The 144179-nt window shown below is 43.0% G+C and overlaps 1 protein-coding gene and 1 long non-coding RNA gene across 2 annotated transcripts; one reads left to right on the top strand and one right to left on the bottom strand.

Annotated features, from left to right (window-relative positions):
• Positions 1 to 53679: 53679 nt before the first annotated feature.
• Positions 53680 to 136643, top strand: LOC115153223 (E3 ubiquitin-protein ligase NEURL1-like). Its single transcript, XM_029698436.1, has 6 exons — positions 53680 to 54170; positions 62993 to 63240; positions 63738 to 64059; positions 115829 to 116530; positions 135504 to 135683; positions 136164 to 136643. Exons 1-6 carry the CDS (start codon positions 54056 to 54058, stop codon positions 136406 to 136408), a joined length of 1812 nt encoding a protein of 603 aa, XP_029554296.1. The 5' UTR covers positions 53680 to 54055; the 3' UTR covers positions 136409 to 136643.
• On the bottom strand, positions 117161 to 118988 carry LOC115153224 (uncharacterized). The gene is made up of 3 exons (XR_003867662.1): positions 118825 to 118988; positions 118406 to 118474; positions 117161 to 118214 (listed from the first exon to the last, which is right to left on the bottom strand). It is a non-coding gene; the product is annotated as an uncharacterized LOC115153224 (long non-coding RNA).
• Positions 136644 to 144179: the final 7536 nt, after the last annotated feature.

The following is a 144179-nucleotide window of genomic DNA, read 5'->3' as shown; positions in this document are numbered from 1 at the left end:
TACAGGTTGTAATGAAACAAAATAGAAAAAACGCCAATGGGGGGTGAATACTTTTGTAAATGTAATATTTCTTTTTTTTTAAAACATTTGCAAAAAAAATCTAAAAGCCTGTTTATGCTTTTTCATTATTGGGTATTGTGTGTCGATTGATGAGGGGAAAAAAATGTAATCAATTTTAGAATAAGGCTGTAATGTAACAAAATGTGGAAAAAGTGAAGGGGTCTCAATACTTTCTGAATGCACTGTACGTTGAATTGTCGTCTGTGCCCAGTGGGAAGCAACTGTGACATGAGGTACCATTATATCTGAGTAGGTGGGGAGAGGCAAAGGGAATAGCCAAGCCAACGAGCTAATTATTCTGGTTGATGTGTTTTAAACTCACCCTTAGTCCTCTTTTGTGGGGATGCTTGCGCAGATAAATCACAAGACTGCATTGTAACCTAGAGAGTTCTGGATAAGTTTTGCCCTCAACCAAATAGTACCTAGCTAACTTGAACTGAACTCACTTCATTTGGTTGTTTTGATACCATACATTTATCACAACTAAAATCAAATCAAATCAAATCAAATTTATTTATATAGCCCTTCGTACATAAGCTGATATCTCAAAGTGCTGTACAGAAACCCAGCCTAAAACCCCAAACAGCAAGCAATGCATGTGAAAGAAGCACGGTGGCTAGGAAAAACTCCCTAGAAAGAACAAAAAACTAGCAAGAAACCTAGAGAGGAACCAGGCTATGAGGGGTGGCCAGTCCTCTTCTGGCTGTGCCGGGTGGATATTATAACAGAACATGGTCAAGATGTTAAAAAGTTCATAAATGACCAGCATGGTCAAACAATAATAATCATAGTAGTTGTCGAGGGTGCAACAAGCATGTCCGGTGAACAGGTCAGGGTTCCATAGCAACAGGCAGAACAGTTGAAACTGGAGCAGCAGCACGGCCAGGTGGACTGGGGACAGCAAGGAGTCATCATGCCAGGTAGTCCTGAGGCATGGTCCTAGGGCTCAGGTCCTCCGAGAGAAAGAAAGAAAGAGAGAAAGGGAGAATTAGAGAGAGCATATTTAAATTCACACAGGACACCGGATAAGACAAGAGAAATACTCCAGATGTAACAGACTGACCCTAGCCCCCCGACACATAAACTAATGCAGCATAAATACTGGAGGCTGAGACAGGAGGGATCAGAAGACACTGTGGCCCCATTTGATGATACCCCGGACAGGGCCAAACAGGCAGGATATAACCCCACCCACTTTGCCAAAGCACAGCCCCCACACCACTAGAGGGATGTCTTCAACCACCAACTTACCGTCCTAAGACAAGGCCGAGTATAGCCCACAAAGATCTCTGCCATGGCACAACCCAAGGGGGGGGCGCCAACCCAGACAGGAAGACCACGTCAGTGACTCAACCCACTCAAGTGACGCACCCCTCCCATGGACGGCATAGAAGAACACCAGTAAGCCAGTGACTCAGCCCCTGTAATAGGGTTAGAGGCAGAGAATCCCAGTGGAGAGAGGTGAACCGGCAAGGCAGAGACAGCAAGGGCGGTTCGTTGCTCCAGCCTTTCCATTCACCTTCACACTCCTGGGCCAGACTATACTTAATCATAGGACCTACTGAAGAGATAAGTCTTCAGTAAAGACTTAAAGGTTGAGACTGAGTCTGCGTCTCTCACATGGATAGGCAGACCATTCCATAAAATGGAGCTCTATAGGAGAAAGCCTTACCTCCAGCCGTTTGCTTAGAAATTCTAGGGACAATTAGGAGGCCTGCGTCCGTAGCGTACGTGTAGGTATGTACGGCAGGACCAAATCGGAAAGATAGGTAGGAGCAAGCCCATGTAATGCTTTGTAGGTTAGCAGTAAAACCTTGAAATCAGCCCTTGCCTTAACAGGAAGCCAGTGTAAGGAGGCTAGCACTGGAGTAATATGATCACATTTCTTGGTTCTAGTCAGGATTCTAGCAGCCGTATTAGGACTAACTGAAGTTTGTTTAGTGCTTTATCCGGGTAGCCGGAAAGTAGAGCATTGCAGTAGTCGAGCCTCAACAGGAGATCTCTTTGTTTCTTGGGACCTAGAACAAGCATCTCTGTTTTGTCCGAGTTTAAAAGTAGAAAGTTTGCAGCCATCCACTTCTTTATGTCTGAAACACAGGCTTCTAGCGAGGGCAATTTTGGGGCTTCACCATGTTTCATTGAAATGTACAGCTGTGTGTCGTCCGCATAGCAGTGAAATTTAACATTATGTTTTCGAATGACATCCCCAAGAGGTAAAATATATAGTGAAAACAATAGTGGTCCTAAAACGGAACCTTGAGGAACACCGAAATTTACAATTGATTTGTCAGAGGACAAACCATTCACAGAGACAAACTGATATCTTTCCGACAGATAAGATCTAAACCAGGCCAGAACTTGTCCATGTAGACCAATTTGGGTTTCCAATCTCTCCAAAAGAATGTGGTGATCGATGGTATCAAAAGTAGCACTAAGATCTAGGAGCAAGAGGACAGATGCAGAGCCTCGGTCTGACGTCAGTAAAAGGTCATTTACCACCTTCACAAGTGCAGTCTCAGTGCTATGATGGGGTCTAAAACCAGACTGAAGCGTTTCGTATACATTGTTTGTCTTCAGGAAGGCAGTGAGTTGCTGCGCAACAGCTTTTTCTAAAATTTTTGAGAGGAATGGAAGATTCGATATAGGCCGATAGTTTTTTATAATTTCTGGATTCGGCTTTTTCAAGAGAGGCTTTATTACTGCCACTTTTAGTGAGCTTGGATAGAGAGCCGTTTATTATGTTCAACATAGGAGGGCCAAGCACAGGAAGCAGCTCTTTCAGTAGTTTAGTTGGAATAGGGTCCAGTATGCAGCTTGAAGGTTTAGAGGCCATGATTATTTTCATCATTGTGTCAAGAGATATAGTACTAAAACACTTTAGTATCTCCCTTGATCCTAGGTCCTGGCAGAGTTGTGCAGACTCAGGACAATGGAGCTTTGGAGGAATACACAGATTTAAAGAGGAGTCCGTAATTTGCTTTCTAATGATCATGATCTTTTCCTCAAAGAAGTTCATAAATGTATTACTGCTGAAGTGAAAGCCATCCTCCATTTGCAAATGCTGCTTTTTAGTTAGCTTTGAGACAGTATCAAAAATAAATTTCGGATTGTTCTTATTTTCCTCAATTAGCTTGGAAAAATAGGATGATCGAGCAGCAGTGAGGGCTCTTCGATACTGCATGGTACTGTCTTTCCAAGCTAGTCGGAAGACTTCCAGTTTGGTGTGGCGCCATTTCCCTTCCAATTTTCTGGAAGCTTGCTTCAGAGCTCGTGTATTTTCTGTATACCAGGGAGCTAGTTTCTTATGACAGATGTTTTTAGTTTTTAGGGGTGCAACTGCATCTAGGGTATTGCGCAAGGTTAAATTGAGTTCCTCGGTTAGGTGGTTAACTGATTTTTGTCCTCTGACGTCCTTGGGTAGGCAGAGGGAGTCTGGAAGCGCATCAAGGAATCTTTGGGTTGTCTGAGAATTTATAGCACGACTTTTAATGCTCCTTGGTTGGGGTCTGAGCAGATTATTTGTTGCAATTACAAACGCAATAAAATGGTGGTCCGATAATCCAGGATTATGAGGAAAAACATTAAGATCCACAACATTTATTCCATGGGACAAAACTAGGTCCAGAGTATGACTGTGGCAGTGAGTAGGTCCAGAGACATGTTGGACAAAACCCACTGAGTCGATGATAGCTCCGAAAGCCTTTTGGAGTGGGTCTGTGGACTTTTCCATGTGAATGTTAAAGTCACCAAATATTTGAATATTATCTGCTATGACTACAAGATCCGATAGGAATTCAGGGAACTCCGTGAGGAACACTGCATATGGCCCAGGAGGCATGTAAACAGTAGCTATAAAAAGTGATTGAGTAGGCTGCATAGATTTCATGACTAGAAGCTCATAAGACGAAACCGTATTGTTGTTTTTTTGGGGGTAAATTTAAATTTGCTATCATAAATGTTAGCAACACCTCCGCCTTTGCGGGATGCGCCGGGGATATGGTCACTAGTGTAACCAGGGGGTGAGGCCTCATTTAACACAGTAAATTCATCAGGCTTAAGCCATGTTTCAGTCAGGCCAATCACATCAAGATTATGATCAGTGATTAGTTCATTGACTGTAACTGCCTTTGAAGTGAGGGATCTAACATTAAGTAGTCCTATTTTGAGATGTGAGGTATCACAATCTCTTTCAATAATGGCAGGGATGGACGAGGTCTTTATACTAGTGAAATTGCTAAAGCGAACACCGCCATCTTTAATTTTGCCCAACCTAGATCGAGGCACAGACACGGTCTCAATGGGGATAGCTGAGCTGACTACACCGACTGTGCTAGTGGGAGACTCCACTAAGCTGGCAGGCTGGCTAACAGCCTGCTGCCTGGCCTGCACCCTATTTCATTGTGGAGCTAGAGGAGTTAGAGCCCTGTCTATGTTCGTAGATAAGATGAGAGCACCCCTCCAGCTAGGATGGAGTCCGTCACTCCTCAACAGGCCAGGCTTGGTCCTGTTTGTGGGTGAGTCCCAGAAAGAGGGCCAATTATCTACAAATTGTATCTTTTGGGAGGGGCAGAAAACAGTTTTCAACCAGCGATTGAGTTGTGAGACTCTGCTGTAGAGCTCATCACTCCCCCTAACTGGGAGGGGGCCAGAGACAATTAATCGATGCCGACACATCTTTCTAGCTGATTTACACGCTGAAGCTATGTTGCGCTTGGTGACCTCTGACTGTTTCATCCTAACATCGTTGGTGCTGACGTGGATAACAATATCTCTATACTCTCTACACTCGCCAGTTTTAGCTTTAGCCAGCACCGTCTTTAGATTCGCCTTAACGTCAGTAGCCCTGCCCCCTGGTAAACAGTGTATGATCGCTGGATGATTCGTTTTTAGTCTAATACTGCGGGTAATGGAGTCGCCAATGACTAGGGTTTTCAATTTGTCAGAGCTAATGGTGAGCGGCTTCGGTGTCTCAGACCCCACAACGGGAGGAGCAGAGACCAGAGAAGTTTCGGCCTCCGACTCCGACTCGCTTAATGGGGAGAACCGGTTGAAAGTTTCTGTCGGCTGAATAAGCGACACCGGTTGAGCATTCCTACAGCGTTTCCCTCCAGAAGCCATGAGAAAGTTGTCCGGCTGCGGGGACCGTGCGAGGGGGTTTATACTAACGTTACTAGCTGTACTTACTGGTGGCACAGACGCTGTTTCATCCTTTCCTACACTGAAATTGCCCTTGCCTAACGATTGCATCTGAAGCTGGGCTTGCAGCACAGCTATCCTCGCCGTAAGGCGATCGTTCTCCTGTATATTATAAGTACAACGACTGCAATTAGAAGGCATCATGTTAATGTTACTTAGCTTCGGCTGTTTGAAGTCCTGACGCACCATGTCCAGATAAAACCTCCGGGGTGAAAAAGTTGAATGAAAAAAGTTGAGTGAGGGAAAAACTAAAAATATACGGTAATGAAAAAGTAAAAACCGTAAAGTAGTCAGGTAGCAAAGTAAGATCGGCAACAAAACGCACAGCAGCACGTAAACAAGTCTGCAGGAACTACGTTGTAAGGAGTGGGACAACGGGAGTTGGGGAATACATCTACTCCACATCTGTATTTCTGATTCAGTCAAATAACTAGATATCAAAATAAGCACCTAGTTATTGATACCCTTGATAAAGATGAGCAAAAATTACTGTATAAAATAAATAAATACACTTTTTCCACTACCAGGATATTTTTGCCCAAAACCTGGTTACCTCTCTGCTAGGAGGCTCTGTTAAGTTAGATGGGGAGCGGTGGTGAACAACAATCTTCAAGTCTGGGGTTTGGCTGGGCCAATCAAGGATTTTCACACTTGTTCTGAAGCCATTCCATTGTTGCTTTGGCTGTATGCTTGGGGTCATTGTCCTGGTGGAACGTAAATCGCAGTCTAAGGTCGTTTGCACTCTGAAGCAGGTTCTCAAGGATTTGCCTGTATTTTGCTTCCTCTATCATTACCAGTCTCCCAGTCCCCGACGCTGAAAAGCATCCCCATAGCATGATGCTACCACCATGCTTCACAATAGAGAAGGTGTTGGTTTTCTCCGGACATAGTGCTTTGCATTCAGGCAAATAGTGAATTTTTTGCACTATGCTTTTTGCCTTATGCTCTCTGATTCTTTCATGTGCCTTTTTGCAAACTCCAGGCGTGCTGTCATGTGCCTTTTTCTCAGAAGTGGCTTCCATCTGGCCACTCTCCCATAAAGCCCAGATTGACACCCACCAAGTGTGGTACTTACCAAACTCCGATTTACTATTAGAAAAGTTTGATTAACTTTGCTGTTCTTTGTCAGAATGCACTCCCAGGACTTCTACTTCAATAACAAATGTTGGTTTGGTTCCAAATAATCCATAGTTATATCCAAATAGCGGCGTTTTGTTCGTGCGTTCAAGACACTATCCGAAGGGTAAAGAAGGGTGATGCGCCCGACGCGTTTCGTGACCAAAAAATTCGAAATATTCCATTACCGTACTTCGAATCATGTCAACCGCTGTTTAAAATCAATTTTTATGCGATTTTTCTCGTAACAAAGCGATAATATTCCGACCGGGAGTCGTTGTTTTCGTTCAAAGAGAGAGAAAGTAAACATGGTGTCGGCTCGTGCACGCGCCTCCAGTCTCATTGTCCTCAGATCGACGACTATCCAAATGCGCTAATGTTTTTCAGCCATGGCCTGCAAAGCCACCATTCATCGTTCTGGCGCCTTCTGAGAACCTATGGGAGCGTTAGAAAATGTCACGTTATGCCAGAGATCCCTTGTTTTGGTTAGAGATGATCAAGAAGGCGAAGAAATAGTCAGAGAGAGCGCTTCCTGTTTGGAATCTTCTCAGGTTTTGGCCTGCCAAATGAGTTCTGTTATACTCACAGACACCATTCAAACAGTTTTAGAAACTTTAGGGTGTTTTCTATCCAAATCAAACAATTATATGCATATTCTGGGCAGGAGAAGTAACCAGATTAAATCAGGTACGTTTTTTATCCGGCCGTGCAAATACTGCCCCCTATCCCCAACAGGTTAATGACGTCAGACCGAGGCTCTGCGTCTGTCCTCGTGCTCCTAGATCTTATTGCTGCTTTTGATACCATCGATCACCACATTATTTTGGAGAGATTGGAAACCCAAATTGGTCTACATGGACAAGTTCTGGCCTGGTTTAGGTCTTATCTGTCGGAAAGATATCAGTTTGTCTCTGTGAATGGTTTGTCCTCTGACAAATCAACTGTAAATTTCGGTGTTCCTCAAGGTTCCGTTTTAGGACCACTATTGTTTTCACTATATATTTTACCTCTTGGGGATGTCATTCGAAAACATAATGTTAAATTTCACTGCTATGCAGATGACACACAGCTGTACATTTCAATGAAACATGGTGAAGCCCCATAATTGCCCTCGCTAGAAGCCTGTGTCTCAGACATAAGGAAGTGGATGGCTGCAAACTTTCTACTTTTAAACTCGGACAAAACAGAGATGCTTGTTCTAGGTCCCAAGAAACAAAGAGATCTTCTGTTGAATCTGACAATTAATCTGGATGGTTGTACAGTTGTCTCAAATAAAACTGTGAAGGACCTCGGCGTTACTCTGGACCCTGATCTCTCTTTTGAAGAACATATCAAGACTGTTTCAAGGACAGATTTTTTCCATCTACGTAACATTGCAAAAATCAGAAACTTTCTGTCCAAAAATGACGCAGAAAAATAAATCCATGCCTTTGTTACTTCTAGGTTGGACTACTGAAATGCTCTACTTTCCGGCTACCCGGATAAAGCACTAAATAAACTTCAGTTAGTGCTAAATACGGCTGCTAGAATCCTGACTAGAACCCAAAAATGTGATCATATTACTCCAGTGCTGGCCTCCCTACACTGGCTTCCTGTTAAGGCAAGGGCTGATTTCAAGGTTTTACTGCTAACCTACAAAGCATTACATGGGCTTGCTCCTACCTATCTTTCCGATTTGGTCCTGCCGTACATACCTACACGTACGCTACGGTCTCAAGACGCGGGCCTCCTAATTGTTCCTAGAATTTCTAAGCAAACAGCTGGAGGCAGGGCCTTCTCCTATAGAGCTCCATTTTTATGGAATAGTCTGCCTACCCATGTGAGAGATGCAGACTCAGTCTCAACCTTTAAGTCTTTACTGAAGACACATCTCTTCAGTAGGTCCTATGATTAAGTGTAGTCTGGCCCAGGGGTGTGAAGGTCTCCTGACCCCTCCTGTCTCAGCCTCCAGTATTTATGCTGCAGTAGTTTATGTGTCGGGGGGCTAGGGTCAGTTATTCACATCTGGAGTATTTCTCTTGTCTTATCCGGTGTCCTGTGTGAATTTAAATATGCTCTCTCTAATTCTCTCTTTCTTTCTCTTTCTTTCTTTCTCTCTCTCGGAGGACCTGAGCCCTAAGACCATGCCTCAGGACTACCTGGCTTGATGACTTCTTGCTGTCCCCAGTTCACCTGGCCGTGCTGCTGCTCCAGTTCCAACTGTTCTGCCTGCAGCTATGGAACCCTGACCTGTTCACCGGATGTGCTACCTCTCCCAGACCTGTTGTCCCAGACCTGCTGGAACCCTGACCTATTCACCGGACGTGCTACCTGTCCCAGACCTGCTGTTTTCAACTCTCTAGAGACAGCAGGAGCGGTAGAGATACTCTCAAAGATCGGTGTTACTGACTTGTTGCACCCTCGACAACTACTATGATTATTATTATTTGACAATGCTGGTCATTTATGAACATTTGAACATCTAGGTCATGTGCTGTTATAATCTCCACCCGGCACAGCCAGAAGAGGACTGGCCACCCCTCATAGCCTGGTTCCTCTCTAGGTTTCTTCCTAGGTTTTGGCCTTTCTAGGGAGTTTTTCCTAGCCACCGTGCTTCTACACCTGCATTGCTTGCTGTTTGGGGTTTTAGGCTGGGTTTCTGTACAGCACTTTGAGATATCAGCTGATGTAAGAAGGGCTATATAAATACATTTGATTTGATTTGATTTGATAAAATCTGCACGGAAGAATGGGAGAAAATCCCCAAATCCAGATGTGTAAAGCTGATACAGACATACCCAAAATGACTCAAAGCTGTAATCGCTGCAAAAGCTGCTTCTACAAAGTATTGACTCAGGGGTGTAAATACATTCGTAAATTAGATATTTCTGTAATTATCAATACATTTGTAAAAATGTCTAAAAACATGTTTTCACTGTCATTATGGGGTATTGTGTGTAGATGGGATGGGGAAAAAAATCTATTTAATCCATTTTCAATTGATTCATTTTGTAACACAACTAAATGTGGAATAAGTCAAGGGGTATCAATACTTTCTGAAGGCACTGTATGTAATACTTTTGTAAAAAAAATGTAGCATTCAAAATAGTCAGCTTGGTCTCATAGACTAGACGTAACATAGTAAATGTAAATCCTGGACTTTCAAATTAGTATGATATGTTCTGTTTGGTATGGTTACATAAGACAGATGGTTACTGAAGGCAAAATAAATTGTAACATAAAATACGAATTGTAATTCGTAACATATACTAAATGGGCGATGGACATCCACAAATGAATAGATACCATATGAAACGTAACATAACATATTATACTAAATGGAGTGTCTCGGATTTACATACAATATAATACGAAATGCTCTGAGACAAGGTTGAAATAATAGATAGATATTTCTAAATCCCCAAACCATGTCAATACAACTCTACTCAGCACTACTGGGACAAGCCAATTTGCTTGCCCTTAGTACTTTATACAATGCATTAAAGTAAAGTTTTGCTGTATGACGGACTTGCATTATATTTTATCAATAATAAACAGTTCAATATAAACACTTTTTTTTATAAAGTGTTGTGGTTGCAACGCCGAGAGATGCAAATCTCACCTCATTTCAAGAATGATCCAAATTCCATTTAAATACACTTCAAATGTCATAACCCAAAACATACAATGACTCTGTTGAGGTTCATGGTTTAATTTCAATGCAGAATGAAATAGTGCAAGGCCCCAATACTACTCTGTCCACGGCAGACTGACATTTTGATTTCTTTCTGCACATGTGATGTTAATGATTTGGCTTTCTAGGAAAGGGGACCTAATAGGAGGGACCTTCAGCAGTGTGAATGCAATATCCAACCTTGGGATGAAAACACATTGATTTCCCTCCTCTGATGGTTTTATAAGTGCCTGGATTCAACCAGGCCAGGGCATTATTGAGCTGTACTCAGTATTTCCCGATTTTGTATAACTTTAAGTCATTGATGATGGTATTATGGTCAATGCATGGTCTGAGAAATGTAGTGACATCAAAACATAAATTATTAGAAAGCATGTAATAATCTGACAGAAAAACAAAGGGGATAATGGCCACCACTTACTAAAATGTAAAAACATTAACCGTGGGGCTTACTTTTCTCCGAATTTTATAATATCTTCTAAAAAGGACAGTATGCTTACGTCATAGATCTTACATCAACAGTTTCGTAGATTTATACAGTATGCTACCTCAATATACATTAACACATAATGTAACCTTGGCAGAGTAACTAGGGAAGTCAGGCAATAAGTATTATGTTATTAATAGCCGAACAATGAGCTTGCTACAGTATTTGCATACTATTGAATCAGGACACATGCAGCCCCTAGACATGTTATTCTATGCATGCATAAAAATAAACTTTTAATTCATTAACAATTCAATCAGACTTTCTAATTTGGAAGCCCCTTAGTTCCACATTAGGCAGTATTAGCGCCCCTGCTTTCACATTAGGCAGTATTGCAGTAGGAAGTCAATCTGTCCTTATTTCCATTCGGATTACAGACTCTGCTGTGTGTGTCTCTATTGTTCTAATGTGGTTTCTGCTTGGGTTAAATGCTGAAATTAGTTTGAGTGATTTTCTTCATTATTAAAGCTTGAACCTTGTTGACATTATACAGACAGAGAGAGACATGGATATTGTAGAAACATAATGTCTACATGAATATCTCTTGATTGAAAATGCTTTTAGTGGCAATGATGGAAATATATTCCATGCTAATTTCCAGTAATTGCACTTAATGTGAAACAAATTGATCAACAGCAAAGCTGCCCTCTGCTCACATCTGTCACACTGTCTGGACCCTACTTTTAAATGTACATACCAACAATATTGAATCAAGAACAACTGATATTAGGAAAATGTTGATGCTATTTTCATTGCTGTTTCCAATATGAGGGAATGTATGGCGGGGGCCTTGATTAGCTGGTGACATTTAACCTATAAAACTGCACATTTAGCATATTTGTGTGTGAAAAAAAACATTGATCTCTGCTCTTTTCACTTAATTTGCTGTCAAACTATTAATATTGAACACGAGGCCTCACCTTTGCGCTACAAATTGGCATGGAATAGGTGATGGATGGCAGGGGTGATTTTATATGTCAGACGTGTTCACATTAGCATCAGGGCCTGTGACAAACACAAACCCAAGTGCAAGAGGACCAATTTAGACCTCCATTTTACACTTTAAACACAAAGCTATACTGTAACTCATGGACACTCCATATTTAGAATAAATGACCATTCTACAGAGAAGTTAGGAAAGCAAAACTGACTCTAGATCAGTGGTTTGGAACCTCCATAACAGTACCGTGCACCCACAGCACACAGGCATCTCATGCAATCCAATGTGTAGCCTAGCCCCATTCTTGCTGCCTGTTCAATTCTTTGTTCTTTTTCCTCTACCCTAAGACCCACAATCCCTTTAGATCTCAAGAGGCTTAATCAGTGTCTGTGTCAGACTACTTCCCAGCAGCCTTCGGCCACAACGGATATTATCCATCTTTCCCTCCAACAAATCTGTCAATCCACCCAATGGGAAAAGAAACTTCTCATTTTGCCGACAAGCTACAGTAACTGTTTGTCTGGAACAGCCTGGCAAAAACAGGAAGCAGAAGAACATGAATTCCCCATTTAATACTAGCACAGGTGATCTCTGATTATTTACGGTAGTAGTGTTGTAGCTATACCAAACATTAATAACAGGTACCATATAGGTCACAAATTCCTGTCTTGTGCAATGGAACCAGCCAAGGGAATGCTTGCTTTGATTTGGCTTCATTTGCATTAACCCTCCAACTATTGTTGTGATCCACACCCAGGGACTTGCCAGTGCATGACATATTTGCATATTCTAGACAAGATAACCTTTTGATTTCTGAAAATAACAAGATACCAACATATCTACCAGACCTGTTTATCATTCACTTAGTTTGGATTCTTTTTGTTTTCTGAATAAGAACAAGATGTATATGAGATACAAAGATTGTTGTGAAAATGACAGATGTTAAAATTACATAGACCAACAATACCTAAGGCCTACAACAGTGTGGCTTTACAGTGTCCCCTGGTGGTATTACTGTGAATTCTTTATTGATGAACTGTTGGAAAAAAATACTAGGGGATGTTGTCATTTTTCTTGCTCTGTATACTTGAGGGTAGAAATTCAGGAACTGCCATATATATGCCTAAACAGACACCTGTAACTCATTTTGTGCAATGGTTTATTCAATGTTCCAACATGACTACCTATGGTTGCAATATATATATATATATATATATATATATATATATATTTGTGTGTATCAGCAGCCCTGATGGGCAAATGGATGTTGCATTTAGTGTTCACTTACTGAATATTAGCATGCTTCCCAGATGCATGGTAGAATACGTGAACTGCAACTCCAACAAGTGTGGGGAGGTTATAGAATACAAGGCTGTGATGTGTTTATGAAACACTAGGTGGAGATATATCATTGGCAACAAGCTGTGCCTTGTCGAGACATTGGCGTTTTAATTCCCCACTATCACAAGCAGCAATGAGCAAAATAACAAGCATGGATAATTTGAGCTGTTTATAACACTAATATCTTGCATGTAAATGTGTTGTGAATAACTCAGGGTTTCACATTAAGTTATTGGTACGACATTGGGTATGATATTGGTAAGACATGTTATAGATTAATAACTCAATAGCAAATTGTTTGTTTTATTGCTGTAATAGTAAATTACCTAATTGATGACTATATTTCTGTAGTGTATCATGTCATAAACATTTGTCAGAAGCAGACCTGACCTTTGTAAATTCCTGGAATTTGAATGTGACTGCACAATAGCTAAGACATGGTTGGATATTACTTCATCATGTCAGAGTAAGCCCTCTCCATGGTCTTACCCTGCAAAGCTGACAGATGTGATGGATGGTGAAACAAAAAGAGAACAGAGGGATGAGATCCATACTTCAATAGGGTGGAATGAGGGTTCGCTTGGCAGCAAGTTCATTTGCTGCCACTTTAATTGGTATGATTTTTTAAAAGACAAACTAATTGCCATTAAATGACTCTGTGTTGATAGGGGACACAGGGAAAATATTGCCAGGTGCAGGAGGAGCATTAGCATCCATTATTTCGTTTCTTTAAAAAGGTAGGATTCATTTCTAGAATGGCATGCAATTCTCTTATATGAAAAACTGAAGAAGAAAAAAATCCTTCATTTAAGATAATTGACAACTCTTGGCTTGAAATGCTATTCATGTCCTTAATTGATTAGATTTAAAATCCAATTGATTGACACAAATCCAGCCACTGGGAAAGATTTAGAAGTTTGTGACAGCTTTGAGACCTAAGCAAAAATGCTAAACGTTACACAAACCATTATATATATATATATATGCATCGAAATATTAAACAAAACTAACATTTCTAACCAGGGCTCAGTTTTTAGCTATGATCCAACAAGAATAAGCTGTGAGTCACTATTGGGTTCTGTTGTGGTTGGTGGTTGTGGTGCTTAAGTAAATGTTTTGCTGCAGCTACAAATATACTATATACGCTTCATGCACGATTGACATGAGTGACATTTCAATCTGCAGGCAAAAGCAAAATACTATACACAAATTATTTGAATTAAAGCTTTTTCAGTTTTCCTCACTCCGAGTATGGAATGCAACAGATAGTATATGGACCGAGGTGCATAGTAAACACTCTATCCAAGGCCACCTGGCCCCATTCTGCCGTGTTTCCTTGACAACCAAGCTTGACACATCAACGGACTCCTCAACCGTCTCTGTCTCCTTGGTGAGTACCTCTCTCTGATACTAGTAGCCTACATTTAATGATAATGACGGAAGGTATAAGGATGTAAATGAGTGTAATTTGCTCTCACTCAAAAAGCAAACAAGAAATCAGCTATGTGTTTTCCATTTTCTCTCTTAACCTTCCTCGTATGAGCAGGAGCGCTTTAGGACAGCTTCCTGGCTTCTGTCAGGCTTTTCAAACAGTTGCCTGTTGTTGATTGATTTATTCAAAATCCCCTGCAGAAGGGCTGCCTGAAGGGGCCCTAGCTCTGCTGTGAGGATGATGTCAGTGTGAGTAGAGACAGATGTGTTGAAGACAGTCTGTCATGAATATGGACGCAGTCAGAGAAAAATACTGTACTGTTCTGCAGCATTGAAAGCTTCCTCAGTACACTCACACAGTTTCTTCACACCTCAGTGTCCGAATATACTGCATATGTATTCACAAAGAGCATGATGTCTGAGGGTGTTGTGGGGTGCTGTGTTATTATATATTGTGTTATGATGTTGTGTTGTTGTGTAGACCACTAGGGAGTTGTTGCGTCTGTCTGAAGGCGTTGTCTCCCCCTATCTTTCTGTCTCTCTAGCTTCCTCTCTCTGTCTTTCTCTCTCTAACACTCTCTCTGTCTCTCTAACCTCCCCTCTCTCTGTCACTCTCTCTGTCACTCTCTCTCTAACACTCTCTCTAACACTCTCTGTCTCTCTGACCTCCTCTCTCTCTCTCTCTCTCTGTCACTCTCTCTGCCCTCATCTCTGACTCTCCGGATTTCCTGGTTTACGAAGGCATCAACGTAGACAAATGTTTTATAGGTTTATGCAATGATGGGTAATGTTTTGTAATACTTTCTGCTTTGGACACAGACCAGATGTGAATAAACATGTGATTCTAAGGTTGGTCAGTTTAGAGAATTTACTCTTCCCATAGGAGATTGACAGAAAAAAAATGAAGTACAAACACATGAGCATGCACACACGCACAGGTGCATGCAGTCACATACGTACACTTTGCTCTGATGCAACAGCTTACTTTCCTAGAGAGTCCACCCACAGTATCATGAGTGCACTCATAATGTCACAAACACAACTGAAGAGGGATGAAGGGAACATGAAGCTCAGAATTAATATGGCCTTCACCTCCTAGTCTGCTTTATTTGATTGTGGGTCAGAGCCAATGACAGAACATCTGTTACTGTCAGGAAAATCAATAGTTTGGAGTAAATTGTCCCTTTTTATACACTATCTTGTTATACACTGAGAAAATGCAGCACTGATTCACCAAGATGTATACTTACTAACTACGGAAGACACAGAGATATTGTTTGACCTTATACGTTACTGTAACCACCTATGAATTAAATGATGTTGTATTTTTACATATAAAATATTTTCAAGCTTTATTTCTGTTCCCCAGATAATCAAAACAAATCAAATGTCATTGGTCCAATTCACATATTCAGCAGATGTTATTGTGTGTATAGCCAAATGCTTGTTTGGATACAAACAAGTAAATGTTTAATATTAGCCTCTATGATCATGAACCCAAACCGCAAAACAAATAAAAAAAATGCTAGTTACTATTAAGTTTATATAGCCCTTTCTATATAGCCCTCATTAAGCCTAATACCTTTCTTCTAGTCAGTAACCACCTAGCCTTAGGGAGCATCTAAACCATATGTGTCTGATATGAAAGACACAAAAAAGGTAATGGCGCAGAACAATTGAATTTATGATGAATATCTGATCATAACATCTTCTCCCATTTGGTGCCCTAAGAAAATCACAACATTCATAAATGGATCTAGATTGACAGTTGGAGTCGGAAGTTTACATACACTTACGTTGGAGTCATTAAAACTCGTTTTTCAACCAATCCACAAATTTCTTGTTTACAAACTATAGTTCTGGCAAGTCAGGACATCTACTTTGTGCATGACACAAGTCATTTTTCCAACAATTGTTTACAGACAGATTATTTCACTTATAATTCACTGTATCACAATTCCAGTGGGTCAGAAGTTTACATACACTAAGTTGACTGTGCCTTTAAACAGCTTGGAAAATTCCAGAATATGATGTCATGGCTTTAGAAGCTTCTGAAAGGCTAATTGACATCACTTGAGTCAATTGGAGGTGTACCTGTGGATGTATTTCAAGGCCTACCTTCAAACTCAGTGCCTCTTTGCTTGACATCCTGGGACAATCAAAAGAATTCAGCCAAGACCTCAGAAAAATAAATTGTACACCTCCACAAGTCTTGATCATTCTTGGGAGCAATTTTCAAACGCCTGAAAGTACCACGTTCATCTGTAGAAACAATAGTACGCAAGTATAAACACCATGGGACCACGCAGCCGTCATACCGCTCAGGAAGGAGACACGTTCTGTCTCCCAGAACAACAGCAAAAGACGTTGTGAAGATGCTGAAGGAAACAGGTACAAAAGTATCTATAACCACAGTAAAACGCGTCCTATTTCGACATAACCTGAAAGGCCGCTCAGCAAGGAAGAAGCCACTGCTTCAAAACCGCATTAAAAAGACGGTTTGCAACTGCACATGGGGACAAAGATCATACTTTTTCCTCTGGTCTGATGAAAAAAAATGGGACTGTTTGGACATAATGACCATCGTTATGTTTGGAGGAAAAATGGGGAGGCTTGCAAGCCGAAGAACACCATCCCAACCGTGAAGCACGGTTGTGGCAGCATCATGTTGTGGGGGTGCTTTGCTGCAGGAGGGACTGGTGAACTTCACAAAATAGATGGCTTCATGAGGGAGGAAAATTATGTGGATATATTGAAGCAACATCAAGACATCAGACAGGAAGTTAAAGCTTGGTCGCAAATGGGTCTTCCAAATGGACAATGACCCCAAGCATATTTCCAAAGTTGTGGCAAAATGGCTTAAGGACAACAAAGGCAAGATATTGGAGTGGCCATCACAAAGCCCTGACCTCAATCCTATAGAACATTTGTGGGCAGAACTGAAAAAGTGTGTGCGAGCAAGGAGTCCTAAAAACCTGACTCAGTTACACTAGCTCTGTCAGGAGGAATGGGCCAAAATTCACCCAACTTGTTGTGGGAAGCTTGCGGAAGGCTACCCGAAACGTTTGACCCAAGTTAAACAATTTAAAGGCAATGCTACCAAATACTAATTGAGTGTATGTAAACTTCTGACCCACTGGGAATGTGATGAAAGAAATAAAAGCTGAAATAAATCATTCTCTCTACTATTATTCTGACATTTCACATTCTTAAAATGAAGTGGTGATCCCAACTGACCTAAAACAGGGAATTTTTACTAGGATTAAATGTCAGGAATTGTGAAAAACTGAGTTTAAATGTATTTGGCTAAGGTGTATGTGAACTTCCGACTTCAACTGTAACTTATTGTGGGAAGCTTGTGGAATGCTACACGAAACATTTTAATCCAAGTTAAACAATTTAAAGGCAATGCTACCAAATACTAATTGAGTGTATGTAAACTTCTGACACACTAGGAATGTGATGAAAAAAATTTAAGCTGAAATAAATCATTCTCTCTGGTATTATTCTGACATTTCACATTCTTAAAATAAAGTGGTGATCCTAACTGACCTAAGACAGGGAATGTTTACTTTTTATTTTGAAAAACTGAGTTTAAATGTATTTGGCTAAGGTGTATGTAAACTTCCAACTTCAACTGTATATTTAATCCGAAAATGGAAAAAAGAGATTGAAATATATTGAAATGTCTACAAAAAAAGGAATATTTACACGTAACAAAATCTAACACATCTTACTGCTAAGCCATTTTGGCATGTGACCAGGTGCAACAAAACTAGGGCCTGTAGGACCTGCCTTGTTGATGGTGCTGTTAAGAAGGCAGAGCAGTGCTTTATTATGGAGAGACTTCTACCCAACTTAGCTATTGCTGTATCAATATGTTTTGACCATGACCGTTTACAATCCAGGGTTAATCCAAACAGTTTAGTCACCTCACTTTGCTCAATTTCTACATTATTCATTACAAGATATAGTTGAGGTTTAGGGTTTGGTGAATGATTTGTCGCAAAGACAATGCTTTTAGTTTTTGAAATATTTAGGACTTACTTATTCCTTGCCACCCATTCTGAAACTAACTGCAGGTGTTTTTTAAGTGTTGCAGTCATTTCAGTCTCTGACGTGTGTCGTGTCTTTGGCTATGCCGGATTAAGTGATATGACATGCTATCCTATAAAATTCTTTCTCTGTAATTAATATCACCTGATTCGCTAATCATGTAAATGTAATTAACTAGAAAGTTGGGACACCACGAAAGAGTGTTTATAGAGCCGTTATCTTCCGAATAAACTCTTAAAAACGTTGTAATATTTCACATCGATAGCCGTCAATATTAATCCTCATCTTATTTTCATAATGAAAGTTGTAAATTCTTGGTTATCTGCACGAACCCTGGCTAACAAGTTGAATCAGCAATACAAAATTGGGTCCTCGGAAGAATGTCTCTGGTGGTAAATTGGATACGTTGTATCTTCGTTTTGTGTTAGACTGGATCCGTTGTCCGTCCTTTTCTAGCCCACGTCTACAGCGGCCGCTGCTAACTCAACGGCTAGGAAGTATCACTTCTGTAGTGAATAAGCGTTCAAAGTTCATACCATTCGCAACCAAAGCTAACGCCGAGGTTGGCTTAGTTCTGTACTTGACACGTGTGTCCTTTTAACACAGAGGCTGCAGACCTCAAGTACCCGGAACTCTGGTTACATTGTGTCATTGTCTTATATATAGTGGCGAGGGGAGAAGGGTGTGTTTCATCGTTTATAACCCCTGTCTCTTCACAGGGGCGGGCCACTGATTAAGCAGGGCACTTTCCTTATGAAAACCCAATTCTCTCAATTGGAAGCTAAAATTACATTTAATCTCCTAACAAACCATTTCAATATCAAACATTTAAATTGCACAACAATTCCATGTGAATCTGATAACTAGAATGTGGTTCCTTTCCCCCCATTTGTTTGATGTTCCCAGACTCTCTATGTTTAACAAGGCTATTCGAGAGTCCTTCAGTAGGGTCAGAGAGAGAGGGGAAGGGAGAAAGGTATTTATGGGGGGTCATAAACCTTACCCACAGGCCAACGTCATGACACGTGTTTAGTCATCCGCATACATAGACACACTGGCCTTATTCAAAACCAGTGGCATGTCATTAGTAAAGATTTTAAAAAGAAAGGGGCCTAGACAGCTGCCCTGGGGAATTCCTGATTCTACCTGGATTATGTTGGAGAGGCTTCCATTAAAGAACACCCTCTGTGTTCTGTTAGATAGGTAACTCGTTATCCACAACACAGCAGGCGGTGTAAAGCCATAACACATACATTTTTCCAGCAGCAGACTACGATCGATAATGTCGAAAGCCGCACTGATGTCTAACAAAACAGCCCCCACAATATTTTATCATCAATTTTGATCAGCCAATTTTCAGTCATTTGTGTAAGTGTTGTGCTTGTTGAATGTCCTTCCCTATAAGCGTGCTGAAAGTCTGTTGTCAATTTGTTTACTGTAAAATAGCATTGTAACCGGTCAAACACAATATTTCCCTAAAGTTTACTAAGGGTTGGTAACAGGCTGATTGGTTGGCTATTTGAGACAGTAAATGGTGCTTTACTATTCTTAGGTAACAAAATTACTTTTGCTTCTCTCCAGGCCTGAGGGCACACACTTTCTAGTAGGTTTAAATTGAAGATATGGCAAATAGGGTTAGGAACAGCCCCCACACGCATCTGGCACTTCCCCCTTGGGGTGATTATCTGCACCGGAATGGTTGGGTACCTCTTTGTGTCCCTGTGTACACAGGACACTGTCACCTCCTCGTCCCCATTTCGTCTTTCCCCTCTCGTGTGAGCCACTGTGGTTGGGCCAGGGTCACCATGCTGCCGGAATCCAGCAGAGCGCTGGTGTCAACACCATCGATTCATGGCGGGGGGCTGTCTCGGTGTGCACCCAACAGGGGTTGACATAACTCTTCATCCAGGTACCCCGGAGCAGGGGGATGTGGAGGGCATGGACTCCTCCCGGCCGGGGAAGCTCCATGCAAGGTGTCCCGGCTCACTGCACTCATAGCAGCGCCTCTGATCTAGGTCCAGCAGCGGATGTTGTTGTCGGTTCAGGTCGCCCTCCCACTTCATAGCCTCGGCTGGTTCCGTCCGGGCCACCTTTTAGCCCCTCGCCTCTTGGTACTATTCTTCCCCCTTCCCGCGTCCACTCTCCACCCGGGCCCTTTTCAGCAGATCCTGGGTGTTCTGGTGGGTTTCCACCATGGTCAGCAATTTCACCAGGCTCTGGGGGTTCTGCATGCTCGCCGCCTTCTTCATCTCATATGAGAGGGCCCGGAGGTATCGATCCAGGACAAACTTAAAGATTATTGGGAGGGACGGTATGTCGGTCAGTAGCCAGCCATTGGTCAGGCACACCAGGTCACTCATCTGAGCGCGGGGGGCAGATGGTGGAGTCAAAAGCCCAGCCGTGGACCAGTTGTACAAGACGTGTGAGGCTGAATCCATAACGGCTCAGGATCTCATGTTTGAGTCCCACATAATTCACTGCCTGGTCGGCGTTCAAGTCAAAGTAGGCCTTCTGGGCCTTCCCAGAAAGATAGGGTGCCAAAAGGCTGGCCCACTTGGGCTTGGGCCATCCATCCTTCACTCTGCGCCTTCCTCTCGAAGGTGCACAAATAGGTCTCCATTTCATCTTCCTCTATTAACTTAACCAGGAACTGATTTGGGCTAGACTCCTGAGCCATCCCAGCCTCCAACTGGGCTACCTGCGCTACCAGTCTAAGGTTTTGTTGGAGCTGCTCCACAAGTGCTTGCTCCTGGAGAGCCTGTTGCTTCTGCTGGCTGATGATAAACTGAGCCACCAGTTCCTCCATGTTAATCTCTGCACGCTCAACCCCACGGCACCCAAAGCTACTGAGATGCCCGCATTCTCCACCATATGTGGTAAACTGTGGGGTGTTGGGTTGAGCGTGCAAAGATTAACACCGAGACAGGGAGGTTCTAGTCAGAAAACACAACTTTACTAGGCAACGAAATAAACATAACAACAAAATAAAGTACAGTAGGTTTGACTAGGTCCTTCTTCTCAGGTTCTGCTCCATGTCTGTCTCTCTGTTCCCTCTCACAGTGTGCCATGGTGCTCGCTTTATGTGGCCTGCACAGCTGGTTGGCACCCTCCCCTACATACCTTTACTTGGAGCCATCAGCATCAGGGTGCCCAGCCCGTGTACTCCCAGAAGAGGGAGCCAATGTCATGTCATGTACCTCACCTCTATCACCAACCTCCGGGGTAGACCTCCCGGGATACCACAAGAAATAGACATGCTTATGTTATTTATGTTAGTGCAGGGTGAGCTGCGCACAGTGGACTTCCTATCAGGGCATTACGTCTCAGTGCTAACAGTATCACTCTGGTTCATAGGCACATGATTACTGCATACAATAGCTGTGGGATCAGCAGAGGCATTCAGGGCAGTAAGAGGGACATAAATTAGGTTACTTACATTGTGTCTTCCAATGCCGCTGGGATAATGTACATTTGCTGAAGCATTATGACAACTCAGCGACACAATGGTAGGGATTAAATGAGCTGTGCTTGGGTCATTGATAAGTCATTGTCTCAACATAGTCTTATAATGCTGTGAAAGGATCCAGGAACCCAAATGATTTGGGTGGATCACATCCTCCTTATAATACAAGCCTTGTTTCCAGAAGGTATCAACATTCTCAATAAATGTTACAACCACAGAGCTGCACAGTATACAGCATTTTGCAACAAAACCCATATTAATACACATCTAAAATCTGAGAGCAATATTTTACACACACGCACACACTGGATGTAATTAAGTTCAATACAGCCTACAATTTTAATAAATAGGCCTGTATGTCCTTCATAAGTCTCTCCGTATTTCTCTCTCTCTCTCTTTCTCTCTGATTTATGATGGAGTGGAAAGATTGCAATGTTGTAATTGTGTTCTCTGTAGATGTCACCCGAGCACTAGCATACATCCACGCTTGAAGTAAAAGTAGACACTAAGTCTTGTTTTTTTTATTGTTATCATAACATCACACACACAAAGATTATTATTTGATAGGATTTAAATGAATGACCTGCCAAACAACGTAGGCTACTGTACCACTTAATCACTGTTTGTGTGGAAAGTAGGCTACTTTCCACACAACAATTGAAAATGATCACTAGAATAAAAAATATGGTATTCCTTTTTGTTTTTCTTAATATGTGGGATATTTCAAACAAAGACACACATACCCACTCCCCTGACTTTAAAGATCTACTCCTCAGTATACTTTGTGTACTGTGGTAGTGTGGTTCTAAATGGAGAGAGTGACAAAATATCACATTGTAGTGACTTTGGTCTTGGCACATGTTGATATTACATAACCATTACTATATTACCTCAAGAGCAGCTGTTGACACTGCCAGCACTGTTGACACTTCCTGGTGACACATAAACCAAGCTGTGTGTAGCCTCAATGAACATGTTCTGGAATAGTTACTCTCTTCCTGTTCCTCAATGGCTCCCAGGCAGTCAGTTACAGTAATTAGTCTTTATTACATTGAGTTAATTACTATGTAATAACTAATGTGTCCACTTCAATCAAGCAGTTACCATATACAGTAGGAGTAGGACTCATTAGTAAATTGATTACCTCAAGCCTCCATTGATTTGCCTGAGGTACTAAGGCTGCTTTCATACAGGCAGCTCAATTATTATATTTTTTCCACTAATTGGTCTTTTGACCAATTACATCAGATTTTTTCCCTTCAGATATTTTTCAGAGCTGATCTGATTGACCAAAAAGCCAATTACTGAAGAAACGATCAGAATTGGGCTGCCTGTCTAAAGCAGCCTATTAGAAAGAAACAGTTCTGGTTGTGACTTATAGTCATGTGTGCATACAACCCCTATAGCTATTACATTTACATTATGAGTTTACCTATAGTACTTTAATTCTGCAATAAACCAGGCTAGATAGAACCATGTTAAGTATTTATTGATTGTAAACGTCATATTTCATTATGAACTTGAAACGATAGCTCCACCTAATTCCTTACCCTTGTACTTTAGCTGTGGAGACGAGTTTGGAGACATTTGTTTGGACATGTTTTGCATGCTCTGTACTCACTGTTGGCATAGTTTTAAACCGTTTAGGCTAATCTTGTGCAGCAAGGGTTGATGGGTATTAATACAGTGCTACACTTCCATGCATTCCCCCACAATGGCATCAACAGGTTCACCTCTGGAAAACCATTGTGTTGATTTCCATTCCAGTCAGTCTCTGTTCACCATCAAACAATACACAGTTGATATTTTCAGTGGCCGTGTCCGAATACCCATACTTGTGCCCTAAATACAGTAGTAGGTCGTTTGAGTATGAACAAATTAAGTTTAATAGTATGCGACATTTCGAAAATCAAGTATACTTTAAATGCCCGGATGTCATACTCATTTCGTCTTTGACAACAGCTAATCAATTAGATATGGATGCACTACCGAAATCAACAAATAGCGGGAAACAACGCAATCGCCCATGACGCATTCTCAGACTGCCAAAATATAATGATTTATAGTATGTACATTTTACATTTTTAACATATGGATTGTTTTAGTTTTGTAGGCTAGGCTACCTATTTAATTATTTCCTTTATGGATCAAGCCTTAGCAGTCATTCTGATATTGTTCCCAATGATCAGTGCTTTAGTTACAATGCTGCTGTCCAACGGTTCTGAATTTGCAATGCACCCAACTGCCCACGTTTTTCTGTGCAATAGCCTTTTGATTTTAACATTTGAAAGGTTTTGGTGTGTGTACTAATTGATTTAATGCATATATGTTACAGCACTTTGGTTTCACTAATAAATATTTTGAACAGGATAAATGGGCTATATAGGCTATAGTAAGCTATAGGTCGAATGTTATAGTCTGCCTATAACCAGCCTGAGTGGGCCTATAACTCCATTCATATTCTACTCAGTTTAGAGAAATTAATCTGATTAGAAATTATCATTTGAAATAAAATGGTATTCATTTCAGCTGGCCTCAAAATGGCTATTATCAGGCTGGTTAATGCAATGCATGTCTGTTGAATTTGGAAACATCCACTTGCACTCATCCCCGCCCCACCTACTCAGTCAGTTAGGAGCCACTACGTGCGTTGCAGCCGCAGCCGTGGTTAATAAATGGTACATTCTAAACAGTATGCAACGATTATTACATACTGTAGTATGCAGTTTAAGTAAGCTAGTATGGGTATTCGGGCATGGCCAGTGTGTTTATACGTGTTAATAATTTTCAAGATTATTTTTTGGGAGGTCAGGCCAAATAGACAAGGCCTCCCATACTGGGAAAAAATAATGAATATAGAGACTAAACACAATAATTCATTTTGAGGCCAGCTAATATGAAAACTCTTTTACACAGTGATCCTTCAGAACCAGGATTGAGAGATTACCATCAAGTTTTGGGTAAACTGGAATGTGCAATTTGTTGGCAGGAGACTGTCCATGGTGGGCTTTATTTCCTATTCTATCTCATTCACTTCTTCTTTGGCTGAGTGGATCTAGCTATTTACTGTATGGGGGAAGCGGAGGTTGTGCTGTTACCATCTGGCTTGTTTTCTTGCATCATGGCCTATGTTGAGTGAATGGAAACATCTGCAGAGTGGATGGCACTCTAGCTAAATTGCACTGAACCATGGTATCTCTCAGGAGTTCACTTTCTGACAGCCTCACACTTGCACACATTCTCAAAAGAGAAGAGTCCAAAGGAGTGCTGAACATAATGTATTTTGTGTATTTTGTTCTTAAGATTTTTTATCATAATTTGGACCAGGAGTCAGTCCATATTTTGTCTTACTTTTTGTCATTCAGAACTGGTTCAAAACCTAAGAATGTCAAAAATTATCACAGAACTTTCCGCATTCAAAAGAATATGATAATGTGAAAAAATTACACCTTGTGACACCTATTTAAATCATGGATAAAAGTTCAAGGACTGTGTTTCAGGGGACTATCTGTTGGGTTCGAGACATATGGTACACAGACAGCTATTTAAGTGCAGGCAAATAACTTTTGGGAAGAATATGCAGCCATTCCAAAATTGCTCTGACATTAATGAACTGAATACAAATAAGATACAGTTGTCACAGGGTCAGCACTGCATTGTACAGGCCATATAGTTAACTATGTGCTTCCTAGTTATTACTTTGAACACTATGCTATCTCAAAGATGTGAACTCTAGACTCTAGTTCTAGTTCCAGTCATGCTGGTCAAGCAAGAATGAAAACTATAGGAGACAATGTGGCCCTTGAAGACTGGATTTGGGCAGATTCTAAAACAAATTAGTTCCAAAACACCATGCATTTTAAAACCATATCAAGACTTTCTGAATATTTTTGGGGGGTGATTCATCCATCTAAGCAACAGAAGCTTGTGACGAGATGACATATGATGTCGGCCTAATAATAAGTTAAAGTGTACCTAAATCATTCCAAGTGCATAGCCCTTCAGGTGCTGACAACCAATTTCTGAAAACATTTCATGTAGCTGAACATAGCTGCCATAACAAATGAGCACCAAATTCCTCACTTAAGAACCTCTCCTGAAAGTCATATTACTTGCTCTGAAAAACAGCCACAGAGAAACCTAAACCATATGCTGCTTGTGTGGTGTGTACTGTACAGTGCCTCATAGCTTATAATGAGAGCCGTGCTGGACGTCTTCTGGACATGAACAACAAAGACATGACAGAACAGGAGGGCAGTCTGCAAAGGCCTTAGTGAGAAATGAAGTCACCATGGATTGTGTGTCTAAGTGTCCCATTCCAGCTCCAGGGATGGGATATTTTGATATGACGTCCCAACATGCTCTTACAATTCTTATGAGTAATAGCATTGAAAAACACTGGCAAAAATTAAAAGCCGTGTCCTTACCGTACAATACTGACAACAATGACCTGGTAACAAGTAATTGCTAAATGACAAAACGGTAAAGTGTATTAGGAAAAGGTTGTCCGTGCCAGTTTGGTAACAGAATGAAGGTTGGTGCCGTCATTCTGTTACCAAAATCTGCATCTGCACCGTTCTTCAAGTAAATGTGTTTTTGTAAAATTTTCTGTGGAAATTGTTGAAAGTAGTCTTTGTTCTTAGAGTTGTACGGCTTGTTTAACGTTTTTGTTTGACGTACATTTTAAAGTGAAATATCTGGGTCTCAGCGTCACTCTGTTACAGTGCCCCTATCAAATATTCTGTTGCTTGTCTTCTGTCTAAATATTTTGACTTTGCAACATAGATCAACTGTCTGGCCCTGGGTTCCAGTTACCTTACAAGGAATGCCTCAATCCTGGCCCAGAAGGGAGCGTTTGTAAGCCACATTTACTGACCTTTGTCATATGTGAACTGTAAAAATATACTGTAATAAGTCTCAGGGCTGTTGACAGTGGCTACAGGAGAGATTCTACGCAGTGATGTTAGTGATTAGGCACATTAAAGCAATACAGCACCTTCCCACCAATCACACTGGTTGCAAACTTAAACTGTTCAATGTTCTTGAATGTAACCTAACCCTAGTTCCTTTTCCAGCCCTGCATTTCTAGTTTGTCTTTCAAACAATACAAGACACCTAGGATATATTTAGGAAGTATTTACAGTCAATCTTGCCTGCCTCCTCTCTTTTATATTTCACAGGATGGAAAGAGATGGGCCTCCCTTAGTGCATGAGACACGCCACAGTCCCTCAGTTACCCACATCTCCACTCTATTGATGATTCATTTTTCCTACATTACCTGGCTCACTGCAAGCCATCAGAGGCAAGACTAGATGAAGCCTAAAGTGATTAGTCTTGGGTTATAGAGACAGTCCATAGTGCCAAAATATTCAAAGCATTACAACTGTGAACTAAGGTTAAAAAACTAGATGGATGAGCGCTCAGTGAGTGAGAATTTAATGTAAGCAAGTTCAGATGTTAAGTGGAATTGACACAACGAAACAAAGATCAACACTTGACTTGTGAAAAGGGCACAGTTAGTAGTCACATATCACAATTAAGCTATAATGTTGAGCAAAATATAATCTTTGGAAAGCACTGACACAGCCCTATTTCGACTTGAATGTGCCTTAGCATGATACCACAACATCAAACGGTTTTCTTGTAACCTTGTGAGCATTTGGCTGTTTATTCGTGACTGTCAACACATATTTTATGCCCTCTATTTTGCCTCATAATTTGGCTGGAGGGCTGGGGTTATAATTGACTGTCTCCCTGTTGAGGATCATATGATGCTCTTGTGTTGCTTTGTATTTTTTCACACATCGCCACAGAGCCAGGGTCCAAACCCTTGGCTGAATGGTGTGTTTGTTCATCCTGGTCCCTGCAAAACAGGCGCACGGCTTTCTCAGACACCACTGTCAAGAAGTCCAAGGGAGGCCCCATGCCAGCACACCCTACTTTGCAGCTGCTGCCAACAAATAATTTACTGGAGAGGGAAGTGTCAGTCAGTGCTGTATTTACAGTCCTAACCCTGAGAAAAAAGAAGTCATGAACCCTAACATCTAGGGGCATATTTGGACCCCATTTTACTGGAATGTGGCTGAACTCAGGTTTTTCTTTGATGGGAAGAACAATCACAACTCAGGATAAGACCAAGACAGCTAGAGTCACATATGTTTATTGACCCAAACAGGGGGCAGGCAAAAGACAGGTCAAAGGCTGGCAGAGGTCCGTAACCCAGGGCAGAGTCAATAAGGTACAGAACAGCAGATAGGCTCAGGACAGGCAGAATGGTCAGAACCAGGAAAACTAGGAAACAGAACTTGAGAAAGCAGGGAGATGGGAAAACACACTGACAAGATGAACTGGCAACAGACAGAACACAGGTATAAATACACTGAGGATAGTGAGGAAGATGGGGGACACCTGGAGGGGGGTGGAGACAAGCACAAAGACAGGTAAAACAGATCAGGGTGTGACAAAACAGAATGTTTAGCTTCAAATGTTGATACATTTTTATTTCTTCACATTTTAGGCACAGCAATGTACACACGACGATAGGCATACACGCAAATGTTCCAAATCAAATCACATTTTATTGGTCACATACAAGTGTTTAGCAGATGTTATTGCGGGTGTAGCGAAATGCTTGTGTTTCTAGTAGCTCCGACAGTGCAGTTGTCATGTCTACTCCCGTTCGATGTCGCCGTTATACTAACCACTAGTCCTGGGATCCACCATTACGCACACCTGGCATCCATCATTACACGCAACTGCAAATCATCATGATACTCCCCTGGAGGCCATTTGAAAACATGTTTTCACAAGGGCTATTAGCAGGACAATATACATGATGTGGTCAAAAAAAACCCTCTCTGACATAGGGTCCTACATATCTCTTGATGATGACTGGGCTCGGGCCGACACAGGCTACCTTTATATAATTAACATTTCATTATTTATTTATTTTCTCATTATGTAGCCTACAGTGATGCCTTTTGCACATCTCAGTGCAAGAGGCATCACTACAGTCCCTGGTTCGAATCCAGGCTGTATCACATCCAGCCGTGATTGGGAGTCCCATAGGGTGGCGACCATTGCCATACAATGAAGTCTCTAAAAGGAAAAATATTACCGTCTCTTACGCATGTTATTTTCCAGATTTGCCCTAATGAAAAATGCCCCTTAGATATTAATTTTGAAAACTCCAATCTTCTAAATGTAATTATTGGCGGAGAGCCATATAGATTGCAAAATAGTTGGTTAGAGATATTTTCGTTGGCACATGGTTTATGAATTGACATACACTATTGTTCAGGAGGAACCGAAAATTGCAAGAATTGCTATTCCTCTGTCCTGCACGCACACCCTACTTGATCAGAACAAGCTGTAACTGGACTGTAGAATAGTATAACAACAGTTTTAGTAAGTAATAAGGTTTTTATTCTAAGAGAAACGAAAATGACCTGGACGCCATGTATAGTATTATAGTCTCTAAAAGGAAAAATATTACCACCGTCTCCTCCGCATGTAATTTTCCTTTCATAATGCATCCTTATTTACAAGGCAATCATTATTAGATATTATCACAGCGCACATTTGTAAATCCCAAGTTCTAAAAGTAATAAAGTATTTAAGACATTGTGGTTACAATAAAAAATGTAAACAAGATGCTGTGTTTTTATTTGCAGTAGTGATGGAAAGTTGGAGGCATTTTGAAAACAGGTTTTCAAACACTTGTTTTTCACAAGTGTACTGTAGTACTGTAGCAGGTGTAGCCCATCATGCAAACAATGTTTCCTATTAGCAGGACAATAGACTTCATAGCCCGGCTACTGTAGGTGTGAAAAGCCCCCAATTTGGCCCTAACAGTTCTTCAACATCTTTATGCTTTCATTAATAAGGGGATGCTTGGGACTCGGATTGCTTGATCTTCTTCCTTTTATTCCTGTAGCAATTTTGAGCAAATTGCTCAAGGGTCACGGTTGATTCATCTGTGAAGATGGTGTCATTGAATGTCTCGCCGGCTTTGATCCATGCCTGGGCCTGCAGGACGCGTTCTTTGTTTGCCAGACGAATCACTGGGTCGAAACTACAGAACAGTACAAAACAAGAGAATACACATCGTTAATGTTCTGAAAAAAAGATATATACAGTTCAAGTCAGAACCACTCTACAAATTTCTTGTTAACAAACTATAGTTTTGGCAAGTCGGATAGGACATCTACTTTGTGCATGACAAGTAATTTTTCCAACAATTGTTTACAGACAGATTATTTCCCTGTATCACAATTCCAGTGGGTCAGAAGTGAACATACATTAAAACCTTTTTGGGATAGGGGGCAGTATTGAGAATTTTGGAAAAAATATGTGCCCATTTTTAACTGCCTCCTACACCAACTCAGAAGCTAGAATATGCATATTATTGTTCAGGTTTGGATAGAAAACACTCTGAATTTTCTAAAACTATTTGAATGGTGTCTGTGAGTATAACAGAACTCCTATGGCAGGCAAAAACCTGACAAGGTTTCAAGCAGGAAGTACCCTGTCTGACAAGGAGTCGTGCGTCTTGCATCTGTTTATTGAAAAGTAAGGATCTTAGCTGTAACGTGACAATTCCCAGGGCTCCGATAGGCTCTCAGAACCCGCGAAATACCTGAAGGTTTACGAGGCAGCCTCAGGCTGAAACACATTATCGGCTTTGGCAAGTGGCGGCTCAGAGGACCTTTGAATGAGGCGCGTGCACGATTCGCTCCTGAGGAGAAATTTTATTCGGCTGTTTAGGCTCAATGCATATTCCGGTCGGAATATTATCACTTTTCTACGAGGTAAATGGCATAAAAATTGCTTTTAAACAGCGGTTGACATGCTTCGAAGTACGGTAATGGAATATTTAGACATTTTTTGTCACGCCAATGCGCCATGCTCGAGACCGTGATGAAGCATTCTGATAGTGTCTAGAACTCACGAACAAAACGTCGCTGTTTGGATATAACGATGGATTATTTGGGACCAAACCAACATTTGTTATTGAAGTAGAAGTCCTGGCAGTGTATTCTGACGAAGAACAAGCAAGGTAAGAACATTTTTCTTATAGGAAATGTGATTTTGGTGGAGGCTGACCTGGGTGTGTGTCTAAATAGCTAGCCCTGTGATGCCGGGCTATGTACTTAGAATTTTGCAAAATGTGCTTCATCCGAAAAGCTATTTTAAAATCGGACATATCGAGTGCATAGAGGAGTAATGTATCTATAATTCTTAAAATAATTGTTATGCTTTTTGTGAACGTTTATCGTGAGTAATTTAGCAAACTGTTAGTAAATTCCCCGGAAGTTTGCGGGGGTTATGCTTTTTCTGAACGTCACATGCTAATGTAAAAAGCTGTTTTTTGATATAAATATGAACTTGATTGAACAGACATGCATGTATTGTATAACACAATGCCCTAGGTGTGTCATCTGATGAAGATCATAAAAGGTTAGTGCTGCATTTAGCTGTGGTTTGGGTTTATGTGACATGATATGCTAGCTTGAAAAATGGGTGTCTGATTATTTCTGGCTGGGCACTCTGCTGACATAATCTAATGTTTTGCTTTCGTTGTAAAGCCTTTTTGAAATCGGACAGTGGGGTTAGATTAACGAGATTCTTGTCTTTAAAATGGTGGAAAATAGTCATATGTTTGAAAAATTGAAGTAATAGCATTTCTAAGGTATTTGAATATCGTTTTGGGATTTTCGAGGAGTTTGTATTTCGCGCCACGCTCTATCATTGGATATTAGAGCGGCAAAATGGACTCTTCACGTGCACACCCGTCTCATTGTTCTCAGATCGACCACTATCCAAATGCGCTACTGTTTTTCAGCCATGGACTGCAAAGTCATCATTTAACGTTCTGGCGCCTTCTGAGAGCCTTAGAAAGTGTCACGTTACAGCAGAGATCCTCTGTTTTCAATAAAGAGAATAAAGAAGGCCAAGAAATGGTCAGAGAGGGAACTTCCTGTTTGGAATCTTCTCAGGTTTTGGCCTGCCATATGAGTTCTGTTATACTCACAGACACCATTCAAACAGTTGTAAAAACTTTAGGGTGTTTTCTATCCAAATCAAACAATTATATGCATATTCTAGTTTCTGGGCAGGAGTAACAAACAGATTAAATCGGGTACGTTTTTTATCCGGCCGTGAAAATACTGCCCCCTATCCTATCCTGTAAACAACGTTTCTAGGATGGGCTATTAGCAGGACAATATACACTGCTCAAAAAAATAAAGGGAACACTTAAACAACACAATGTAACTCCAAGTCAATCACACTTCTGTGAAATCAAACTGTCCACTTAGGAAGCAACACTGATTGACAATAAATTTCACATGCTGTTGTGCAAATGGAATAGACAACAGGTGGAAATTATAGGCAATTAGCAAGACACCCCCAATAAAGGAGTGGTTCTGCAGGTGGTGACCACAGACCACTTCTCAGTTCCTATGCTTCCTGGCTGATGTTTTGGTCACTTTTGAATGCTGGCGGTGCTTTCACTCTAGTGGTGTGTGTGTGAGTCTACAACCCACACAAGTGGCTCAGGTAGTGCAGCTCATCCAGGATGGCACATCAATGCGAGCTGTGGCAAGAAGGTTTGCTGTGTTTGTCAGCGTAGTGTACAGAGCATGGAGGCGCTACCAGGAGACAGGCCAGTACATCAGGAGACGTGGAGGAGGCCGTAGGAGGGCAACAACCCAGCAGCAGGACCGCTACCTCCGCCTTTGTGCAAGGAGGAGCAGGAGGAGCACTGCCAGAGCCCTACAAAATGACCTCCAGCAGGCCACAAATGTGCATGTGTCTGCTCAAACGGTCAGAAACAGACTCCATGAGGGTGGTATGAGGGCCCGACGTCGACAGGTGGGGGTTGTGCTTACAGCCCAACACCGTGCAGGACATTTGGCATTTGCCAAGATTGGCAAATTTGCCACTGGCGCCCTGTGCTCTTCACAGATGAAAGCAGGTTCACACTGAGCACATGTGACAGACGTGACAGAGTCTGGAGACGCCATGGAGAACGTTCTGCTGCCTGCAACATCCTCCAGCATGACCGGTTTGGCGCTGGGTCAGTCATGGTGTGGGGTGGCATTTCTTTGGGTGGCCACACAGCCCTCCATGTGCACGCCAGAGGTAGCCTGACTGACCTTAGGTACCGAGATGAGATCCTCAGACCCCTTGTGAGACCATATGCTGGTGCGGTTGGCCCTGGGTTCCTCCTAATGCAAGACACTGCTAGACCTCATGTGGCTGGAGTGTGTCAGCAGTTCCTGCAAGAGGAAGGCATTGATGCTATGGACTGGCCCACTCGTTCCCCAGACCTGAATCCAATTGAGCACATCTGGGACATCATGTCTCGCTCCATCCACCAACGCCAGGTTGCACCACAGACTGTCCAGGAATTGGCAGATGCTTTAGTCCAGGTCTGGGAGGAGATCCCTCAGGAGACCATCCGCCACCTCATCAGGAGCATGCCCAGGCATTGTAGGGAGGTCATACAGGCACGTGGAGGCCACACACACTACTGAGCCTCATTTTGACTTGTTTTAAGGACATTACATGAAAGTTGGATCAGCCTGTAGTGTGGTTTTCCACTTTAATTTTTGAGTTTGACTCCAAATCCAGACTTCCATTGATTATTTTTGTGTGATTTTGTTGTCAGCACATTCAACTATGTAAAGAAAAAAGTATTTAATAAGGTTATTTCATTCATTCAGAGCTAGGATGTTATTTTAGTGTTCCCTTTATTTTTTTGAGCAGTGTATATTGGTCATGGCTCCCGAGTGGCGCAGTGGTCTAAGACACTGCATCTCAGTGCAAATGGCATCACTATAGTCCCTGGTTCGTATCACATCCGACCGTGATTGGGAGTCCCATATGGCGGCAAACAATTTTCCCAGCGTTATCTAGGTTTAGCCGGGGTAGGCCGCATTTGTTCTTAACTGACTTGCATGGTTAAATAATGGCTATATTTACATTTAAAAAACCTCATCCAGCGAGGGTATCGTTGTCTTAGCAAGGGAGGAGAATTCTCCACCAGGGTGGACTGTGAGTGGATCACGTACAAACGCAATGATATCATTGGGCATGTTGTAGTCTTCGAATCTGGTGGATAAATTGTCCCTCATCTGCTTAATGAAATCTTCCATCACCTCTGTGACAATGCTACGGCCTGGTCCCTCTGCCTGTCGTTTCTTCAGTGTGCTGAAGTGCAGTAGCCTTCCAGATGACAAGTCCAAATCGAACAGCTCAAGCTCCTAGTAAAGGCCTCAATTTTCTCCACCATGTCCACGACTGTTTCCCTCTTCCTTGTAACTGCTGATTTAATCTGTTTAAGTTACAGAATATGTCCGCAAAAAAAAGAAAAAAGTGTGTGCAGCTTGCAGTTAACGATTCAATGTTTCTGCGTAGCGCCTCTATATGGGGCGGGAAGGCCACTGAAGTTCTATGCTTAGATTCAGAATTAGTGAGTTATTTGCAAACAGCGATATTTTCATTACAAATAAGACACACTGGCTTGGCATTGGGAAAAGATGGAGAGATGAATGCATATCTCTTTGTACATTCTTCTCTGAAACTTCGATTTTCATTATCCATCTTTATTCTTGATATTTTTTGAGAGCGACATTTTATCTTGCTATCAAGCAAATTGTCCTCAACAAATGTTGACGTTAAAAAAAGTAGTGTAGCCTACAGTAGACTATGTAGACCTGGTTTTCCCACCAATCAACTCACAGAGAAATAGACTAAAATAAATAATTGAATAGAGAGTGATTTTATGAGCGTAATCAGATCAAAATGATCTTATTGTCACTGAATTTATTATGTACTAATCAGGTGTGTTAAACATGTTAAATCTGTAGTGTAGGCCAATTAATTGTGCTAATATTATATACTTGTTATGTTCTGGCCGGCCGTCATCCAATTGTTATAATAGGATTTGAAGCAATAGCCTACCCGATGTGGTCAACTATTTCATCACCGTTTCACGCTGCTCTGAGACAAGCATGGGGACTGGTTTTGATAAATCAATTAGATTTTTTTCCCACCGAATCTCCGTTTGGGTATTCGTTAGCCTACAATTAGGGTGTGGAAATGGTCACATTGTACAGCGCCATATTTTCCTAACGGAAATGCTAAGGGTTTCCTTTTTAGTTTTTCTTGGAATAGAAACACCATAATATGAATCACATTAATTAAGCTAAATTTAAAATCAATCCCATATACTATGTTCTCACAAAAAAAGGTTGTAAATTCTCTAGTATAGCCAATATTGAAGACTGTCAAATGCTTCTCTGGTGGTCAAACTTGCACTAACTAGCATTAATGGCAACAATGGCTGACAATTAAATAACGTGCCATAGAATTTTGCGGCAGCCCACAAGGTGTGCTGCAGTGTGACAACTTTTACAGGAAGAATCACTGTATGAGATGAGTAATGCAAGATATGTAGACATTATTAAAGTGACTAGTGTTCCATTTATTAAAGTGGCCAGTGATTTCAAATCTAATTTGCAGGAAAACACATAAAATGCACACTGCACATGGACAGAGATGGAAATATCCATTAGAAATGTAGAAATAGGGGAGTTCTAAAGAAGCAACAACTATCATGGGGTTGATAATATGACTAGGATAATGCATTTGGCTGCTAGAAAATGAACGTTTATTTGAAAACAAATAGAACAGGAGCGCATATGAAAAAGTCTTTAGAAAATAATTGCCTCCACGTTTCTATGGTGGGATTTTGGCTATAGGATACTTTGAAGCAAGGTAAAACAAGCCTCATAATATGAAGTCCAGGTTTCAAACAATTAAGGAACAGAAAAAATATAGTGACGCTAATGATAGGCCAAACCCTATTCTGGTAGATGAAATGGCTTCTTCTGCTATGGTATTATGGCAGTCCGCAAACATACGTTAGAGGTACATGCCACCACCTACTGTGTGGACTTTGTGTCAGCCTACGGTTCTGGAGTGTGAATTCATTACACTTTGTAACAAAAAGGGGAGGGAAAAAGGACGGGGAAAAGAGATGAAAAACCATGCCCTAACAACTAACCCTACACCCATTAAAAGCTCACCACTGTTCAACTACTTTGGCCCCATCTGATCCTACATCAGCCCGGGAGGACAGGACACTATCGCTCAACACACATTGTAACTCTTCTGCAGTAAAATTTCGTACAACCAAGTATTTCTTTGCAGCTGCCACCATAACATCTATTTTCTGTGATTTACGTTCCATTTCTGTGGTACAGTTGATTTCTATGGCTATGAACGCAAATAAACACACGTTACTCCTATCACTCTCTATTGGCCTCGACCCACTCACAGGGATTCTCTTAGGATCCCTTGCCCTGGACCATCTTCCTCTGCTGCGCTCTTCACTGCCTCAGCATACAACACCTTCTGTACTACTTACATCCTGGCCAACCTCAACCTGCCTTTTTCTCACTGGACAATTCTGATCTCCCGCACCATGAATTAACTTAAATCTTTTTCCACCGATACTACACATGTCCTCCTGCACACTTCTCACATCTAGGAATCTCCCTCCTACACACTGCTGTTTGTCATAGAATTGGAAATGTATGGCAAAAGAGTATACCCAGTTCTTCAGGCACCACTGGTAATGTCATATGTATTATTCCATGCTAGTTTTAAGGGTATCTATTCAATTATCTTCGAGGTTGTTTTTGAAATCCATACTTTTTGTTGACTGATTCAGCTCATTTCAAAAGCGTGCCTAAACTGCATGCAGTGCCGAGATATTTATTCCACTCCAGGCCATGTTGTCCTACATGTTTACAATGCTCATCCTATGATCAGAAAGTGATGTTAACAATAAATGTCATAGCCACAGGGGTCTCCATATCACATGAAAACATCCTCCAAGTGCACTGTTACTCTTTTTATTTCATTTCCTGAGCCAAGAGTGTTTTGTGAACTTTCTTATAAATAAACTGCACAATCCATTATCAGAGATCAAGCAAACATATTGTCAAGTTAAGAATGGATACATTTTTCTCTGATTTCAATTCTGTCATTGTGCTTTGGATGAGTATTGACAACAACAGATGACAATAACTAGGCAGGTAGAGATGGCTAAAGATATGCTGTTTCTGACAAACTCGCCTGTCATTCAAAAACATGTCTAATTAACCAGTATGTCTTCAACCAGTGTATTAATACCACCGCTGCTGCTAGCCAAGCTACGTACAGTATCTGAAGGCTGGCTTGTTACATGCATTATGTAATGGCTGAGGTGACAAAAAAAAATCAGAGAAGTGACCATTGAGAGCCGGGGCTGTGATGATGTCAACTTGGCATGGTTGGACCCAGACACTGCAGAGCAGACCTACACTGTAACAAGTGGCTGATTTGCTTTGTCAAATAACCAACAAATCACTCCCATTTTCTTTGGGAAAAATGGTAAACAGTGCTCATCACTCCTACATTTAATGATACAAGTCTACAAAAGCATGTGTGTGCAGCCTACCTGACTTGATTACTGGTGTTCACAACACAGCTCTGCTGTCTTGGTATCTTCAATAATTTTCTTCAGCTCCAGCCTGCAGCTAGCTGTCTATGGGAATCGTAGCTGCTATACAGTCAAACCTGTCAAAATGCATCAGTGTTAAAAATGGGCTCACATGAGCAGAGCAAATCCCAAAGTTGTGCACCATTTTTAGTAACATTTCTTCAGTCTGGATCATTTCTACTAGGCTACATATAGCTTAGCCAGGTATATACCGGACACAGTGAAAGTGCAACCAAAATCAGAGCTTGTGCGGAGGCCTTTTTCCATATATAGACACACCCTATGATTTAATAAAATAAACTATATGTAGGCTACTGGGCTTGTTTGATGGTTTCAGCACTGCGATTAAAATTGAAGCCACACTAATTATTAGAGGGAGCCAGAGATCAGTATAGCCTAAACAGAAGAAGAAAAAAACTGTTCCCGACCCTCCAACTGCCCGCTGTTGCTGGTCTTCGCAGATTCTGCCATTATGCTCCTAAAGTTGCCGGTAATAGTCTACACCAGCGATCGGCAACCTTTTCCATTTAAAGTGCCAAGTTATCATACCATTTCTAGTGATCTGCGTGCCAGTTATGATTTTCATTAGCACATTTTCATTTATAATAAAGTCTTCATATCTCAAAATCAATGCCATGTGGTTAATCAAAATGATAACTAAATGAAAATGATACAAATCTAAAAGTAACTTATATTGCCATTGCCAATATGAAAAGATAGCCTACATAAACCAACAAATAAAAAAATTGCAGCCTGCAGGTAGAACATATACTGATAATAAATATCCTGTTAATCACATTGGCTACGCACTATTAACTTGGTCCAGCCCGATCATACTAGTAGCAATCTTGCAACATTGTATAAAATATTCTGGGGCCTCAGTTTCCCACACCAGTGAGTTCCGGACAGACAGCGAGATGTAGACTATTTGCCCAAGGGATAAGAAGTAGTCAGTTAGGCTTAATTTATGACATTTTTCCCCCCTTTCATGCTGAGTGGTTATTGAAAGTGAAAGAGCTAGAAACAGTTTTCAAATAGGCAACATTGAGGAACTATTGTCATTCTCAATGGATGTAAAAACAGATTTTGTTTACTTACTGTCTGAGGCGAAGAACGATTACTTTGAGGAGCTACACGGTGATGGTGATTTAAGACAATCAGAAATAATATCAGCTCCACAAATGGGCATATTTACAGGCCTACATTTGCACGCAGGCCAGGTAGCCTAGGCCAACTTTTATCGTAATCATAAAAGTTGGCCTAGGGCAGTGCTACTCAATTATTTTCTGTTACGCCCCCCCTAGGAAGAAGTAAACATTTCGAGCCCCCCCAACTCTCCGCCGCGACTGTAAATAGTATCATTTGTCTATAAAATTCTTATAAGTACACCTCTGCATAACATTGTATCCTTATTAACATTAAAGAAAAAGAAAAAAGAAAGAAATATAGATCAACTTACAACAAAGAATAACTTTAATAACATTGTTTTTTTTTAGTTTGTAACAGAAAAGACTTCAAGTGCATCAATTTGCCTGAAATGTAAAAAAAAATGAAACCCTTATTTAAACTGTAAACATTTTTTGACCATTTGATACTGAAAAATTAAATTAAATATAATCAATAAATAATAATACATTCAAATTGATCAGCAACATTAACTCAGTAGCACAATATATGAAACATTTTGACCTATAAAACAAAAATGAATAAAACAATTTGTGCAGATTTTTTTTAATCAAAATGAGGAAGTCAGGATTAATGGCTACAATGAGCACGTTTTGCAGAGCACAGCTTTTCGAAGCGGGGTTTGATGATACTGCAACTCTCAGCTCCTGCTCAATGTTGAGCTGGGACCTGTACTTGGTCTTCAGTGCAGCAACAGCAGAGAAGCCAGTCTCACAAAGATAAGATGTTGCAAAAGGAAGAAGAATGCCCATGGCCCTCTGCCCTAAGAGTGGATACTGCCTCTCTACACGCCAGAATTCACTCAGTGTCTGTGATGTGAACCTCAGTCTCAATGTGGAGTCAGATGTCATATCAATGAACTGGTCCTCCTCTGCAGAGCTGAAACCAGTTGGAGCTGGTGCATTGAAAGGATCTCTCACCCAGTCATATTGGGAACTGTTTTCAGGGAAGTACTTTTTAAAGAATCCCATCAGTGATGAAATATGCTCCTTAATATATGGAATCACTGAGGTGGCATCATAGTCAGTAGTGTCAACAAATTCATGCAGGTTCTCGAATGAATCAGTATTTCCTTCATCAAGTCGCCTGCCCCACATTGCAAGCTTTCGAGTGAAAGAGCTGATCTTGTCTGTGACCTGAGGGAGGTGTTTATCTTTCCCTTGAAGCTGTAGATTTAGTTCATTTAGCTTTCCAAATATGTCACCCAAGTAGGCCAGTTTTGCCAGGAAGTTCTCATCACAAAATTTTTCTGTGATGTCATACTTGTGCTCCTGCTCCAAAAACATTCTTATCTGCTCTCTGAGCTCAAAAACTCGGGACAAGACTTTTCCTCGTGACAGCCACCTTGCTTCACTGTGAAACAGCACAGCTTGATGTTCAGCTCCCATCTCCTCACAGATAGCAGAGAAGACTCTTGTTTTTAGTGGTCTGGTCTTTATAAAATTGACTACACCTACAATGTCAGTCATAACCTCACTTAATTCAGAGGAAAGGTGCCTTGATGCCAGTGCTTCTCTGTGTATAACACAGTGTGTCCACGCAGCATTAGGTGAGGCCTTCTTGATGAGTGCCCGAAGTCCTTTTCTCATCCCTGCCATGGTCTGTGCACCATCACTGCAAACACCAATGCAGTTCTCCCACTTTAGCCCATTCTCAGTCAGGAAGCAGTCCAGCATTTTGAATAGCTCTTCAGCTGTGGCTCTGTCTCTGACATATTTACAAAAAAGTAGATCCTCACACAGGGAGTTTGTCATGTCAAAACGTACATAAGCAATAAACAAACAGTCTTTGTTGCTGTCAGTTGCTTCATCGAACTGTAAGGCAAAACGTTTGTCTTTGAGTTTATCTACCAGCTGTTCTTTAATATCGTTAGCAATGTCATTTATACGTCTGGCGACAGTGTCATTGGACAGAGGGATAGTTTTTATTTTTGCAGCACTTGCGTCATCCAGCATGACAGAAACCATGTCTAATGCTGCAGGCAGTATCAGCTCCTCTGCTATGGAGTGGGGTTTTTTGCACTGAGCAATTTGGTACGCCACCTTATATGATGCTAACAGTGCTCGCTGGTTTACTGAAGTAGCATTCACAAAGCGGGACGATTGTTGACAATATTCGGCACGTTTTCGCTGCAAAAACTCAAGCGGCTTATCAGCGTGATTGGGGTGTAATGTCTTTAAGTGACGCCTTAATTTATTTGGCTTCATGCTGTCCGCTGCCAACATTTTTAGACACAGTAAACATACCGGTCTTTCCTCGTCTCCCACAGTAGTCACAGTGAAGCCAAGCGCTACATACGCTTCGTCATATTTCCTCGTCTTAGCTTTCGGGAGACTTACGTTTGTCTCATTATCTCCGTCTCTCTCCGCCTTTCTTTTCATCCCTGTTAAATATTTTTCCATGGTGTCTCTTAAGGGTTTGTTATCTGCACCTCATATATCCTGCTCTGTGCTGTGTGCTCTTGTTCGGTTAAAAAAAAAACTACTACGCGGCAAAAAAAAGCGTGTTCCCCGGGGTCACGCGCCCCCCCTGGCATCGCTCCGAGCCCCCCCAGGGGTGCGCGCCCTACTATTTGAGAAGGACTGGCCTAGGGTCAGCCCTATTAACACCTGATGCAGGTGTATATTTACACTGTTCACAGACACATTGATTTGTTAATTAATGTCTTCATTAATATCAACTTAAAACTGTAGGCTACAAGAGGCATACAATTGACATGCATTGTGGCTGGTTATCCATTCAAATTGTGCAGTAGCCCAACCAGTCGCAAGATGGCGGTATTATTCCTTTTACGTCGTCTTACGTCCAACTTTAATGTGCACAGCCGGGAATACACTCGCGTACCCCTTGGACTGGCTCTTACATGAAACATCCTCCATTCAGGCTGCAAATGCCTCAGTTTCCTCCTTAACTCGACTGAATGGCTCGTTGGTGGAAGAAAAAAAAAATCAGGCAAAACAATTTTCCACCACCATGCTAGGGTGGCTAATGCTACTTCCTGATGTTGCCAACTATGTTCAGCCAGGGGTAAGTAACAGTCACGCACCATCCGGAAGTTGTCTGAAAATCCGAAAATGGTGGTTGAAAAATGTATTTTATTAACACAGTATGAATATTGTGGCTGTTGATTCCACAGAGGAGCCATTAATTTGAGTTAAGGAGGAAACTGACGCATTAGCAGCCTGTAGGAGGACACACATCAGTTCAATGTTTAGATTTACATTTGGTTAAGTTGTCAAATAACGTGAATTCAAGGTGAAATAAAAAACAAATCACCATGTCATCGGATGTATGTGAAAATAATACGAAATTACATTGTGTTGATTACTTTTTGCAAATCCAATCAGTTTTCCACTGTGATTCAACGTCATCACCTTGATTACCTGTACCGGCATCCCCCTGTATGCATATATATTGTGGCAAAGAAGGGGGTCGAGTGATAAATGGCAGATATGTGAGGGCAGAACTAATAAACGGGCTCTGCCCGATCACTAAAATGGCCACCCCGATCAGAACTACAGATCACAAAATGGCCGACTGCCAAAACTACAATTCCCAGAAGCAAGGGGAACCCTCAGAAGGTGGAGCCGACCCACAGATAAAAGGTCAAGAAAAACCAGGAAGAGGGAGAGAGAGCGGGAAGGATCTATGAACCATAGAGAGAGAGACATTCTACATTGGCTGGATTTACCGTGTACGAGCTGGACTGTTTTGGACTTACCTGTTGGCGTTTAGACCTGGACCTACCGAGAACCAGATTTGTGTACCGAACCCTGCTATCCTTGACCTTACCTGCGGCCTGGGTGGACCAGGACAGAGAAACAAACATACAGATACTGTCATGTTCGAAATAACTTTAATTCTGGGCTGACTTTGGTGACAGTTTCTCACTTAATTTGTGACAAACGCTCCTAGCTTTGAAGAGGTTTGCCACACGTGGTGGAGAATGTGGGCACTGGATTAACCATACCGCTGGTTAGGTAGAAGAAAAAAAAAGTTTAGTTAGCACTCCAAAGGGGAGTCAGGTTTTTTTTTTTTTTTTTTTTGTGGCTTTGTTTGGTTAGGACAGTTTTTTCAGGAAAATGAGTATGGAGGGAGCCATACAGGCCCTGTTACAAGCGGTGGCCGCCCAACAAGAGGCAACTAGAGCTCAACAAATAGCTCATCAGGATGCAATGCGAATGTATCAGGACACGTTACAGGTCCAGCACCACACCAACCAGCTGCTCAGAGAAGAGCAAGAGAGAAACACCCGGGAGTTAAGAGAAGGCCTAAAGGGGCTAGCGGACCAAATTGGGACTCAGTTACCAGCTGCAAATACCCAAAGGTGGGCCAATCATTTTCTTCAAAAAATGACAGCGCAGGATGATGTGGAAGCATATCTTACCACCTTCGAAAGGACGGCAGAGAGGGAGAAGTGGCCGAAAGAAGAATGGGCAGGGCTTCTGGCACCATACCTGGCAGGGGATGCTCAAAAAGCATATTTTGACCTGGAGTTGAAGGATGCACAGGATTACGATAAACTCAAGGGAGAGATTCTGACTAGACTGGGAGTGACCGATACCGTGAGGGCACACCGCTTCCACCAGTGGTCCTACAGACCGGGACAAACCCCCCGAACACAGATGTTCGACTTGATTCACCTGGCACGGAAATGGTTGCGACCGGAGACCCGTTCGTCCGCCGAGGTCGTCGAGACCATCGTACTCAACCAGTTTCAGCGAGGTCTACCCCAAGAAGTGCGACGATGGGTTGGCCAGAACGAGGTACTTTCCGCCGACCATCTCGTGGGCCTGGTTGAACGGTATTGTACGGCAGGAACAGCTGAGCAGGCGCAGGAGGAAAGATTCCCATTCCCCAGGCCTGGGCGAACCAGCGGACAGGTTAAGACTGTGCCAACAGGGGGAGGGGGAGGAGAGCAGCGTGGGGCCATGAGGAAAGAATCAGAATCGGGCCGAGACACTAAGGGAAAAACCGGAAACCGGGACTGGGGGTCGAGGAGGTCTCCCCCCCGGAACCCTATTATCTGTTACAATTGTAATCGACCGGGACATATTGCAGCCTACTGCCCTATTAAAGAAGAGCCAATGCAATGTAACCTCGGTGAAAAAGAAGATGAGATATGGTATGCATGTCCCGTGGTAACCACTGTACTTGAAAGATCAAGAAACAAACATATGTGCAGGGTGAAGGTTGAAGGGAAGGAGGTTGAAGCACTACTGGATTCCGGCAGTATGCTAACCCTGGTCGTTGCAAACCTAGTGCCGACGCATAAACTGGATACAAGTCAGGATATCAGTGTTACGTGCATTCATGGGGATACCCGTCTGTACCCCACAGCATTAGTGAGCATACAAACAGAGGACGGTCTGCTGGATTATGAGGTCGGCGTGGTCCCAAAGATGCCATATGATGTAATATTGGGTAGAGACTTTCCTAACTTTGCGAAGTTAGGTCAAAAGAACGGCATATTTGAGAAACCAACAACCCTGACCAAGCAGGAAGAAGCATGGGGCCTTCAACCAAGGCCAAGAAAAGAGGTCTCCCAGGGGCCAAGCCCACAGGTACTAATAGGGGAGGATGAGGATGAAGTGGCAAACCTCGTTGATAATGAACAGCCCAGTACTAGTGGGGCTGGGGTCGATCTGAATCCAGAAGACGACTATCTAGAACCAGCAGACCTGGCAGGGTCCATGACTAATTTCGGGACGGCCCAACACCAGGATCCAACCCTGCAGCAAGCCAGAGCAGATGTGCAGGTCATAGATGGTACTCCCATAAATGATAGGATGATGCCTAATAGTTTTCCCCACTTCATCATGAAAAATGGTTTGGTGTACAGAGTCTCAAAAATAGGGGTTGATGTGGTGGAACAGTTGTTGGTCCCCACCCGGTACAGAAAGACAGTACTGGATCTAGCTCATGGGCACATTCTGGGTGGACACCTTGGTATCGATAAAACCCGAGACCGGATTGTAAGGAGGTTTTACTGGCCAGGAATTCAGGCTGAAGTGGCTCGGCATTGTGGAGAGTGCCCGGAGTGCCAGGTAACAGCTCCCCGACCAGCGTTTAGAAGCCCGTTAGTGCCACTCCCCATAATCGAAACGCCATTTGAGAGGATAGCGATGGACATAGTGGGCCCACTACCCAAATCTGCCAGAGGGCACCAATACATTCTGGTTATTCTAGATTATGCCACTCGCTACCCAGAAGCCATTCCCCTTCGGACAATGGCTTCCAAAAATATCGCCAAGGAACTAGTGCTATTGTTCACCAGGGTTGGGGTCCCAAAGGAGATCCTTACTGACCAGGGGACCCCCTTTATGTCCCGCCTTATGGCAGACCTTTGTAAATTGTGGCAGGTGAAACAGTTGAGGACATCAGTTTACCATCCACAGACGGACGGGCTGGTTGAGAGATTCAACCGGACCCTGAAGTCAATGCTCAGGAAGGTAATCGACAAGGATGGGAAAAACTGGGATTGCATGTTGCCATATCTGATGTTTGCCATTAGAGAGGTTCCTCAAGCCTCGCTGGGGTTTTCTCCCTTCGAGCTGGTATATGGGAGGCACCCCCGGGGAATCTTAGACATTGCCCGGGAAACCTGGGAACACCAATCCACCCCGTATACTAGTGTCATAGAGCACGTCACGGCAATGCAAAACAGGATAGCCACAGTCATGCCCATCGTCAGAGAGCACATGAGACAAGCACAAGAGCACCAGCGGCACACTTATAACCGGCAGGCTACCCTGAGGAAATTTCAACCGGGAGATAAGGTGTTAGTGCTGATCCCCACGGTAGAGTGCAAACTACTAGCCACATGGAAAGGACCATATGAAGTACTGGAGAGAATAGGAGAAGTTAATTATCGGATCCGACAGCCAGGTCGACGGCCCCAGGAACAGATCTATCACATAAACCTGTTAAAAGCATGGAGAGAGAGAGAAACACTAATGGTCACGTACCCCACACACACTCAGGAGACAGCTGAAGTAAATATTTCACCTACTTTGTCCCCAGCACAAGTACAGGAAGTAAAGACCCTGATCCAGAAAAACAGAGATGTGTTTTCAGAAGTACCCGGCCGAACTGAGGTTACAGCTCATGATATCGTTTCCCTACCAGGGAGAAAAGTGAGCATGAGGCCATATCGGGTACCCGAGGCTCGACAGGCAGCGATTAGAGCAGAGACGGAGAAAATGTTGACAGCTGGAGTGATCGAAGAGTCACATAGTGAGTGGTCTAGCCCAATTGTGATGGTCTCCAAGCCCGATGGGTCTTTGCGGTTCTGTAACGACTTTCGGAAGGTAAATGAAATCTCCAAGTTTGATGCCTACCCCATGCCCAGAGTAGACGAACTACTGGAGAAAATTGGTAAAGCTCGGTACATTACGACCCTGGACCTGACAAAAGGGTACTGGCAAATTCCTCTGACCCCCAGGGCCAAAGAAAAGACAGCATTTGCAACCCCTGACGGTTTGTTTCAATACACCGTCATGCCATTCGGCCTACACGGGGCCCCAGCCACCTTTCAACGGCTCATGGACAAGGTCCTAAAACCGCACCAAGCATACGCCGCAGCTTATTTAGATGACGTGGGGATCTACAGCCCAGATTGGGAATCCCACTTACCCCGGGTACAGGCGGTGTTAGACGCCCTTAGAAAGGCAGGGCTCACGGCGAACCCTGCCAAGTGTTATGTGGGGTTAGAGGAAACGGAGTATCTGGGATACACCGTGGGAAGAGGATTAATCAAACCCCAACGTAAGAAGGTGGAGGCAATTAGAGAATGGCCGAAACCAGTAAATAAGAAGCAGGTTCGAGCCTTCCTAGGGCTGACCGGGTACTACCGGAAGTTCATCCCAAGTTATGCCACAGTGGCCGCCCCACTCACCGACATGACTAGAGCCAGAGGGCCAAACATGGTCAAGTGGGATGAAAGGGCCACCAAAGCATTTAGGACATTACAGGAGGCCCTCTGCTGTAATCCAGTGCTGGTGGTACCAGACTTTGAGAGAGAGTTTGTGGTTCAGACGGATGCTTCAGAGGTCGGCTTGGGAGCAGTGCTGTCCCAAGAGGTAGAAGGGGTGGAACACCCCATCCTGTTTTTAAGCAGGAAGCTGGAACCACGGGAAACCAACTACTCAGTTGTTGAGAAAGAGGCGCTGGCAGTAAAGTGGGCTCTGGAAAGCCTGAAATACTACCTGCTGGGGCGCCACTTCACCCTCATCAGTGACCATGCACCACTCACCTGGATGCATAGGGCTAAAGAGAAGAACGCTCGGGTGATGCGGTGGTTTTTGAGTCTCCAACCGTTTCACTTTGACTTGAAACACAGAGCAGGAAAGGAAATGGGAAATGTGGATGGGTTATCCCGCATGCACGCATATTTTGCTGCGGTAGCCCGACCTAGGGGGTCGGATCTAGGGGGGGAGATGTGTGGCAAAGAAGGGGGTCGAGTGAAAAATGGATGATATGTGAGGGCAGAACTAATAAACGGGCTCTGCCCGATCACTAAAATGGCCACCCCGATCAGAACTACAGATCACAAAATGGCCGACTGCCAAAACTACAATTCCCAGAAGCAAGGGGAACCCTCAGAAGGTGGAGCCGACCCACAGATAAAAGGTCAAGAAAAACCAGGAAGAGGGAGAGAGAGCGGGAAGGATCTATGAACCATAGAGAGAGAGACATTCTACATTGGCTGGATTTACCGTGTACGAGCTGGACTGTTTTGGACTTACCTGTTGGCGTTTAGACCTGGACCTACCGAGAACCAGATTTGTGTACCGAACCCTGCTATCCTTGACCTTACCTGCGGCCTGGGTGGACCAGGACAGAGAAACAAACATACAGGTACTGTCATGTTCGAAAGAACTTTAATTCTGGGCTGACTTTGGTGACAGTTTCTCACTTAATTTGTGACAAACGCTCCTAGCTTTGAAGAGGTTTGCCACAATATATATTGTAATGACCTGACTAGATCATGAAGGAACAATTGTCCAGACAGAGGATGGAGTTAACGAATGGACGGTTTATTAACACAACTTAACACAGGCTACTGTTTGGCCGTAGCCCACGCCAAATAAATGAAAGGTACCCTACAAACGAACCGTGACCTTCTCTTGTGAAGCCCAGACGTAAGAGAGAGAACAATGGCTAAAACCCGGTCTTAACTTCCAATGCTCCATCCCCCTGCCCAACCCCCCTTCACGCCACTCCGCCAACCACCAGGCTGCCCGGTATCTGAACATTCCAGGCATTCCCGTGATTGGCAGATAGCAGGTTGATTGGCATGACCCCGCGAACACTGGTAAGTACGACACAACCCACTAATAGTCTAACACCTAACCCACAACTGTCTGTGCGGGTCGCTACACAGCCCCCCCCCACCACAAAGTCCCTCGTCCCCGAGGGAATAAACAAAGTCTCTGAAGCAACCCGGAGGTCTCCTTTGCTTGCGTGGCCGTGATGGTCGCAGAGTGTCCAGATGTGAAACAGGGGGCTCCACCCGTGGCAGGGGGCTGCCCCTCTGGGACCCAGGGGATGAAGGAAGGGATATGGGAGACAAGGAAGCGGGAACGGGGAATACAGTCCGTGGCAACGGGGAACCACGCGGTGACACAGGGAGGGAGACAGGGGGAGTGGGCCGTCTGGAGCCTTGTCGACGGCACCTGGGGGTGGGTACCTGGAGAATGTCCTTGCCAGAGAGGGGAATTGTGGGGTCCCTGGGGTTTGGGGAGAAGCGGCCCCTCTGTATGGGGCTAACCTGTCCCGGTGCAGTGCCACCTTTCTCCCCCTGGAAGGAAGCTGCACCCGGTACACAACCTCCCCTACCCTCTCCAGGATGCTGCAGGGCCCCACCCAGTGACTGTCCAACTTGGGGCATCTGCCTTTTTTCCTTAGGGGGCTGTAGACCCAGACCAGCTCCCCAGCCACAAAGTGCCTTCCTCGGGTGTGCACGTCATAGTTCCTCTTCTGCCTCACACCTGCATTCACCAGCTGCTCTCTGGCGAAGTTGTGGGCTGTCTCCAGGCGGTCCTGGAGTCTCCGGGCATACTCCGGCCCCGGGGGAACATGAGGGCTATCCAGGGGACGACCAAACGCCATCTCCGCAGGGGTGCGGATCTCTCTCCCCAGCATGAGGAGGGCAGGCGTGCAGGAGGTGGAGTCTTGGACAGCGGAGCGGCATGCCATGAGGACCATAGGCAGGTGCTTGTCCCAGTCACGCTGGTGTTTGGCAGAGACGATGGCCAGCTGCTGTCCAAGCGTTTTGTTGAAGCGCTCCACAAGGCCATCACTTTGAGGATGGAGAGGAGTAGTGCGGGTCTTGTGCAAACCCAGCCTCTCACACATGGTGGCGAACACACGGGACTCAAAGTTTCTGCCTTGGTCGCTGTGGATGGACTCCGCAGCTCCAAACCTGCTGAACATCCCCGCTGTCAGGGCGTCGACGATGGTCTCTGCCTCCTGGTCAGGCAGAGCATAGGCCTCAGGCCATATTGTGAAATAGTCCATAGCCGTGAGCACCCAGCGGTTTCCACTGTCTGTGGTGGGGAACGGCCCAACTACATCCACTCCCACCCTCTCCATGGGAGCCCCCACTGGGAACTGTTGGAGCTGAGCATGAGAGCGGCCTGGGGGGCCCTTTCTCGCTGTGCAGTTGTCACAGCGGCGGCAAAAGTCCTCCACATCCCTCTTGTGCTGCCCCCAGTAAAAGCCCTGACGGAGGCGGCGGAGTGTTTTTGTGACCCCAAAGTGTCCAGTCCCCACCCCCCCATGAGTACTCTGGAGCACAGCCTCCCGCAATGCTTTTGGGACCACCACCTGCCACCTCTCCTCTCCTGTAGCTGACTCCTTCCATGCCCGCTGTAGCACGCCATCAGCCAGCCGCAGTCTCTCAAACTTTGACCACAACCCTTTGGTCGCGAGTGAGAGCGCTGTCACCTCTTCCCATGGTGGCCTCACCTGTGCCTCTACCCACTGTAGCACTGGCTGTAGGTCTGTGTCCCGTCCCTGCTGCTGCCCCCATTCAGCCACGTCGACAGTCTGCAGCTCACAGCAGACAGGGCCGCTCACCCGACACACTGTGGCACAGACCCCCTCCTCTGCACTCAGCGCTCTCTCCCATCCCTCTCTCTGTTCACAGTGGCGGCAGCCATCTGCAGTACAGGGCCGACGGGACATGGCGTCAGCGTTGGAGTGGCGTGCCCCTGCCCTGTGCACCACTGTGAAGTCATACGGCTGAAGCTCCTCCAACCAGCGTGCCACCTGCCCCTCTGGTTCTCTGAACGACATGAGCCACTGGAGAGCAGAGTGGTCAGTCCTCACAGTAAATGGCAGGCCACCCAGGTAGTACTTGAAGTGTTTGATGGAAGCCACAACAGCCAAGAGCTCCCGCCGGGTGACACAGTAGCGGCGCTCATGTTTGTTAAATGTTCTGCTGAAGTACGCCACCACTCTCTCCCCCTCTGGCCCCACCTGGGCCAGCACCCCACCCATGCCCACATTTCTCGCGTCTGTGTCCAGGATAAAGGGCAAGGTGAGGTCAGGGGGGGCGAGCACAGGGGCCTCGATCAGTGCACATTTGAGGGTGTTGAAGGCCTCCTCACACTCCCCTGTCCAAGTGAAGGCCTTGTCCTTCGGCAGCAGGCGGTTCAGGGGAGCAGCGACGCTTGAGAAGCCCCGTACAAACCTCCTGTAGTACGAGGCCAGGCCCAGGAAGCTCTTCAGCTGACGCTGGTCGGTGGGGGTGGGCCAGTCTCGGACAGCCCCCACCTTGTCCTCCATGGTGCTGATCCCCTCCTTCCCCACTCGGTGGCCCAGGAAGGACACCTCTCTCCTCATGAAGTGGCACTTCTCGGGGTGGAGCTTCAGACCTGCGGCAGCCACCCGCTCCAGCACACTCCGTAGCGCCACCAGAGCTGACTGGAAGGAGCTGCCATGGGCCAGGATGTCATCGAGGTATACCAGACACTGCTGTCGGGGGATGCCATCCAGCACCCTGTCCATCAAACGCTCAAAAGTAGCTGGAGCGTTGCACAGGCCGAAGCACAGGACCTTGAACTGCCAGTGTCCTCTGTTAGTGGAGAACGCAGTTTTGGCTCTGGCCTCTGGGGAGAGGGGCACCTGCCAGTAGCCACTGCGGAGGTCTAGTGAGGAGAACCAGGAGGACCCCCTAACCAGGTCCAGCGACTCATCGATACGTGGTATGGGGTATGAGTCCTTCCTGGTTACCTCATTCAGCCGCCTGTAGTCCGCACAGAACCTCAGCTTGCCCCCCTTCTTAGGAACCATGACAACCGGCGCCGCCCAGGGGCTGTCTGAGGGCTCGATGAAGTCTGCCCGCTGCATCTCCAACACAGCCTTGTCTGCCGCCTCCTGGCGTGCCAGCGGGATACGGCGGGGATGCATCTTGATAGGTCGAGCATCACCTGTGTCGATCTCATGCTGCACCAGATGAGTCTGACCCACCTCTTCCTCACTCAGCGCAAAGCTGTCTCTGAATTCAAACAGCAACTGCCACAACCATTCCTGCTGCTCAGGGTCAAGACCAACACAGTTCCTCCCCCATATCTCCCTCACTGCAGACAGTGTCCTCTCCTCTCCCATCTGGGGTAGCTGGGCTGGGGGGGTGCGGCCCGGGCTCACGGAGGGCTGTGTCGTGGGGGTAGCTGGGGGAATGTAACACACAGCCGTAGGTGACAGGGGGGCTGGGGAAAAGTCACACACAGATGTGGGGGAGGGGGGGCAGCCATGAGTCTCTGCTGCTTTAACTGTTGGAGTAAAGGGTTTGTTGGGTTGAGTGTATGTGATATTAGGGGGGGCCATGATGACTGCAGGCCCTCCCTGGAAGCTCAGTGTGCCCCCATTTAGGTCTAACTGGCAGCCTGTGCTCCTAAGAAAGTCCAACCCCAGGATACAAGGGTCCTGCACAGCCGCCACCCACATGGGATGACGCACAGTCCTGCCCCCTACTGTCAGAGTCATTATTCCCTTCCCTTTCATGGGTGCCAGCTCACCTGTGACTGTGCGGAGCTGCAGAGCAGGGCAGGGCAGAGCAGGGCACCCCCTCCACAGTGACAGGGACATGACAAAAGTCCCCAACACAGGTCCGGCCCACCACGACAACAGGCTCCGTCCTCTTGCCCACGTCTGCTTCTGGGGGAAGTGGAGCCTTGCTTCCCCGTCTGGGCCGGTGGGCTCCTCCTGAAGAAGATGGTGGTGGTTGGGATAGAAAGCCAGGGGTCCGCACTACCCGGTCAATGCGGACCCCGAGCCGTTTCCCTGAGCTCCGGGGGACTTGGGGCAATCTCGGCGCAGATGGCCTGTCTGGCCACAACCCCAGCAGACCCGGGGACCACGGCGTGTGTTTCGTTCCACCTGTAGCGACACAGCACGAATGAGTTCTGTCATATCAGCCACGCATGCAGGCTTTTCCGGCTCTGGGCTGCTCTGCCCCCCAGCTCTCCCAGAGGGTCTGCCTCCCTGCGCCCCCACCAAAGACCCAGCTGAAGCCCCAGCCCACACCAGCTCCCTCTCCAAAGCCATCTCCAAGGCTATCTGCAATGACTCAGGATGAGCCAGCTGGGTCTGTATGTGCAGCTCCGTAGGAGAAAGCGCCTGTATGAACTGGTCCCGTGCTAGCTCGCTCTGCACGTAGGGGGGCATGTGAGCATATGCCCGCCGAGAGAGGCTCTCAATGTCATTAGCTAGCACCCGTAGAGGCTCTCCAGGTTGCCTGCGTCTATTACTCAGTTCGGAGCGCAGCAGCCCGGGCTGTACACACTGTCCATAGCGCCTCCTCAGTGCTCCCACTAAGGCACCATAATCGCGTCTGTCCTCGGGGCTAATCAATATCAAACAGTCCAGAGCATCATCCGTCAGGCATAAAGCCAACTGCAGTGCCCTATCTTCATTCGACCACCCCCTAAAATGAGCTAACAGTTCAAACTGAGCATGAAAAGCTTCCCAATCCGCCTTACCGGAATACTTTGGGGTCTTAACGGATACGGACGCAGCCGGGGGCTGGGCGCCGCCATGTTTGTTTACATCCTGAGCCCCAGAATCCTCGTCCCGCCGCGTCGACGTCACCCCTTCGGTCCGCCCACCAGAATCCGCGCGAAACACATTAGACGAAGCACTCATGCCCGCTTCAGCCGCCATCACTCTAACGTCCTCCCTCAAGCGGCCTCTGGGATCCGACGCCCTGGCGATCTCCTCAGCCAGATCCTCCGACGTCCATGCACACGCACCTCCTTGGCCATAATCGTCCCCTACCTCCACCTTCACTTTTGGATTCCCTTGAAGCATTTTCAACCCCGTTCTCACCTATGTTAGCTAGCCACCGAAGTCAGCTAGCTGGCTAACTTTTATACACGTTTTTACTTCTGACACCAGTGTAATGACCTGACTAGATCATGAAGGAACAATTGTCCAGACAGAGGATGGAGTTAACGAATGGACGGTTTATTAACACAACTTAACACAGGCTACTGTTTGGCCGTAGCCCACGCCAAATAAATGAAAGGTACCCTACAAACGAACCGTGACCTTCTCTTGTGAAGCCCAGACGTAAGAGAGAGAACAATGGCTAAAACCCGGTCTTAACTTCCAATGCTCCATCCCCCTGCCCAACCCCCCTTCACGCCACTCCGCCAACCACCAGGCTGCCCGGTATCTGAACATTCCAGGCATTCCCGTGATTGGCAGATAGCAGGTTGATTGGCATGACCCCGCGAACACTGGTAAGTACGACACAACCCACTAATAGCCTAACACCTAACCCACAACTGTCTGTGCGGGTCGCTACAATATATTAAAGAGCAGCAGTAAGTATATATATATTACTGCTGCTCTTTAATTACTTGTTACATTTATCTCTTATCCGTATTTTTTGAAACTGCACTGTTGGTGATGGGATCGTAAGTAAGCATTTCACTGTAAGGTCTACACCTGTTGTATACGGCGCATGTGACTAATAAAATGTGATTTGATTATTTTGGTTGAAATGACGTAGAAACAACTCAACCAGTTTTTGCGCAGTGGGTATGATTTATGATGCCGGTCAATGGGGGACAGGAGTGTATTGCTGGCTGTGCTCATTAGTCAGACGTAAAATGACAAAATAATAATAGGGCCATCTTGCGGCCGTTTGGGCTACTTGCGCGATAGATAAAAGTAACTTGGCGGAGTTCCTCTGCATTTCCAAAGCTGTGTAGGTCATCCATATTTCCGATAGCCTGTTTCCTTCCTCTCAATGCATAAAAACGTGTTTTTGGGCGGGCTAGGTTTGTTTATACGGTCATTTTTCGCGGACCTCAAAAGGAGTTGGAATTCTCCTTCGTTGGAGATATCGATAGCGTTAATGGTAATTATTGAAGCTTCACCTTATGTGATTCTAAGCTGCGGTCTGGTGCTGCTATTGTAGGCGATCTGTTTCGGTCCGATGTGAATCGGTTTGGACAGCCACTACTCTCACTGAGGGTTAAGTGTTAGGACTTCTGTGAACGGGATAGAACGAAATCGTGAATTATCCGATAATGTTATGTTGACAGCCAAGGAGCGCATGTCTCTGAATATTTTGTCTAACAAACCCAGAGAAGAGGAACTTGCCTTGTATTTAAACATGGGAGGTCAGATAACAAGAAATACCTTGTACGGTAAGGATATTTTACATTTGAGGGGGAGGTATATTCGACTATAGATTGCATATATTTAGTAATAATCAAGTCGTTGCTGATGTCAGAGGCTACAACGAAAACCTTGGCAAATCGAGGATGATTATATATTGAGCTAAGGGTCAGTAATGCACACATTTGGAAAGAAAGTCTGCAAGAAAATTTGTGGAAGTCTTATGAATACTCAAGCTATGACTTAATGTGTAAATTGTATGTAAAATGCATGCAAATGTTATCACACACGTATAGCAATGCAATATTTTGTTAGCGCAGAAACGTGAATGTAGTCTAGATCAAGAATGAACTTCGTATTTGCAATTTGGCTGATGGTATTTATACTTTCGTGAATAACACTTGACTTTGTTTCCCCCTTAGGCCTACTAGCTCTGACAGATAGCTACATACTCCGAGAAGAAAATGTACTTACTATGACTGATATGTGGTTGTCCCTGGCGATTTTAAGATTAATGCACTAAATGTAAATCGCTCTGGATTAGTGTCTACTAAATGACAAATATACATTATCGCTACATTATCTTTGGTTGACAAGTTGTTGTAATTATACAGCAACTGCCCCTTAAAGCCAACTTCTCGTTTGGAAAACAGCCTATGTGGCATAGATATGAGTCAGAAACATTTATTCTACCGACAAATTTACTGCAAAGTGTAAATAGGATAATTTGGTCATTTTATGAGACTTGTGTTTGTGACCGCATCACAACGTAAATGAAGGGTGTTCTTTTTTAAAATGTTGTCTACAGCTGGAGTGCAGCTGCACGTGACCTTATCATATGTGGTAAATTTGGGTTGACTTGGAATATCCTTATGGGGCTAGTTAGGGACCATTGGTAAATTTACACAGTGACTTCAAACCAACTATAAATTGTGTGTGTGTGTGTATGTGTGTGTGTGTGTGTGTGTATATATATATATATATATATATATATCACAACAATTTGACAGAATTACAGTAAATCAATCAATTGAAAAATTAATTAGGCCCTAATCTATGGATTTCACATGACTGGGCAGGGGTACAGTCATGGGTAGGCCTTGAAGGGCATATGCACACCCACTGGGCAGCCAGGACCAGCCAATCAGACAGGACCAGCCAATCAGAATATTTTGTTTCGCCACAAAAGGGCATTATTACAGAAAGAAATACTCCTTGGTTTCATCCAGCTGTCCAGAAGGCTGTTCTCAGAAGATCCTGCAGGTGAAGATGCCTGATGTGGAGGTCCTGGGCTGGTGTGGTTACAGGTGGTTGTGAGGCCAGTTGGATGTACTGCCAAATTCTCTAAAATGACATTGGAGTTGGCTTTTAGTAGAGAAATTAACTTTAAGGTCTCTGGAACAGCTCTGGTAGACATTCCTGCAGTCAGCATGCCAATTTCACACTCCCTCAACTTGAGACATCTGTGGCATTGTGTTGTGACAAAACTGCACATTTTAAGAGTGGCCTCTTGTCTCCAGCTCAAGCTTCTTGATCTGCCACACCTGTTAGGTGGATGGATTATCTTGGCAAAGGAGAAATGCTCACTACCAGATATGTAAACAAATGTGTACAACATTTGAGAAAAATAAGCTTTTTGTGCATATGGAAAATGTCTGTGATCTTTTATTTCAACTCATGAAACATGGGACCAACACTTGTTGCGTTTCTGTTTTTGTTCAGTGTACAAATATTGAAAGCATTTATTGAGATCCAAAAGGTCTGCAACATGAAAATATTGTCTCATTTATATTGTTTAATTTATTGACAGTCCCTAACTGTCCCCTGAGATATGCTTTCCAAAGTCAAACCAATTTTGCCATGGTTGCACACCAGCTGTCTGAAGCTAATTGGTGAAATAATTTGGCTAACTCTTCCCACCTGTGAATACAGACACCCCACCTGTGAATACAGACACCCACATCAAACCACCCCCCACAACCAACTCAAGATTGAATTCAGTCAGTTCTTGATGGAGCAAATCTAACCCCTTTATTCAGGCTACTTTTGGCTAATGTCCAGGATAAAAATATGCACTTATGTGATGCTGCAAAACCAGTCTTCATTAAGGGGAGGCTATGCTTGTTTTTTAAATTAAGTGAAATGGGGTAGATGCCAATTGTTTGTTTTTATGTTTCTAAATACGAGGTTCATCGGCAAAAAAGGCACATCTCTTCTTCCATGGGGATTGGGCGCGGCACTTCCGCTCTCAAAATCTATGCTATTATCAACTGCGTTATCATTATCAGCTGCATTACCATTAAGACCTACTTTTTGTGGGTCTTAAATCCGCTTGCACTTGTTTTTAAGGACACACCTCAGATATTGCTACCCTTCCCACCTCCGCACAAGCGAGCTGATGATAGACAGGTAAATTGCCGAACCTGGCATTAGGGCTGGGAAATGCCAGTGCGCCAGTTTTTACATTGATACTTGCGCCACCTTAGCACCAGCACAATGTAAAGCCCTTCATTTGACATTGAATACAGTATGGTTAATTGATTTGTTCTGACTTAATTTAAGACCATTGTTGTATATAGAGAACCATTCAACATTAAGTAGCCCAGGGATAGACATTTGAATTAGGCTTGGGTGGTATACTGTATACCGGGGTACGTGGAAAAAGCCACGGAATGGTTTTTCAATGCCATCAATACCGTTAACTATTTCTTTGAATTTCTTTTTATACATTTGAATATTTGTCACTACTGTAAGTAAATACCTGCATTCAATTTGTACAATACGTTCACATTATTATGAAGCGTATGTTAGTTTGTTTACAAGCACACAACGAGAGCCACTCACTGTTGTGCAGCATGCGCCAGGGTGATCTAATTACAGTATGTAATTCACAACTAGATAACTGTCTAAAATACTCTGCAGTTCTGCATTTGGTTTGCTAATTTAGTAGCTAGTTAGCTATCTATCTGGTTAGCTTCTTCCAAAATCAAGCATTCGCTTGGTAACAGCAGAGAATCCCCTTCTGGATCAAGAGCCTTGCTGGCTAATATTTGTTTTGTGCGTGCAGCAAACTGTGAGTAGAATTTGAGTTATTTGTATAGTTTAGGTCAGAAACTGTACAAAATGTTTGCAATGTGCTCGTTAGCATTCTCTATGGGATTTTACATGTACTTGTTAGCATTGCTAACCTTCGGATTACAGAGTTTGAAACCGGCACCCCTTTTGTTCAGTGCAAATATTACCGAAATATCCTGGTATGGCACAAGTTTGGTTTGAAGGTATGCCAAGCTGCATACCGCCCAAGCCTAATTTGAATACCTCAAGGCACTAGTGTATACTTTAACATATAAGCATCCTATGACAGTTCAGCCCAAACAATTCATTGGAGTTCTATTGGCAGCCACAACCTAAAAGAGTTTCACAAATAACCAAACTCTGTAAATGCACATTTGGTAAATTTCCTGATAAGATGTCCTCTTTAAATTATGCTATATTTACATTCATGGATCTGGATACGGGAGTGTTTACCCACCGCACAATATTCTGCTTTAAAATTGAAGCGGCTGCAAATAGCCTATGGTCTTAAATGCCTCATGATGCTCTGTTGCCAATAATAACACAGGAGGCTGCTGAGGGAAGGAAGGCTCATAATACCATTTGAAATGGTGTGAATGGAAACCATGTTTGATGTGTAAGATACCATTCAATTTATTCAGTTCCAGCCATTACTTTGAGCCCGTCCTCCCCAATTTAATGTGCCACCGGCTGCCTGTGCTGCCTAATTGATTTGTTTCCTGGGTAGTCTGAAAAGCTCTTGACCCCTAGAAGTTATGAGCTGATGAGCAAAAATAACTTTCTGTTCCTAAGAGCATGTGTCTAGATTAGGCTATGGACACACACACACACACACACACATTTACATGTGCACAGACACACACTCACATGTTCACACACACATATCTTTTATTAGGCATGCAGACATTCTCTATTTGTTGATCCTTAGACATTTTGCTTTTCAGGTTAGTGTTGACCTGCTCCCTCACAATTACTAGTTAATACTGTCTGGGTTGGTAAAGGACTGCTATTTGTGACTGATATGTTAATTTGACAATCAGCTAAATGAAACTCAAAAAATAACATGAGGTACATATGCCTCATTCCCACAAATTTGTCTGAGAAATGCATTATTTGGGATGATCTCACCAGAAATATCTCCATGATAACTCAGTGTCCTTGGCATTGTAATCATTTGATGAGAGATGATTGGGGGGAGGGAGATTTGGTTAACCAAGGGGAGTAGCCTAACTGTTGATTTAGCGCTTAGTGTTTAACAAAATGGCAGATGTGAGAAGTAGATTTGGAGTCAATTACAACGGCATTGAAGAATGTATGTGTATAAGCCGTTTATTACCCATGATGTATTCTTTAATTTACTACAAGTCAGATACGCCCCACAGTAGCTTTGTAGTAGTTTTTCATTCCCTGTTATACACATTCTTGTTTCTGTTGTTCAGGGAAATGTATACAATATGTTTTGGGGATTTCTATTTGCTGCTTCCTCTAACATGCCCAAAGCTTTGAATAGCACATTGAATGGCAATCCTATTTTCTTGCTCTTAGTCATTGACTTTGTTTTTCCTGATGACTGCCTATAACATGTTCATAAAGACAGTCATTAATGCAGCCTTCATGCAATCAATTAAACATTAAGCTAACTGCTAGTCATCCTCATCATCACTACTGTGTAGTTTTCACCATCACTCTGACGAGTATTTTTGCAGTCTTACGGTTCATCACCAAAGTTAATATCCTGGCTACCTATTCTTGTTAACTACCTTCTCAAGGGCATTTGGAATCATGCATTTCGCATTCATTAATGACTCATTAATTTTCTCCCACTTGCAACTATTGTATGATGAAAATGTAACTTCATGACTATAACTTACTGTTCACTGAAAGAGGGAAACGAGGTGCAACATACTTGGTTTAAGGATCTACAATCACGCCTTACAAGGCCAATTAAATTTGCGTCTTGCTGGAAGCCCCACCATCCGCAGGTGATAAGCATGAGGCTCGGATTAATTCCTTCAATTTAATACCGCTCTTCACCGATCACAGGAACGGGCAGGGGCCAAACAGGTGTTGTACCTCGTTTCCCTCTTTCAGGGAACAGTAGTTATAGTCGTAACGTTACCTTCCAGTCAGTCAACTTTGGTACAACATACCGTGGGGAAGTAGTGTCATGCCCTAAGCCAACCCCCAACAAATACTAAATGAAATGGCCCATGGCAGACCACCCAGACCTGACCCTGCAAGATTGTGGCGGTCTGGGTATTACACACAAGGTGCGCTGCCTAGTGAATTCCTCCTGTTCCAGCTGGAGTGACGCTGCTAAGAGAGTGCCTGCCGCAAGCTGGATTAGCTGGGGATGCATCTTTCATGATCATCCTGCGGTGTACAACTGACCATGGGAGCCTCCTGACAATAATAGGGGGTCCCACCCCTTGGCCAGGGTCTGTAGGCTCGACGGGGACACCCGAAATGACCGATTAGGCTGTGATATGCTTGGCATTTGCGCGACTAGCACTCAGTGCTGGAAAGGCCGCAACAACAATAGCCCCAGGGGAACGTTTTCTATCACAGAAGTCATCATCCCCTGTAGGTGTAGGCACTGGTGAAAACACACTGCGTGACACAGATGAAATTGGGTTAATCAGAGGCAGAACCTGGACACCCCCTATGGGGATAGTGAATTGCGCTTTTCTAACTCGAGACCCAGAAACGGAATGTTCTGAGATGGAGTCAGATTTTTTTAAATTTTCTTCAGTTTCCTATGAAGCCTTGAGACTGAGTATGGGACACCAGCATGTATGTGTGTAACACTGCTTGCCCCCAGCCTGTTGACTGTAATAGCCGGTAGCTCGTGAGCATTCTGAATTCATAGACTGAGATACTTACTAGGGGACACAAGTCTTGAGCGGGGCGTAAATTTACAGATCTAGGAAATACCAGCTGTACCAGCCTTCCTGTATCTGACATAGAAACCACTCGGATTGCCCGCGTCTGGAGACTGGAGGATATTCCCCCTCTCAAAATGGGCACTGAGGCCTTGAACGGTCGGTGTGGTGATGCCGCAGACGCATGGGGGACGCGCAACAAATTTCAGCCGGTACCCCGACATCACTGTTTGCATGATCCAGAGCAACACTGCGCATGTGTGCCATTTGGTTAGAGCAGTCAAGTGCCATCTGAAGGGGTGCCACATTGTGGACTGGGAGAGATTTGGTTATTTTTCCCTTTACATCACTCTCTAGCACCATGTGTCTGAATGTGGAGAAGGGACACTTCATTGATCCCACATGTGGAAGACACAACACTTCTGACACCCATAAACAATGTTGAACTTTGGGTTGACACAAATGTGTTTATACACCAAGGTTTGCCTGAAGCCTGGTCTAATCTGGGTTCGAGGGCTCTAGCAATCAATGATGAACTCTGATTGGCAGTGCCTCTTGGGGGTTCATCTGTCACAACGAGCCTCACCCGGATTAGGCAGTAAAATGCGTCCCAATAACCAGCTGCCACCCAGCGCATTAAAAATGGACCCAGTGGAAAACCTTAATTATAGCGGTTTTCATACCCATCAGTCATAGGTACCAGTGCCACAGCACCTTTTAACCCAGCTGGAAAAGGGATGGACAGCTCTGAAAAACGGACTCCTTCTGTGGTAAGACGGGTGAATCGCAATTTAATCTTATTCCTAGGAATGAAACCAATCGCCTATAGAAACCCATAACCTGTATCACTAAGCACCTCATAGGGACTAGTGAGTTACAGGCAGGAATCAGCAATGAATGCCAGTAATGACCCACCTATGGGAAGGAGTGCCCCCTTGGGGACCGAGAGCGAATCGCCCAATTTATTACTCTCATCATGGGGAGATTGATATACCCCTTGAACCCTGTGAACACAATGGAATGTGGGGTAACAGGCATTCAACATGGACAAGCTTCCAAACTAAGTTGTGCTTCTGTGAGACTGTCAAGCCTGGATGAAGCCAAAACCCTTATTTGTTTTATTGATTTAACAAGGCAGGTCAGTTACAAACAATTTTCTTATTTACATGACTGCCTACCCCGGCCAAACCCAGACAATGCTGGGCCAATTGTGCACCGCCCTATGGGACTCCCAATCACGGCCGGATGTGATTCAGCCTGCATTTGAACCTGGGACTGTAGTGACACCTCTTGCACTGAGATGCAGTGCCTTAGACCGCTGCGCTGCTCTGGAGCCAATGGACACAGGTGACTCGGGCAATGGCGTCACAAATGTTTTTGTGAAGGGCTGCACCGGTCACTCAGATCCGTGCTGAGGCCCCTCGTTCCTGGGGTTACCCAATCCAAGTGTTCGGAGACTGCTTCCTCATCGGAGGTTTCCTGCAAGCCCCACATTCCTCCGACTCCAGGAATTTGTAATCGGAATAGGATTGCCATAACGCTGGAGGGGAGATATTAAGCTTCATTAGCCGGACGTTATGCATGATGAGGCTTCTAATCTAAGCTAGGCTAGCTAGCCTCTTTGACCGCAGCACGGTCTGTTTAGAATAACCAAGCGACTTAACACTAGATACGTATACTAAACAAAATAACTACCCAAGCAATTCACCTTTAGGAAGTTGGAATAGCCAGCAGTAGCTAGCTCACCTCTGCGAGTTAGCTAACCTGGCTAGCACGCTATGCAGGGCATGTTAGCTAGCCTGGTCTCGAGTCTACATAGGACCGGATCACTGAGATGGGACCAGGACCCTTCTGAGAAGACGCAAGCGGTGCTTAACCAAGGCAGACACAGGCGGCGGGAAGATACCCACAGAACCTTGTCACCCTCTCTCCTTTGAGTAGCCTCCCATAACCGGCAACTGAGCGCACAGGAGCCTGGAGACATAAGACCAGACCAAAGACCCAATCCATCTCCGCGTCTTGCAACTCAGACTCCGCTGAGGTACAGGCACCCGGGAGAGGAAGTCGCTATCGGAAACACCAAGCTCACTAAAGAATGCTACACGATTGTCAAGAGAACCTGTGCCGAGGACTAGTAGGAGAACAGTGCCTCACACTTATCACCTGTGGAAGGCGGGGCTCCAGAGAGGCGTGGATTTCATTGGCCTTGTCAGGCGTGATTGTAGATCCTTAAACCGAAGTCGGGAGAGTGCTACACCCCATAGTGTGTTGTACCGAAGTTGACTGACTGAAAGGGAACATCTGTCTGTTTTCCAAATGTTGACTGTTCTTGCCAGAGTATTATCATCAGCGCTAACTGCTGCTCTCAAAATCTGTTATTTTCTCATGTACATATATTCAAGACTCATGACCAAACCAGTGCCAAATTGGCAAGATGTGGAATAGCAAAAAATATAGGCGTTACAGGAGATTGCCTATTACAGAAATGACCTCATTTGTATGAGTTTCTCGCAGCTGCACAATTCTCTCTGCTTACCAAGCAGCTCTTCTCGATTTTCTCATTAGATAAAGAAAATTTGGATATGACTAACATCTTTATTTCATTTTGTTTGCACTCCTTGATAGGATTTCTGAAAATGGAGCTTGAGTTAAATGCTTACTAAAGGACATTACACCCAGTCATCATCACAACATTGAAGAAAGAACGTTTTTTGATTGTGTGTGTACTGCTAATGCATTGCTATATTGATGTTGTGCATATTTATACAGTGGATGCCATAGACAACAGCTGGAAATATTTAGGTTCCTATATTTTGTTCAGTAATACTTTTCTGATCTCTTAAGTAATGTTTTTGTAGATATAACTAACTCCCCCTATGCTTCCTGCTTTTCAGATTCTCTGGGTGGCCCCTTCCCCACCACGTCTCACCGCTGCCACCATAAGCCCACCAAGAGATGTCTGCCTATCCAGCAGTGTGGGGGCAGCAGGTCCTCCTTTCCCCTGCTCTTCCACCCTAGTGCCAAGGGCTCCCAGATCGTCATGGACATGGCCCAGAGGACCGTCAAGAGACAGGCCAGCTTCTGCAACGCCATCACCTTCAGCAACCGGCCCATTGCCCTGTTCGAGCAGGTCCGCATCAAGGTATGGACAGACTGGGAGGTGGACCATGTTTATCAGCAGAAACTCTTTCATCTCTTTCTTTTAGTCTGTTTTCCATAAATGTTTTTGTTTGTCTCTCTCACTATGTATTTTGCCTTCATTATTCCCCTGATTCTGTGTGGGCCAAAGCAGCATAGCAAACGTTTCCACTTCACCTATCAGTCCATCTATGTCTCGAAAGAGCATGGGAAGCATTGCCATGTGAGCCGTACTGTTATCTTGCACAGTGAAAGCAGTGTAAATGGAGGGTTTAAATGAGGTGAGACAAGAATAGCCAGTCAGCAGATGATAAACAGACATGTCTATTTTTGTTGTTGTTTACCATTTTGTTAATCAAAGTTTTAACATATGGCCAACCAGAATGCGGAGTGAAATCTTAGACAAACACGACTAATGGAATGGTCTTTAGGTTATTCACCAGCTTAACTCCCTTTATCATGCTTTAAATGGTACAAACCCCTTTACCTGTTCTCCTCCAGATCACTAAGAAGCAGTGCTGCTGGAGCGGAGCCCTGCGTCTGGGCTTCACCTCCAAGGACCCATCCCGCATCAACCCAGACAACCTGCCTAAGTACGCCTGCCCAGACCTTGTCTCACAGAACGGATTCTGGGCCAAGGCCCTGCCCGAGGAGCTGTCCAACGAGGGCAACATCATCTCCTTCTGGGTGGACAAGAAGGGCCGGGTCTTCTACCGTATCATTGACTCTAGCCCCATACTGTTCTTCTGCGGGGTCCATGCCTCAGAGCCACTCTGGGCTCTCATAGACGTCTACGGCCTGACAAGAGGGGTCCAGCTACTGGGTGAGTTTCACAAGGAGAAAGGACAGTGTAATGGCGGCTTATAATGCTTCTGGTCATACATTGTTCTGTCTGATTTGAGATTAGTTTACAATTCAAATTCATTTTGATGAATTTCCCAGATTGACTAGTGATGGCAAGTGGTGGTTGAATGTTTAAAATGCTATGTGCCTGGTCTAAGTGCGGTTGGTTGTTTGGTGATGTCACTTTTTGTAATACTGCTCTACTTTTCCCACACGCAATCATATCAAAATAGTCCATTGGAAAAAAGATGGGTTGCACAGTTGTTAGCATATAATAAATGCCACCATAGTGGAATTTGAGAATCCCTTGGGAATAGGGTTGCACATTTTGGGGAATATTCAGAGGTGGAAACCTTCTGTGGGAATTAACGGAAATATATGCAAATTAAAATAGCATTTAAATGTAGATGTTTTTTGCATTGGATATATTTACCATATCATATGGAGATAGAAACATAAACCTTTAACCTTATCATAAGTAAACATAATTGCAAATGATTAAATCCTTCCAATAGAAATAAAAAAAACTATTTAGTAACGAGTTGAACTTTAATTAAATGAGTTGACTCTTCACATGGGATGATTTCACTGAACAACAAAATAAAGGGAATATTGAATGATCCCCAATGATCCATCGCATTTCCCAAAAATGTTTTCAACATACATCTGTAAAATGATAACCAAAGCTTTAGTTTCTAGACTGTCTTCCTCTCAGGCTTCCATGTCTTCTCCCTGGACATCCTCAATGTCCACTTCTAAGGCCTCATCTTGTTGTGACTGTAAGGCCTCATCTTCACTGTCACTTTCCAACCTTATTGAGGATGGCTCGTTGTCAGGCTCAAAATGCCTCAAGTTTTTCAACCCTTGTATCAGTCAGCCTGTTGCGTGCTCTGGTTTGTGTGTTTTCCCAAACAAGGACCAGTTGCTCTCTGAGGCAGCTGATGTTGGTGGGATTTGGAGGAAGATGGAGGCAACAGGGGAACGAGCCTCAGATTCACAAAGTCCCTTCCACCAGGTGGCTGATAAGTTATGTTGGCACGACTGCCATATTGCATCTCCATCCCAAAGCCCTTGCTGCCAAGAACCTTGCCCTCATCCAGGCCAAGATGGCGAGGCACGGTAGTAATGACACCATAGGCCTTGTTGATCTCTGCACCAGAAAGGATGCTCTTACCAGCATACTTGGGGTCCAACATGTACAGTGAGGGGGAAAAAGTATTTGATCCCCTGCTGATTTTGTACGTTTGCCCACTGACAAAGAAATGATCAGTCTATGATTTTAATGGTAGGTTTATTTGAACAGTGAGAGACATAATAACAAAAAAAAAGAAAAACACGTCAATAATGCTATAAATTCATTTGCATATTATTGAGGGAAATAAGTATTTGACCCCCTCTCAATCAGAAAGATTTCTGGCTCCCAGGTGTCTTTTATACAGGTAACGAACTGAGATTAGGAGCACACTCTTAAAGGGAGTGCTCCTAATCTCAGTTTGTTACCTGTATAAATGACACTTGTCCACAGAAGCAATCAATCAATCAGATTCCAAACTCTCCACCATGGCCAAGACCAAAGAGCTCTCCAAGGATGTCAGGGACAAGATTGTAGACCTACACAAGGCTGGAATGGGCTACATGACCATCGCCAAGCAGCTTGGTGAGAAGGTGACAACAGTTGGTGCGATGATTGACAATTATTTTGTGTTTCTTCCATTTGCAAATCTCCCTCGGCCTGGGGCTCCATGCAAGATCTCACCTCGTGGAGTTGCAATGATCATGAGAACGGTGAGGAATCAGCCCAGAACTACACGGGAGGATCTTGTCAATGATCTCAAGGCAGCTGGGACCATAGTCACCAAGAATACAATTGGTAACACACTACGCCGTGAAGGACTGAAATCCTGCAGTGCCCGCAAGGTCCCCCTGCTCAAGAAAGCACATATACATGCCCATCTGAAGTTTGCCAATGAACATCTGAATGATTCAGAGGACAACTGGGTGAAAGTGTTGTGGTCAGATGAGACCAAAATGGAGCTCTTTGGCATCAACTCGGAGGAGGAATGCTGCCTATGACCCTAAGAATGTCATCCCCACCGTCAAACATGGAGGTGGAAACATTATGCTTTGGGGGTGTTTTTCTGCTATGGGGACAGGACAACTTCACCACATCAAAGGGACGATGGACGGGGCCATGTACCGTCAAATCTTGGGTGAGAACCTCCTTCCCTCAGCCAGGGCGATTTAAAATGGGTCGTGGATCGGTATTCCAGCATGACAATGACCCAAAACACACGGTCAAGGCAACAAAGGAGTGGCTCAAGAAGAAGCACATTAAGGTCATGGAGTGGCCTAGCCAGTCTCCAGACCTTAATCCCATAGAAAATCTGTGGAGGGAGCTGAAGGTTCGAGTTGCCAAACGTCAGCCTCAAAACCTTAATGACTTGGAGAAGATCTGCAAAGAGGAGTGGGACAAAATCCCTCCTGAGATGTGTGCAAACCTGGTGGCCAACTACAAGAAACGTCTGACCTCTGTGATTGCCAACAAGGGTTTTGCCACCAAATACTAAGTCATGTTTTGCAGAGGGGTCAAATAATTATTTCCCTCATTAAAATGCAAATCAATTCATAACATTTTTGACATGTGTGTTTCTGGATTTTGTTGTTGTTATTCTGTCTCTCACTGTTCAAATAAACCTACCATTAAAATTATAGACTGATCCTTTCTTTGTCAGTGGGAAAACGTACAAAATCAGCAGGAAATCAAATACTTTTTTTCCCTCACTGTACGCTGCGGCGTGTATGGGCTTCAGGCAGAAGTTTTCACATTTTTTTATGTATTTCAGAACTGCAGTTTCCTCTGCTTGGAGCAACAGTGAAGTGGGCAGGGCACTATGAATATCTTCTCTTACATCTGCAAGCATAGTCTGAACATCAGACAGGATGTCATTGTCTCCCTCAATCTGTGCAATGGCTACTGCTATAGGTTTCAGGCTGCTTAACACTCTCCAAAAATACATCCTCCAGGAGGATCCTCTTGATGGGGCTGTCCATATCGGCAGACTGATATGGCAATTTCTTGGAGAGACTCCTTCCCCTCCAGGAGACTGTCAAACATGATGACACCAGCTTCAATGTGGTGCTCTTATTCTTATCACTTTGCTTGGTGAGGTAGATTGCTGCAATAACTTGATGACCCTTCACATACCTAACCATTTCCTTGGCTCTCTTGTAGAGTGTTTTCAGTGCCATGTTGTCCTTAAGGAGCAGATTCAATGCATGAGCAGCACAGCCAATGAGGTGATGTGAGGGTAGGACTCCTCCACTTTAGACCAAGTAGCCTTCATGTTCATAGCATTGTCTGTCACTAGTGCCATTACCTTCTGTGGTCCAAGGTCATTGTTGAGACTTCTAGCTCACTCAGGAAAAGAAAAAAAAATATGTATATATAAATAGATAAAAGAGAAGCAAATGGGTCTGATGTGTTCAATTAAATGGGGAACGAGTGATTTCCTTAAGTTTCTTAGATGCTCAGATATGTTATGTTATGTGTGCATGCACAGCTTCACTAGAGACTTAAATTACAGCACCTGGTAATCACTTCACCGTAGACAATCATCAGGAGCACACAGCCCGTTGGTATGTAACTGCGAACTACTCAGTCTAGCATTGATGTTTAAGTCACTTATATGTTTGTGCACTGAACGTTTACCTCACTGTGTCGGTGTTAGTTGGCCGGGAGTAACTTGTAGCTCGCCGGGTGCGGTAGCTCAGCGACCCAGATGCTATATAGCATTAGGCTATTATTATCAGCCATTTGCATTGTGCTGATTGTTCGGAGCACTCTGCTGGTTTCTGGTGGCGGTGGTGATAGCGGTGGTTTGGTTCGGTGATCCATGGTGGAGTGCCGCATTATGTTACGTTTGTGTGTAAATCCTTTGGACGAGTCATGTGGTGGCATGGGTTCTGTGTCCTGTGACAGCGTCCATAGCAACCTGTGACGGCAGAGTCACTGTGCGCATGCTCCTCTGGCGCTGGGCATTCTGGGTGATGTAGTCGATGCTGTTTTAAGCCAGATTCGCCACATCTTTGATGGTGTTGCAGGCTTATTTGATTTATTATTTACATTATTATTATATTACTTGAATAACATACTAAATAATATATCTGAATAATATATTGTCATTACTTGTTTGTTGTATTTCAGGTTTATGACCTGTGGTCATTTGATTTAAAATAAAATTAAGGACAAAACACGAGTCATGACATTGTGTGCTTCCTGGTGAGCCTTTTCGGAGGGCTAAATAACGAAAATCCGAACAGTCATTGATGACTGCCTTCAGCTCATCTGCAATGTAGAGACTGGTGTCTGTTGTCCCTTGTGTCTGTGCTCTTGTAGAATACTGTTTGAGGGGTAAAGATGATGTAGTTAGTTATTCATTGCCCATGAACATTTGACCACCCATCAGAGATGATTGCAATACAGTCTGCTTTCTCTATGATTTGCTTGACCTTCACTTGAACTCCATGGGACTCTGCACCAGCAATTGAGTAGATAAAGCATGTCTGGTTGTAGGGGTGTATGCTGGGTGAAGAACACTCAGAAATCTCTTCCAATACACATTGCCTGTGAGCATCAGAGGTGAACCAGTTGCATACACAGCTTGTGCAAGACATTCATCAGCATTTCTCTGACTACGTTCCTCCATTGAGTCAAAAAAACTTCTGATTCCAGGAGAAACATGAACTGTTGCTATCGATAAGGTGTCTGATTCATAATTTTCACCTTGAATAGAAGTAGGGGGACTTTTGTCAGAGATTGCTTGTTGTGAGCGCCGAGGGAACTTTATGCACTTGGCCAGATGATTCTGCATCTTTGTTGCTTCTTCACATATGATTTGGCACAGTATTTGCAAATGTATACAGCTTTTCCTTCTACATTAGCTGCAGTGAAATGTCTCCACACATTAGATGGTGCCTGTGGCATTTTCCTTTAAAGATGAGAAAAAAATGAGTAGAAAAAAACCAAATACAATTCCATGTACAGATAAATAGTTTCGAACAGTTAGATTAACCTTTCTGGCGCAGGCGTTCCGCTAGCGACCCACCTCGACAACATCCGGTGAAATTGCAGAGCGCCAAATTCAAAATACAGAAATAGTCATAATAAACATTAATAGAAAATACAAGCGTTATACATCGGCGTAAAGGTTAAGTTCTTGTTAATCCAGACGCTTTGTTAGATTTCAAAAAGGCTTTACGGCGAAGCATACCATGCGATTATCTGAGGACAACGCCCCTCATACAAAAGCATGAAAAACATTTTCCAACCAAACAGATGCATCACGAAAGTCAGAAATAGCAATAGAATATATCGCTTACCTTTGAAGATCTTCATCTTTTTGCAATCCCAAAGGTCTCAGTTACACAATGAATGGTCGTTTTGTTCGATTAAGTCCTCTTTTATATCCCACAAATGTCTGTTTTTTATTTGCCGCGTTTGATTCAGAAATACACCGGTTCCAACTCGCCCAACATGCCTTCAAAGGATCTAATAAGTTACCTATAAACTTGGTCCAAACATTTCTAACAACATTTCTAATCCAACCTCAGGTACCCTAAAATGTAAAGAATTGATCAAATTTAAGACGGAATAAACTGTTTCCAATACCGGAGAAAAACAACACGGAGCGCGCTCTCATTCACGTGCATCAAAAGACTAGAGTCCACCTGAGTGACACTTAGAAAGAATGCGACTACTTTTTCAACAAAAAAAGGAACTGCTATCTGGGTCCTAATAATTTGGCTTCCCCATAGAAAAGCATTGGAAAATCCAATGACCTCAACAAAAAATAAATCCTGGATGGATTGTCCTTGGGGTTTTGCCTGCCAAATCAGTTTTGTTATACTCAGACATTATTTTAACAGTTTTAGAAACGTTAGTGTTTTCTATCCAGTACTACCATGCATATCCTAGCTTCTGGGCCTGAGTAACAGGCAGTTTACTTTGGGCACCTCAGTCATCCAAACTTCCGAATACTGCCCCCATCCCTAAGAAGTTTTAAACATCTCCTTTGTAAGATAAATGTTTTAAAATGAAACATGTATGGAAACAGGTGAATTAACAGTCCTCAGTTAGCCGGCTCAAGCAAGCTAAAACCCACATGGTAGCAAAAACGAACTAGCAGAAATTGTTAACAAGTTTGAAATGATTTGCTGTAGGCTAATTAGTTTTTGTTTAGTTAACAAAAAAGCCTCTGTCATATAAAATATATTCACCCCACCCACTGACAAACTCTGCTCCTGTTATCTGCCCAGAGACAGGAGACGCGTCAATCCGCTTTCTGAAGGCTTTAGAGAGCCAATGGAAGCCTTAGAAAGTGTCACGTAACAGCACAGCTACTGTAATTTCGATAGAGATGCAACAGAAGGACTACAAATTGTCAGACAGGCCACTTCCTGCTTGTCATTTTCTCAGGTTTTTACCTGCCATATGAGTTCTGTTATTCTCACAGACACCATTCAAACAGTTTTAGAAACGTTAGTGTTTCCTATCCAAATCTACTAATAATATGCATATTCTCATTTCTGGGCAAGAGTAGTAACCAGTTTGAATTGGGTACGTTTTTTTAATCCGGCCGTGAAAATACATATATATATATATATATATATATATATATATATATATATATATATATATATATATATATATATATATATATATATATATATATATATATATATATATATATATATATAGATACCCCAAAAATATATGGGGGAATTGGAAATGATGCAACAATTACATTGATGGAAGCAATAATGTTTCCACAATATTAAGCTGATCCACCCCTTATTAAAGTGTTTTTTTTTTAAGCCATAAAATGCGTGTTCTCCCTACTTCCACTCACACTACAACCAGCTCTGCAGCTGCATTGAATGAGTATAGCAATGTGTTCCGATAAGTTGCATTATTATTAGCGGTTTGTCTTTTTTATGTCAAGGTATATTTCACTTTCTCTGGTCATAGGTGTAACAACATTAATTGGTGCATGAGGCGCAAATAATGCAGTGCGACTTTGCCATCAGCTCGAAGACTGTCCCCTTTTCTCAGCGGAGGGAGGGAGAGCAGAGGGACGGTGAGTCAGGTGAGAGGCAGCCTCACCACTGCTCCCTCCCTTCCCCTCAGACTGACCATCAGATGCAGGTCATCAGTCCAGTAAAAAATTGTTAATTAATTGTAATGCTCACTCAGCTGTGCCTCGCAAGTAATACAACAAATAATCTATTACCAGTGTGAACATATACATACATTTTTTAAATAGAATTTCAAAATGGTCTGAAAAGAACAACTTTGGCAGGGCATTTCATACATGGCAATATGCAGTGATAATGTATTGGGCCTATAAGTTACTGCACACAACTCATTGCTACATAACTGTTTTTAACTGGTTAATGTTGCATGGGCTTACATCTTAAATCATGTTTTTTTTTTATCTGAGTGGTACAGTAGATCTCTGCTTGCATTTTGACTCAATGTGATCTTGACTCACCACTGCGTTAGTGTGTTTGTATTAGGCTGTAGTGCAAGGATGGCCATGTCCATGCATGTTGGGGTGTCAGAATACCCTCCTTGAATCTTGATGTGTGTGCTTCAATGATGTCCTCCTTGCTGGGTTTTGGGTTTGAGCAATTTTGTCAGCCAGACGATGGCTTCTTCCACAGGATTTGGGCTCCCTGTATTTGTCCATGAGTCTCTGCAGGACGCGCTCTATCAGGTTATTCCTGAATCTTTGAGTGGTGGGCTGATATATTGGCCGTGCAATCCAGTGTTTTGATTGTTTTGGGAGACAGTGTTGAATCTTGGAGTGCCTGGAAAGAGATGATAAACCAGTGAATTCAATCTAAACACAAAGACATTGCCGAACATATGGAACACTTCTTGGTTTACTACATTGCATTCAGGCTGGGTTCAGTTGATCAGATTAGTGTAGTTAGTGGATATAGTCAGGCCTCACTAAAAAAGGGTGCCTTTGAGCACACTTGAAAGGGAGCACAATCCCCCAAAGAAACCCCCAACTTTTCCCAAGTCAACCAGGAGGGGCAATTAAGTTACCTTTTTGGACAGGCCAATGATTACGTTACCATCCCAATATGACATAACATGTTGACCAAGTATCTTGGATGGGCCAATACCTTGTCCTTTCGTTAGAATAAAACTGTCTGGATAGGCCTGGGATTGCATTACCATCCCAGGACAAAACAAGTGCTAAAATGTAAACCAGAAAATGTATGGCATTGTTTGAGTACTTACCAGCAATGGTTGAGGCTTGTCTTCTTCTGTTTCTGAATGTGATGTTATTCCAGCAGACATGGAGTCCGTTCCTTGTGGACTGTCCACAGCAGGCTCGTCTCCTATCTCAACCGGAATGAGAAATATAGGGAACAGGACATGTTGCTATTCATTTGAGAATAAACAAAGGAGAACACACTTCAAGGCCATAATAGTTGTTCTGTTTGGGTGGCATGCTGTCATCTATTACCTGGCTAACACTAAAGTCAAGTCAATGTATTAATTTCCCAAGCATGTGAAAATGGTATACTTAGTTAGAAAATAATGGCACCACTCAATTTTGAATAATGAAAAAAGGACAGCACATAGTTTTGAGCATTCTTAGTCATTTTGTTGTACTCTGCTATATTTTGGCTTTGATAGGAGGGCATTCACAAAGATGTAACGGTTGACAGGGTGACCACGTCCCACATTTCGTCCCTTTAACCCCATTCCGCAACCAAACAATCATGTCCTGCATTTTATCAACAAATTCAAACACCACTAATTTAGGAAAAAAGTTTCATTTTTCCAGTATTTTGTTCAGACATGACAACCTACCTTTTTCAGTCAAGGATGTGGTACTGGTAATGTTAAACACTTCTCCAATCTTTGTTGCAATCTGATATTCTGCACAAGATGAGATGGAGGTCAATGTCATAGGCCTCTCGTCAACCAGTCACATTTCTCAAATGCTTTCAGGGTAAATTCCAGCTAAACTTGGAGAGGACAGTTAGGCCCAACTACTTACAAAAAGCGTGCTTCTGAGGAAGAGCTACAAAAATAAGTAATAGTCGTATTAGCCAGAAAGATGGGCTATAAGGTAATTTCATCAAACTTGTGAGGCTCTCCATGCTCATTAGTTGCTCATTCAACATATTTGCTGCTACTTCACTCAATCCCATTTTAGAAGTCTCCCTTAACTGTTTTACTTTCCCCGAGACCACAATAGTTTCCTTGGCCACATATTCCCAGATTTTCATAAAACAGCCACACGTGGTCCCTTGTTTCTGCTTCGCCCAATTTTGCGCGAGGCAAAAGAGTAGGCTAGGTGCGCTTCAATTAACTTGTTCGGTGCAGCGGGAGCAGGGGTGTAGTGCTGCTGGAATGCACCGGAGCATCAAGCTGCCACTTCTCACAATGTTGCTCATTTGAGACTCGTTTCAGGAAACTAGGCGGGTCATCACTTCACAGGAGCCATTTGAAAGTAAACTTTTTTAAATAAATTGTTTTAATCAAAATGAGTTTTATTGGAGAAATGCCTTCTGTAATGTGAATTTTCATGTGACTTAGTAACTAACTTGTATGCCATCTGTAAATACTAATAAAATTGTTAAATTACGAGCCTAGTTGGTTTAGCCACGGAAAAAGACCCACAACCTTCCCGCTAGCCTGATTGGCTGAGATAATGAGTGGACTGGACATGCCGAGAGATGAGTTCTAATTGGTCTACCATGAAGCACGCTTTTGTCAATAACATGAGCTGGTCAGTATGTGTAGATAATCCTTTCTAACACTGCGTTTTTGAAAGATATCACATAGTAGAACTGCATAAGTGTTGCTCTGCACTTTCTGGAGGGCCAAGTTTTGAAATCAGTGGAATTAGAGTATGATAGCTAAGGAGATGGAGAAAATTCTGGCATTTTGATTGCAAATGGGGTCATAAAGATAACAAACAGAAGGCTGATGTATAAAACACCTGTCTCCAGTTTACGTCTTGGGCAACCATGGCATCCGTAACAGAGATTGATAAGGGTCCACCCATGTAACGGTAACTAACTCACTTGTGTACATCGCTCTGGTCCGTACAATTTACCTTATTTTAGCGCCCCAAAAAAACGTAATACTTCCAGATCAACTGTAGTATCAATACCATTTGTAAAGCACAATTTCTCCCCTTTCCAACAAAATCAATGACGAGCCCTTCATTATCTCTGCATGATTCAAGAAGGCAATGAGCTCCGTCGGGTCTCTCTTAAAGTGGCGAGTGGGGAAGCAAAACCTATTACGTGATAGTGAAAGTGAGAGATGTCGTGTGGGGAAACAGCTTTTTTTCACCCAATCTGCCCAATTTATCATCTCTAAAATGTAAATAAAACACTAAAGCGTTTATATAATGTCATTACATACCTATTTGAATCGTGTTGTTAGGGCAACACTAAAGTTATCTTCAGAAGTAAACAGTGGCTGTCGTGGCTTTTGAGAGTCATGATGGCTTGCCTTGATGACGCAAGAAATGACTAGGAATCCCCCCTTACCCTGTCCCTTTCATAAATTTACAAACTCACCCGTAGTATAAACCAGCCTTTAGTCTTGAAAGCTTTGGTTATTTAGTACATGGCCTCACATGTGAATCCTTAAAGAGATGGGTGGGAGAGAGGGTGTGAACAAAGAAGAGCTCTCCAGTAGGTGTACCAAATATTCAAGGGCCATTTTCTCAAAAGTGAGGTTACAAGTTTATCAACTTTCAAAGCAGAATTACTTTCCCATTGTTCCTCAACTGTAGTGTATGATATACAATTTTCTAGCTCTGAGTCTCTACTTTTATCCAATGGAAAAAACATAATTTAAAATGTTCCTGCAAAAGACCGAATCAAGCCGGTCGGTCACGTTTAGTGAAGTTACATCAAAGTTGAATCAATGTCTTGGAAGATCACATTGATTAATGAATGTTCTGCATAACAGAACAAAATATAATAGTATAACGTTACTGTCACATTTTTGGATGGTCAGCTGAATAGTCCCCCAAACTTTATCATGTGGCCAAAACTGCAAATGTCTTTAAAAATTCACCCTCTTGTCCCACATTTGGGTATATTACATGTGGTCACCCTACCTGGACAGCCTATCAACGACAAAATTGACAGGCCTATCTAATTTTATCGTGAGAATAGCTAACTACAATTCATTCAAATAATGTAAGATCGTCACATTAAACCACATTCCACTTTGTTCTGTCGTGATCAGGCCCTTTGTTCAGGCACTGATCAGGCCCTACACCCAAACAAGGGCACTGCGTTCATCCACCTCTGGCCTGCTCGCCTCCCTACCTCTGAGGAAGCACAGTTCCCGCTCAGCCCAGTCAAAACTGTTCGCTGCTCTGGCACCCCAATGGTGGAACAAGCTCCCTCACGACGCCAGGACAGCGGAGTCAATCACCACCTTCCGGAGACACCTGAAACCCCACCTCTTTAAGGAATACCTGGGATAGGATAAAGTAATCCTTCTAACCCCTCCCCCCTTAAAAGATTTAGATGCACTATTGTAAAGTGGTTGTTCCACTGGATATCATAAGGTGAATGCACCAATTTGTAAGTCGCTCTGGATAAGAGCGTCTGCTAAATGACGTAAATGTCTCCACTGATGGGAGTTCTGTATCCCTCAGGAAACGTCTCATCTTGGCTTGTCAGTTCCATCCTCTCAACAGTCCCTCAATAAAAAATAATCAGAGAAAACTACTAACTTTCTGAGGTCCTTGGTTGGAGTGTTATCTATATTCAGGAAACTAGCCTTTGTTTCAATCGGTCCGGATCATTCAATTGAAGTTTGTGGAAGATTATAGCCGACCACTAACTTGGTTTGTTATTGCAAATTTTGTAGTGATGGTAGAATGTCGATTTAACACAAGTTTCACCACACTTAGCTACTTGCTAATGAAAGCTAGCTAATAGCTTGAAAATACTTCCAATAGTGTCAACAATCTTCAGTCACGGCTGCGAGGTAAAAATATTGCCTTTGATGAGCAATGTCAGTCTGTTGATGTACTCCTTCTGTTGGGTTTGTCGTTGATGTACTGTTCTCACACTTTGCTTACTTAATATCTAGCAAACGTGTTCAAAACTGGCCAGCTGTGTTGACACTCATGCACAGCCTATCCTTGTGTGCACCATCTCAGCGGATGAATGAAATGCATAGTTCAGAGAAAATGTTTTTCAAACAACTATAATCAAAATATTAATTGTAAAGAATACTTTGAGTACAAAGTGCCCAGCTTTGGAGTAGTTAGGTCTATTTCCCTGCATTGAGAGGAGCTGGCTAGTAGATACCCAGAGACTTCCAGCAATTGTGCTAAGCTAACTTCAACTTCCTTCAAACTGCACGCAAATATAAAAATGGTATCCATGAGTTTGCCTGACTCTTGGTAAGTACAGTAGGAAAATACCAAAGTATCCCTTTAAGCCTAGTTACTCTCATAATTGTCTACACTGACTACCCAGCTGCCCTTTCACATCAGCCTTAGCCCTAAGTCAAGTTAAGGGTCACTTCCCTATCCCACTTCGTCTATAGCCTAAAAACATCACCATTGAAGAGCATGGTATATCTCAAAGTGTTAGTATTGCCCCGGTAGTTGGCCACAGTTTAACCTCTTTGGGCTAGGGGGCAGTATTTTGACGTCCAGATGAAAAGCATGCCCAGAGTAAACTGCCTGCCACTCAGGCTCAGAAGCCAGGATATGCATATTATTGATAGATTTGGATGGAAAACACTCTGAAGTTTCTAAAACTGTTTGTATGATGTCTGTGAGTATAACAGAACTCATATGGCAGGCGAAAACCTGAGACAAATCCAACCTGGAAGTGGGAAATCTGAGGTTTGTAGTTATTCAAGTGCTTGCTTATCCAATATACAGTGTAAATGGGTTCATATTGCACTTCCTAAGGCTTCCACTAGATGTCAACAGCCTTTAGAACGTTGTTTCATGCTTCTACTGTGAATGGGGAGAGAATAAGAGCTATTGGAATCAGGTGTCTGGAAAATTGGCATGAGCTCAGTCATGCGCGTGGCTTTGAGAGCGAGCTGAGGTCTTTTTCATTTCTTAAGACATAGGAATTGTCCGGTTGGAATATTATTGAAGATTTGTGATTAAAAACATCCTAAAGATTGATTCTATACATCGTTTGACATGTTTCTACGAACTGTAATTGAACTTTTTTTGACTTTTCGTCTCAACTTAGTGCATTTTCATTTGGACTGAAAGCGCAAACAAAAGGGAGGTATTTGGACATAAATATGGACTTTATCGAACAAAACGAACATTTCATGTGGAACTGGGATTCTTGAGAGTGCATTCCGATGAAGCTCAAAGGTAAGTGAATATTTATAATGCTATTTTTGACTTTTGTTGCCTTCACAAGATGGCGGGTATCTGTATGGCTTGTTTTGGTGCCTGAGCGCTGTACTTAGATTATCGCATGGTGTGCTTTTGCCATAAAGCTTTTTTGTATATCTGACACAGCGGTTGCATTAAGGAGACCTGTATCTTTAATTCTATGTAAAACACTTGTATCTTATATCAACGTTTGAGTTTTTCTGTAAATTGATGTTGCTCTCTGCAAATCACCGGATTTTCGAGGCAAAACATTACTGAACATAACTCACCAATGTAAACTGAGATTTTTGGATAGAAACATGAACTTTATCGAACAAAACATGCATGTATTGTGTAACATGAAGTCCTATGACTGCCATCTGATGAAGATCATCAAAGGTTAGTGATTAATTTTATCTCCACTTCTGCTTTTTGTGACTCCTCTCTTTGGCTGGAAAATGGCTGTCTGTTTTTTTGTGTTTAGGCGCTGACCTAACATAATCACAAGGTATGCTTTCAACGTAAAGCCTTTTTGAAATCGGACAGTGTTGTTGGATTAACAAGAAATGTATCTTTAAAATGGCGTATAATACTTGTATGTTTGAGGAATTTTAACTATGAGATTTCTGTTTGAATTTGGCACCCTGCACTTTCACTGGCTGTTGTCAAATTGATCCCGCTAAAGGGATTTGATCCGTAAGAAGTTTTAATTAAGCAGTACTTAGTCCCTTAAATATCAGTCGGCCATATCAAAGTCTGCCCCAGTGATCTGGCACATGTGCTCAGTTTCCTAGCAGAGGGGACATTTTAATATTTAATGATGCCAAATTTCACCTATTGTGCGTCAAGCTATTATCATACAATCTGTCAGGAGGTTGGTCCTGTAGATAGGGGTGAGTTTAGTGAAAAAAACAGTGCTTTGGAGTACGTGATTTTGAGAGATGACCTTTATTTGGTTGTTTAAGTAAACGTGAAAGAAATGGAAAATCTGAGAAAAGAATGGACCATTTTCACATTGATCTCAAGGTTTGTAGTTTATGGTGACCATAAGGAATCTAAATGAGGAAATGTAAAACTTTTGCATGACATGGCATGTAATTTGAACTAATGTGACCAGTTCAATCTCCTAAATCTTGTCCAGCTCCACCACTGAGGCTTAACGGTCTTCCATCTGCGTGACTATCTTGTGACTAGTTTTCATCAGAGATTTGTGCAGTCTCAGTGCATACAGTTGAAGTTTACATACACTTAGGTTGGAGTCATTAAACCTCAACCACTTCACAGATTTCTTGTTTACAAACTATAGTTTTGGCAAGTCGGTTAGGACATCTACTTTGTGCATGACACAAGTCATTTTTTTCAACAATTGTTTACAGACAGATTATTACACTTAGAATTCATTGTATCACAATTCCAGTGGGTCAGAAGTTTACATACACTAAGTTGACTCTGCCTTGTAAACAGTTTGGAAAATTCCAGAAAATGATGTCATGGCTTTAGAAGCTTCTGATAGGCTAATTGACGTAATTTGAGTCAATTGGAGATGTACCTGTGGATGTATTTCAAGGCCTACCTTCAAACTCAGTGCCTCTTTGCTTGACATCATGGGAAAATCAAAAGAAATCAGCCAAGACCTCAGAAACAAATTGTAGACCTCCAAGTCTTGTTCATCCTTGGGAGCAATTTCCAAACGCCTTAAGGTACCATGTTCATCTGTACAAACAATAGTACGCAAGTATAAGCACCATGGGACCACGCAGCTGTCATACCGCTCAGAAAGGAGACGCGTTCTGTCTCCTAGAGATGAACGTACATTGGTGCGAAAAGTGCAAATCAATCCCAGAACAACTGCAAAGGACCTTGTGAAGATGCTGGAGAAAACAGGTACAAAAGTATCTATATCCACTGTAACACGAGTCCTATATTGACATAACCTGAAAGGCCGCTCAGCAAGGAAGAAGCCACTGCTCCAAAACTGCCATAAAATAGCTGTTTGCAACTGCACTTTTTATTTTTTACCTTTATTTAACTAGGCCAGTCAGTTAAGAACAAATTCTGATTTTCAATGACGGCCTAGGAACAGTGGGTTAACTGCCTTGTTCAGGGGCAGAACGACAGATTTGTACCTTGTCAGCTAGGGGATTCAAACTTGCAACCTTTTGGTTACTAGCCCAACGCTCTAACCACTAGGCTACCCTGCCACCCCATGGGGACAAAGATCATACTTTTTGGAAAAATGTCCTCTGGTCTGATGAAACAAAAATAGAACTGTTTGGCCATAATGACCCTCATTTATGTTTTGGAGGAAAAAGGGGGAGACTTGCAAGCCAAAGAACACCATCCCAACTGGGAAGCACGGGGGTGGCAGCATGTTGTGGGGGTGCTTTGCTGCAGGATGGACTGGTGCACTTCACAAAAGAGATGGCATCATGACGATAGAAAATGATGTGACTATATTGAAGCAACATCTCAATACATCAGTCAGGAAGTTATTAAAGCTTGGTCGCAAATGGGACTTCCAAATCGACAATGACCCCAAGCATACTTCCAAAGTTGTGGCAAAATGGCTTAAGGACAACAAAGTCAAGGTATTGGAGTGGCCATCAAAGCCCTGACCTCAATCCCATAGAAAATTTGTGGGCTGAACTGAAAAAGCGTGTGCGAGCAAGGAGGCCTACAAACCTGACTCAGTTACACCAGCTCTGTCAGGAGGAATGGGCCAAAATTCACCCAACTTATTGTGGGAAGCTTGTGGAAGGCTACCGGAAACGTTTGACCCAATTTAAAGGCAATTCTACCAAATACTATTTGAGTGCATGTGAACTTCTGACCCACTGGGAATGTGATGAAAGAAATAAAAGCTGAAGTAAATAATTCTCTCTCCTATCATTCTGACATTTCACATTCTTAAAATAGTGGTGTTCCTAACTGACCTATGCCAGGGAATTGTTGCTCTGATTTAAATGTCAGGATTTGTGAAACTGAGTTTAAATGTATTTGGCTAAGGTGTATGCAAACTTCCGACTTCAACTGTAAATGTAGCTGCATGTGTCTTCTCTTTTGAATAATCTGGTGTCTACCCTTTCACATTTGATGGATTGATTTTATATCAGTTACATTAGTGTAACTGAAGCAGTTCCTCAGTACCAGCCCTAAGGAGACTGCTCTGTGCTATACATTCATTTCCTCTCATATTTGTTGAGGCAAGACTTGGGTGATGTGGATAATAAATAGTGGGTAGTGGCACAATGCTATATATTCTATTAAGATGGTATGTGTAAATAAATGCAGTAGAGAAGGGGTGGAATGTAGAGTTTTTAAATCACTGCCTGTTCAATTCAGTTTAATTCCACATATTCAGTCACCATTTCCTCTAGGGACTTGCTTTAACATGTCACATAGAGAAAACCATTTCTGGTCAAATATACAGCACAGTAGTGATATATAAAATATCTTGAATACATTTATGTTGAATTAACCAATGATTTCAGACTTTTCATAACCAATATCTGTTATCTTGTTTTTATGACCAATGGTGGTGTTCATGTTGTCTGCATTCCTGGGGTGTTATTCCTCAGATCTCTGAGGATCTCTTGCTCTGTTTCATCTCAGGCTGCTACAGTATCAGGGGAGTGTAGCTCAGTAGCTATAGCCACCCATGTGAGGAGTCAAAGGTGATCCAGAGGCTGGTGCGACTGCTTGAAAGCAAAGATGGTGTTTCATAACCAAGGAAGCTAAATTCATCTGCCGGAATCAAACTGAGCCTCGGGGGTCTTCTAGACCAACAATGCTGCCCCTGCAATTTAAGTAAGATCTGTTACATCACTAGGCTGTCTTCCTACTCACAAATATCAATACAGAAAGGCTTGGTTATTATATTGTTATAAGCCAGTGACGATAAGGATACACTTAGCTAAGGCTAATCCAAAGCCCTATAGAAAGATTAAGAAAAGGTTTCCTCTAATACAGTACATTATCGAACTGGTGGTTTGGCGCCAGGATGCTGCTTGGACGAGCAGTGTTATTCGCACATTATTTCCTTTTGCCTGGCATTTTGTTTGGTACAGCCTGTCCGACCTCAGAAACAATTTTGTACCATATAAATGGTGCCCAGACAACTTTTTCTGAGCCAGTCGAAATCACCCATCAACATCATTATCATGACATATCCCAGTAGAAAAAAAGCTCTAACGAAAATGCTGCAGGTTCAATGTTTGACGTGACTGAGTTTGCTGAAGTTGGCTAGCTAGCAAATGACAAGAATGTTATACAGCCTGCATAACAGCTATTTTGTTTAGAACAGAAGACCTGGCCTTTTGCATAGCAACTATGCTGAAATAATTTATGACTAGGTCGTGTCTGTAGCAGCATGACTAAAAGCACTAACAACCAGATTTTTTACTTTGCTATTGCCTTTGGAGGTTGTTGTTGTTAGGGTGTGACAACATGAGGAAGACAGCGGTGTGGATGCAAATGAAGCTGGCCGTCATAAGGCTCAGAAATGAAAATCAATCAATCAGGAACGTTGCAAAAACCCTGGGCATGCCAAGTCAACAGTTTGGTTCATCATTACCAAGAAAAAAACAACCGGTGAACTCAATTATGTCAAAAGACCCTGTAGACTGAGGAAGACCACTGTAGTGGATGACCGGAGAATACTCTCTATGGTGAAGTAAAACCCCCCTGACAACAGCCCAACAGATCAAAAGCACTCCCTGGGTGTAGATGTGTCAGTCTACCATACGTAGAAGACTGCACCAGCAGGACTATAGAGGATACACTACAAGATGCAAACCACTGATAAGCCTGAAGAACAGAAAGGCGAGATTACAGTTTGCTAAAAAGCACCTAAAAGAGCCCCAAGAGTTCTGGGAAAATGTATTGTGGACAGATGAGACAAAGAATAACATGTACCAGAGTGATTGAAAGTGTGGAGAGAGAAAAAGACATGCCCATGATCCAAAGCATACCCCCTCATCCATGAAACATGGTGGAACAGGCTCACTTGTCTTCATCGATGATGTGACTACAGACAGAAGTAGAACAATGAATTCTGAAGTCTACAGAAATATTTTATCTGCTCAGATAAAACCAAATGCCTCAACTCATTGGATGGAACTTCATCATGCAACAAGACAATGACCCTAAACATACTGCTAGAGCAACGAAGGGGTTTTTGTTGGCCAAAAAGTGACACAGCCAGTCAAGGATTTTCCAATCACCGGATCTGAATCCAATTGAACATGCATTTTACATGCTGAAGAGGAGACTGAAGGCAATAAGTCCCCGATACAAGCAGGAACTGAAGATGGCTGCAGTACAGGCCTGGCAGATCATCACCAGGGAAGATATCCAGCGTCTGGTGATGTCGATGCATCGCAAACTTCAAGCAGTCATTACATGCAAAGGTTATGCGACCAAATATTAACAATGATTACTTTATTCTACATGGTTAAACTGTCCAATGTTTTTTGATGCCCGAAAATGGGGATGGACTATGTACAAAAGCTTCTATAATTTCTAAACGGTTCATCCGATATGTATGAAATTCCCTCAAATTAAATCTCGTCAATGATGGATCTTGTCCATCATTGGATCTTGTCCATCTTGTCAATGATCTCAAGGCAGCTGGGACCATAGTCACCAAGAATACAATTGGTAACACACTACGCCGTGAAGGATTGAAATCCTGCAGCGCCCGCAAGGTCCCCCTGCTCAAGAAAGCACATATACATGCCCATCTGAAGTTTGCCAATGAACATCTGAATTACATTACATTTACATTTAAGTCATTTAGCAGACGCTCTTATCCAGAGCGACTTAAAAATTGGTGCATTCACCTTATGATATCCAGTGGAACAACCACTTTACAATAGTGCATCTAAATCTTTTAAGGGGGGGGGGGGTTAGAAGGATTACTTTATCCTATCCCAGGTATTCCTTAAAGAGGTGGGGTTTCAGGTGTCTCCGGAAGGTGGTGATTGACTCCGCTGTCCTGGCATCGTGAGGGAGCTTGTTCCACCATTGGGGTGCCAGAGCAGCGAACAGTTTGGACTGGGCTGAGCGGGAACCGTGCTTCCTCAGAGGTAGGGGGGCCAGCAGGCCAGAGGTGGATGAATGAATGAATTATTCAGAGGACAACTGGGTGAAAGTGTTGTGGTCAGATGAGACCAAAATGTAGCTCTTTGGCATCAACTCAATGTGTTTGGAGGAGGAGGAATGCTGCCTATGACCCCAAGAACACCATCTCCACTGTCAAAAATGGAGGTGGAAGCATTATGCTTTGGGGGTGTTTTTCTGCTAAGGGGACAGGACAACTTCACCACATCAAAGGGACGATGGACGGGGCCATGTACCGTCAAATCTTGGGTGAGAACCTCCTTCCCTCAGCCAGGGCATTGAAAATGGGTCGTGGATGTTTATTCCAGCATGACAATGACCCAAAACACACGGCCAAGGCAACAAAGGAGTGGCTCAAGAAGAAGCACATTAAGGTCCTGGAGTGGCCTAGCCAGTCTCCAGACCTTAATCGCATAGAAAATCTGTGGAGGGAGCTGAAGGTTCGAGTTGCCAAACGTCAGCCTCGAAACCTTAATGACTTGGAGAAGATCTGCAAAGAGGATTGGGACAAAATCCCTCCTGAGATGTGTGCAAACCTGGTGGCCAACTACAAGAAACGTCTGACCTCTGTGATTGCCAACAAGGGTTTTGCCACCAAGTACTAAATAATGTTTTGCAGAGGGGTCAAATAGTTATTTCCCTCATTAAAATGCAAATCAATTTATAACATTTTTGACCTGCATTTTTCTGTTTTTTTGTTGTTGTTATTCTGGCTCTCACTGTTCAAATAAACCTACCATTAAAATCATAGACTGATCATTCCTTTGTCAGTGGGCAAACATACAAAATCAGTAGGGGATCAAATACTTTTTTCCCTCTGTACAAGATGGCGTAGCAGTCAGGCGTCTTTCTCTTGTCGTGTTCCGTGTATCTTTTTTTTTCCGCATTCATTTTTTTCATATTTTTTTACATCTTCCACATGCTTTCCTGCAACCTGCCTCACCCAATGTGGTATGGATCTGCTATTTTCTTTACATTAGAACCGGAACCCCCAACAGAAGCTAGCCAGCTAACTAGATACTAGCTAGCGGATATCAGCTAAATGTTACCCCGGACAACTCCTGCCAGTCTGCACAGCGTGATTCATCCCAAAGCATATTGGACTTATTTTTCTCCACATCTCCGACTTCCTATCGCAAGCTCTGAACCTTTTCACCTGCATGATCGCATCTAGCTAGCTGCTGTCCGAGTGGCTACTCCTGGCTGTCGTCTCTGTCCCGACGCAAGCACCAATTAGCCTGGAGCTAGCCTATGCTAGGCCCATCTCCCGGCTAGCTGATGAGGTCCATCAGCCACTCCTTGGGCTACAATACCTATGTTGCCAAAATGGACTGGATCCCTTTTACTGCTGATACGGAACCCCACTGATCCATCACGACTGGACTACCGACATAATCCGCCCGAGGGAGTTTTCAACGTCGCAACGTCCTTTGAATGCCCATCTGCTAGCCGTGGCCCGCTAGCTGTTTAGAGCATATCAGACTGTTAGCTGAGGAGGTCCATCAGCCAATTTCTTGGGCAACAATTCCTATTTTGCCAATTGGCCTGGACCCTTTTACAATACGGAGCCCTGCCGATCTATTGCGACTGACCTGCCGACGTAACTGCATGAGGGGGGCTACAACAGACTATTCCGTCGCAACGTCCCCCTAAGGCCCTTCTGCTAGTCCTGGCCCACTAGCTGTCTGAATCGCCGTGTCTCCAGCCCGCCTAGCTACTCACTAGACCCCATGATCACTCGGCTATGCCTTGTCCATTGCTGTTTTGGTTAGTGATTATTGTCTTACTTCACTTTAGAGCCTCCAGCCCTGCTTAATATGCCTTAGCTAACCCTTTTGTTCAACCTCCCATACATGCGGTGACCTCACCTGGTTTAAATGGTGTCTCTAGAGACAAACCCGCTCTCATCGTCACTCAATGGCTAGGCTTACCTCCACTATATTCACATCCTACCTTTGTCTGTACATTATGCCTTGAATCTATTCTACTGCGCCCAGAAACCTGCTCCTTTTACTCTGTTCCGAATGCACTAGACAACCAGTTCTTATAGCCTTTAGCCGTACCCTTATCCTACTCCTCCTCATTTGTTGACTTCTGTAACCGTAAAAGCCTTGGTTTCATGCATGTTAACATTAAAAGGCTCCTCCCTTAGTTTGTTTTATTCACTGCTTTAGCAGACTCTGCCAAACAGGATGTCCTAGCCGTGTCTGAATCCTGGCTTAGGAAGGCCACCAAAAACCCTGAAATTTCCATCCCTAACTATAACATTTTCTGACAAGATAGAACTGCCAAAGGGGATGGAGTTGCAATCTACTGCAGAGAGAGCCTGCAGAGTTATGTTATACTATCCAGGTCTGTGCCCAAACAATTTGAGCTTCTACTTTTTAAAAATCCACCTTTCCAGAAACAAGTCTCTCACCGTTGCTGCTTGCTATAGACCACCTTCTGCCCCCAGCTGTGCCCTGGACACAGAATGTGAATGGATTGCCCCCCATCGATCTTCAGTGCTCGTACTGTTAGGTGACCTAAACTGGGACATGCTTAAACTCTCTGGGGAGGTGGGATGCTACTGTCCCACCTGGCCAACATCCAGTGAAATTGCAGAGCGCCAAATTCAAAAACAGAAATACTCATTGTAAAAATTCATGAAACATACAAGTGTTATACATTAGTTTAAAGATTAACTTCTTGTTAATCCAACCGCTGTGTCAGATTTCAAAAAGCCTTTTTTTGTTTTTGCGATTATCTGAGAACAGCACACACAACATTAAACAGTTACCAGCCAAGTTGCATAAGTCAGAAATAGCGATAAAATGAATTACTTACCTTTTGATGATCTTTATATGGTTGCACTCGCAAGACTCCCAGTTTCACAATAAATGTTTGTTTTGTTCGATAAAGTCCCTCTTTATATCCAAAAACCTCAGTTTTGTTGGCGTGTTTGTTCAGTAATCCAATGACTCAAAGGCAGTCACAACAGGCAGACGAAAAATCCAAATAGTATCCGTAAAGTTCGTAGAAACATGTCAAACGATGTTTATAATCAACCCTCAGGTTGTTTTTAGTCATAATAATCGATAACATTTCAACCGGACAATAGTTTCGTCAATAAACAAGAAAGGCTCACTCTCGGTCGCGCGCAGTAAACAGGTCTGGGGACTTCCCAGGGTCCACTGACTCAGTGATCTTACTCCCATATTTTTCTGAATACAAGCCTGAAATTATTTCTAAGACTGTTGACATCTAGTGGAAGCCATAGGAAGTGCAATTTGAGTCTAAGTCATGGGATACAGTATAGGCATTCAATAGAAAACTACAAACATAAACAAATCCCACTTTCTGGATGGATTTTTCTCAGGTTTTCGCCTGCCGTATCAGTTCTGTTATACTCACAGACATTATTAGTGTTTTCTATCCAAATCTACCAATTATATGCATATCCTAGCTTCTGGGCCTGAGTAACAAGCAGTTCACTTTGGGCACGCTTTTCATCCGGAGGTGAAAATAGTGCCCCCTACCCTAGTAAGGTTAACTAACCTCCAGACAAGCTTCAATGCCATACAACACTTCTACTGTGGACTCCATCTGCTTTTAAATGCTATTACAACTAAATGCATGCTCTTCAACCGATCGCTGCCCGCCCGCCCAGCATCACTACTCTGGATGGTTCTGACTTAGAATATTTGGACAACTACAAATACCTAGGTGTTTGGTTAGACTGTAAACTCTCCTTCCAGACTCACGTTAAGCGTCGCCAATCCAAAATTAAATCTAGAATCGGCTTCCTATTTCGCAACAAAGCATCCTTCACGCATGCTGCCAAACATACCCTCGTAAAATTGACTTTCCTACCGATCCTTGACTTTGGCGATGTCATTTATAAAATAGCCTCCAACACTCTACTCAGCAAATTGGATTCAGTCTATCACAGTGCCATCCCTTTTGTCACCAAAGCCCCATATACTACCCACCACTGCGACCTGTATGCTCTCGTTGGCTGGCCCTCGCTTCATATTCGTCGCCAAACCCACTGGCTCCAGGTCATCTGTAAGTCTTTAGTAGGTAAAGCCCCGCCTTATCTCAGCTCACTGGTCACCATAGCATCACCCACCCGTAGCACATGCTCCAACAGGTATATTTCACTTGTCACCCCCAAAGCCAATTCCTCCTTTGGCCGCCTTTCCTTCCAGTTCTCTGCTGCCAATGACTGGAACAAATTGCAAAAATCACTGAAGCTGGAGACATATCTCCCTCTCTAAATTTAAGCACCAACTGTCATAGCAGCTCACAGCTCACTGCACCTGTACATAGCACATCTGTAAATAGCCCAGCAAATCTGTAAATAGCCCATCCAACTACCACATCCCCATACTGTTAATTTTTTTTTTGTGCGCGGTTTTGCACATATATCTTCTGCACGTGTATCACTCCAGTGTTTAATTGCTAAATTGTAATTATTTCGCCTCTATGGCCTATTTATTGCCTTATCTGACCTTATCTTACCTCATTTGCACACACTGTATATATACTTTTTTCTATTGTGTTATTGACTGTATGTTTGTTTATTCCATGTGTAACTCTGTTGTTTGTGTCGCACTGCTTTGCTTTATCATGGACAGGTCGCAGTTGTAAATGAGAACTTGTTCTCAACTGGCCTACCTGGTTAAATAAAATAATAATAATTATTATTATTTTATGGCCTCCTGACCATCCGCTCAAGAAAAAACGCTTTGAATTGAAAAATCTATTGTATACTGTAGTATTTATATATTACTTTAATGTTGTGTTTTTGTGGGCGTGACTGTAGTATACTATAGTATTCGGTGTTTTTGCAGAATTTACAGTAGTGTTCACTGCAGTGTGTCCGCTGCAGTCATATTGCTGTGACGCTACGCCACGGAAAAATCATTCCCGCCACACCAAAAAGATATGGAACATGAAAATATATTTCTAGAATAGTCCACATTTACTTTTACTCTGCAAACAAAATAAGTAATGAATAGAGTAATCAGACAACCCCATTGTAGAATAGTTTATTAATGAATGCCATAGGGAGGGAAAGATGCATTCTGACAAGCAGTCAATGTACAACAATTCTTTGTTAAAAGGTGGGGGATCCCATCTTTACCTAACTTTATTTGTCAATTCATAAATATGCGCAAACCACACCATTTAAAAATAAATAAATAAATAAAATAAACGTTTTTAGCATCAGCATGAATGTGTGAGTGCATAGGGAAGAGTGGGGCTAAATGTAACATGGGTGAAATGTAAGGTAACATGGGTGAAATGTAAGCTAAAATGCCACACTTCCTCCAAACATTTTTTTGTGGGAGTGACTTAAAAAATGTAGACATTTGTAGTTGAGCAAGAGTAGTGGCAACCAAGTGAAGCATTGGGGAAATGGTGACATGAGGTGGTTTCTGTGAGAAGTACAGGTAGGGAGCATGATACCCCGGTTGGCAAGTTACACTAACAGGTAGGCCTATGTCATATTCACTGTGTTTATGCAAGTTTTTTGGGACATAAAATTAATCAATAGAATAATGACTAGCTAAAAGATCACATTTGGGATCTGGCTAATGATTAGCCCTATAGGGTAAATGCAGAAAGGCTACACCATGCTTCAACCTATTTATTTATAGCAACTATGCTGCATCAGTTGGGCTACAGGTAACAATGTTTATTCAATCCCCTTGAGTGACATTTTCCCCCTACTGCTACACGTTTCCATTGGAAACACTGATTCACTGTAGTGTTTTTGCAGACATGTCCTGTAGGTTCATGCTCTACAACATTCGCAGAGTACGACCCTGCCTCACACAGGAAGCGGCGCAGGTCCTAGTCCAGGCACTTGTCATCTCCCGTCTGGATTACTGCAACTCGCTGTTGGCTGGGCTCCCTGCCTGTGCCATTAAACCCCTACAACTCATCCAGAACGCCGCAGCCCGTCTGGTGTTCAACCTTCCCAAGTTCTCTCACGTCACCCCGCTCCTCCGCTCTCTCCACTGGCTTCAAGTTGAAGCTCGCATCCGCTACAAGTCCATGGTGCTTGCCTACGGAGCTGTGAGGGGAACGGCACCTCCGTACCTTCAGGCTCTGATCAGGCCCTACACCCAAACAAGGGCACTGCGTTCATCCACCTCTGGCCTGCTCGCCTCCCTACCTCTGAGGAAGCACAGCTCCCGCTCAGCCCAGTCAAAACTGTTCGCTGCTCTGGCACCCCAATGGTGGAACAAGCTCCCTCACGACGCCAGGACAGCGGAGTCAATCACCACCTTCCGGAGACACCTGAAACCCCACCTCTTTAAGGAATACCTGGGATAGGATAAAGTAATCCTTCTACCCCCCCCCCCCCCAAAAGATTTAGATGCACTATTGTAAAGTGGTTTTTCCACTGGATATCTTAAGGTGAATGCACCAATTTGTAAGTCGCTCTGGATAAGAGCGTCTGCTAAATGACTTAAATGTAAATGTATAGTATACTGCATTATTCACTCTCGTGTTTGTGGACATGACTGTAGTGTTTTTGTGGACATGACTGGAGTATATTGTAGTAACCCTAGTCGGCAGGTATTATCTAAAATGTCACCACTACCAGACTATTTAACGAGGGGAACACCTCAACCAGAACATAAGACACAGGTTCATGACATGCCACCTGTTGAGTTGGGTCAACAGTTCTTTACAATGCAACGGACCAGACAACACCTTAGCAAGCATACAATTGAAACATCTAAACGTTAGTTCTAGGCCCATTTAAGGGAAACCGAATAAACTCACTGATGATCAAACTCAACACATACCATTCAGAACGATCAATCACAATCTAAATATTTCAAGACAGCATGGTCACAACATGGTTGCTCACAGAAATAAATCAATAGCACCAATGCCGTACAACCAATACGTTACAATTAGTGATACAAAAATTAAATTATTAACTAACCCTACAGTTAATTCGGAAAGTATTCAGACTCTGACTTTTTCCAAATTTTGCTACGTTACAGCCTTCTAAAATGTATTCAATTATTGTTTTTCCTCATCAATCTACACACTCTACCCCATAATGAAAACGCGAAAACGGGTTGTTCGAAATTTAAAAAAGAATACCATATTTATAGACTCTTCCTATTTATAGACTCTTCCTAGAGCTGGTCGCCCGGCCAACCTGAGCAATCGGGAGGGAAGGCCCTTGGTCGGGGAGGTGAACAAGAACCCGATGGTCACTCTGACAGAGCTCCAGAGTTCCTCTGTGGAGATGGGAGAACCTTCCAGAAGGACAACCATCTCTGCAGCACTCCACCAATCAGGCCTTCATGGAAGAGTGGCCAGACAGAAGTCACTCCTCAGTAAAAGCACATGACAGCCTGCTTGGAGTTTGCCAAAGGCACCTAAAGGATTCTCAGACCATGAGAAATTATTCTCTAGTCTGATGAAACCAAGATGGAACACTTTGGCCTGAATGCCAAGCGTCTGGAGGAAACCTGGCACCATCCCTAGGGTGAAGCATGGTGGTGGCAGCATCATGTTGTGGGGATGTTTTTCAGCAGAAGGGACTGGGAGACTAGTCAGGATCGAGGGGAAAGATGAATGGTGCAAAGTACAGAGAAATCCTTAATGAAAATCTGCTCCAGAGCGCTCCGGACCTCGGACTGGGGTGAAGGTTCACCTTCCAACAGGACAACGACCGTAAGCACACAGCCAGGACAACGCAGCAGTGGCTTCGGGACAAGTCTCTGAATGTCCTTGAGTGGCCCAGCCAAAGCCCGGAATTGAACGTCTCTGGAGACCTGAAAATAGCTGTGCAGCGACGCTCCCCATCCAACCTGACAGAGCTTGAGAGGATCTGCAGAGAAGATTGGGAGAAACTCCCCAAATACAGGTGTGCCAAGCTTGTAGCGTCATACCCAAGGTGCTTCAACAAAGTACTGAGTAAAAGGTCTGAATACTTATGTAAATGTGTCTAAAAACCCGTTTTTGCTTTGTCATTATAGGGTATTGTGTGTGTAGATTGATGAGGGGGGGGAAATGATTTAATCCATTTCAGAATAAGGCTGTAACGTAACAAAATGTGGAAAAAGTCAAGGGGTCTGATTTACTTTTTGAAGGTACAAATAAATTAACTCCACCCCATTCCACTACTTTGACCGTAACGGATCCTACACCAGGCCGGCACTCTTTCATTCAACACACCTTGTAACTTCTGCAAAAAAATCTTGTACCTCTCTGCCGCCGCCACCACATCTATTTTCTTTGATTTACATTCCATTTCTGCGGTACAGATGAAACCATGTTATTGAATGCTAAGAAGCCAACCTTACTGCCAACAGCCTACAGGGAGGAGGTCTGTGACCTGACAGTGTTGTGCCAGAGCAACAAACTCAACATCAGCAAGAACAAGGAGTTTTTCTTAAATTTTTACTATTTTCTGCATTGTAGAATAATGGTGAATACATCAAAACTATGAAATAACACACATGGAATCATGTACTAACCAAAAAATATATATTTTTAGATTCTTCAAAGTAGCCACCCTTTGCCTTGATGACAGCTTTGCACACTCTTGGCATTTTCTCAACCAGCTTTGCCTGGAATGCTTTTCCAACAGTCTTGAAGGAGATCCCACATATTCTGAGCACTTGTTGGCTGCTTTTCCTTCACTCATCCCAAACCATCTTAATTGGGTTGATTGAGATGGTGATTGTGGAGGCCAGGTCTTCTGATGCAGCACTCCGTCACTCTCCTTATTGGTCAAATAGCCCTTACACAGCCCAGAGGTGTTTTGGGTCATTGCGCAGTTGAAAAACAAATGATAGTCCCACTAAGCGCAAACCAGATGGGTTGGCATACCGCTGCAGAATACTGTGGTAGCCATGCTGGCTAAGTGTACCTTGAGTTCTAAATAAATCTGTCACCAGAAAAGCACCATCACACCACCACCTCCATGCTTCACAGTGGGAACCACACATGCAGAGATCATACGTTCACCTAGTCTGCGCCTCACAAAGACACGGCGGTAGAACCAAAAATCTCAAATTTGGACTCGCCAGACCAAAGGACAGATTTCCACCGGTCTAATGTCCATTGCTCGTGTTTCTTGGCCCAAGCAAGTCTCGTCGTGTCCTTTTTAGTAGTGGTTTCTTTGCAGCAATCCAACCATGAAGGCCTGATTTCACGCAGTCTCCTCTAAACAGTTGATGTTGATGTGTCTGTTACTTGAACTCTGTGATGCATTTATTTGGGCTGCAATTTCTGAGGCTGGTAACTCTAATGAACTTGTTCTCTGCAGCAGAGGTACCTCTGGGTCTTCCTTTCCTGTGGCGGTCCTCATGAGAACCAGTTTCATCAGATCGCTTGATGGTTTTTGCAACTGCACTTGAAGAACATTTCAAAGTTCTTAATTTTCTGGATTGATTGACCTTCAGGCCTAAAGTAATGATGGACTGTTTTCTCTTTACTTATTTGAGATGTTTTTGCCATAATATGGACTTAGCCCTACTTGGTATGTTCTGTATACCACCCCTACCTTATCACAACACAACTTATTGGCTCAAATGCATTAAGAAGGAAACAAATTCCACAAATGAATTAACATGGCACACCTGTTAATTGAAATGCATTCCAGGTGACTACCTCATGAAGCTGGTTGAGAGAGAGCTTTGCATAATCAAGGCAAAAGGTGGCTACTATGAAGAATCTAAAATATACACTGCTCAAAAAAATAAAGGGAACACTTAAACAACACAATGTAACTCCAAGTCAATCACACTTCTGTGAAATCAAACTGTCCACTTAGGAAGCAACACTGATTGACAATAAATTTCACATGCTGTTGTGCAAATGGAATAGACAACAGGTGGAAATTATAGGCAATTAGCAAGACACCCCCAATAAAGGAGTGGTTCTGCAGGTGGTGACCACAGACCACTTCTCAGTTCCTATGCTTCCTGGCTGATGTTTTGGTCACTTTTGAATGCTGGCGGTGCTTTCACTCTAGTGGTAGCATGAGACGGAGTCTACAACCCACACAAGTGGCTCAGGTAGTGCAGCTCATCCAGGATGGCACATCAATGCGAGCTGTGGCAAGAAGGTTTGCTGTGTTTGTCAGCGTAGTGTACAGAGCATGGAGGCGCTACCAGGAGACAGGCCAGTACATCAGGAGACGTGGAGGAGGCCGTAGGAGGGCAACAACCCAGCAGCAGGACCGCTACCTCCGCCTTTGTGCAAGGAGGAGCAGGAGAAGCACTGCCAGAGCCCTGCGAAATGACCTCCAGCAGGCCACAAATGTGCATGTGTCTGCTCAAACGGTCAGAAACAGACTCCATGAGGGCCCGACGTTCACAGGTGGGGGTTGTGCTTACAGCCCAACACCGTGCAGGACGTTTGGCATTTGCCAAAGAACACCAAGATTGGCAAATTCGCCACTGGCGCCCTGTGCTCTTCACAGATGAAAGCAGGTTCACACTGAGCACGTGACAGACGTGACAGAGTCTGGAGACGCCGTGGAGAACGTTCTGCTGCCTGCAACATCCTCCAGCATGACCGGTTTGTAGGTGGGTCAGTCATGGTGTGGGGTGGCATTTCTTTGGGGGGCCGCACAGCCCTCCATGTGCTCGCCAGAGGTAGCCTGACTGCCATTAGGTACCGAGATGAGATCCTCAGACCCCTTGTGAGACCATATGCTGGTGTGGTTGGCCCTGGGTTCCTCCTAATGCAAGACAATGCTAGACCTCATGTGGCTGGAGTGTGTCAGCAGTTCCTGCAAGAGGAAGGCATTGATGCTATGGACTGGCCCGCCCGTTCCCCAGACCTGAATCCAATTGAGCACATCTGGGACATCATGTCCCGCTCCATCCACCAACGCCACGTTGCACCACAGACTGTTCAGGAGTTGGCGGATGCTTTAGTCCAGGTCTGGGAGGAGATCCCTCAGGAGACCATCCGCCACCTCATCAGGAGCATGCCCAGGCGTTGTAGGGAGGTCATACAGGCACGTGGAGGCCACACACACTACTGAGCCTCATTTTGACTTGTTTTAAGGACATTACATCAAAGTTGGATCAGCCTGTAGTGTGGTTTTCCACTTTAATTTTGAGTGTGACTCCAAATCCAGACCTCCATGGGTTGATAAATTGGATTTCCATTGATTATTTTTGTGTGATTTTGTTGTCAGCACATTCAACTATGTAAAGAAAAAAGTATTTAATAAGATTATTTCTTTCATTCAGATCTAGGATGTGTTGTTTAAGTGTTCCCTTTATTTTTTGGAGCAGTATATTTTGATTTGTTTAACACTTTTGTTTACTACAGTACATGATTCCATATGTGTTATTTAATAGTTTTGATCTTTCCAGCTACTGTAACCCTGCTCCACTCTGACACGGCACTAGCCATATCCACTTGCCCACCTCTTAGGGACCTTGTTGCATTACTCTCTTTGCACTCTTCACGGTACTACTGGACTCTGATATTGCTTTGCAAAGTCTGATTTAAGGACATTATTCATTTGTACATGTCTACCTTCATTGCACATTTAGACTTGCCATTTGCCTTCATTGCACATTTATACATCCCACTTAATAATATACATTGTATTTAATTGTTTCACTTGTACATTTTTTTGTACTCTTTTATTTGCGCTTCTGGTCAGATGCTAACTGCATTTCGTTGTACTGTACTTGTTCAATGACAAAGTTGAATCTAATCTAAAAGTCTTCACTATTATTCTACAATGTAAATATATTGGAACTGAAATATTTCCTGTATATAGTATGCTTATTTACTTGTGTTTGTCATTTCTTATTTCATAATCATTGTCATTAATTATTGCATTGTTAGGTTTTCAGTTTGCAAGAAATATATTTCATTGGACTTGTGCATGTGACATTAAAACTTGAATCTACTGAAGCACGAATTCGTATCACTCTTTTGGCATAGACCTACTTCTCACTCTTGACCAATCATCCTCTGCTCTTTCCACTGCCTCAGCATAGGACAGCTTCTGTTTTACTCTGACTCTGGCAACTGCAACCTGTCTCTCTTGCACCAGGCATTTCTGATCCCCAGCAACCAGTGGAGGCTCCTCAGGGGAGGAAGGGGAGGACCATCCTCAGTGAATTTCATAATTATAGTGAAACATTAAAGTTATCCATTTTAGATTAAAACTATAATAAATATATTCACGTCACCAAATAATTGATTAAAACGCACTGTTTTGCAATGAAGGGCTACAGTAGCCTCAACAGCACTCTGTAGGTTAGCACCATGGTGTAGCCAGAGGAGAGCTAGTTTCTGTCTTCCTCTGGGTACATTGACTTCAATACAAAACCCAGGAGGCTCATGGTTCACATCCCCTTCCATGGACTTATACAGTAATTATGACAACTTCCCGAGGACGTCCTCTAACCTATCAGAGCTCTTGCTGCATGAACTGACATGTTGTCCCCCCCCAATCTAAGGATCAGAGAATGAATATAGTACTGAAAGTATAAGCTACAGCTAGCTAGCACTACAGTGCATAAAATGTGGTGAGTAGTTGACTCCGAGACAATAGTTGAACAGTTTTTAACATTTTTTATTTATTTTAAAATGGTGAGCGACTGCAGCTATTTCTTTCATTTAGCTAGCAAATGCAGCTAGATAGTTTAGTCTACTATAACAGAGAGGGATGCTATGTTAGCTATCTGGCAATGTATAATCAAAACTGGAACTCTTCCAAGTCAAGGTAAGCTTTTGGTTTTATTAATTTATTGCCACCGGGGCCTGCCAGTGCATGACACGAAGCACCCGCTCCCTCTAATCGGAATCATGACAAGTCCACTTCGAGCTACCTTCACCGATTTAACAGTACCCAACTTCTTTTCTACCCAGCCTGAGACTTCGTATGGATCAGCCAAAAGGCAAGGATCCACTTTGTCCAAAAATGTCAGTCCCGCTAGGCCCAAATCACCATCCTTTGCATGACCATCGGGGAGAGGCTCGAAGGTCTTCACCACCCCTGCCACTACAGGTAATTCATCTTCACTCTCATCAGGTTCAATTTCTGAGCCATCAGAGACAACAGAATACGGTTTGTACTTGGGGCCATTCTTCCTCAACACACATCTGCACTCGGCTCTTCTTCTTTCTCGCTGTCCATAACCATGTCTACCAGGGAAACGTTGGTTCCTAATGTGTCACAGAATATTCTCCAGTTACAAGATTGTCTGAGTTGACCAAGCCACTATCTGGCTATGTATGATCAGTTGTCTGATTATTGATGATTTATACTGATAATGCTAAAAGAAACTGGCAGTTGGTTTTCAATGTTTGTACAGAATTCCCTGCTCGGTGACGTGGATGCGGGGGAGGGCACTCGTGGCAGATGTGCGCTCTACCAAGATATATGGTCATGTGAGGATGGCGGGCACTTGTGGCATGTGTGCCTTCTATATTTAACTCCATGCCAAGGTATTTATTCCCCTAGAGTTGATGTTCATACCCCTGCGGAAATCAAATTAGCATAATAACAAAATCCCCATAAAACAATCTGTCGGCATTGGATGCATCTCAATCCACCGGATCCGCCGATGTTGCACTTCCGCATCTGCGGTGAAAGGTGACAGAGCTAGAGCGGTCTTTGTCAGACCTTAAGACATCTGTAGCATCCAAACGGTTTGTGCTCTACGACCCCCACAAGCGTCAAGTCGGTACAGGCGATCTGCCAACTTATATCTGCAGCACTTTGGGCTACACACTAATATTATGTATTACATTTATTTTATTTCACCTTTGTTTAACCAGGTAGGCCAGTTGAGAGCAAGTTCTCATTTACAACTGCGACCTGGCCAAGATAAAGCAAAGCAGTGCGACAAAAGCAACAGAGTTACACATAAACAAACGTACAGTCAATAACACAATAGAAAAGTCTATATACAGTGTGTGCAAATGTAGAAGTGTAGGAAGGTTATGGCCTATTTATTGCCTTAGAGGCAAAATAATTACAATTTAGCATTAACACTGGAGGGATGTGTGTGCAGATGATGATGTGCAAGTAGAGCTACTGGGGTGCAAAAAGATAAAAACAATATGGGGATGAGGTAGTTGGGTGTGCTATTTACAGATTGGCTGTGTACAGGTACTGTGATCGGTAAGCTGCTCTGACCGCTGATGCTTGAAGATATGTCTCCAGCTTCAGTGATAAAAAAAAGAAGAAAAAAATACATTTTGCAGTTCATTCCAGTCATTGGCAGCAGAGAACTGGAAGGAAAGGCGGTCAAAGCAGGTGCTGGCTTTGGGGATGACCAATGAAATATACCTGCTGGAGTGCGTGCTATGGGTGGGTGTTGCTATGGTGACCAGTGAGCTGAGATAAGGTGGGGGTTTACCTAGCAAAGACTTATAGATGACCTGGAGCCTTCCGGTTGTGGGCGGTGCAGTTGCTGTACAAGGCAACTGCAAGATACAGCCCGACAGGATGCTCTCAGTTGTGCACCTGTAAAAGTTTGAGGGTTTTCGGTGACAAGCCACATTTTTTTCAGCCTCCTGAGGTTGAAGAGGTGGTGTTGTTCTTCACCATTTCAGTTTGTCAGTGATATGTACACCAAGGAACTTAACTTTCCACAGTCTCCACTGCTGTCCCATCAATTCGGATAGGGGGGTGCACCCTTGCTGTTTCCTGAAGTCCACCATCTCTTTTGTTTTGTGACATTGAGTGAAAGGTTATTTTCCTGACACCACACTCCGAGGCCCCTCACCTCGTCCCTGTAGGCTGTCTCGTCATTTTTGGTAATCAAGCCTACCACTGTTGTCATCTGCAAACTTGATGATTGAGTTGGAGGCGTGCATGGCCATGCAGTCGTAGGTGAACAGGGAGTACAGGAGGCAGCTGAGAACGCACCCTTGGGGGACCCCAGTGTTGAGAATCAGCGGAGTGAAGATGTTTCCTACCTTCACCACTTGGGGGCGGCCCGTCAGGAAGTCAAGGACCCAGTTGCACAAGGCGGGGTCAAGACCCAGGTCTCAAGCTTAATGATGAGTTTGGAGGGTACTATGGTGTTGAATGCTGAATTGTAGTCAATGAACAGCATTCTTACATGGGTATTCTTCTTGTCCAGATGGGATAGGGCAGTGTGATAGCGACTGCATCATCTTTGGACCTATTGGGGCGGTAAGCAAATTGAAGTGGGTCTAGGGTGACGGGTAGGGTGGAGGTGATATGATCCTTGACTAGTCTCTCAAAGCACTTCATGATGACAGAAGTGGGTGCTACGGAGCGATAGTCGTTTTAGTTCAGTTACCTTAGCTTTCTTGGGTGGTTTTAATAGTCACAGTGGGTACAACATCTCCTATACTCTTACTTATAAACTCGCTCACCGAGTCAGCGTATACGTCAATGTAATTATCTGAGGCTACCCGGAACATATCCCAGTCCACTTGATCGAAGTAATCTTGAAGCGTGGAATCCGATTGGTCAGACCAGCGTTTGATACACCTAAGCACGGTCACTTCCTGTTTTAGTTTCTGCCTATAGGAGGGGAGCAACATGGAGTCATGGTCAGATTATCCAAAAGGAGGGCGGGGGAGGGCATTGTATGCATCGCGGAAGTTAGAGTAGCAATGGTCGAGCGTGTTACTTGCTCGTGTACCACAATCGATATGCTGATAGAATTTAGGTAGCCTTATTCTCAAATTAGCTTTGTTAAAATCCCCAGCGACATTAAATGCAGTCTCAGGATATATGGTTTCCAGTTTGCATGAAGTTCCTTGATGGCCATCTGAGTATCCGTATCCGAGTTTTCTTGGGAGATAATACGGTCGGCATTTGATTGTGAGGAATTCTAGGTCAGGTGAACAAAAGGACTTGAGTTTCTGTATGTTACAATTACACCATGAGTCCTTAATCAGGAAACATACACCCCCCGCCCTTCTTCTTACCGAAGAGATGTTTATTCCTGTCGGCGCGATGCTCTATGGCTCTATGGACTCCGACAGCATGTCCCCAGCTAGCCATGTTTTCTTGAAACAAAGTATGTTACAATCCTGGATATCTTTTTGGAAAGCAACTCTTGCCCTTATTTCGTCGACTTTGTGAACTAGGGACTGGACATTAGTGAGTAATATACTCGGAAGCGATGGGTGGTGTGGGCGCATCCGAAGCCTCACCAGATGACCACTCCGGCACCCTCTCCTCCGACAGCGTTGTTTTGGGTCGGCCTCTGAAATCAGTTCAAATTCCCTGGGAGGTGCAAACAAAGGTTCCACATTGGGAAAGTCGTATTCCTGGTCTTAGTGCTGGTTGTGCTGCTAAGTTGACGTCTCTCTGATATCCAATAGTTCTTCCCGGTTGTATGTAATAACACTTTTTTTTCCTATCGGCGCCATCTTGTATCCTCTGTTTAGTCTCATGCCAACAACTGTCAATCATTCCCTGCCATGTATCATCTCCATTACCTGAATCTATAAAGACTCTTAAACTGAACTGCATTTCTGCCTCCGCCTGCTCTTTAACTGGAGTCCTACAGTAGATGGACATCACCAAAACCCTCAATCATTTAGTATTGTGACTGGCAAGGAACCACATTTTTGGCCAGTGTTTCCCTGGGCACCCTTATTAGGGGAGGACATGCTTGAAATGTATAAAAGCACACCTTGTTCAGTTGAGTGTTGTACCTGGAAGACTGTTTGTGTATATGCTGCTGGTTTATTTCTGTGAGTTACCATTTTGTGACCATGCTGTCTTGAAGAAAGGTTTGGGGTGTGGTCCATTTTGTTCTGAATGGCATGTGTTGAGTTTGACCTTCAGTGAGTTGATTCATGTGACAATATTTAAGATGCTCATTATGTAAAGCCCTCCAATAATGTCCTTCAGTTGGTTTGTTTGGAGAGGCTTTGCTTGTTTGTGGTCTAGGCAGTTAATTGGCAGAGCCCTCCAATAAGGTGACTATCATGTATTTAAAAAATATCTATTGTTTATGTAAATGTGGTGGTTAACTGTTCTTTTCTACAATCAGAAGTACAGTATTGTTTGTCACTGTTTTTGGTCATCTTGAAAACTTGGTTAGCAGAATCTTTGTGAAACACTATTTCAGAAAGCTAGCTAGTGGAAGTAACAGATCCAAGTCATTTTGGTGTACTCTTGTTAATGTGTTATTTATGTGTCAAACACGCTTTAATAAACTTTGATTGTTCTTTATATCTTACTCTGTATCGTTTCCCTTTAATGGGCCTAGAACTTATAACATTTAGATGTTAATTATAATAAGCATTTTGAATTTTTGCTAAGGTGTTGTCTGTTCTCTTGCATTACTCAACTGTTGACCCAACGCAATAGGTGATCTGTCACGAACCTGTGTCTTGTGTTCTGGTTGAGTTGTTCCCCTCATTAAATAGTAACTGGTGTAGTCTGGTAGTGGACATTTTGGCGAACCCCATGTCCACAAAAACCCTACAGTAAATACTACAGTCGTCTTCATAAACACTGTGAATAATGTAGTATACTTTTCATGTCCGCAAAATCACTACAGTGAATAAATACTACAATAAAGTCATCAAAGACACTACAGTGAATACTATCGTATAGTAATACTACAGTCTTTATAACCAAAGCAAAATATTCTCGATTCACAATGACATTTTACATTTCTATTCAGCTGTAGAAGTGCAGTGACATGAATAAGTCACATTTTGCTCACACAATATGAGTAATGTTGGCGTAATCAAATAACCTTATTTTTTTTTGCCCTCCTTGGTAATTAAATGATTAGCGGAAGGTGTGGGTCAGTATAGTGGTCTTCTTTCCAATATGGAAGGAGGTCCAAGAATCTGAAACATCTGGCTTTGGGCCAGAGAATCCAACTTGATGCCCCAATAATGATACGTACGCAGCTCCTCTTACATTTGACATCTCAAAGTCAGAGTTCATTGAAACATACACTCACCAGCCCGTTCACAAAAATGGATTGCTCCTATAGAGACAGTCACGTGCCCATAGCTTGCTATATAAAGCAGGCAGACCGGCATTGAGGCATTCGGTTACTGTTTGATTGAATGTTTGAATGGGCCAAATGAGTAACCTAAGCGACTGAGTATGTATGGTATGACCGTCAATTTCAGGTGCGCCGGAACAAGTATCTCAGAAACGCCCTTACCCATTTTATTCCGCACATCAAGTATGCAGACATTCGCGCAGTGTTGCACGACTCGGCACATTTTCTGGCTGGCGCTCGCAATGCCTCCGTTGTTGTTTTCCTTACAAATAATAACGTTGGACATGTGTGCATTCCTATCAAACTAAGTGCCTTATTCTGTATATTGTGTTGTCGTTTCTGCTGTAGCATGAATTTTGTCTGTATGGAGTGTAATGTATTTACAGTTTTATTCACATGTTTTCAAGTAGTGGTGACAAATAATGCATTCCGATTATTGCATAGATTGTAATGGACACCTATGATGTGTGTAAAATACTTTTTTGAGGGTTGTACTGATTTTAAAATGAGCTAATGCTAAGCTATTTGCCAGCTATGTTTGTTGACATTAAACAATGCATTCTGGGTGTCACGTAAACGTCTGTCAGACCAAAGATGTTATGAGGTGAAGGAATGGTTCACTCATCTTTCGGGTAAACTTCCATAAGTGAATGAAGGGAAGTGAATGATCGTAGACGACACACCCCCTTCAACATGCATTCTGCAAACAGACCAAACTCATCTTGTCTCCTCATATTTGGTTGACACGAAAGAAACATGGAGGCGCGCACAAATTACCCATCGTCGGATTACTTTAGATTTTTCTAGAAAGTGTTTTAGTCAATTATTTCAATCAATGTTGAGCTCACCTGTGATGTGATGAATTATAAATACTAATTGCTATTGGATAATTCACATTGTGGTTTCTGTCAGCTGAGAGTTATCTAAATATGACCGCTTGTGTTAAGTCAATATTTTCTCAGTTAGTGCTAGGACTAATGTAGCATACATTCCCAGTTTGCATGATTGTGTATGCTGTTTCTGCTGTCTGAACATTGCATCCAAAAATTAACTTGTCACATTCTGGACATAACTTCGTAAGGACTGTGTTTGTGCAAAATGTTTTGAAAAAACAGTGTGGCTAGCTCAAATGCTGACTGTTCCGTCAATCGAAACTGGATGTTCTAAATAAGCATTCTAATCAGACCGGCTTGAGTGTAAACTGCAAGGACCACAGTAGAATGATCCCGTTTGTTGGTATGTGTGAAAAGGTTAAAAGGAATAGTAACTGAAATATGGACACTGACTGTAGGCTTATAACCTCTCACATGTAGCGTAATATATTAACTCCTGCAGAATTGTGTATTTTCTTCCAGTAAAATTATAAAACAAATGTTAATTTTGCCTCGGGAACAGGAGTGGAGAAATAGGATTTCTTTCAGTATCTCTTAAGAAAATGTGACTGTGCATATAATGTTATCTTGGACACTTAAGCAAGCAGATAGTATTTCAACCACATTTTGCTTAGGACCAATCTTTCCACTATTTTGGAGTTATTCTGTTTTCTCCCCGGTCCCTAAATGAAACAACACCAGTAAATTTGTCTAACTAGATTACTGATACATTCATTCTATTGATGTAAGATATTATTCTGTTGAGCGCTACTTTATTTAGTCTTGTGCAACAAGTTATGACCGAAGAGAAGCTGCTTGTATCTAACTATAGTTGACAAACAAATGTTGGAAATTCGAAGTAGAAACTTATATAATTTAGGGGTGAAAGTAGCTAGTAGGCTATACAGTCCAGTATGGAGTAGGCCTATCAGCGAAATGAATTATGCTTGATGGAACTGCACATGTAGCCTACTTTTTGAAGTGATTTGACAATCGGATGAAAACCTCACACAACACCCATGATGCGTGAAATAGAGCATCCGCAGACCGCGAAAAACAACAGTTTACGGGATAAGATGTTTACATGCCACAGCATCCTGTCTAAGATCAGCATATCCCAGGCATCTTATCTGGGTTTCTCATAACCGGGATACAAGCTTTTTCAGGTAATTGTAAACGGGATGAGAGATTTTATATTTGACCTGTTTCAAGAAGCTAGGTGTATGTCGCACGTCACTACTTCACAGGAGAGGAATTTGATTATTATATTTTTTGGGGGGCAGAAATGCCTTCTGTAATATGAAAGTCACATGCCTTAATAACTTGTATGCCATCTGTAAATAAGAAATACAACCTTCCCGCTAGCCATGATTGGCTGAGATGATTGATGGGCTGGACATGCTGAGAGATGAGTTCGGATTGGTCTGCCATGTAGCATGCTTCTGTCTATAACATGAGCTGCTCAGTATGTGTGGATAATCCTTTCTACCGCAGCTTTTTTTGAAAGATATGAAGAACTGAAAAAAGTTTTGCTACTGCTCTCAACATTGCTGCCCTGAAGTTAATAGCGCTATCGACAAAGATCAGTGGGATAAAGTTGTGAAAGACGGCCGTGCCATGCTGACTCTCTCTGACTTGTCTGAAAACTAATCAGACAATGAGGTAATCTGTGATTTTAGGTAAAAACATTTGAATCGAACCAGACATTGTAGAGTCTTCTGATGACAGTGGTGGGGAAGAAACGGTGATCAACAGTGTCATTGACAGAGTTTTGAAATCAGTGGAATGCTCGGTGAAAGCAGAGATTGCCAAATGCAGAGAGAGTCCAAAAGAAAACAAAGAAGGCTGTTCTATAAAACACCTGTCTCCGGATTACATCTTCAAACCATCCCTGACAGAGGGAGAAGCATTCATCCATGTATACGGGTAAGTCTAGCTACATTTTGATGGTAGGGCATTGCGCTTGCAACACCAGGGTTGTGGGTTCGGTTCCCACGTGGGACCAGTATGGGGGAAAATGTATGCACTCACTACTGTAAGTTGCTGACTAAAATGTAAGTTAAAGCGTACTGTTAGCTAGCTAACAATACGTGTATGAGCTGTGTAGTAATATTATTTGTATCAGAAATCAATTTGCATTGCTAGTTATAGCCTAATGTTAGCTAACATTGAACCTAATTAGTTAGCTTTAGCTACCTGCAGATTCATACATGGTAGTATTGCTGCGTTCAAAACAACTGGGAACTCAGTGAAGTCATGACGTCAGTGATGATTTCAGGTCGGAAAGTCAGAGCTCTAGAAAGAGTTCTGCTGGAAGTGGTGTTGGAGGGCCAGTAGGAGACACTCTTTCCTCTGGTCTAAAAACATATTTGATTGGAGACACATAGCCCTGTGTAGGGTGCAGTCTTTCGGATGGGACGTTAAACTGAATCTGTGGTGGCAAAAAAATCCCATGCCACTTATATCGTAGGAGTAGGGGTGTTAACCCCGGTGTCCTAGCTAAATTCCCAATCTGACCCTCATACAATCATGGCCACCTAATCATCCCCAGCTTCCAATTGGCTCATTCATCCCATCTCCTGTAACTATTCCCCAGGTTGTTACTGTAATTGAGAATGTGTTCTCAGTCAACCGATCTGGTAAAATAAGGGTTAAATAAAATAAATAAATAATCTCACTCTGGACGGAGCCTAGGCCCTTGAGTCATGCATACAAACAGTTCACAAACACATTGTGTTTCCTTCGCATGCTCTCTTTTGCACTCTCTTTTGTACAATGAATGGGCTCTGCCTCTTATGTCAGTCAACCCCTGGCCAGTGCCCCTTTCCGCTCTTCTCACATATCCAATATGGCTAATTTTAGCCCAGGTTTAGAGGGCCAGGTTAATTTTGTTCTGCTGCCTGACCCCAAGCATGCTATGATGCAGATATTTTTGTATCAACCCAAGGTTTTTCGCTGCTAAGGCTGTCTGAGTCTGTCTCACTCAAGTTTGTAAATTTAGCTCAAGGGAGACTAGAGATGAAACGGTATGAACATTTCATGTCACTATTATCAGTATTATTGCAGTATTGTTAAAATGTGCTGGAAATGTTCAAAAAGTACTGATATATACACACACTGAAATTATTTGACCAAGTTTTATATTGAAAACCAGCAAACAACAAATACAATTAGCAGCACTATGTACTTTTTGTGTGCATAAATATTAAAATAACATTAACATTAAAGATGGCACCATGTGGCCATGAGAGGTAAAAGTTTCCCTAGTGCAGGTTTTAATGAATACAACCTTAAGTAACCAAATCAAATGTTAATATAAAAGAAACACAAGTAAAGCAATGTGCATGTAAGAACAATACAACCATATGTAAACAAATCCAATGTGCAGGTGTTGACATTAAAATAACACAAAATATGTAAACAAATCAAATGAACAGCACTGATTGTATGTCCGTACTCTCCTTCATAAAGAAATAAGGTGCTGCTGGCCTAACATCCTGCATGTTTGCGTCTTTGTTCACCTGAGATTGAAATGTAAAAATGTCAGCATATTTACTTTGTACAGTTTAAGTAGTGATCTGCGAGGGGAGACAATGTGCCCACTGGCACTGAACACTCTCTGATGGCACGCTGGTTGCTGGGATGCACAAAAGCTTCCTGGCAACCCTGGCAAGGTGAGGCAGTTCTTATGCATGGCCCCTCCACCACACCAGTGGATCCACTTCTGCTGGAATGGGTGGCAGAGGCATTCCACTCTGTCTTTTGGGGTGGTCGGAATCTGACTCTCTTTACCTCAACAAGGCAGCAGAGATGTGATCTTTCTCAGCAACCCAGCCAGGCCTTTCCCCTCTGATGCTGCTGTGGGGGTTTTGGTGGTGGAGGTGCCTCTGGTGCTTTGTGTATCTTCCCTGACTTGTGCAGCTGCCTGCTTCAAGGCTTCCTGGACACAGCTGTCAGTGTCAACTTTTGCAGCCTTAGGCTCATCTAAAAAGCTCATTTTTGAAGCGGGGGTCAATGAAACAAGCCATGTGCATGACTCTCTTTGCCTTCTCTGTGTATCTGTTGTTAAGGTCTTCTCTCATTACCCTTTTCATCTCCTTGGTCAGGGATGGCTCTGTATCCTTTTCTACCAGAACATCACGGGTGATGTGGTCCAGGACAGGCTTGATGGCTGACAGTGTCACTTGTGTGTCTGAAGCAAGTGCATCTGTAAACTTGCTCAGAGGTTCAAGGAGCTGGCACAGTTGCGCCATGACACTTATGTCGGCATCATATGCCATGTTCCTCTTTCCCCAGCCAGTGTCGCACAGACTGGCTGCTGTTGGATGAGGAAACGCTCAAGCATCCCATCGGGTCAGCACATCATGGATCAGAGCCTTCTGTGACATGTTGAGGGCAGCTTGCTTTTCTCTCAGTTCTCTCCTTCTCTTCCAGCTCTGTGAGAAGCCTTGGACCAGATGACGGCAGGCGTTGACTGCTATGTCAACTCTCTGAATTTTCAGGGCCTTTGAGATGGCCAGGTTCAAAATATGGCCGAAGCACCCAAGTCACAAATCTGGGAACTCTTCAAAAGCCTTGATCATGTTTGTTGCGTTGTCTGTGGTTATGCAGACCAGGTCTTTCTTGTTGATCCCCCACTCTTCCAGCATATTATCAAAAAGCTCTGTTGTGAGCCGAGTTATCTTCTGGGAAGAACTGTTTCCAGGCAGTTTGAATCCAGTTGCCAGCCTGGGGTGAGGTAATAGATGGTGAAGCTGATGTAGGGTTGACCACCCCCTGCTTTCACTGGTCCAGAGGTCAGTAGTTGCAGCAAACCACCTTGAGCCAAACTTTTTCCAACATCAGCTTTAACCTGGTTGTAGAGGTTTGGGATTTGTCTTGGAAAAGAATGTTCATGATGGCACTTTGTAGTGAGGCACGGCAGCCTCAGAAAGCCAGGCCTCTCAACAATTTGAAATGGCATCATGTCATTTGCAATGTAATATGAAAGGGCTGCAGTGAGGTCTTGAGCATTTTTTGAAGTGGGTGCATAAGCAGCCTGCCTTTTTTAAATGCTTGCTCGAGTGTCACAACTGTAGATGAGGAGGGACCGGTAGCATCACTGGGTTTGCCTGCTGCACGCCCACTCTCTAAACAAGGGAATTGCAAATGTATTATTATTATTGGTGTTATATTATAAGTATTATTCACACACAGTCTATATTCTGTGTTGCATTTGAGTATATGCAATGATCCCATGCACAATTTACATAAATACAAATGAGTCTTAAGAAGGCAGTGATAGTAATTGCAATGAGCCCAACAATTGACATAAATGTAGGAGAATTGTATAGGACTATAGTGTTTCTCCTGTTGGAACACTTTTACAACCAAGTCGACCACTGACGGATTTTAAATTAACAACATGTTGGTTGGGTGACTAAACTACATAACATGTTATCGTGTGCAATGGATGAATAGTCTGCAGACACATGACGCATACAGCAGCAGAGCAACGTGTAGTGTTTTACAACAGTAGGTAACACTGAAAGCTTCAGTTTACATTATTGACAAGCTATTAGCAAGTTAGACAGACAAACCATGACATTTTCCCCCATTCCGAAGTCCCCACATCATGCATTGAGCTAAAAGTGAACTTACCTTGCATTCGCTATAAAGTACTGGGTGGTGGTCACGAAGATGACTCGAGATTTGAAGTGTTGCCCCCTTTTGCAAAATTCTTTTGTTGCATGTTCTGCAGACAGGGTGACCATCTTCGATTTTAAGTTTCCCTCAGCACTCTTGTAAAATCCAAAATAAGACCACACTTCAGATTTGGTCCTCTTAGAAGGCTGAAAAATCCCCCGAGCGCTGTCACTGCCCTCCGCCATGTTGTCACACAAAATAAAACCCACGTTGCATGCTGCGCCTTCGTCAGACTGTTGCTAACTTTGGTTGATGCTGGTCAGTATTTACCGAGAGTTTGTCAAACCACGGAAATAAAACACGGTTTTAATGATAATTACAATTTGAAACGGTAATACTAACCGTTGGGAATTTTCCCGTGGAACGGTAACCATTTCATCCCTAAGGGAGAATATGTATTGGTGTTGAGCACAGCCAAAGGAAAGGGGATATTGTTGGTGCTTCAGAATGTCTGTCCCTTCAGTTGCAGCATTGGCCATCTCTATACCACCCAAACACATCCCACATAAATTTATGTTTACTACTATAGAATTCTGTAGTTAACAGTAGTATACTATAGAATCATATACTCTATACTGTAGTATCCCTCGATCGTGTAGTGCTTCCTATAGACGTTTGTGGAATACTGTAAAATACTGTACTACACACTAGTCATGTAATTCTTACTTTAGAATGTTGTAGTATACTGGACTATACAGTATATTGTATCCCTCGAACGTGTAGTGCTAACTATACACTTTTGTAGTATACTGTGTAGAATATTATACTACACGCTGTACTATCCCACGATTACATAGTGCTTACTTTAGGATTTTAAGATTGATTTGACTGCTAGCTTTATTTATGCTGATTTGAAAGTGCTGTCCTGGGGGAGCTCATGCTGGGGATTACCTCTGAGTTTCCCCCTGGATCGTGCAGTCCTTAATATAGAATGTTGTAGTATACTGTAGAATATTATACTCCACACTGTAATATCCCTTGATTGATTGACTGTTTAAAAAGGAATACAACCACACATGTGAATACAATTAATTTAGAAATGTGTCAAGAATAATACAAAGTTAATGTATTTCCTTTGTGGTCTTAGTTCAAACATGTTACCCATTTACAGCTAACACACATGAAACAATACTATTATATACCACAGTATTCACTAGTGTTTTTTGCAGACTTTGTAGTGTACTAGTGTTTACTTTAGTGTTTTTACAGAAATTACTAGTATATGATAGTATTCACTAGTGTATTGCAGATATTACTGTAGTATACTTGTAACGTCCGTTGTTGGAATGAGACCAAGGCGCAGCGTGGGTTGGGTTCATCATATTTTAATATAAACGGTGAACCAGCAAAAACCAAAACAAGAAGCAACATAACGAATGAACAGTTTCGCAGGCTTCTCACAGCAATGCAAAAACAACTTCCCACACCAGACAGGTGGAAAAAGGGCTACCTAAGTATGGCTTCCAATCAGCGACAACGATGTACAGCTGTCCCTGATTGAGAGCCATACCAGGCCAAAACACAGAAATACAAAACATTGATAGGGAACATAGAAAGCCCACCCCAACTCACGCCCTGACCAAACCAAAATAGAGACATAAAAAGGAACACTAAGGTCAGGGCGTGACAATACTTCAGTATCCACTGTAGTGTTTTGTGGACATGACTAGTATACTGTAGTATATTGTAGTAACACCTGCCAACTAGGTTTAGCTAAAATGTCTCAACTACCAGACGAACCCAGTTACTGTTTAATGAGGGGAACACCTCAACCAGACACAGGTTTGTGACAGACCAACTATGGAGTTGGGTCAACAGTTCTGAGAAATGCAACGACCAGACAACACCTTAGAAAAAATATAAAATGTTTATTAGAGTTGTAATATCTTAACATTAGACACATGCTAGCGAGGTCCATTAAAGGGAAACAGTACAGAGTCAGATATAAAGAACAAGCTACATTTTATTTAAGCTTAGATGATTAGGTTGGCTTGTTTGACACATAAATAACACATTAACAAAAGTACACAAATTACTTAGATCTGTTTCTTCCAATAGATGGCTTTCTGATATACAACAGTGCTTTCACAGAGCTTTAGCTAACCAAGTTCACAAGATGACCAAAGACAATGATAAACAATACTGTTCTACTGATGGTTAAAAAAAATTGTTAACCACTGTATTTACATAAACAGATATTTTAGAAATACAAATGACTTCACTTAGACGGTCACCTTATTGGAAAAGGGCTCTGCCAAAAAACTACCTGGACCTCACCAGCAAAACCTCTCCAAACAATCCAACTGAAAACAAAAGGGCATTATTGCAGTGGCTTTATATTATGACATCTTGAATATTGTCACATTTAATAAACTCAGTAGCTATGTTTCAATTAACTTGTCCAGTGATTTTTGTTGCAATTTAGAAAGTTGATATAGATGCAACAATTGTCTGCTAGGTTTAGTTTCCATTGAACCAGCTTGTGTCAATGGAAACAACTGGAGGTAAAGTCACACTGACAAAAAATTGCAGAATCTAGTGTTCAATAAAAATGTAGTGTTTCCATTGCGCATTAAGAAATTGGTGACCGCCTATATGCCTGTCCACATATTTCATGTAGACCGCGAAAGCAAGCATGGATAGAATGCAATTGACTAATATTTGCCATATTCTAACAATTCTCATGTGCCACTGTATCGTCACGGTCTGTGCCATGGGGAAACTTGCGTTCCTGTAGATCTGAAGTAATCGGATGGTGAAACTTGCCAGCCAACTTGAAAAGCAAGACGAAGCAATTTGGGCATTGAAAGTCAGAGCAATCGTTGCCCTGCAAAGAAACACTTATTTTTTTATTTTATTGGTTTTGCAGGCAGTTGGCATTTAGAATAGCGCTTATTGTTATGTGATTAGCCTACATCACGTGCCCCGCATAATTTCATAAGTATTTGGAAATAATTTATTTGAAAAACAAATCCTTCTGCCATTTGTCGCAATACATGACAAAATCCATCCCTGTCCAATGGATAAAAATGTTTTTGAGCTTTTAAAATTTCCCCTATATCTGCAGTTTCCATTACCTATGTTGCACATTTTTTTGTTGTTGCGACATTGCTTTTGTGGAATCACCCTGGATCAATGGAAACCTGCCTACTGATGGTCGAACAACACATCCCATTCAGAACAATTGACCACACCCCAAACATTATTTTAAGACAGCACGGTGACCAGAAGTGGTTGCTTACAGAAATAAGCCAACAGCAACGGCGCCGTACAGCCTATATACACACACAAAGGACCTTCCAGGTACAAAGCTCACACCTGAACATGACCGAGGGGTGCTTTTATACATTTCATGCATGTCCTCCCCAAATAAGCGTGTCCAGAGAAACACTGACCAGAACATTGGTTCCTAGCTTGTCACAATATTCTTAAATTACAAGATTGTAACTGATTGAGGTGAGGGTTATGGTGATGCCCATCTACTATGGAACTCCAGTTAAAGAGCAGGCGGAAGCAGAAATGCAGTTCAGTTAAGTCTTTATAGATGCAGGGAATGATTGACAGTTGGTTGGCTTTCTATGGAGTATGGTTGATCTAAAAGGAAAGAAAGGTGGGAATAACAGGCAATAACAGCAATGAACATATATAATTAATCGACTGTTAAAATAAATAATCAATGACAATATGCAATAAGCATATAACTTGGCAAAGCTATACATAAATATAGCAGCAGTTAATGAATGGCCAGAAAGGGGTGCAATATCATGTGGCATGGTAGGCCTAAACTATAGCAGGCTAATTTATCAATCGTTACATAGCATAGTATGGCAAGCAAACAATATAAAGCTAACAAAAGTAACAAACAGTCATAAAGCAGGCCTAGTTAGCGTAACAAAGGCAAAGCACAAAAAGTGCAACACTTATTAACATGTTCAATTAACACAACACGTACCAAAGAGAACAGCCCAGGAGACTCGATGTCTGTTTGAATAAGCCGTTTAGAATTTCGATATCAACAATATACAAAACAATGTTGAGAGAATGCTCTTATCCTCTTTGATAAGCTAAAAGGCTTGTACTCACATTTCAATGACTCATACTGGTTGTTGTTTGTGAGTAGTTTGTCGTGCTCAACTATTCAACTCTGTCCGGGTGAAGAACCTGCATTGAAAGGAGTCACCCTCGAACCTGTCCGTATAAATACCTTGCCATAGAGTTATATAGAGGGTACACCTGCCATAATCACCCTCCCCCACATTCACGTCACCTACTGTAGCAGGGAAATTCAGAGACTTGTCCTGAAGTCACTCTTGCGTTGTTTTGGCTGTGTACTTAGGGTCGTTGTCCTGTTGGAAGGTGAACCTTTGCCTCAGTCTGAGGTCCTGAGCGCTCTGGAGTAGTTTCATCAAGGATCTCTCTTTCTCTTTGCTCCGTTCATCTTTCCTTCGATCCCGACTAGTTTCCCAGTCCCTGCCACTGAAAAACATTCCCACAGCATGATGCTGCCACCACCATGCTTCACCGTAGGGAGGGTGCCAGGTTTCCTCCATACATGACACTTGTTATTCAGGCCAAAAATGGTCTGAGAGTCCTTTAGGTTCCTTTTGGCAAACCCCAAGCGGGCTGTCATGTACCTTTTACTGAGGAGTGGCTCCTGTCTGTCCAATTTACCATAAAGGCCTGATTGGTGGAGTGCTGCATAGATGGTTGTCCTTCTGGAAGGTTCTCCCATCTCCACAGAGGTACTCTGGAGCTCTGTCAGAGTGACCATCAGGTTCTTGGTCACCTCCCTGACTAAGGCCCTTTTCCCCTGATTGCCCAGTTTGGCCGGGCGGCCAGCTCTAGGAAGAGTCTTGGTGGTTCCAAACTTCTTCCATTTTAGAAAGATGGAGGCCACTGTGTTCTTGGACCTTCAATGCTGCAGAAATGTTTTGGTACCCTTCCCCACATCTGTAACTTGACATAATCCTGTCTCGGAGCTCTATGGAAGATTCCTTCGTGCCCTGACATGCACTGTCAACTGTTGGACCTTATATAGACAGGTGTGTGCCTTTCCAAATCATGTCCAATCAATTAAATTTACCACAGGTGGACTCCAATCAACTTAAGTAAATACATTTCTACAAAAGTTTTTGCTTTGTCATTATGGGGTATTGTGTGTAGAGGGATTTAAAAATATATATACAATTTAGAATAAGGCTGTAACGTAACAATGTGGAATAAGTCAAGGGGTCTGAATACTTTCAGAATGCACTTGTATATCATCAGACAACCAATAATACATACCCATATAGTGGCATGTGCTACAATACTCAGACAATCATAAATACTTATGACTTGAAGTCACATATATGATCAAAGAGGGTCATTTCAAATACAATGTCCTTTCCAAATTTAACACAGAAACTTGCACATTTAGGTGCATGTATGTGACAGTATGTTTCATAAGTTAGTAAAGTGGATCTTGAAAACCATCAGAAGTACAGTATTTGTCAGTGTTTTGGGGCATCTTGTGAACTTGGTCAGCTGAATCTCTGTGAAACCACGATTTTTTTCAGAAAGCTATCTTGTGGAAGTAACAGATCTAAGAAGTAATTTTGTTCTCTTAATGTGTTTTCAGTATCAAGCAAGCAAATATAATCCTCAAAGCTTTAATGAACTTTGCTTATTCTTTATCTCTGCTTCTGTACTGTTTCCCTTTGGGCCTAGAACCTGTGTATAACATTCAAAATTATAATTGGAATATTTTTTTTAAATCGTAAGATGTTGTCTGGTCTGTTGTATTGCTCAAACTGTTGACCCAACACAATCGGTGGCCTGTCACGAACCTGTTGTGATTGAGGTGTTCTCCTCATTAAACAGTAGGCGTAGTCTGGTAGTTGTGCCATTTTGGCTAACCCTAGTCGGCAGGTGTTACTACAATATACTACTGTCATGTCTGCAAAAACACTGCCGTAAATACTACAATATTCACTACTGTTTTTGCGGACTTCAGCCCTTAGCACTACAGTAAATTCTGCAAAAACACTACAGTGAATGCTTTATTATTTAGACCACACTATAATATAGTATTTTTATATGGGATAGTTCAAATGGCTACAGAGGACATACTGTACTTAAAGTCAATGTTAATGTGACTTATGTAAAGTCGGGTTATGTGTATACACGTCACTGCACGTGCATAAACACACTCAGTGGCCAGTTTATAAGGTACAGCAGCCCGTTCACGCCTACAGACAGAGTCGCGTGACCATGGTTTCCCATATAAAGCAGGCATCAAGGCATTCAGTTACTGTTTGATTGAATGTAAGAATGGGCAAAGTGAATGACCTAATCCACTTTGAGCGTGGTATGATCGTTAGTGCCAGTTGTGCCGGTTCCTGTATCTCAAACGCCCGGCCTCCTGGGCTTTTCATGCACGACAGTGTCTAGGGTTTACTGAGAATGATGCAACAAACAAAAACCATCCAGTGGGCGAAAACAGTTTGTTGATGTGGTCGAAGGATAACGAAGCAGTATAACAGTGGTGTGCGGAACGACATTTTGGAACGCACAACTAGTCAGTCCTTCTCACGGATGAGCTATTGCAGCAGACGACCACACCGGGTTCCACTCCTATCAGCTAAAAACAAGAATTGGCTCCAATAGGCACATGATCAACAACACTGGACAATTAAGGAGTGGAAAAACATGATCTAATCCGTCGAATCCCGGTTCCTGTTGCGCCATGCTGATGGCAGAGTCAGGATTTGGCGTAAGCAGCATGAGACCATAAACACATCCTGCCTGGTGGTAACGGTACAGGCTGATGGTGTAATGGTGTGGAGAATGTTTTCCTGGCTTACAATAGGTCCCTTGATACCAATTGAGCAATGTGTCCATGCCCCCAAAGAATTCAGGCTGTTCTGGAGGCAAAGGAGGGTCTGACTATGTACTAGATGAGTGTACCTAATAAACTGGCCACTGAGTGTATAGCTTTTTGAAACATGTTTATGCATGTTGCTTAACTTGTAGTGGTATGAGAAGATACTGTACTAACCCAAAGACTTGCACGTTAAATCATTTTAGTTCCCATACTTAATTCTGGGTGCACTAACATTCCATGAGAACTGTTTGAGGCTGATAAATGCTTTCAACAGAATGGTGAGCTATATGGAGTCTGAAAGCCGAGTTAATGTTATCTGTGTAGTGTGTGGAACAGCTGGAATGTTTGGTCTCTGATATTGTGTAGAACAGTCCCGTCCAGGGCACAGCTGAGCTTTTTGGTCATTGTAGTGGGGACAAGTGAACTGCTCATTCAGTCAATGTTATGTAACGCTATTATGTCTATTTAATTCTGATATGGACATTACCCCCCAGCAATGTCCCTTCCCACTTTAACGCTTCTATTTCTAAACACATAAACATGCACATTTAGCTATTTATGCATTTGTGACTATGTTTCATAACAGTGAGTAAAGTAGATCTTGAATGCATAAGAAAGACAACTGAAAAGCTTTAGGCAAACAGCTCATAATACTTATATTCCAATGTAAAAAAAAGACACTTCAGTGAACAAATTTGTGCATTGTACTAACATACAATTTTTTTTTGCACACATTTGACCATTTGATTCATGGACTTTATAAGAAAAGTGTTAATCAGATGATTAACCATTCTGCTTTTGTGTCTCTCTGTCCCTACAGACAGTGAGATGGTGCCTCTCGACTGCTTGCGTCCTCACTCCTTCACCACGGCCCACCGGGCGTCCTTATGGCGGGACCCAGACGACCCTCGCCTTTCTATCAGACTGTGTGACCTTCGCCACCAGCAGCAGGAGGAAGAGGAGCGCCTGCACCCCCTTAGCTCCACCTCCTGTTCCATCCCCCAGAACTCCCTTAACTCCCAGCAGTGCTCCCTGCTCCCCTCGCTCCTTGACAGCGATCTCCACTTCCACCCACTGCGAGGTGCCAACGTCAAAGCCCTCGATGAGAACACGGTGACCCGGGGTGTGGAGCACCGCAGCGGTGACGAGAGGACCTTGGTGTTCACCAGCCGGCCACTGTGTTGTGGAGAGATTGTGTTTGTGAAAGTGACCAAGGCGGGTGGCACTCGTCTCGGGTCACTCTCCTACGGCGTGACAGCGTGCGACCCGGCCGGGCTTCGGCCCAATGACCTGCCATACAGCCCGGAGTCTCTGGTCGATCGCAAGGAATTCTGGGCGGTGTGTCGGGTAGGGACGCCTCTGCATAACAGTGATATCCTGGGTTTCGTGGTGAACGTGGAGGGGGAGGTATTTCTGAGCCTCAATGGGATCAACGCGGGGATGCAGGTGTGTGTGGACAACTCCAGACCTCTATGGATGTTCTTTGGTCTGCATGGAGACGTTACACAACTCAGGATCCTAGGTGAGTTCATTGGAGGGTTTGTGACACTGAACGGTTTTGTAAAATTGTTATAATACAATACATAATTCTGTTAAACTCATGTCAGAGTAAAGGGATTATGACAAGTGCATCAAGTGAAATTCCAGTATAAACTAAGGCTTCATTATGGGTTAATACAATGCTAATCTGTTTTCATAAAGTCAATCTCATGTAATTGACTCTAGCAAATACATCATATTAATCTTTGTTGTTTATCTGAAAATGGTGACTTTTCAGATAAAGTATTTTTTCCCCCATTTAAGAAACAACTTCTGTGTCTGATCCTTGAATGACCTGTGGAGGATAGATTCCTACATACCAAAGTCATTAAATGATAGGAACGACAAAAGTTTAGATTTTGATTGGCCAATGCATTTTGAAAGGGAATTTTTTTCCCTCTTTTCTCGTTCAATACGCCATATTCCAGAATGTCATTTTGGACCACCACTGAGAACTCCATTCCCATTTTGTCACCGGATGGCGCCAAGATCGGTCAGCTAGTTTTCTTGCAAAAAAGGGGGTTGCATTTATTTGCATTATCCAATAAGCACTTTTTGAAATGGCCTCTGAGAAATTTCACAAAGTTGTGACTTTGTGACACCCCGGGTCACAAAGTGACACTCAAATCACAGAGAACGATTAATTATGACCACTTCTATTTGAATATTCAAGGAAGTTGTTGATTTAATTAAAAAAAACTATTTTCGCTATCATTTATAGCAAACAATGAAGGAACGCTAAATAATTACATGGGGAATAAAACATAGACAGAATTAGAATTACAGATCCTAGTCTCATTCATAGTGAGAAATGCAGCATGTCCTCATTGGGGATCTATCTGTTCTAGGTACTGAGCTGTGATCCAAAACATATCCACACTCTTGTATCTTAGCAACAATAGCTAGCTACACATATTTTTTGCTAGCTAGTTAACGTTATATCCCGAGAACATTAACGCTCAATATATTTGTTCTAAGCCATATTCAAAATTGAATTCAAGCAAGACAGCCTTTATTGAAATTGTATCTGTTTCGTTAGTTCACATTTTAACGTTAGATAGGCTCCCGGGTTCTCTGCATTGCATTAGTTGAAACCAAGACTGTTCTCAGGGTAGGCCTGGTTGTAGCGAGATATGTTCGAGTTACGTCGGGAACAGTTGTAGCATTTTAGGTAACCCTAACCCTTTTCTTAACTCCTAACCTTCCATGTTAACTTAAGCAGTAGCTTAGGATAATTATCTTAACCTGTGCTACGAAAAGTTACTTCTGCTAGTCAAAACTGGTAAACCTGCCCTGAGAAGTCTTGCTTTCCACTAATGCGATACAGTCCTGGGTTCACGTCTTGTCCGAGCAGCCCAGCTATAGAACAAGTTGGCTAGCTTGCTCGCTTACTCGTTTTACCTTGACAACATTGACCCTCAGCATACACTAGATTAGTGCTGGAGAAAACATACAAGACTAACTCTCCAAAGAGCCCTGTATCAGATCATGCTGGATCTTAAGTCAAGTCTGTTGATTACATCTCGATCTGGTCATCCTCTTCGTGGTACTCCAGCCCTTAAGGGCCTGATTGGTGTTACACTTTTTCCCCAGCACCAGCTAATATTAAATTTCATTCTGAGGACCAGATTTGCACATCTCTATGATAAGACTGTCACCATGATCACCTGAAAAACATAAATAGTGTCACAATTACTTTGTTTGCGAACTGTAGCAACACTGAAACTTCTTAGCTATGCAGTGCTGTCATATCTAACCTACATTCTTGTGGTTGGCAAAGAAAGCAAACGTGTACACGTAACACACATACATTGAGGTATAGTCAATGTGTTCATGGAGTTGGATCATGTCTACATACAGTAGTCAGCGAGAGGTGAGGTGGGGAATCCAATCGGTCTGGATAGAACGGCACTTCTTAATCCTAGTCCTGGGGACCCAAAGGGGTACATATTAGCAATGGCTGAACGTCTTTACTTGAATGGGAACTGCTATGGTTGGTTGCGGCTGTAAATTTGGCTTTTGCAAATTTCAAAATACAATCACGTGAAAAATGTAGTTTGGAAAGCAAATGCTGTCCTTACTAAATGTGTAATATTAACATTTGATGAATAAAATATTTAATCTGCCTTCCTCAAATTTGTGAGAGGAAGGGTAGCTGATTTAATTGGTCTTCAAATCTTGGCTCAGTCATTTCATTCAGGGTAAGTGGAGTTAGCCTTGAGTTAGCCTCTCCCAGAGCAGGTTAGTTCTGAAGGATTTGTTGCCAAAGAAATGTACCTGGCTAAACGGTGACCTACTTTCATTGTACTGGTTATCCCAAGTTGAACTCAGAGCTTATCAAACTATCGGGCTCAGGACGAAACTCTCTCTCAGACCTGCCAACCTTGTCCAACTTTTTAGAGTACCAGACGCGCGCGGCAAATTGGAGATTCAACTCGTGCCGAAATTGGGGTTCCCCCCGCACGTTCATGTGCGCGCTGTTTGTGAGTCTATAGCAGCATTGCCTCTATAGCTAATACCGGACACACATTCATTCTTCATCTCGCAGTCTTCTAAAATCCCGACTCAATTTAATGCCAAGATGTTTATTTATTTTGTATTATACTTTTGTAATGCTTTTTGTGACGTGGATCATAATTAGTCTATCAGGTTGCTTGATCCTCGTAATGTTCCGTGGAAAATATAACTAATGGGACGCAGAATTAAATGTATATCATACTCGCACATATGCGACCAGTTATTTTTCGTATTTGCATTTAATTTCTTTCACTAGCAAATGCGAGTGAACTGCAGGTACTTTACAGCCCACTGAATGTCCATCTTATGTTCGCTAACGTTAGCTTGAAAAAAATAGTGTTTACCTTTCCACAACACAGAGTCGAAAAGGGATTTGTCCATGTGTTTACGTACAGCTGACAGTCGGCAAACTCAGCATCACAACAAACATGCGGAGGGGCAGACACGGGGTAGCTACGTCGAATTATTAATCTCCATGTCCGTTGACACAAACTCCGTACATGTCTGTGTGTTGCAGCTCGAGAATCGGGATGTTAGATTTGCTCAGTGGATTTCTTTTTGATAAAAAAAAAATAAAAAAATCAGGCCCTATTTATTTCTGTGTACTTTAACTCAGATCTTGTACCTGCGTACATGGACAGAGTATTGCATAGTTGTTACGCAAAATGCGTGCATGTTGGCAGGTCTGCTCTCTGTTGCCGTCTTCTCTGTCCCACCGCTACAGCACTGTGCTCCCAGTCACCCCAACAAGCTTATCGCTGTGTCATTCATTCACACACATACAGACACAGAGGAGACATAACACTATCTACAAACAATTAACAAACCAATCAGTAATTAGGAATTGATGATTCATCATAATGAGATGGTGAGTACTGAATGACTCTTAAGTCCTTCAGGCCTTTGCAGACTGCATGATTTGGCCAGGATGATAAGTGTTTATTTATTTATTTTTTATTTATTTTATTTCACCTTTATTTAACCAGGTAGGCAAGTTGAGAACAAGTTCTCATTTATAATTGCGACCTGGCCAAGATAAAGCAAAGCAGTTTGACAACATACAACAACACAGAGTTACACATGGAGTAAAACAAACATACAGTCAATAATACAGTAGAAAAATAAGTCTATATACAATGTGAGCAAATGAGGTGAGATAAGGGAGGTAAAGGCAAAAAGGCCATGGTGGCAAAGTAAATACAATATAGAAAGTAATACACTGGAATGGTAGATTTGTAGTAGAAGAAAGTGCAAAGTAGAAATATAAATAATGGGGTGCAAAGGAGCTAAATAGATAAATACAGAAGGGGAAGTGGTAGTTGTTTGGGCTAAATTATAGATGGGCTATGTACAGGTGCAGTGATCTGTGAGCTGCTCTGACAGCTGGTGCATAAAGCTAGTGAGGGAGATAAGTGTTTCCAGTTTCAGAGATTTTTGTAGTTCGTTCCAGTCATTGGCAGCAGAGAACTGGAAGGAGAGACGGCCAAAGGAGGAATTGGCTTTGGGGGTGACCAGAGAGATATACCTGCTGGAGCGCGTGCTACAGGTGGGTGCTGCTATGGTGACCAGTGAGCGGAGATAAGGGGGGACTTTACCTAGCAGGGTCTTGTAGATGACCTGGAGCCAGTGGGATTGGCGACGAGTATAAAGCGAGGGCCAGCCAACGAGAGCGTACAGGTCGCAGTGATGGGTAGTATATGGGGCTTTGGTGACAAGACGGATGGCACTGTGATAGACTGCATCCAGTTTGTTGAGTAGGGTATTGGAGGCTATTTTGTAAATGACATCGCCGAAGTCGAGGATCGGTAGGATGGTCAGATTTACGAGGGTATGTTTGGCATGAGTGAAGGATGCTTTGTTGCGAAATAGGAAGCCAATTCTAGATTTAACTTTGGATTGGAGATGTTTGATGTGAGTCTGGAAGGAGAGTTTACAGTCTAACCAGACACTTAGGTATTTGTAGTTGTCCACATATTCTAAGTCAGAACCGTCCAGAGTAGTGATGTTGGATATGCGGGTAGGTGCAGGCAGCGATCGGTTGAAGAGCATGCATTTAGTTTTACTTGTATTTAAGAGCAGTTGGAGGCCACGGAAGGAGAGTTGTATGGCATTGAAGCTTGTTTGGAGGGTTGTTAACACAGTGTCCAAAGAAGGGCCAGAAGTATACAGAATGGTGTCGTCTGCGTAGAGGTGGATCAGAGACTCACCAGCAGCAAGAGCGACATCATTGATGTATACAGAGAAAAGAGTTGGTCCAAGAATTGAACCCTGCGGCACCCCCATAGAGACTGCCAGAGGTCCAGACAACAGGCCCTCCGATTTGACACACTGAACTCTATCAGAGAAGTTGTTGGTGAACCAGGCGAGGCAATCATTTGAGAAACCAAGGCTATTGAGTCTGCCGATGAGGATGTGGTGATTGACAAATTCGAAAGCTTTGGCCAGGTCAATGAATACGGCAGCACAGTATTGTTTCTTATCGTTGACAGTTACGATATTGTTTAGGACCTTGAGCGTGGCTGAGGTGACCCATCACCAGCTCTGAAACCAGATTACATAGCGGAGAAGGTGCGGTGGGATTCGAAATGGTCGGTAATCTGTTTGTTGACTTGGCTTTCGAAGTCCTTAGAAAGGCAGTGTATGATAGATATAGGTCTGTAGCAGTTTGGGTCAAGAGTGTCCCCTCCTTTGAAGAGGGGGATGACAGCAGCTGCTTTCCAGTCTTTGGGAATCTCAGACGACACGAAAGAGAGGTTGAACAGGCTAGTAATAGGGGTTGCAACAATTTCGGCAGATCATTTTAGAAAGAAAGGGTCCAGATTGTCTAGCCCGGCTGATTTGTAGGGGTCCAGATTTTGCAGCTCTTTCAGAACATCAGCTGAATGGATTTGGGAGAAGGAGAAATGGGGAAGGCTTGGGCGAGTAGCTGTGGGGGGTGCAGTGCTGTTGACTGCGGTAGGGTTAGCCAGGTGGAAAGCATGGCCAGCCGTAGAAAAATGCTTATTAAAATTCTCAATTATAGTGGGTTTATCGGTGGTGATAGAGTTTCCTATCCTCAGTGCAGTGGGCAGCTGGGAGGAGGTGGTGTTATTCTCCATGGACTTTACAGTGTCCCAGAACTTTTTTGAATTTGTTTAGTACGAAGCAAATTTCTGCTTGAAAAAGCTAGCCTTGGCTTTTCTAACTGTCTGTGTATATTGGTTTCTAACTTCCCTGAAAAGTTTCATATCACGGGGGCTGTTCGATGCTAATGCAGAACGCCACGGGATGTTTTTGTGTTGGTTAAGGGCAGCCAGGTCTGGAGAGAAGCAAGGGCTATATCTGTTCCTGGTTCTAAATTTCTTGAATGGGGCATGCTTATATAAGATGGAGAGGAAGGCATTTAAAAAAAATAACCAGGCATCCTCTACTGACGGGATGAGGTCAATATCCTTCCAGGATACTAAGTGTGACGTGATAATGGTAAAACACTGAATCTGACATACAGGCAAAGGCCTTTAGCATCACTGAGATAGAGTTGTACTGTAGCATATTGTCAAAGACAGATGGAGACATGCTCACCTCTATTGTGCCGCCTTTCTGTGCCTTGACAGTTTTCTATTTTATTTATTTTCTGGTGCCCACAACAAGGCAGACCGGTCCAGTATATTACCCTCTAGCAGTCTCGAATAATGGTCACATTAGCTACATTAGCTTGTAACACTGTTCACTACATTCAACAAACTCGGACAATAACAAAGGGGCACAATTTTACATCATCCCATATTACAGTACACTCCATTAGGCCCCATTAACTTCCATTGGCCCACTGTGTGTGTTGTGTGTTGCACCTGAAACTGATGCCAGTCAGTGGGTATGCCCGGTCTGTGGGTGTTCTTCCACCAGTGCAGTTTGTCCTGCTCATTGATGGCCATGAGTGCTGTGGAACTCATTATACACAGCCTTCACACTGGGAGAGAGAAGGAGAGAGGAGTAAAGGGGAGATAGAAAGGGGTGGGGGAATGAGAGATCAGGGCAAGTTTCCAGTAGAACATGTTATTACAACATTGAGAAAAGGGTAAATGTACAAAAATATATGGTTATTCTGTACTTTGATTGGGATTGTACTGTATTTTCAAATGATGTGTGTGTGTGTGTGTGGTGTGTGTGTGTGTGTGTGTGTGTGTGTGAGATATAATTTTGTTTCTGGCAGTCATACAATATGACATAAAAAAATTAAAAATAATTATATATATATATATAAAAAAATGTTTTATGTCATATTGTATGACTGCCAGAAACAAAATAATGCTTTGTAAATTATAGACATTACATCATAGGACTGGATGGTTTCAAATACTAACGTTAATTAGCTAGCTAGTTATTCTACTCATCAAGGCCTTTTAAAATAGGATGGCAACTCTGCTGTTTACAGCTAGCGTTAGATAACTAGCTAGGAATCGTAGCTAGGGTAAGACCTTAAATGTCTCTCTGAATGATAACATTAACTAGCTAGCTAGGTCAAAGCAATGTATAGCCAGATATGACTATTTCTGGCATAGTCATATATAGCTAGCTAATAAACTGGGTAGGTATCTAGCGCCATAACTTTTAGGACCTAGAAGTGTTCGCTGACAGGATAAACTATTATTGGTAATGTCAGCTAAAAGATATATCCCCTTCGGTCCGGGAGCTAGCTAGCTATCAATGTTCAAATGTTAGGTACTAGCTAGCTAGTTAGGTATGTTCAACGTCTAACATTGTTAGACTCAAACAGGACGTTGCATAGAATGATCTGCAATAAAAACAAGGTCCCCTTTGGTCTGTTTTGACATTAGCTTGCTAACAGTGTCACTGCCCAGTGACAGTTTCAACAAACAAAGCAACAACTTTTAAATAATTTATACCTTAACATAATAGCTTGTTAGCTATTTCAGTTTAGACATTCAACACTGGTACAATAATCCAATCTCTTACGATGTCGCTATGCAAAAGTTTTCCCGGTCGTTGTTTTCTATGGTATTATGGCGGTCCTTAAACAAACGTTATAGGTGCTTGCCGCTACCTACTGTACTGGAGTGTATAGTCAATCACAGTGTACAGATGAATCAATAAAGAAACAAACATTATGGAAAAACTAAACCCTCCGACCTAATCCTGTTCTACTAAGAAAATAAAAGAGCCCTACTTACGTATAATAAATCCTCCCCCATCCCCCAAATCCCTTCCACCCTCCCATCCATGTCCAACCTCAATAACCCTACACAACCGTATTTCCTTCTCTTCCACATATCGGTACTTTCAACACATGCTTTACTGTTTCATCAACCATATACTCCGCACACAAACCATTCACATGCTTGCCAACCAAATGTAATGACCAGTTTGATGTACAATGCCCTGGGCGCAACCGAACGACTAGAACATTGAAATGCTGGCCCTTGGGCTTGCTGTCCCACCTCTTCTGCCACACGTTTATCATAACGTCTCTAATCTTACATTTGCCCTCACCTACTGTACTTCTCCTGGTTGTGCTGTAGGAACTAACTTAATTGTGTATCAGGGTTCCCCAACCGGCGGCCTGTGGGTCGAATTTGACCTTTGGGTGGTTTTATTCTGTTTTCTGAGCACAAAAATGTGTATTTGAAGATTCATTGTTGGACATAAAAGATTGTAAAGTCATATGTGATCATTTTCCATCATGGAAGCTGATTGGACAAGCAGTGTCCCAAGCCGTATTATATTGGCCATCACAGGTACATTTACATTTACGTCATTTAGCAGACACTCTTATCAAGAGCGACTTACAAATTGGTGCATTCACCTTATGATATCCAGAGGAACAACCACTTTACAATAGTACATCTATATTTTTTTTTTGGGGGGGTTAGAAGGATTACTTTATCCTATCCCAGGTATTCCTTAAAGAGGTGGGGTTTCAGGTGTCTCCGGAAGGTGGTGATTGACTCCGCTGTCCTGGCGTCGTGAGGGAGCTTGTTCCACCATTGGGGTGCCAGAGCAGCGAACAGTTTTTTGACTGGGCTGAGCGGGAACTGTGCTTCCGCAGAGGTAGGGAGGCGAGCAGGCCAGAGGTGGATGAACGCAGTGCCCTTCTTTGGGTGTAGGGCCTGATCAGAGCCTGAAGGTACAGAGGTGCCGTTCCCCTCACAGCTCCGTAGGCAAGCACCATAGTCTTGTAGCAGATGTGAGCTTCAACTGGAAGCCAGTGGAGTGTGCGGAGGAGGGGAGTGACGTGAGAGAACTTGGGAAGGTTGAACACCAGACGGGCTGCGGCGTTCTGGATGAGTTGTAGGGGTTTAATGGCACAGGCAGGGAGCCCCGCCAACAGCGAGTTGCAGTAATCCAGACGGGAGATGACAAGTGCCTGGATTAGGACCTGCGCCGCTTCCTGTGTAAGGCAGGGTCGTACTCTGCGATTGTTGTAGAGCATGAACCTACAGGATCGGGTCACCGCCTTGATGTTAGCGGAGAACGACAGGGTGTTGTCCAGGGTCACGCCAAGGTTCTTAGCACTCTGGGAGGAGGACACAATGGAGTTGTCAACCGTGATGGCGAGATCATGGAACGGGCAGTCCTTCCCCGGGAGGAAGAGCAGCTCCGTCTTACCGAGGTTCAGCTTGAGGGGGTCATCCACACTGATATGTCTGCCAGACATGCAGAGATGCGATTCGCCACCTGGTTATCAGAAGGGGGAAAGGAGAAGATTAATTGTGTGTCGTCTGCGTAGCAATGATAGGAGAGACCATGTGAGGATATAACAGAGCCAAGTGACTTGGTGTATAGCGAGAATAGGAGAGGGCCTAGAACTGAGCCCTGGGGGACACCAGTGGTGAGAGCACATGGTGCGGAGACGGATTCTCGCCACGCCACCTGGTTGGAGCGACCGGTCAGGTAGGACGCAAGCCAAGAGTGAGCCACGCCAGAGATTCACAACTCGGAGAGGGTGGAGAGGAGGATCTGATGGTTCACAGTATCAAAGGCAGCAGATAGGTCTAGAAGGATCAGAGGAGAGAGAGTTAGCTTTAGCAGTTCGGAGAGCCTCCGTGACACAGAGAAGAGCAGTCTCAGTTGAATGACCAGTCTTGAAACCTGACTGATTTGGATCAAGAAGGTCATTCTGAGAGAGATAGCAAGAGAGCTGGCCAAGGACGGCACGCTCAAGAGTTTTGGAGAGAAAAGAAAGAAGGGATACTGGTCTTGTTGACATCGGAGGGATCGAGTGTAGGTTTTTTGAGAAGGGGTGCAACTCTCGCTCTCTTGATGACGGAAGGGACGTAGCCAGCGGTCAAGGATGAGTTGATGAGTGAGGTGAGGTAGGGGAGAAGGTCTCCGGAAATGGTCTGGAGAAGAGAGGAGGGGATAGGGTCAAGCGGGCAGGTTGTTGGGCGGCCGGCCGTCACAAGTCGCAAGATTTAATCTGGAGAGAGAGGGGAGAAAGAGGTCAAAGCATAGGGTAGGGCAATGTGAGCAGGACCAGCGGTGTCGTTTGACTTAACAAACGAGGATCGGATGTCGTCAACCTTCTTTTCAAAATGGTTGACGAAGCCATCCACAGAGAGGGGGGGGGATTCAGGAGGGAGGAGAAGGTGGCAAAGAGCTTCCTAGGGTTAGAGGCAGAGGCTTGGAATTTAGAGTGGTAGAAAGTGGCTTTTGCAGCAGAAACAGAGGAAGAAAATGTAGAGAGGAGGGAGTGAAAAGATGCCAGGTCCGCAGGGAGGCTAGTTTTCCTCCATTTCCGCTCGGCTGCCCGATCCCTGTTCTGTGAGCTCGCAATGAGTCGTCAAGCCATAGAGCAGGAGGGGAGGACCGAGCCGGCCGGGAGGATAGGGGACATAGAGAGTCAAAGGATGCAGAAAGGGAGGAGAGGAGGGTTGAGGAAGCAGAATCAGGAGATTGGTTGGAGAAGGATTGAGCAGAGGGAAGAGATGATAGGATGGAAGAGGAGAGAGTAGCAGGAGAGAGAGAGCGAAGGTTGCGACGGCGCAATACCATCTGAGTAGGGGCAGAGTGAGTAGTGTTGGAGGAGAGCGAGAGGGAAAAGGATAGAAGGTAGTGGTCGGAGACTTGGAGGGGAGTTGCAGTGAGATTAGTAGAAGAACAGTATCTAGTAAAGATGAGGTCAAGCGTATTGCCTGCCTTGTGAGTAGGGGGGGATGGTGAGAGGGTGAGGTCAAAAGAGGAGAGGAGTGGAAAGAAGGAGGCAGAGAGAAATGAGTCAAAGGTAAACGTAGGGAGGTTAAAGTCACCCAGATCTGTGAGGGGTGAGCCATCCTCAGGAAAGGAACTTATCAAGGCGTCAAGCTCATTGATGAACTCTCCAAGGGTACACTTGCAAATAATCTCTTATTTCAACTCGAACATTATTTCCCCTTGCTTCTTGCCAAGCATTTGGTTTGGTACAGCTGGGGTTAATATATGCCTTCCTTGCCCTCTGCAAAACTCTTCAGACTGATGCGAAATCTTCATACGGCTGTATTTCTGCCTGCTTGAACTGTGAATGTGTCTGTGTGCATGCAGGAACACACAGACACACACACACACACACCACTAATGACCGTACATTCTCATTCCCTAGCTGTAAATCCTCTCAGGTGCAGATTAACACATCTGGCCCAGTCTTTACACACCATGACAAGCTTAGCTGGATGAGGAGGCCTTAGGGGGGAAAAACCTGTCTTGATTGAATACAGCTCCCACTATTTGGTATTGAGGTGCCAGTCCCATGTATTAGAGGCAACAGGGTGATTATAGGACCAACCCATGATAAATAAACACTAGAATAACATGTCATAAATAATGGCTGACAGGGAAGGGTGCTGTTGCAAATGGGGAATTAATGACAAGCTGCATGTGGAGATTTGCGCTCATATTTGCAGTGATTCTCCTGTTAGTAAGTGGATTCTAGGGCCTGGAATTTAAGCAAACTACAATGTTCTACACGGAGAAATGAGGAAATACTGGATAAAATATTTGAAGAAAAAGTATTATTTGAAGGTGTTTTACAGGTTGGAACAAATCAGAACTCTAAGATGTAGGCCTACATATTTTTCTGGTTTGCAAGCACGTTTAGTACTAGATGTTCATGGCTTTGATACTCTGTGGGAATACTTTTTTTACAGAGCCTTGCATCTTTAGGCAATTTATTATTTTGATATGAACATTTCTATATTGCAGAAAACAGCTTGTAAGCACAGATGTGTGTGCTCTATTGTTTTGTTAACAAGCTTTGTTGAGGCCAGGTTATTTGTCATAATGTCCTGAACAACCTGTTCCCCTGGTAGGCTTTGTTATCTGACCAATTTGTTGTTGAGAATGATTGTTTCAATTTGTTTAACTATGTTAGCATAGTGTTTTGAGAACAATATTGCAAGGTCTTCAAAGACAAATTAAACAAAGAATGTGAAGGAACTGATGGAACTGCTTTTATATTGCGAGGTAATTTGTGTCTCCTATCTTTTCCACTCTCCTCCTGGGTTGAGTGGGTTATTTCTGTCCTGCGTGGGCCCAGCAGCAGCATCAGACAGTGTCATCATCCATCAGGGGGGGCTCTGCTAGCTGCTTATGATTCCCTCCATATGCATTATGAAAATATAATTGCGTCTCGCATTCAGACGTCAAAGTTTTCACCCACGCCTTACTCTCGTAACGGTGGCCGCCACTCTCTACCTCATCTCTCTTTCTCTACCTCTTCTTTCTCTCACCCCTCTTATGACTCTGACATCGCTTCCCCATGACCCACTCCAGCTGTGGGAAGGACAGCTGTGACGTTTCTCTCCACCTGCACACTGCCCCCACATGCTACGTGTTGCCGTGGAAACATACAGCCACCTCTGAAAGTGGCTCTTGTCCATGGTCGTGTGTTGTTGGATCTGTGAAATGAAGCAGATGGGAGTCCATCACTTTTGCATGATCATGGCGTGTGAATATCTTAATTTCTTCTTGTTTGTATGAGCTCCAAAAGAGTACTTGTTTATCTCATTCCCATTGCAGCTCCACACACACATGCTACTATACATTCGTGATAATAAAAACATGGTGTACTGTAAGCACAGTGGCAAACTTCAAATAATATATAATATAATGCCATTTAGCACACACTATTATCAAATAGACTTAGTCATATAAATGTATAAATGTTTTGCATATGGGTGGTCCCGGGAATCGAACCTACTATCCTGGCGTTGTAAGAACCTTGCTCTACCAACTAAGATCTGATAAGGTTGTGTTGAAAGGTGCTGTGCATACACTACATCAGTGTTTCCCAACTCCAGTCCTTGAGTACCCCCAACAGCACATTTTTGTTGTTGCCCCAGACAAACTGACCTGACTCAACTCATTGAGGGCTTGATGATTAGTTGACAAGTTGAATCAGGTGTGCTTTCCCAGGGCTACAACAAAACTGTACTGTTGGGGGTACTCAAGGACTGGAGTTGGGAAACATTGAACCACAGTGGATTTAGCTGGGGCCACATGCAGACATCCCAGGCTTGTCCATTCCAGATAGAGGGGCCACGAATGCATTCATACGATGGCAGGATCTGAACCCTGTCCTGGATGAAAGGGTTTATGAATAGACATGAAGGGTATCTGTCTGTATGATCTCCTATTAGAGGTGACCAGGATGTTACCAGACAGCTGTGCAGCCGGTCTGTCACACAGGTCACGTTAAGTAGGTAATGATCATATGAGGACGCTTGCAAGCAAACTTGTGTAATTATAGTACTCTACCACAATGTCACTGTACTTGTTGCTAGTGATGTATGTGGTTCACACTTTTTAAAGAAGATACTGTATATCTGCAAACTTTACATTGATCCACTTGAAACCAAACATGTTTGAGTGTAACCTTGGTTGATACATAACAATAAACGAGTGCTTGACTTGGACTGAAATAGGTGCCGGTATTGATGTTGGGTGCCGGTACTGTTTGAATTTAGGTGCAGGAGCTCCACAATAACTTTGATATAATATTCTATGTAGATTGAAACTGAGACCCTGCCAGTAAGGGTGGTCCAACTAGAGAGAGATGGGAACGTATAGGGGCATCCCATTGTCAAGGCTCTATTGTATCAGAGCCGCTCAGTTTTGCACTCAATTATGTACATTATTGTCGTAGCAATAGGGTTGATGAGAATGTGTTTCAAACTTTCTTTAAAAAAAATGGCGGGTCTCGTTGAGTGAAGTACAGCTGTTGCAGTTCTTTTTCAGCTTAGGGAGTGAGGTCAGGTATCTATTCCATTTCAGGAAGACTTAGGGTACGGGAATAAAAATAGGGAACAAATGGGGTAATGTGTGGGTTGTGTATGCTTACTGCTTGCAAACTGACGGTGTTTCATTTGGCACATAAGAGATAGCAGTGTAAGAGGAGTTTTATGGCAGACATTGTTATGTTTAAACAGGTTTCTAATTAAAACATCTTATTGGTGGTACTGTTGCTCTCAATGTAAAAGTTAGGACCACCATAAAATTATAGATTTTTTTTAAAAATTGATTGAAATATAGTCTATATTGGGCCTATATGGATTTATAGCTTATTTTGTGCCCTATAAACTCATATTTTCACCCTGTAAAGCCCTTTGTTTATTATAAAAGGCTATAATGTTGATACAAAAAACCTGTCATTGAAATTAGTCGTTTGTGGAATATTACGTTTCTACATTATGTAAAAGCACTACCTATTTAGATGCATTACATAGAAAATTGTACACTGTCTCCTTAAGAGAGTTCAGTTCATTGCTATGATATAATCATTGATTTCCTGAAGAAGCTATCCCCACACTGTTCATACTGTACTATCTTTGCTATCCCTTTTCCTTTCTTTCTTTTCCCCTAAACATTTGGTTATACTGGTACTTTGAGTAACCAGGTTGTTAGTTCGCGAATAATGTTACATGACTGAACAAGCTGTAAACAAATGCCTGTGAGTGGTTTTGGAACAGCCCGTGAAATGGTTTATGAATGTAAGAAAAAAAAAACATTGCAACAGTTTGTGCTAGAAATAATCCATTTACGCTGTATTTATGGTGGAACCATGACAGTAATGAATCTGTACTCGCTTTTATATTTTTATCTCTATAGGTCACTCAAAAACAATGGTACAATGAAGCCTAATCATTACAAAAATTATTACCTGGTTCATTATTTTTGTAGATGCACGGTGTTCCCAAAATAAAATGTCGGGTCGCACAGTATAGTATTTAGGAGCATATGCAAAATGGTTGCACTTTAGAGCCCTGTGTGTAAACAAAAATGTTTTTGTGCCATTCAAATATAGCCTACTAGGTCTGTGGATTTGGAAATGTCATAGCTATTCTCCTCTGATGCCAATAGGAGGGCTGATGCCAAATAGGGTTGCTTGTGCTGCTGTTCAGAATGGATGGATATGGCACAGGACAGACACTGCCATGGCCAGTGAGATTGTAAATGTGGTGGTGGGGGTGGGGGGGGGGGGGGGCACTTCTTGGTGAGACTACAATACCTCAAGGGCTCCTGATTCACTTATAGACGCACACAAATGCAACCATACATACTGTAGACTGGGGTCCGGGGACACAACTGATTGGCTAAAACTGACAACTCAACTGATTGGCTCAAACGCATTAAGAAGGAAATAAATTAAAGAAACTTTTAACAAGGCACATCTGTTAATTGAAATGCATTCCAGGTGACTACCTCGTGAAGCTGGTTGAGAGAATGCCAAGAGAGCAAAGTTGTCATCAAGGCAATGGGTGGCTACTTTGAAGAATCTGAAATGTAAAATATATTTTGATTTGTTTAACACATTTTTGGTAACTACATGATTCCATGTGTTATTTCATAGTTTTGATGTGTTCACTGTTATTCTAAAATGTAGAAAATAGTCAACAACAACAACAAAAAAACCTGGAATGAGCAGGTGTCCACATTTTTGACAGGTACTGTGTATATATAAACAAACAACTTTAGAGGGGGCCATACAATGCAATGTGATATTCATCTACAATATAGCCAACACACTATCAGAGATTATCATGAAATAGACACACTACTTATTCCAATTTGTGTCTACCACACAATTTCTTAACACATTTGTGTCCAGTACACGATTTTCTTGTTGTGGCTAACGTTAGCTAGGTGGTTAACGTTAGCTAGGCTAGGGGTTAAGGTTAGGTGTTAAAGTTCGGTATGAGAGTCAGGGGTCAAAGTCTGATTTATGGAGATATACAGTTGATCTCGGATGTTTCCATACACCTTAGCCAAATACATTTAATCTCAGTCCTTCACAATTCCTGACATTTAATCCTAGTAAAAATTCCCTGTCTTAGGTCAGTTAGGATCACCACTTTACTTTAACAATGTGAAATGTCAGAATAATAGTAGAGAGAATGATTTATTTCAGCTTTTATTTCTTTCATCACATTCCCAGTGTGTCAGAAGTTTACATACACTCAATTAGTATTTGGTAGCATTGCCTTTAAATTGTTTAACTTGGGTCAAACATTTTGGGTAGCCAGAGCTGGTGTAACAGAGTCAGGTTTGTAGGCCTCCTTGCTCGCACATGCTTTTTCAGTTCTGCCCACAAATATTCTATAGGATTGAGGTCAGGGCTTTGTGATGGCCACTTCAATACCTTGACTTTGTTGTCCTTAAGCCATTTTGTGTACAACTTTGGAAGTATGCTTGGGGTCATTGTTCATTTGGAAGACTCATTTGCGACCAAGCTTTAACTTCCTGACTGATGTCTTGAGATGTTGCTTCAATATATCCACATAATTTTCCTTCCTCATGAGCCATCTATTTTGTGAAGTGCACCAGTCCCTCCAGCAGCAAAGCACCCCCACAACATGATGCTGCCACCCCCGTGCTTCACGGTTGGGATGGTGTTCTTCGGCTTGCAAGCATCCCCCTTTTTTCTCAAAACAAGACATTTGTGGAGTGGTTGAAAAACGAGATTTAATGACTCCAACCTAAGTGTATGTAAACTTATGACTTCAACTGTATATCTATCTGTAAATTAACCAATGATATCAAGCCAAAGCCAGCCATGATTACATGATTGACATTATATAAACTAGTGACCCGCAGTGTTTTTCATTATACCCTGATGAAGACAACTTGTCTGTCGACACATTGGTTATTAAATTGTTGCATCTGAGCTCCTAGAGTGTGCAGCTCTCCTTTTCTTTTTCAAGTGTTCTACTCCGCCAGCTCCTCGCCTAAAACAGGAGTGAGTTTATTTTACTTCCAGAGCAAAAACCAAGCCATGATGTCGAAGGTATTGTTCGTAGAGCTCTGAGACAGGATTGTGTCGAGGCACAGATCTGGGGAAGGGTACCAAAAAATGTCTGCAGATTTGAAGGTCCCCAAGAACACAGTGGCCTCCATTATTCTTAAATGGAAGAAGTTTGGAACCACCAAGACTTTTCCTAGAGCTGGCCGCCCGGCCATACTGAGCAATTGGGGAAGAAGGGCCTTGGTCAGGGAGGTGACCAAAAACCAGATGGTTGCTCTGACAGAGCTCCAGAGTTCCTTTATGGAGACAGGAGAACCTTCCAGAAGGACAACCGTCTCTGCAGCACTCCACCAGTCAGGCCTTTATGGTAGAGTGGCCAGACGGAAGCCACTCCTCAGTAAAAGGCACATGACAGCGCGCTTGGAGTTTGTCAAAAGCCACCTTAAGGACTCTCAGACCATGAGAAACAAGATTCTCTGGTCTGTTGAAACCAAGATTAAACTCTATTGCCTGAATGCCAAGCATCTCGTCTGGAGGAAACCTGGCACCATCCCTAGTCAGGATCCCTAGTGGGGTACCACGTTCATCTGTACAAACAATAGTTCGCAAGTATAAACACCATGGGATCACGCAGCCGTCATACCGCTCAAGAAGGAGGAAGTTCTGTCTCCTGGAGATGAATGTATTTTGGTGCGAAAAGTGCAAATCAATCCCAGAACAACAGCAAAGGACCTTGTGAAGATGCTGGAGGAAACAGGTACAATAATATCTTTATCCACAGTTAAACGAGTCCTATATCGACATAACCTGAAAGGCCGCTCAGCAAGGAAGAAGCCACTGCTCCAAAACAGCCATTAAAAAGCCAGACTACGGTTTGCAACTGCACATGGGGACAAAGATCATATTTTTGGAGAAATGTCCTCTGCTCTGATGAAACAAAAATATAACTCTTTGGCCATAATTGACCATCGTTATGTTTGGAGAAAAAAGGGGGAGGCTTGCAAGCCGAAGAACACCATCCCAACCGTGAAGCACGGGGGTGGCAGCATCATGTTGTGGGGGTGCTTTGCTGCAGGAGGGACTGGTGCACTTCACAAAATAGATGGCATCATGAGGATGGAAAATTATGTAGATATATTGAAGCAACATCTCAAGACATAAGACAGGAAGTTAAAGCTTGGTCGCAAATGGGTCTTCCAAATGGACAATGAACCCAAGCATACTTCCAAAGTTGTGGCAAAATGGCTTAAGGACAACAAAGTCAAGGTATTATATCACAAAGCCCTGACCTCAACCCTATAGAACATTTGTGGGCAGAACTGAAAAAACGTGTGCAAGCAAGGAGACCTACAAACCTGACTCAGTTACACCAGCTCTGGAATGGGCCAAAATTCACCCAACTTATTGTGGGAAGCTTGTGTAAGGCTACCCGAAACGTTTGACCCAAGTTAAACAATTCAAAGGCAACGCTACCAAATACTAATTGAGTGTATGTAAACTTCTGACCCACTAGGAATGTGATGAAATAAATAAAAGCTGAAAAAAATCAAAGCTGAAAAAAATCATTCTCTACTATTATTCTGACATTTCAAATTCTTAAAGTAAAGTGGTGATCCTAACTGACCTTAGACAGGGAATTTTTCCTCTGATTAAATGTCAAGACTTGTGAAAAACTGAGTTTAAATGTATTTGGCTAAGGTGTATGTAAACTTCGGACTGTAAATAGAACATGTAAAAAAACAAATGGATAGCACACAATCATAGATCGTATGCTGTCCTTTTATCCATGTGTCTTCTGACATGCACTGTCAACTGTGGGACCTTATTTAGACAGGTGTGTGCCTTTGCAAACCATGTCAAATCAATTGAATTTACCACCAATGGACTCCAATCAAGTTGAAGAAACATCTCAAGGTTGATCAATGGAAACAGGATGCACCTGAGTTAAATGTTGAGTCTCATAGGAAAGGGTCTGAATACTTATGTAAATAAACTATTTCTGTTTTTAATGTTTTATAAATATGAAAATAAGTCTACACCTATTTTTACTTTGTCATTGTGGGGTATTGTGTATAGATTGAGGATTTTTATTTATTGAATAAAACATTTTAAAAGCCTGTAAAGTGACAAAATGTGGAAAAATGAAGGGGTCTGAATACTTTCCGAATGCACTGTACATGAGTTCAGAGCAGTTTGTATGTGACACAATGCTTCTCTGTGCCCTCAGGCTCGTCTTTGCATGCAGACCCTCAGGGGCCGTCAATTCCCAGCTCCCCATCCTGCACCCCTAACACCCCAACACTGAGCTGCAACGACAGCTCCGAGCCCAACCTCAACTCCAACCTGAACATCAACCTCAACACCAGCCTCAATGCCAGCTTCCCACCAGCCTTCAGCAGCTCCACAGGTGAACCCTCTTTCCATTACTACCTTGTCACTCACCAGGTTAGATGTTATCCCGGTGTTTTATTTCACTCTATTTTTCTCTTTTCTCTTCTCCCTCCTCTCTATCTCTTGCTGTCTATCGTTTTCCACCTTTGTTTATAGCAGGAATGTGACCAAGAAGGGCAATATTAGCTGCATTTAACGTATTTGTTGAGAGTTTCTTTTGACCGCAATAGGCTGGAAATGTGATATGTATATTGCACAAAAGGTCACACAGCAACCTGATACCTGTTATTATAGTTAAGTCCCTCTCAAAAGGAAGAACACGAGTTATATTGACTCAACATCCTGCAAAGTGTAAACATAGAAGATATCTTTTCAGAGAAGATGCAGTATAATTAGTCCGAAATTGAAAAACGCCTACTAGAAGAAGTACAGTTTCCAAGCTTTACGGTATGACAATTATCCACCTAACACTAAAACCTATTCCATTGTCTCCCAGGTACAACTCCCAGCTCGCCATTCTCCAGCCACCCAGAATCCCCCACTTTCCAAGTGTGCTCGGGCTCTTGGAGTGACGAGTGCACCATCTGTTATGAGAACGTGGTGGACACGGTGCTGTACGCCTGTGGTCACATGTGTCTCTGCTACGCCTGTGCCCTCAAACTGAAGAAGATGGCCAACGCCTGCTGCCCGATCTGCAGGAGGACTATCAAAGACATTATAAAGACCTACCGGAGCACGTAGGATCGGCCTGGCTGTGTAACACTGTGGCTCATTCACAGAGATCATCAAAGAAAACATTGAGGCCTATCAGTGCATGTAGGCCTGACCTGTCTGTGTCACCTATGGCTCAGCTACAGGAGGTTGTTCATCAGAGACATAAAGACATAATTCAGTCTTATTGGAGCATGTAGGTTTGGCCTGTCTCAATATGGCTCAGCAAAATTGAGATTCAGCATCATCCAGTTGGACCGTCAAAGATATCAGAAAAACATGTTGGGGCATAAAGGGCTGGCATTTTACCATGACCTGTCTACTGTACAGTGGAGGCTGCTGAGAGGCGGACGGCTTATACTAATGGCTGGAATGGAGTAAATGGAATGGCATCAATTGGGGAGCATGGGCTTGTGGTAATGTTATGGAAACCATTTGTTTGATGTATTTGATACCATTCCACCTATTCTGCGCCAACCATTACCACCATCCTGTCCTCCCTAATTAAGTTGCCATCAACCTCCTGTTCTGCTGTACCAGGTATGTGATAGACCATTAAAGATATTATAACGATACACAGGAAGAGGCAATGCTGGCCTCTACTGTGTCACTATATCCCAGATACTGGATTGGACTCCACCACCATGGAGGTGGACTTAACCAGGAGGGATCTGGTTCACTCACTGCAAAACAATCATCTTCCATCCCACTGGTGATAGCATTGCTGCTAGGTCATTTCACTCTCCCGAGCCTTGAAGGCAGCAGGGGGAACTATCAATCTATGTTTTTATCAGCACCCTAGACCTATCATTCAGAATGTTGCAGTTAGAAATGTATTCTACAGCACAGACAATATCATGGAGAATTGTGTCTGTACAATACATTTCCATCTGTGACGCTCTCAATGTTCTGACTGGTTGAATAATACCCTTTGGACAAGTGACTAATGAATGAAGAGGACAGCTTTTTATAGTTTGGAGAAGAAAGTGGTATTGCCATGAAAAAGGGATGTTGTAATCAGAGGAAGTATTTTACCTGTGAATAGCAAGGGATATAGTAAATAGCTGTGTGCCTATGTTGCACGAATAACCCCTTACATGCATTCTCTACCCAATCTCAAAGACACTACACTCCAAAAGGGTTCTTCGGCTGTCCCCATAAGAGAATCCTTTTTGGTTCCAGGTATAACCACTTTGGATTCCATGTAGAACCCTATGTGGAACCAAAACGGGTTATTGAAAGGGTTATCCTATGGGAACAACCGAATAACCCTTTCAGGTACTAGATAGCACCTTTTTTCTAAGAGTATATGGAAGATCACATTCAGGAGAAATGTGAGAATGCAGTCAGCCAATCAAAAGGTTATAGAAGGTGGATGTGGATAGAGGATGTTCTTTGTAGTCTATAGTGAGGGAGACGTGACCTTAGACTTTGACATAGTGTAGTAGGGGCGCCTTGGTCCTGTGTGTGTGTGTGTGTGTGTGTGTGTGTGTGTGTGTGTGTGTGTGTGTGTGTGTGTGTGTGTGTGTGTGTGTGTGTGTGTGTGTGTGTGTGTGTGTGTGTGTGTGTGTGTGTGCACAACATTTAGTGCACAGATAACCTTAGCTCAAAAACAACAGATACAGTGAGCTCCAAAGGTATTGGGACAGTGATGCATGTTTTGGCTCTGAACTGCAGGATTTTAAATGATACAATGACTGTGAGGTTTCTGGTGTAGACTTGTCAGCTTTAATTTGAGGGTATTTTCATCCATATCGGGTGAACTCTTTAAAAATTACAGCACTTTTTGCACATAATCCCCCCATTTTAGGGGACCAATAAGTATTGGGACAAATTCACTTATGTGTATTGAAGTAGCAAAAAGTTAAGTATTCGGTCCCATATTCATAGCAAGCAATGACCACATCAAGCTTGTGACTCTACACATTTGTTGGATGCATTTTCTGTTTGTTTAGGTTGTTTCAGATTGTTGTGTGCCCAATATAAATGAATGGTAAATAATGTATTGTGTCATTTTGGAGTCACTTTTGTTGTAAAAAATAATAGAATGTTTCTAAACACTTAAAGGTAACCTTGTCCCCAGGATAATTGCTAGAGAGCCAGCTGTTGGAGGACGTTATGGTAAAGGAAACAGGATGTCTTGGTCACATTTTGTCTCTTTAGTTAGAAAGTCTCTGTATGATATTTTGCCTTCATACTGTGTTTTTACTGTTTACACAGGAAACTGTATTCACACGTGTGGAGGTCAAGGATCAAGCTACAGTAGCTGGTTATTGTTGCACAGTATGTGAGCTTTAGACTTGCATTGCAATCATTTAAAACAAACTATTTATCTAATCATTAAGTTTTCATACTAATACAGTGTTTTTAATCTATAATGTTTCAAAGACAACAATGGTCAGGTACAAGCCACTTTTCAGGTTCAGAAAACAAGGTTGAATTATATCTACATTTTCTTAAATGTGTTTTTTCATGGTGTCAAAATGTGCCATCTCATCCCTCTGTTACGGAAACTGATCAAGGGAACTGTTAGTTTGAATATTATAGAAGCGTATTCGTGTGTGCCTTTTGGAGAAGAGAACTGATCAGTTACAACACTGAAATGTTCAGGCAAATGAATATTCAGGTGCATATTTATCCCAGTTCACTCTTACATGGGAATGAAGACTTGCGTCCAATCACACATCCCATCTATTGATGTAAAAATATGGTGTTTTAAAAGCCAACATTTGAGTGTGTATAATATGTACTGTATGTATGAAGTTATTCAGCGCTATTAATAGAAACTGTTTAACACAAGCCTCTGTCATTGTATTGTATAATACTGGATTAATCTTGCGCTTGAGAAGTGGTTTGCTTTGACTTTTCGAAAGGTTGTTTTTCTGACCAAATTAGGACATACAGAGATCAACCATGATACATTTTAACAGAGACAATTATAATAATGATAATGATTTTTTGTTGGGCTGTATGATAATTATTTATTTTTCAATCATATCATGAATTATCACTGTTTGTTCTTTTGACATCCTGTACAACACAAAACAAAGTGTACAGGTCTTTTTCTATTGTTTCATTTCCACTGACCTACTAGTATGGGTTGAAATAGGATTTTCCATAGCCAAACGTGACTTTTTATCTAAGTGTCACCCAAAGACACTATTAAATATCAATTTTTCATCCTCTCCAACTTTAGAAATGTCCAATCTTACATTGCAACATTGTGTTGTTGTACTGAAACATGGACATAAAACACATCGCTTCATCCCATTATTTTATATTCAATATCTATAATCATAAAATGGGACCAAATATTTAAAGGTACAGACACATAAGACAGGGTAGAAGTATTGCTTTTAGAAGCAAAAATCAGGTCATTGGTCGTACTACTTTTGATTGGTTATAATTTTGTCGAAACGTCCCTCTGTGTAAAATAATGAATAATAAAATAATACTTTTCTGATTTGCAACATTATGGTCATTGTGTGAGTCAGATGGATGTGACTTTAACACCTCAAACTAAGTTAAAGTAGTTCCAGGCAAACTCTAATTTGCCTACACATTACACATACAGTACGCATGAAATAATATGCATCATAAGCCGCTATAGCTATATTAGCAATGTCAGTTTATGTCAACTTACTTGTCATGGTTATTACACTTGCAGGGATGCTGAGATTTGCTAGTCCATTAGTAGACAAGTTACATATGATTGTACCAAAGCTGAGTTTTCATAACTGCTGGTTACATCTCTAATGTAATGTGTTGAGTGCACTCTACAATGTAGAGTTTTGTTAATAGTGATCAATATATACACCTTCCTTGCTTTTAAACATTAAAATAGATCCGCAACCTTAGGGCAATGCTCCAAAAATATAAATAACATCCATACACAATCATGCTGCACAGTAGTATTCTGGTCTTCAGTCTGTGCATGTGAAAAAACAAAGCAGAGGGCTACAGTAAACAGTCATAACTCACACAGAGACTGTTTAGAGCGGAGGCATGTAGACCTGGCCAGAGTGAAAATCATCTGTTATTTACTACCATGCCTTAGCTAGGCTGGCTGCACTAGTGTTTTATACTGCAGTCTAATATGCATAAATAGAGCCCGTGATGGCTGGACATTAAACAAGCAGCGGCAACCATTTTTCATGGCCCCAGTTTCTCAAAAGTGAGGGGAGACACAGCCACTGTGTGTAAAATTGACATGGACACAGTATATCTCTCTTTTCTACACACAGACCTTCCATTTAGACCTCTGAGTGAACCTGGGCCTCAAACATGCCGGTAAGTTAAGGGTTTTGGCGGCAGACATTTGAGTAATATTCCACTTGTTTTTTTCCAGCCTTTGGGTGCGGTTATTGGTGAATGAAAGTAAACTGAATTGATATTGTCTCACTATCAAACACTTATCAAAGCTGTGCGCTGTTGGTTCAGTGTAATTGCTGGACATTTGAGCTCCAAAACTCTAGTGGTAGTCTCCAAAGGTGTATTTCATTAGTATGTCCTTGTCTGGTATGTAAAGCTGTTGTCAATTCTAGGTTCATAGCTCTCTTAAAATAATTATGTTGATATCAAAATTCTGTATCGAACAAGTAAGCCATAATCTAATGGTAGAGTGTTGAAGCAAGGACTTGATAGTTACATTTGACTGAGCTGTTCTGGAGTGCTTATGCTGCCCCCTTTTGAGCATATAGGATTGTAACAATCAATCAATCAAATGTATTTATGAAGCCCTTCTTACATCAGCTGATGTCACAAAGTGCTGTACATAAACCCAGCCTAAAACCCCAAACAGCAAGCAATGCAGGTATAGAAACACGGTGGCTCGGAAAAACTCCCTAGAAAGGCCAGAACCTAGGAAGTAACCTAGAGAGGGACCAAGCTATGAGGGGTGGCCAGTCCTCTTCTGGCTGTGCCGGGTGGAGATTATAACAGAACATGGCCAAGATGTTCAAATGTTCATAGATGACCAGCAGGGTCAAATGATAATATTCACAGTGGTTGTCGAGGGTGCAACAGGTCAGCACCTCAGGATTAAATGTCAGTTGGCTTTTCATAGCCGATCATTCAGAGTATCTCTACCGTTCTTGCTGTCTCTAGAGTGTTGAAAACAGCAGGTCTGGGACAGGTAGCACGTCCGGTGAACAGGTCAGGGTTCCATAGCCGCAGGCAGAACAGTTGAAACTGGAGCAGCAGCACGGCCAGGTGGACTGGGGACAGCAAGGAGTCATCAGGCCAGGTAGTCCTGAGGCATGGTCCTAGGGCTCTGGTCCTCCGAGAAAGAGAGAGAATTAGAGAGAGCATACTTACATTCACAGAGGACACCGCATAAAACAGGAGAAATACTCCAGATATAACAGACTGACCCTAGCCCCCCGACACATAAACTACTGTAGCATAAATACTGGAGGCTGAGACAAGAGAGGTCGGGAGACACTGTTGCCCCGTCCGACGATACCCCCAGAGAGGGCCAAACAGGCAGGATATAACCCCACCCATTTTTCCAACTCACAGCCCCCACACCACTAGAGGGATATCTTCAACCACCAACTTACCATCCTGAGACGAGGTCGAGTATAGCCCACAAAGATCTCCGCCACGGCACAACCCAAGGGGGGCGCCAACTCGGATAGGAAGATCACGTCAGTGACTCAACCCACTCAAGTGACGCACCCCTCCTAGGGACGGCATAGAAGAGCACCAGTAAGCCAGTGACTCAGCCCCTGTAATGGGGTTAGAGGCAAAGAATCCCAGTGGAGAGAGGGGAACCGGCCAGGCAGAGACAGCAAGGGCAGTTTGCTGCTCCAGTGCCTTTCCGTTCACCTTCACACTCCTGGGCCAGACTACACTCAATCATAGAACCTACTGAAGAGATGAGACTTCAATAAATACTTAAAGGTTGAGACCAAGTCTGCGTCTCTCACATGGGTAGGCAGACCATTCCATAAAAAGGGAGCTCTATGGGAGAAAGTCCTGCCTCCAGCTGTTTGCTTAGAAATTCTAGGGACAGTAAGGAGGCCTGCGTCTTGTGACTGTAGCGTACATGTAGGTATGTACGGCAGGACCAAATCGGAAAGATAGGTAGGAGCAAGCCCATGTAGTGCTTTGTAGGTTAGCAGTAAAACCTTGAAATCAGCCCTTGCCTCAAAAAGAAGCCAGTGTAGAGAGGCTAGCACTGGAGTAACATGATCAAATTTTTGGGTTCCAGTCAAGATTCTAGCAGCCGTATTTAGCACTAACTGAAGTTGATTTTGTGCTTTATCCAGGTAGCCGGAAAGTAGAGCATTGCAGTAGTCTAACCTAGAAGTAACAAAAGCATGGATTAATTTTTCAGCAGAATTTTTGGGCAGAACATTTCTGATCTTTGCAATGTTACGCAGATGGAAAAAAGCTGTCCTTGAAACAATCTTGATATGTTCGTCAAAAGAGAGATCAGGGTCCAGAGTAACGCCGAGCTCCTTCACAGTTTTATTTGAGACGACTGTACAACCATCAAGATTAATTGTCAGATTCAACAGAAGATCTCTTTGTTTCTTGGGACCTAGAACAAGCATCTCTGTTTTGTCTGAGTTTAAAAGTAGAAAGTTTGCAGCCATCCACTTCCTTATGTCTGAAACACAGGCTTCCAGCGAGGGCAATTTTGGGGCTTCACCATGTTTCATTGAAATGTACAGCTGTGTGTCATCCGCATAGCAGTGAAAGTTAACATTATGTTTTCGAATGACATCCCCAAGAGGTGAAATATATAGTGAAAACAATAGTGGTCCTAAAACAGAACCTTGAGGAACACCAAAATTTACAGTTGATTTGTCAGAGGACAAACCATTCACAGAGACAAACTGATATCTTTCCGACAGATAAGATCTAAACCAGGCCAGAACTTGTCCGTGTAGACCAATTTGGGTTTCCAATCTCTCCAAAAGAATGTGTTGATTGATGGTATCAAAAGCAGCACTAAGGTCTAGGAGCACGAGGACAGATGCAGAGCCTCGGTCTGACTCCATTAAAATGTAATTTACCACCTTCACAAGTGCAGTCTCAGTGCTATGATGGGGTCTAAAACCAGACTGAAGCATTTCGTATATATTGTTTGTCTTCCGGAAGGCAGTGAGTTGCTGCGCAACAACTTTTCCAATTTGTTTTGAGAGGAATGGGAGACTCGATATAGGCCGATAGTTTTTTATATTTTCTGGGTCAAGGTTTGGCTTTTTCAAGAGGCTTTATTACTGCCACTTTTAGTGAGTTTGGTACACATCCGGTGGATAGAGATCCGTTTATTATGTTCAACATATGAGGGCCAAGCACAGGAAGCAGCTCTTTCAGTAGTTTAGTTGGAATATGGTCCAGTATGCAGCTTGAAGGCTTAGAGGCCATGATTATTTTCATCAATGTGTCAAGAGATATAGTACTAAAAAAACTTGAGTGTCTCCCTTGATCCTAGGTCCTGGCAGAGTTGTGCAGACTCAGGACAACGGAACTTTGGAGGAATACGCAGATTTAAAGAGGAGTCCACAATTTGCTTTCTAATGATCATGATCTTTTCCTCAAAGAAGTTCATGAATTTATTACTGCTGAAGTGAAAGCCATCCTCTCTTGGGGAATGCTGCTTTTTAGTTAGCTTTGCGACAGTATCAAAAATACATTTTGGATTGTTCTTATTTTCCTCAATTCGGTTGGAAAAATAGGAGGATCGAGCAGTAGTGAGGGCTCTTCGATACTGCACGGTACTGTCTTTCCAAGCTAGTCGGAAGACTTCCAGTTTGGTGTGGCGCCTTTTCTGTTCCAATTTTCTGGA

The sequence above is a fragment of the Salmo trutta genome, chromosome 18 (genome assembly GCF_901001165.1).
Source record: "Salmo trutta chromosome 18, fSalTru1.1, whole genome shotgun sequence".
NCBI classification, from domain to species: Eukaryota; Metazoa; Chordata; class Actinopteri; order Salmoniformes; family Salmonidae; genus Salmo; species Salmo trutta.
Note: the sequence above shows the minus strand (reverse complement) of the source record. Positions and strands in the feature narration are given on the sequence as shown.

Bases quoted from the DNA above. Each gene is read 5' to 3' on its own strand.
- LOC115153223 (XM_029698436.1), top strand. From the start codon at position 54,056: ATGTTGACAGCCAAGGAGCGCATGTCTCTGAATATTTTGTCTAACAAA. The intron at 63,241-63,737 runs GTATGGACAGAC...GTTCTCCTCCAG, and splicing joins TCGAGCAGGTCCGCATCAAG to ATCACTAAGAAGCAGTGCTG. The intron at 135,684-136,163 runs GTGAACCCTCTT...ATTGTCTCCCAG, and splicing joins AGCCTTCAGCAGCTCCACAG to GTACAACTCCCAGCTCGCCA.